This window comes from Nelusetta ayraudi, unplaced genomic scaffold (genome assembly GCF_046127955.1).
Source record: "Nelusetta ayraudi isolate G7.1 ecotype Tasmania unplaced genomic scaffold, CSIRO-AGI_Nayr_v1 ptg000016l, whole genome shotgun sequence".
Taxonomy (NCBI): Eukaryota; Metazoa; Chordata; class Actinopteri; order Tetraodontiformes; family Monacanthidae; genus Nelusetta; species Nelusetta ayraudi.
The window spans coordinates 5,768,257-5,905,552 of NW_027466066.1; the positions used below are offsets into that span (position 1 = coordinate 5,768,257).

General features: G+C 46.3%; 14 protein-coding genes across 18 annotated transcripts in view; 10 read left to right on the plus strand and 4 right to left on the minus strand.

Annotated features, from left to right (window-relative positions):
• Nucleotides 1-490: 490 nt before the first annotated feature.
• On the plus strand, nt 491-4,404 carry aimp2 (aminoacyl tRNA synthetase complex interacting multifunctional protein 2). Of its 2 annotated transcripts, none has more exons than XM_076024157.1 (4): nt 491-719; nt 2,224-2,442; nt 2,830-3,064; nt 3,582-4,404. In XM_076024157.1, the coding sequence occupies exons 1-4, from the start codon at nt 705-707 to the stop codon at nt 3,968-3,970; spliced, it is 858 nt and encodes a 285-aa protein (XP_075880272.1). In that variant the 5' UTR covers nt 491-704; the 3' UTR covers nt 3,971-4,404. The 2 variants fall into 2 exon arrangements, with proteins under 2 accessions (XP_075880272.1, XP_075880270.1); XM_076024155.1 differs by having other exon boundaries at nt 494-836.
• A 941-nt stretch (nt 4,405-5,345) lies between these two features.
• Nucleotides 5,346-8,838, minus strand: zbedx (zinc finger BED-type containing X). The gene is made up of 2 exons (XM_076024158.1): nt 8,504-8,838; nt 5,346-7,771 (listed from the first exon to the last, which is right to left on the minus strand). Exons 1-2 carry the CDS (start codon nt 8,723-8,725, stop codon nt 6,029-6,031), a joined length of 1,965 nt encoding a protein of 654 aa, XP_075880273.1. The 5' UTR covers nt 8,726-8,838; the 3' UTR covers nt 5,346-6,028.
• A 1,429-nt stretch (nt 8,839-10,267) lies between these two features.
• Nucleotides 10,268-22,065, plus strand: LOC142886902 (voltage-dependent calcium channel gamma-4 subunit-like). The gene is made up of 4 exons (XM_076024159.1): nt 10,268-10,850; nt 20,356-20,439; nt 21,121-21,261; nt 21,474-22,065. Exons 1-4 carry the CDS (start codon nt 10,628-10,630, stop codon nt 21,998-22,000), a joined length of 975 nt encoding a protein of 324 aa, XP_075880274.1. The 5' UTR covers nt 10,268-10,627; the 3' UTR covers nt 22,001-22,065.
• A 6,161-nt stretch (nt 22,066-28,226) lies between these two features.
• Nucleotides 28,227-36,998, plus strand: cacng1b (calcium channel, voltage-dependent, gamma subunit 1b). Its single transcript, XM_076023565.1, has 4 exons — nt 28,227-28,496; nt 34,906-34,980; nt 35,520-35,657; nt 36,215-36,998. Exons 1-4 carry the CDS (start codon nt 28,256-28,258, stop codon nt 36,445-36,447), a joined length of 687 nt encoding a protein of 228 aa, XP_075879680.1. The 5' UTR covers nt 28,227-28,255; the 3' UTR covers nt 36,448-36,998.
• A 16,739-nt stretch (nt 36,999-53,737) lies between these two features.
• On the plus strand, nt 53,738-82,723 carry pitpnc1a (phosphatidylinositol transfer protein cytoplasmic 1a). Of its 2 annotated transcripts, XM_076024162.1 has the most exons (9): nt 53,738-53,862; nt 72,314-72,462; nt 73,336-73,424; nt 74,010-74,017; nt 75,057-75,128; nt 76,406-76,501; nt 78,424-78,579; nt 79,577-79,640; nt 80,338-82,723. In XM_076024162.1, exons 1-9 carry the CDS (start codon nt 53,815-53,817, stop codon nt 80,649-80,651), a joined length of 996 nt encoding a protein of 331 aa, XP_075880277.1. In that variant the 5' UTR covers nt 53,738-53,814; the 3' UTR covers nt 80,652-82,723. The 2 variants fall into 2 exon arrangements, with proteins under 2 accessions (XP_075880277.1, XP_075880276.1); XM_076024161.1 differs by lacking the exons at nt 53,738-53,862; nt 72,314-72,462; nt 73,336-73,424 and having other exon boundaries at nt 73,516-74,017; nt 75,057-75,140.
• Nucleotides 82,724-83,341: 618 nt separating this feature from the next.
• On the minus strand, nt 83,342-85,968 carry slc25a19 (solute carrier family 25 member 19). The gene is made up of 7 exons (XM_076024160.1): nt 85,842-85,968; nt 85,331-85,488; nt 85,058-85,213; nt 84,797-84,967; nt 84,463-84,643; nt 84,244-84,374; nt 83,342-83,713 (listed from the first exon to the last, which is right to left on the minus strand). Exons 2-7 carry the CDS (start codon nt 85,460-85,462, stop codon nt 83,516-83,518), a joined length of 969 nt encoding a protein of 322 aa, XP_075880275.1. The 5' UTR covers nt 85,463-85,488; nt 85,842-85,968; the 3' UTR covers nt 83,342-83,515.
• A 109-nt stretch (nt 85,969-86,077) lies between these two features.
• mif4gdb (MIF4G domain containing b) lies at nt 86,078-88,892 on the plus strand. 2 transcript variants are annotated; one of them, XM_076024166.1, is made up of 6 exons: nt 86,078-86,219; nt 86,925-87,026; nt 87,119-87,228; nt 87,308-87,463; nt 87,773-87,865; nt 87,996-88,892. In XM_076024166.1, exons 2-6 carry the CDS (start codon nt 86,948-86,950, stop codon nt 88,221-88,223), a joined length of 666 nt encoding a protein of 221 aa, XP_075880281.1. In that variant the 5' UTR covers nt 86,078-86,219; nt 86,925-86,947; the 3' UTR covers nt 88,224-88,892. The 2 variants fall into 2 exon arrangements, with proteins under 2 accessions (XP_075880281.1, XP_075880282.1); XM_076024167.1 differs by having other exon boundaries at nt 86,083-86,219; nt 86,910-87,026.
• Nucleotides 88,893-89,743: 851 nt separating this feature from the next.
• mrps7 (mitochondrial ribosomal protein S7) lies at nt 89,744-91,405 on the minus strand. Of its 2 annotated transcripts, XM_076024164.1 has the most exons (6): nt 91,313-91,405; nt 90,669-90,860; nt 90,514-90,577; nt 90,422-90,448; nt 90,281-90,346; nt 89,744-90,186 (listed from the first exon to the last, which is right to left on the minus strand). In XM_076024164.1, the coding sequence occupies exons 1-6, from the start codon at nt 91,354-91,356 to the stop codon at nt 89,965-89,967; spliced, it is 615 nt and encodes a 204-aa protein (XP_075880279.1). In that variant the 5' UTR covers nt 91,357-91,405; the 3' UTR covers nt 89,744-89,964. The 2 variants fall into 2 exon arrangements, with proteins under 2 accessions (XP_075880279.1, XP_075880278.1); XM_076024163.1 differs by having other exon boundaries at nt 90,281-90,448.
• A 117-nt stretch (nt 91,406-91,522) lies between these two features.
• On the plus strand, nt 91,523-97,386 carry gga3b (golgi associated, gamma adaptin ear containing, ARF binding protein 3b). The gene is made up of 17 exons (XM_076024169.1): nt 91,523-91,638; nt 92,134-92,218; nt 92,306-92,381; nt 92,469-92,567; nt 92,676-92,799; nt 92,879-92,982; nt 93,148-93,228; nt 93,395-93,532; nt 93,876-93,957; nt 94,037-94,162; nt 94,263-94,511; nt 95,043-95,125; nt 95,202-95,344; nt 95,425-95,711; nt 95,789-95,958; nt 96,409-96,519; nt 96,620-97,386. Exons 1-17 carry the CDS (start codon nt 91,599-91,601, stop codon nt 96,728-96,730), a joined length of 2,109 nt encoding a protein of 702 aa, XP_075880284.1. The 5' UTR covers nt 91,523-91,598; the 3' UTR covers nt 96,731-97,386.
• A 443-nt stretch (nt 97,387-97,829) lies between these two features.
• Nucleotides 97,830-103,421, minus strand: nup85 (nucleoporin 85). Its single transcript, XM_076024170.1, has 19 exons — nt 103,260-103,421; nt 102,866-102,956; nt 102,588-102,744; nt 102,412-102,482; nt 102,284-102,327; nt 101,956-102,025; nt 101,708-101,829; nt 101,465-101,599; nt 101,068-101,190; nt 100,753-100,884; nt 100,555-100,661; nt 100,369-100,452; nt 100,191-100,256; nt 99,913-100,064; nt 99,713-99,830; nt 99,491-99,591; nt 98,934-99,085; nt 98,711-98,812; nt 97,830-98,041 (listed from the first exon to the last, which is right to left on the minus strand). The coding sequence occupies exons 1-19, from the start codon at nt 103,290-103,292 to the stop codon at nt 97,943-97,945; spliced, it is 1,959 nt and encodes a 652-aa protein (XP_075880285.1). The 5' UTR covers nt 103,293-103,421; the 3' UTR covers nt 97,830-97,942.
• A 670-nt stretch (nt 103,422-104,091) lies between these two features.
• LOC142886910 (small ubiquitin-related modifier 2-like) lies at nt 104,092-108,795 on the plus strand. The gene is made up of 4 exons (XM_076024171.1): nt 104,092-104,235; nt 105,244-105,375; nt 106,699-106,770; nt 108,110-108,795. Exons 1-4 carry the CDS (start codon nt 104,215-104,217, stop codon nt 108,170-108,172), a joined length of 288 nt encoding a protein of 95 aa, XP_075880286.1. The 5' UTR covers nt 104,092-104,214; the 3' UTR covers nt 108,173-108,795.
• A 316-nt stretch (nt 108,796-109,111) lies between these two features.
• LOC142886911 (jupiter microtubule associated homolog 1-like) lies at nt 109,112-118,788 on the plus strand. The gene is made up of 5 exons (XM_076024172.1): nt 109,112-109,326; nt 111,835-111,977; nt 115,566-115,711; nt 116,793-116,823; nt 118,138-118,788. The coding sequence occupies exons 1-5, from the start codon at nt 109,271-109,273 to the stop codon at nt 118,257-118,259; spliced, it is 498 nt and encodes a 165-aa protein (XP_075880287.1). The 5' UTR covers nt 109,112-109,270; the 3' UTR covers nt 118,260-118,788.
• A 4,387-nt stretch (nt 118,789-123,175) lies between these two features.
• LOC142886907 (uncharacterized) lies at nt 123,176-126,089 on the plus strand. Its single transcript, XM_076024168.1, has 4 exons — nt 123,176-123,334; nt 123,839-124,177; nt 124,388-124,506; nt 125,157-126,089. The coding sequence occupies exons 1-4, from the start codon at nt 123,268-123,270 to the stop codon at nt 125,241-125,243; spliced, it is 612 nt and encodes a 203-aa protein (XP_075880283.1). The 5' UTR covers nt 123,176-123,267; the 3' UTR covers nt 125,244-126,089.
• A 5,319-nt stretch (nt 126,090-131,408) lies between these two features.
• Nucleotides 131,409-137,296, plus strand: part of LOC142886912 (septin-9-like) — a 62,959-nt gene continuing 57,071 nt past the window's right edge. The window contains exon 1 of the mRNA XM_076024175.1: nt 131,409-131,834. Coding sequence (XP_075880290.1) covers nt 131,813-131,834 — 22 coding nt within the window. The 5' untranslated portion in view covers nt 131,409-131,812. The remainder of the gene's footprint in view (nt 131,835-137,296) is intronic.

The following is a 137,296-nucleotide window of genomic DNA, read 5'->3' on the forward strand; positions in this document are numbered from 1 at the left end:
CCTACTTGAATAACACAATTATGAAATCCCCATTTAGTTTAAACTTAAGCTAATTCTGATTGAGAAACTGTACAAACACAGTACTTTAAAAGTTGCATTTTATTAGGAGCAACATATTTAACTAATTTATAAAATTGTTGAATGCAGCTCTGTTACATTATATAACAATAATAATAATAATAATAATAATAATAATAATAATAATAATAATAATAATAATAAAATATATATTTTTTGCCTTGAGATGGCAATCATCTCACTCATATAATCATTAATCTGTTAAATCAAAGTGAAATAGTCACTCTTGTTAAATTCCCGCCTTTGACCTTCCGTGTGACATGCTCAAAAGAGGCCGGTGAGCATTTGTGTTGTGGCGCCCTCTTGTGGATTTGGTAAATTGGCACGTTACTTTGGAATTTGGATCGTCACAGAACCACATTCCTAGACTAAAGAAACTTTTTAATAATCACCTACATTTGTCTGCCGACGCCAGAAACCACCAACTGTCTGATTTGTCGTCGAATTAAGCGTTTGCTTTGGCCGGATGTGACGTCGTCGCGGCCTTTTCCTGCGTAGCAGCCGCCTCCCCCCGCCGCCGCCGCCGCCGCTGCTGCCAATCCAAACCGCACTGCCCGTGGTCGCACCGGCTTTTTTTTTTTTTGATTTATTTTTCATTAAACACTCTTCGTCGACAGTCCGCCGACATGCCCATGTACCAGGTAAAGCCCGTGTGCGGGGGTCACATAGCGATTGACGTGCCCACCTGCATGTACAAGCTGCCAAATGTCCACGCAGCGCAGCAGGGGAACAGCTGCACGTCCGAACACGCGTTTCAGGTAACTCACTGTTTAGCGACTCTTGTCTTTTGAGGCTCTCCCCACTACTTTAACCGACTTTGGGCTTCGTTTGCTCGCCCCCGAACGGCGTCGTTTCCGGTGGCTCATTTTTGTGCCCCGTATTTGCCTCGTAAGCGAATGGAGCCACGCTAGCATGCTAACTGGGCTTGGATTATATGACAGGGTGAGCCTAGCCTGCCGGTGCCATGGGCGGCTGATGCAATAAAAGCAGAGAGCCATTTAAATGTGATGCACCGGCGATGCCAACCCCCAGTGCAGTGGTTTAAGGTGGCGGTCATTAATGAACCATCACGGTGTCATGAAGCAGCTTAGATAATGGGACGTCGCCAGCGTTACACACTTGCATTACATGTGTCTATGAACATACATTTTTGGTTAACTCCGAAACTTCTTTCATGCCACGACAATCTTCTAGCGAAATAAATGCTTTATAGCTAAAATCATTCTCATAGTGTTCCAATTTATTCCTTGTAACACATTTGTTTAAAGGTCCTAATGTCCCATATTAAAACGACTTGAAAAGGTCTGGTTTGAGGGTGTGTTACAGCACACAGTTTTTGAAAACGGGAGAAAAGAAAAGTAAAAGATGTGGCAGGAGAGAGGAGACACATTATAGACAGAGAACTTTGCCTATGTTGGACCTTTAAGTTACTGTGACAGTTGAGGATCCTGTCACTATGCCTCCAATTGATCATGTGCCCGGGATTCTTGGCCAATGGGATCCCTTTGGCCGACTGGTTAGCGTGCATGAGTATTACCTGGGAGTCTGGGGTTCGAAGCCCGGCCGGGCCCTCTCCACCTTGCCACATTACGGAAGCGCATTGCTGCCACCCTAGAAAAAAAACAAAACAATATTCAGTGTTGTGTTGTAACGTGAAACTATCAGGTTATTACGTGATACTTTTCACGTAAAAGCGTGTAACTATCACTTTATTTTCTGATAATATTCACGTAGAGATGTGAAACTATCACTTTGTGTTGTGACTTTGTAATGTGATACTGAGCCCTGTGTTTTTCTCGTGTGGCAGCACCTCAAGTTGAAAAGGAACCCACAATAAGGCAGCGATTCAAAGGACTTGATCTGTTCCTAGTTACTACTGAAGTGCATTGCTGCCACGAAATAACGCGATAGTTTCACATTTTTACGTGATAAATTTCACGTCACAGCGTGAAACTTTCACAAAGTAACGTGAAAATGATCACGAAATAACGTGAGTGTGTTTACGTGCACGCACACAACAGCCGATATGTGCTGTCGACCTGGATTACGACCTGGATTATCAGTCGTCGCCCTGGCTCAGACTAGCGAGCTTCCTCATTCTTATCCTCAGTGCGATTGAGCGGCGGTGTCTCTTGTCTCCCCAAGAACGGCGAGCTGGAGCTGACCGTCAAATCTCTGGAGGCCCGGCAGGATGAGATCATGAAGAAACTGTACGAGCTGAAGGCTGCGGTGGAGGGCCTGGCCAAGACGGTGACCACCCCTGACGCCGACATGGATCTGACGGTTAGCAGCAGCCTCTCCTCCCAGAGCTGCAGCTCCACAGCATTTAAAGGAATCACAGACCTGGACACAGTTCTGGGAAAGGTGAGAAACTGGGGACGAACTGGGCCTCTGCTTTGGCTTCAATTTCCTGATCGTACTTGCCTCTCGTTCCAAGTTAGTGCATTAGAACGTGCACAACCTGCTGACACTGGAATGTTTCCGGCAACATTAACGATCAAGCAAGCCATACCCTCATACTTAAAGAAGGAATGGAAGTTTAAAATGTAATTCCACCACCCTCTTCAATAATAAGCACCTGCAGGAACCTGCAGGAACTACTCCAATTTTCTACCTTTTATTCGAAAAAATATATCAGCATGTTTTCTTGATGGACTCCTGCTATTGACACAGTTCATTGAGATGGCCTTGACTTTTCCAGAATTGAATTTTCAGCTGCTAATGTCCTTTCCAACCCGCTGATGTTTCCAGGACCTCGGCGCCCTCCGTGACATCGTCATCAACGCCAACCCGTCGCAGCCGCCCCTGTCCCTGCTGGTGCTCCACAGCCTGCTGTGCAAGCGCTACCGGATCCTGTCCACCGTTCACGTCCACTCGTCCGTCGCCAGTGTGAAGCCACAGCTCCTGTCCTGCCTCGGCCCGCGCCACGCAGACAGCTACGCCCGCCAGATGTTCCAGCTGGGCTTCACTCTCATATGGAAAGACGGTACGGCCGCTGGAAAGAGTCCAGCTTGACGACGGACAAACGGGGATAATCGTGTTGGTGCAACATTGTTGCAGCATGCCCCTGCATCTTTCTTCTTAGATAATAATAAAAAAAAAAAAAATCATTTATTGTTGCAATGTCAAAGTAATTTAAGTAAAAATCATTAGAATTTCACCCTTTAAAAAAAAAAAAAAAGTTTCGAGTCGACGCAAACAAACCATAGTTTGCTTGCTTAAGCCTCATGTTTAGTTTTGATTTATTACCATAAAATAATGTGGACACACCTCATTAAATTAAAAGAAAATAATAAAAAATCTTTACTACTTTTTTACAAAATTTTGACTGGTAGTGTAGTTTTGTGTAATAATGTGAAAATTATCACATAAAAACTGGAAACTTTCTCTTAATTACATGATACTAACCCCCCCCTCCCCAACCCTTTTTTTTTTTGTATGGCAGCAATACTAATTGTGTGCTGCATCATCATCATAAAATACCTTTGCTTGGCTCTCCACAGTGCCCAAGCTGCAGATGAAGTTCAGCGTGCGCAACATGTGTCCCATCGAGGGCGAGGCCAACGTAGCGCGCTTCCTCTTCAAGCTGCTGGCGCCCTACCCCAGCGACCCCGCCGCCGCCACGATGGTGGACAGCTGGGTGGACGTGGCCTTCTTCCAGCTGGCCGAGGGCAGCGCCAAGGAGCGCGCTGCCGTCCTGCGGACCCTCAACTCCGCCCTGGGCCGCAGCCCCTGGCTGTGCGGCGCCGAGTTCTCCCTCGCCGACATCGCCTGCTACTGCTGCGTGCTGCTGAGCGGCTCGGCGCCCTCGGCCCCGGCCAACGTCCAGCGCTGGATCAAGTCCTGCGAGAACCTGGGCCACTTCGGCCCCGCCAAGCAGCTCGCGCAGTGACTGGAATCATCCACGGTTGGGGGAGGAGGGAGGCGTTATTAACGAATATTAACACAACGTCACCGCCATGTCTGGAACACATCTTGATGATTTCCTCTTTGTAGCCTATATCACAGACGTGACAAACTGGGTAGATGCATTCTGGCTGTGTTTTTCTCAGCTAAGCTGCTTTTGCATTTTACTTTTAGAAAACATAAAAAGGGGGGAAGCATGGAGGCTGTGAAATCACGGACATGGCGGTGGCGTCAATCAGATTACTGACACAGGATGCTCCAACACTGTACACCTTCCACCCACTCTGTGCCTAACGTTATCCTGTTCCAAGTATGTACGCTAATGTACAGTAGCAGGTATTACCAGAAGTTTTTCAGGCAAAATACTTGTTACTGTGTGTTTTTTTCTGAAATGATTAAACGTTTGGTTTTACCTTTGAACCAGCGCTTGCAGTTTCATTATTAAGCTCCTTTAAATTTGACTATGACTTTTGCTGATGTACACCTTATGTCCAACAGGTGGCAGACTTATCTTTTTAATCTGTTAGAAGTGGAGCACTAAACTAAGGAAGAGCATTAGGGCCACAAGAAGAGAAAAAAAAAAAAAAACATATATTTTTTCATAGTTTCCAAATTGAAAATAAAGTCTTTAAAAATGTTCATATAACATCCTACAACAACTGAAGTCAATAAGCACATTTCTAAGGTTTCAGTCGTTCTATTCTCTATATTTTCCACTTGATGTGGGCAAATGTGCCAGTGAGTCGGAAGTCTGCAAAGAGGGCAGCTTCACAGACTTTCATATATATCTTCCAAGCTGCTGCACCTTAAGTCACAGCAAATAAAAGCAACATATACATTCAGAGTCGTACAAGCGGTGATATGGAGTCACAGTATGAAACTGCAATCCCAGAGGCTTTTGGTCCCTCTGGTGCTTTGCTTTTGCATCTTCTGAGGTGCTGTGCTTTCAACAGCTTGGGCCTGGGCAGATTGTGCGTGCGTGCCTGTGTTTGACAGCCCCCTGTAGGTCTCCAGGCAGCAGGGCTGACAAGACGAAAGCTCCCGACTGACATCTGGGCGCATGGAAAAGTGACACACTTGGGAGTGCGCTTGCACTGGAAATGTGCCGTTCCTTGAGCTCCCTGACAAACAGAGGTTTCTTTGAAAGGCTAATCAGTATGTGTTGATGCAGTCGGGGCTACATGTAAATCAGGTTGCCTTCTATTACCGTCTTCTAATTAGTCCTGTTACATGGTGAAATAAAACACTTAGAAAAACATGCCTCTTTTCTTCTCTTTTATATATATATATATATATATATATATATATATATATATATACATATATATACATATATATATATATATATATATATATATATATATATATATACATATACATATATATATATTTATAGTATAAAACACACAGCAAGGCGGTGCATTCTCATGACTAACTGCAAAGGGGGATAAAAGTTCCTTACTGCAACCACAATAGCACAGATAAGAAGATGGTCCGTCATCGCTCTAGTCCATGACTGTAAATGTCAATCAGATATACAGTGCATATCTAAAATCTGAAGATTGATACTAACAAAACTACTGATGTAGAAAACAACACATCTGGAGAAATCTCTCTGACATTTTGTGATTCTTTACCGGAGGGTGCGGGGAATTTTATGTTCAGATTTAAGCATAATGCATTTTATCGTTCCATTTTATCCCTATTTTCATGCTACACTCTTGCAGAGCCGAGAAATGTGGCATAATTAAAAGAGAACTCATTTGAGTGCAAAGGGTTGATTTCCTGTTTGGGTTTTTTGGTGCATATTTATGTGTATTTATGATGAGTGATTGTGTCATTTTTTTGTGTTTCACTTTGGGGGGTCCAATGAGCTGCAACCCAATTTGCCCTTTGGGATATGAAATTGGACTCAACTAAAAACTGAATAAACTGAACTGAACTGAAGCAAAAAAAAAAAAAAAAAAGAGCCAAACTTTTCTCATTTCTGGGGGAGTTCACTGACGCATGCAGTTGGGGGGGAGGGGGGGGCAGAGGAGTGGAGTCAGTCAGTGACCAAACTGCAGATGTTGCTGTTGTATCTCAGCAGCTGAATGTGTTCGAAGTAGTCGTCGGTGAGAAAGTTCCTCTGCGAGGTGGCCAGGTTGCCCTTCTGGCTGAAGAGCCGCTGCAGTGGCGCCGTGGACGGCAGGGTGGTGTTGTACCTCAGGAAGAGCTGCTTCACCCGCGGGAAGTCCTGCAGGCATTCCAGGCTCTTCCCCGTGCCCTCCACGTACCTGCGGACCTCCTCCATGGCGCTCCGCTGCTGGATCTGCACGGCGGGCTTGGCCGGCCCATAGCTGAAGAAGTCGTCCTCGGACTCGATGGCCGACAGGCGGTGGCAGCGGCCGGGCTCGGCCTCCGCCACGCAGGCGGGGTCGACGCCGCCCGCCTCGGCCGCCAGGAGGCTGCACATGTCCTCGCGCTCCGACGCGTTCATCCACCACAGGCGGAACTGCGGCGTGGTGGCGGTGGCGAAGCGGGCCTCCGAGCTGGCGAACAGCCCCTGGAAGCGCTCGTCGATGGCCGCCACCACGGCGCCGATGACCTCGCCCAGGTAGCTGGCCGCGTCGCGCTGCTCGCTCAGCTTGTTCTTCAGGCTGAGCACGGTCGGGATGACCAGGCCCAGGTAGCACTTCTGCTCCGCCTGGAAGAGCTCCAGGGCGAAGGCCAGCGGGTGCAGCGCCGTCACGTACTCGGCCAGGAAGGCCGCCTCCTCGGGCTGCATGTGCGCCACCTCCAGGCAGGTGGACAGCTTGGCCAGCTCGCGCTCGCCCAGGGAGACCACCTTCTGCACGACGTTGTACTCGGCGGCCCAGCGGGCCACGGCCGGCACCGCCAGCGGCATCTTCCTGATGTCGTCCGCCGCGTCGGCGGCCACCCGCAGGCGGTGGCACTTTGTCCATATGGCCGCCACCTTGGCCATGGCGCTGTAGTGCAGCTGGCACATGGGCCCCTGCAGCACGGCCCGCCGGAAGTCCTCGCCGACCACCAGCTCCAGGGTGTGCGAGGCGCACCGCTGCACGGCGGGCAGGAAGACCAGCATGTCCTGCACGGGCTCGCCCTCCAGGGCGGCGCCGGCGCCACCCAGGGCGACGCCCACGTTCTCGTAGAAGCCCACGTCGTCGTCGGTGGCGGCGTCTGTCGCCTCCAGGGCGAATTCCCTGAAGACGCTCACCAGGGGGCTGCCGTTGTCGGCCACCGTGGTCTGCACCTTGCCCTCGATGCCGTACGACTCGTGGAGGTCGTGGATGCGCCCGGCGATGGCGTCGTGCGCGACCCGGCCCGGCAGCCGCGCGAAGCCCAGCGCGGCCGACTTCCTCTCCAGCGAGCCGGCGTCGATCCAGTGGCACGTCATCCCGAAGAAGCTCCTGCCGTCGGCCGTCCACACGTCGGCCGTGGTGCACACGTACTGGACGGGCCGCAGCTTGGCCACCAGCTCCTCGCGCATGTGGGCGAAGGCGCGGTCCACCTTGGCGAAGAGCGCCGCCCGGTCCATGCAGCCGAAGCCTTCGGTCAGGCCGGCGACCAGCCTCCTGAAGCCCGGCTGCTCGAGCAGCTGGAAGGGCTGGCAGTCCTCCACCATGAAGTTGAAGACCAGCTCGTCCGTCTTGGCCTGGGTCATGCACTTGGAGAGAATCTCCGCCTTGAGCTTCTTCAGCTGGCAGTGGCGACTCTCGCCATTGTACTCCTCCTTCCTCCGTCCCTTCTTGGCGTCGGGCCTGGCGTCGCAGCCCAAATGTGTCCTCTGGAAACACAACCACCAAAATAAAAACAACATAGATAGATAAGTCCCTTGACTACCTGTTGAATCTGTGCCACGCGTGACAGTTTCAAACTTCCGGGTGCCAGAAAAACAAAACAAAATGTAAAACGACTTTTTGTGTCAGTCTTATAATGTGTCCTCACCCGCGACGCAACGTTTCTGTCAGCGAGCGTCTGCGCCGTGATATTTTTTCATTTATACCCCTTCATAGGCAGGGGCCGAGCTAGTGATGGGGAGGCGGGGCATAATTTGACAAGAGGCCTTATACTTCCACGCCGCAGCATCTCCAGTCATGTCTTTGATGATCAATGTACAGTATTTTTTTTTCTTCCTGCCTTTTTTTTAATTTATTTTTTTTAATGTACTTCTGACTTGGTGCTTGGCCTAGATTTTGTTCTAAATTCAATGTGACCCCAACTCTCATCCTAGGACCATAGAAACAAGCTGACATAAGCAGTTTATTAGTAATATTAACATTGGTGAAGATTTCCTGCTTTCTTTTATAGGGAAGGTGACAGGCCGACTGTTTAGGTTACACTGAAAATTTCAAATAATACAAACAACTACGGTAACAATGAGGGGGGGGGACAACAACAGTCATGTAGGCATTTCAGCATATCTACTTATTGCCACCCAAAGGAGAATTTTCTCCGCCATCGTTTGTAGACCCAGCAAGCACCAAGAGAATCGAGAGAGTGGCTCCCCGCGACTTACATCTAAGTGCTTCTTTAGGTTTGACGTGGACGTTTTCGACGTGGACAGCAGATTGACCCTCGGCAGACACAGATTACACTGCACGATGATGTTTTTCCCCTGATCTGCCTTGTACGTGAAATGGTGGCGGTACCGCCAAGTGGTCAGGGCCGATTTAGTCTCGCCGCCGCTGTCAATGAGCCCCGCATCCATTGCGGACGCCGTCGCGTCCGTCTCTGACATGCCGCCGCTTTCTTTTAAGTTTTGTAATCCGTCGTGGTAATCGCGATTACACGTAAAGTAGTAACGATGGCGGGTGGAGGAGGAAGCAGCCTCATGGAAGTGGGAGGCAGGTCTTTGTTCGCAGACGGCGCAGCAGGCAGCCAACGAGAGGGCGCCGTTAGCGAGAAACGAAGAGCGCATGCGCGGTGGGGGCACAGCCATTGGGAGGGCCCGTGGAGTGACAGGAGCCCCCGAGCAATGCGGAAGCGCCAAAAGCCTCGCTCGCACCGTGACGTCAGGGTCTCGTCCTTGTATTTTCGTCTCAATTTGGTGAAAGTACTTTTTTTCTTTCTTTATTAAGCAGCGTTTTTTGCCTTTGGGACTCGACGCCACCGTCAGGCCCTGCGAGGCGCAACAATCACAGTGTTTTCTTCATCTACTTCATCTTTGTGTTTGCGCCATGTATGGGTGTTGACAATGCGTTCTTGAATGTTGTAAAGCCTGCTCAATCTGTTTTTAAACAGCCAATGTGACTTTGTCACATCTGTAGAAATATGCATGTGAGGCAAGGGCAGCGGAATAAGGCAGTTTTTTTTGTTGTTGTTGCTGTTTTTGTCAATTGTTTTTGTTTTGGCGTAGGGGTTATGGACAGTGGCAGCCAAGGGCCAAGTGCAAAATGCTACAACACAAAAATGTTTCAAAACCCAAAACTTAAAAACACATCATTCAAATGCAACAGAAAAATACATATTCACTGTGTCTGCAAATGCAGTATTTCTTTCTATTTGTTTTTTTACATTTCTTTTTTTGTTGGTGTTTATGCGTGGGTTTGCAGTGTTTGGCCACTGACAAAAAAACAAAACAAAACAAAAAACAGTTTGTCTGCATGGCCAAAGAAAATTGTTCTATTTCACCATGCAAAATCACAAATTCACACATCACCAGTGAACACATCTCTTCTTCAGTGCTCTGACAGATGCCTTCGACAGCAGCTCCTAGCTTAAGTTAACATTACATCATTCAACTCTATCTATCTATCTATCTATCTATCTATCTATCTATCTATCTATCTATCTATCCACTCCTGTTCTAAGTGAGTGACAGAGAGTGACTTGCAATACACTTTGAGGTGACACACACTCAAGTGGCCTCTAATTGCTTTCACGTGGTATTTTGTTCTTCATTATAGTGCTTTTGGCATGTAGGATCAAACAGAAGGTCTGTTTGTTGCTTTACATCTTCCAGTAACCTGCCCATGTGGGGGCTGGCTGACTGTGACTTTTGTAATGTATCATCTGGAGAGCATGCATCCAAACAATCCAAGAGGAGACAAGGAGCCAAATCAATATTGGGAAAAAGAGAGAGTTTAGTTGCTCTACCTTGGTTAGAATTCAGATGTTGCTGATGTGTTTTCTTTTCTTTCTTTCTTTTTTTTCAAACTGAACACCATCCCTCCTTCATTGGCTAGATTTGGTGAGGGTGGGGTCTCATCACTGGCTGGCGTATTAGTCTTTTTTTTTTTTTTTGTCACAGCTCTCATTCTGTACAGGAACAAAGAAAACAGAAGAGTTACGGCAGAGCAGAAGGTTTGCGGTGCTCTGGTTTGGATTCTGGTCGGCACACAATGTCTCTGCCGAACCTTCCTGCGCGCCACACAACTGTGCGGAGCGACTTGAGTGAGCACAGCCGCCCCGCTCCGCTCTCCTCAGCACCAAACAGCTGCTCCTATAAGAGCATCAGGTGAAGCGCTCTAGACGTGAGTTCATCTCCCTCTTCCTCCTCCTCCTCCTTCTTCCCCCCTGTCGTTTTCCGGGCGGCACCCCATTGCAAAGCGGACCCGCGGCAGGTATGAGGAGGGGATCTGCGCCCTGACGCGCTCCTGCTGGACCCGGTGAGAGGAGTGCGGACTAGTATGAGAGCGCAATGGCTTGGTGCGACCGTGGGGTTCAAACGCTGCTGGCCACCGTGGGCGCTTTCGCCGCCTTCAGCCTGATGACCATCGCCATTGGCACGGACTACTGGCTCTACTCTCGGGCGTACATCTGCAACAGCACCAATGCCACCGCGGACGAGACCCAAACGCAGCCGAAAACCAAGAAGGGCGACCTCACACACTCCGGACTGTGGAGAATCTGCTGTATAGAAGGTAAAACTGCACTCACACGCGCCAAAGTTGAGGCAGACACTGAACAGTTGTGTTGTTTTATCACTTAATACGTGATTTTATAAGAAGTATGTGATGTGCGCATCTTGGCTACCTCCGTGCGCACGGACACCTGAGCGCACAAAGGAACCCACAGCCTTTGCTCTCACCGTTTGTTCAGACTCGGGGGTCGTTGAGTTCACAGTAAGAAAAACACGCACAGTGACATCGAGCTGGAGGAGCCGAATTTCCACGGCAGACTAAAAGTCTCGTTAATACACATAGTGAACTACGCACAAAGTTGCGCACTAGCAGGAAAACGCACGGACGGACGTCCCGTGAAGCGCAAAACAACGGCACACAATGGTGTGCGTGCCAACTGTTACATGGCATTGTTCACACGCGCATACACACACAGGCGCGCACGGTGCACACGGCTGCGTTCCCGTCTGCAGCGATGCCAAGCTGGCGCGCGTCTGATTCCATTCACTTAAAGGGCGGCCACTGTCAGGAAATTTGCGCGCTATGATTCCACTTTCATTCATGTCTTCATTGTATCCGAAGCTGTTGCTTGGCAACATCCTTGAAATCGCTATGGAAACGTGCCCGTCGATTTAAAAATAGATGACTCCGAGTTCACTCTATGTCCAGAGGAGAAAGGTGGAGGGGATTTTTTTTTTAAACAGTGAAACTAAAAAAAAAACAAAACAATTTTTCAAAGGGTCTTTAATGCGACTCAAATATGTTTCATGCTGTGTTCTACACAATGGAAACGAGGATGTGACCGAGTGACATCTCCCTTCAGAGGCAGCAGACAGACACTCATTCACTGATCCCCCCCCCCCCACCCCCCCCCCACACCTCCACACACACCCTAACCACCACCTCACACTGACCACCTCATGACTTCTCGCCTCTGCCCTTATGACTTCATGTGACTTGATGACTTTGTTAATGTCACAAACATCTGTTAGAGTAAAGACCCAGACATAGTGGTGAAGGCAACATGGTAAAGTTTTCATGTCTTAAACACCCTAGAATTGACAAATTCTCATGATGTGCTGACTTCATTGTGCAGCAGAGACTGATTGGACTGCTTATGAAACTGTTACTTAAAACAGGATAAATTATTATATTGTTACTATTATCATTTTAAAATTGAAAACAGCAGAAAAATGCTTTTCCTAAATTTCCCAAAAAGGTTTGAAAGAAGGTTCTATGTTTTTTTTTTTTGTCAACGTTTACACAGACAACAGTCCTTTTTTTTATTTCCTTACAAAAAACCCACTTTTTTGAGACACATTTTCAAGAGGTCTCACTGAAATGCAGCCGCCTCTCTGTTGAGAGCGAACCGACACTCGTCCCGCTTGAGTGATGGTCGTGTCAGACACAGATTCCAGCCTTTCTGACACTTGTAGCCCACAGCGAGTCGAGCTCGGCTTGGGCACCTGTGTGGAAAATGAAAGAAAAATGATACGGCATAAATCCCTGGGAGTATGATGAAAGTGGATGGGGGGGGGGCAAACTGATTCTGATGAGTAAGGGGCCCCGTCTTTGAAGCGTCAGATTCCCTCTCGCTCTCCTGTGTTTTTTAACGAGCGGAGCAAATGATTTGTCGGTCTGCCCGCCGCGTCGTTCTGTTTCAGTCCTGCTCGTCTGCTTAAAACTACAAGATGCTGGCCGGTGGCTCTGTTGTCATGGAGACTCATGAGTACAGAGGAAGAGACAAGAAAGTCGCCCCCCCCCCCCTCCACCCCCGCCCCTCCCTCCCTCTTCTCTCTAACCCACTCCCATCCCCCCCCCCCCCCCCCCCCCACCAAACACAAACACACTCCTGTGGCCATGATGACAACTCTCTGGATTATTGACAGGCCCGGCCTGCTGTATATCACAGTTTACAGGGAAAACAGCATCAGCGAGCAGATTGCGCCGACAACACTTTGCTGTAACACATTTAGCGGCAGTGCTCCTACCGCCGCTTCCTCCCAGAAAAAGACTGCGAATTGGCTCCAGTGCATTCTTTGAAAGTGTGGACTCTGCCTGTGGTGACATTTCCAGAGCAAACAGGGGAAAAAAACAAAACACCTAATGATGCTACTTTACATCGAGGTCAGGGCCGCTGTCCTTCGCCAGTTCCTTAGCAATTTTTTTTTAACAAGCATTTTGATTTTTTTTTTTCCTTTTCTCTCTTACTTCGGCGTCTGTTTGTTCCCACACATGAATGCTTTGAGGCCAGAGGTGCACCTCATTTGCATCAGAATCGGCAGTGCGTCAGAAGCCGTCGCCTTTGCACAACCCGCCCCCCGGTAAATAAAACCGACCCTGACAATGAGAAATGACCGTGTGACTAATCCAGTCAGTCTGCTGTGTATTTACAGTGAACGTGGTGACAAGGAGGTCGTTTTTCTTCGGGGGTTGGAGATTGCAAAAGAAGAAGCGAGGCGGAGTTTGGTTAAGTTTGGCTTTTTTGAGGGTCACAGGCGACCTTCGGCAAGGCTGTAATTAAGGCTTCACTCAGAAGCCGTGCGTGGGCACTAATTAGCAAGCAGACCCCAATATTCACCTCGCTAGCTCTGCTCTCCTCTGGTCTGTGTGACGTGTTTGCCTCCTTTGTTGTATTAACACTCACTGTTTTATTGTTTTAATGTTGTTCCGTTTTCTTGTCGTCTCTGAACCTCAGATATTCTCTTTGCAGTCGCATAAATCATCAACAACGTGCTCATGTGAATTCCTTTAGTACTCCTTTGGAAAATATATCTTATATTAAATACACAGAGCACTGAAAAAAAGTCATTTTAACTAAGATTTTGACATTTTCTAAAGTTTGGATGAGACTTATACTGCCTCTGTTTTTGCATGCTAAATTAAAAGTTAGCCTCTAGCTAGCGAAAGTGACCACAGACAATTGAGCTGTGAAAAATGAACGAGTCAAGTTCCAAAAGATGCATTCCTGTTTTTAGAACTCAGCTTATCTCCAAAATAAGACTTCACACTGTCTCTTTAGAAAAGCTAGGCTGCTGTGCTGCGTCTGATTCCAGCCACTGTGCTTGGCTAAGCTAACTGGCTAAAGCTGTTTGCCGGGTGTTAGCCTATAAAAAAGTCTGCACAGACTGTAATTATTTGAAGAGAGGACACTTTTAAAGAAAGCTACATTTCTAACTGCATAAAGATGAAAGTTAATTTTAAATGTTTTCATGAACTTACACAAACAAACAAAAAAACAAACCCTTGAGATTTAGGTACTCTCCTTGTGTGAGCCTATGAGACCGTTGATAGGAGTGGAGGAAGGAATCGGCATTCGGAAAACTTATGAAGGAGAAAACAGGAAGAGAGAAGCAGCCAAATCAACAGTCTGGCACATCAGAGAGAGAAGGAATCCTCTGGCAAGCTCATCAACACCAAATGTCCTGGAAGACCAAAGTCAGAGACAAAACTGTACCATCATAGCATTCCGTCCTCGGGGAGCTTTAAAAAGGGATTTAAACGTGGTCTGGCCTTCCTGCGAAACCTTTGAGATTAAACCGAGGCTGCGGAGATGACAGCGCGTGACCGTGTGAGTGCAGCTGGGTCACATGATGGCACGGCTGCTGATGAATGTCGTAGGACGACGAACAGTGAAGTGTTATAACTTGTGCTCAGACTCAGCCCAGCGCTGCTGCAACAGATCGATGCTCTGCCCAAACACGGTTTGAAACAACCCACAACCTTCTACCTTTTTAGCCACAGTTATTTAAAATCTGAGGTTGCCGCAAGGTTAAAAGGCAAAAAGTATCTAAATGGTTCCATAGTTTAGATGAGCACAAGGAATATTCACCTAGGCAGACAAGTGAGGGATGAATAAAAAAATAATTTCTCCGTTATCAGAGCAGCCATCTGGGTTGCATTTGCCATTCAATATTTTTTTGTGTGTCTTCCGGGCTGCAGTGTGACAATTGTCTTAATTTGTGCTCGAACAATGAATTAGTTAAAAAGCTATACAGCGCAAAACAACAGGCTCCACGGTCTGCTAGATCTGAGATTTCCTGCAATGACACACACACACATACACACAGTCTACCCCCGGCGCTGCTGCGTTTGAAGAAACTGCTGCCTGGCGACAATTTAATTAACCAACTGCCAGTCATATCAGCCCCGAATCACTGACGTCTTTGCCAAATTGCTTTTCCCTTCATCCTCACTTGGGCTCGGCGGGGGGAGAGGATGAAGATGAAGAAGAAGAAGAAGAAGAAGAAGAAGGAGGGAACGAAAGAAAGGGCTCCAGGAGAAGGAAAAAAAAAGAGAAATCAGAGGGGCTTTGTTTTGATTACACGGACGCCTTTATAGTCTCACTCCCCTGCTTACGGAGTTATTAAATGTACGTGTCAGTGCGTCTCTGCGCCCGTGTCTGCGTTTGATAGTGAGTCTACCCCCCCGTAACGGCGCCCTCTCTGTTTACAGCTTCATAAAACCTAATCATCCCACCTGCTGGAAGCCTCGCAGGCGCCGCTCCCACACTCGTTCCACGCGCTCGCACTCCGACTCGCTGCCAGCAGCCAGGTTTTTTGTTTTTTGGCTGTTGGATCTGGTGCGTGTCGGCAAATGCATTCGCTGAAATTTCAGCTTTTTTACGTTGACTTTTTTCACGAAATTTCAACTTTATTCACGAAATTTCAGCTTTTTTTTTTACGTTGACTTTTTTCACAAAATGTTGACTTTATTCACAAAATTTCAGCTTTTTTACGTTGACTTTTTTCACAAAATGTTGACTTTATTCACGAAATTTCAGCTTTTTTACGTTGACTTTTTTTTCACAAGATGTTGACTTTATTCACGAAATTTCAACTTTCAACTTAATTTAAACTTAAATAAAAATCTCCTTCCTATAATATTTTTTTCTTTTCTTTTGGCCCTAATCCTCTTTCGTAGAGCTATCACTTGAGATGCTGTAGTGCGGAAGCTTAAGGCCTTTTACCAAATTACAACCCGCCCCCCACCCCTCGCCGTGGGGCCACCGCGTAGCTCCGCCCCTGGCAATATGCAATATCAAAGTCGCTTTTGATCGGCTTAATCGTCGATCAATTTGCGGAGGCGGGGGGAGAGGGGGGGGTGCGGGAGATCGTTATTACCTCGCTCCCGCAGAGTGACGACTCGACGAGACGCCGCCGCCGCCGCCGAGGAGGCGTCCCTCATTGGCTGCGTTCATTCGGAACAATAACGCCGCGTGCCATCCTGTTGTTGCTGCCGGCGCTGCATCTGCACGCTTCGTATACCTACACGTGTCCGTGCAGACCGGCGGACCCCCCCCCCCTCCGCTCTCCCCCTGCGCGCGCGAATTGTTGTTCAGGGGCGGCAGATCCCGGTTGGGGTCGTGTGTTTGCGCGCGCGCGGGCTCGGCAAGAGGCGTCTCTTAATTGGCAGGTATCGAAATAGATGTCACAGGCATCCGCGCAAGATTGTTTATGTAAATGAGCTTATTAAAGGACTAACAGCCGTTGCCATGGAGAGCAGGAGGAGGAGGAGGAGACGCTTTGAGGCTCCGGCGAGGTCCAGGGAATCCATTATTTCCTGCGTATTGTGTTTCAGATGCTGTGTTGCGGATTAATGCTCAATCTGCAACAGCACGTTCTCTCCAGTTAAAGGGCCATTCCTTAAATTTAGAAAGCCCATCTCTGTCTTTTTTAGCTTCTATCCAGCCGATTTCCCTGCCTCTTCTCCCGCTCACCCTCCTCTATTTACATGCTGCGTCCATCATTCCTCTGTCGCCCGCAAGCATGTTGTTTCATTTCCTCGCACCTTCTCCCACCTCCTCAGTTAATCTCAGCCTCCCTCGCCCCTCCCATGAAGTCAGCGTTGGGCCTTTATTTCATTTCATAGAAGATCAATCTGACAGCCCCACACGCACGCACGTACGCACACACCGAACTGATAACTGTCACTCATAAATCACCGGCTCCACCCCCCCCAGGGGTCTCCGCTTGTAATCAGATTCCCAATCAGCTGCAATATTGTCTTGTATTTCTTCCATTGTCTCCCCCCCCGCCCCTCCCCCGACACACACACACACACACACACACACAGGAGACAAGACAGAGGCGTCAGGTTGGCTGAGGTCTAGACCAGAGCAGAGGAAGCAGATTATTGTCCGAGTCAAAATTAATGGTCACATTTGGGTTCACATTGAGGGGGCTTGAGACGGAGAGGGGGGACAGACACACATACGCACCCACAGCCAACACAGACGTACTGCCGGAAACAGATGCACACAATAAAAACGTGCCGTGAGGCCTGGATGCAAAATATTTAGTGAATAATCAGCACTTAGCAGCACAGCGAAGGTGCCTATATTTGTTTTGGCCTCACGCATTTTTAGTTAATCAGGATCACAGGTGTGTGTGTGTGCGCACGTGTGTGTGTGTGTGTGTGTGAGGGGGTAGGGGGTATTTTCTATGCAGACCGTGCTCCCACATCACTGCCTAGAATAGTCCACAGCCATTTTTTCCCCTCCCATTAGTGACTAGACACAGAAAATTTGTGCTCCATTTCCACCAACTGATTTGACTCCAATTAATTTGATGTCCCTTATTAGGCAGCAGACCTAGTTAACGCAAGCGAGCGTGGCCTTAAAAGCAGCGGCGGAGGCGGCGGCTGCACCGACAGACACTGTGGCTGCTGCTGACACGTCGGCAGCCTGTGGAAATGGAGTTGACAGGTGTCTGTCCGCTGTCGCCGTGGAAGTGAGAAAGGTTGATATTTATACGGTGGTGGGACAGTCGCACCCTCCGCTGTCCGTTTGACCTTTCGGGGCTGTCAACATCTTTCCAGGAAGCTCCATTTGGCCAGCAATCATACTCCTCTGCGGCATTTCTGCTCATCTTGATGGAAGCAGCTGAGCTAACAGTCACTTCTTTGTTTTCTGTCACTTTTTTTTTAAACCAGTGTGCAGCAGTCTGCTCATACTGTATGATTACCTCGATTTAACAGCCACAAAAAAACGCTTTAGATTTGGAGCTTTTCAAGACGGATGATCTAGTTTTTTTTAGACTCTGAATCTTAGCCCTGCAACTTTTTCTTTGCGTGGGTCAGTTCCTCCCTTGCACACCTCATGTGATATGCAAAGCACCGTGTTGTCATTTAAACTCACACTTTTTGCCCTGTGTGAAAGAAATAAGAAAGTTCCAAAAAAGTCAACTCATCGAGCGACATAATTTCCCTCAGCCCCTGCCCAAAAAAAATTACAGGCAAAACATTCCTAACAATAAAAATGAACTCGTTTTTTTTGTCCCCAAACTCGCCGCCAACGAGCAATAAGCGCGGCGCCATTATGAATGCGAGCGGCATTATGCGAGGAATTAAACGCTTCTGACTCAAAACTGTAAATTACTCCCCTCCTACATACAACAACAAATGCAAATGTAAATATGCTTCGGCGCGACCAAGTGCAAATGAAGCGTAGCCCGGCCCACCTGCGATTCTGACAGTGCCGCTTCGCGCAGAGTATTCACAGCCCAAACGGAGAGTAAACAGGCGGGTAGCACTCGGCGGCACCCAGCACATCCATTAACCCAACCACCCTCCCCCCCTCTCCCCTGACACCCCTTTCCTCTCCTCGCTCGACAATCACGTTGTTTGGACACCGGCTCAATTACAGCCCCCCCACCACCCACCACCCACCCCTCCCCGCGCATTAAAAGCTTCCGACGCTAGCTCTTTAGCTCTGCTGCTCTCTAAGTAGGCTTGTTGTTCCTTCCCCAGCACTCCATCATTCACATGAGCTGAATTATGACACGCGCCGCAGCCCCCTCCAATCCCCTGTGGGCAATGCAATCTTAATCCCCATCAGTGTACACTACACGCTTCTTCTCACAGCGAAAAAAAAGGAAAAAAGAAAAAGCTAGCCGTCACGCTGGCGTTTTTTCCGTTCTTCAATATGTGAGCTATCGACCGTGAAGCGGACAAAGATTAGCGAGTTATTTACCCTTTTGCCTGTATTAACTTGTAAGTATTGGACTTCATAGTATTAAAAGAAGCTCATGGCAAAGGACAGCGTGCATAGGAAGCAATACAGGCTGAGGAAAATCCTCGATCCATCCGCCTGTGAAAGTTTGGCCATCTTGTTCTGCTGGAGAACAGGTCTACTCCTCAATCATCTGAAAGATGTCTTGTTCAAGGTCCTTCAAGATGTTTCTTGTATTCTGTGTCAGTATCTCTGCTGGATGTCATGGCCCCTTAAGAGACTAAAACCTCTTTACAAGAAATTGTTTCAGTGCTTGTTAAGTTAAATATATCTGCACAGGTTTTATTCTTTTTCACAAGTAAAAAAAAAAAAAAAATCCGTTTGCAACTTTGAATTTGCACAGTAGCTCTGACTGTGAACTCCCCGAAACTGCCAAAAGTCAACCCTTGACTTCTTTTGCTTTCTCAGCTCGATCATGTCTGTGTGAAACACACAGCTCCCTTCTATTGTCATAAAGAGGCGCATATATTTTTCCAATAGCTCTCCCTGGATCATGACAACTACCCTCCAAGAGCATTTTGGAGCTGCTGTCTCTTTCTAACCGTGTGGAAGATTGAACAAAGCATCACTTTTGGCAGGAAGTTAAAGCAAAATTTTTGTGTGTGTCAGGCTGAAAACAGAGGGCACAATATGATGTTTCCTATAGGGGGTTCTTTGATTGTTTGTATTCTTTTTATAAGTAATTTGGCAAGCCTTCTTCACTGAGGCCCAGAAGGAGAAATATCTTGACGTAATTACTTGATTATATGGAGCCAATATTTCATTCAAACACTCCCAACATTTCGTCTTCCGTAAGTTGTGTTAAATATCACTGACAGACGTGAACAGGAGGAAGAAGACGGAAGCTCCCCAACAGTTTTTAGGTGTGCTGAGCGCTGGTCAATGGCCGCATAGCCGCGGCCAATCAAATCCATCAATGGAATTAACGACTTGCGTCGGTTTTAAGAGCCGTCTTCAGAAAAGACAAACCACTTTGTTTATTCTGCGCCGCTGATTGCACTGATGTGTGTGTTCAGCTAAACGATTCCCTCCCCAAGTCCATTTTCTACAAGTGAAAGGTGCATTTTAAACGTCCCCGTGAGGAAACCGTGAGTGGTGCGGTGACAGGAAACTCCCCACTCCATCACTCACTCACTCACTCACTCTCAGTGTGTTTACAGCCTTTTCTGCCTCTCAGCCCAACAACAAGCCGCGACGACGCGCTCCTCTTCCTTATCGCAGACAGCAGCACAAGAGCGTCTTACTCCAGTGGTTCAGTGGAAACAGGTCAGTGCGCAGGGAGCGACTGTGGCTCAGACTCCTGCAGCACCTGCACGCCATTTAGCCAGCTGGAACCACGAGTCCGGCCCCCTCTTCCACGTCTCACTGGCCAAAAAATAAATCCCGTCTTACTGCAGCCTTCAATGGCCGATTGATGCAGATTTCTTTATCCTCCTTATCGGTTGAACGTCCCGTGAACCAACCCATGAACATATCTGTGATGTTTTAAGTAATTCTTTTTCTTCGTTCATACAGGTATTAATCAAGGCAGCTGCTACAGAATCAACCATTTCCCTGATGACAATGACTACGACACAGACAGCTCAGAGTACCTGCTGCGTAAGTGCTTCACACAATCTGCTTCACAAACCCCAACCCTAAATCAAGGTGTTTTTCAGCAAAGAGAAGTTCAAAGATTAAAATGACAAAGTTCCCCCAGCTCTCTTTGCAAAGATTAAGGCTAGCTTGACACAAAGTGAGGATTTTCAATTAGCAGCAGGGCCTCATTTCTGGCAGAATCAATTCAGCATCTGCCGAATATGTAGGGAAGAACAAAGGCGACTGATCAAAGAGGACCACGTCCAAACTCAGTCCATTAGTCAGAAAAAAAGGCTCATTCGACTGTAAAAGTTGAATAAGCCTCATCCAGCCTCGGTAAAATGGCAGCGTGATTCATTCCTGGGGAGGTGATAGTCGGTGAGAGCCCTTGTTAAATCCTGCAGCTCATTAGCATAACTTTGTCACAACAAGGCCCCCAAGGATAAAAGATAATGGAGTTTTCACAAAAATGGACAGTGAGAGGAGGTGGAGAAGTGAGTGGATGGAGGGCTCAGCGGGGTAATTAAAATTCAAACAATTTAGTTCCGGTAAAAGAAAAAAAAAAGTGTCAATCCAAACCAATGCAAAGGTGTGGGAAAACTAAATTTGCATGGGTTTGTGAATCCTTCGAAACTGTGGATTGATAGCCAGTTGATCATCATCCAACCACTCAGTCAAAATGAGACGAGTCTTGTCTTGTAGGTATCGTCCGTGCCTCCAGCGTGTTCCCCATCCTCAGCACCTGCCTGCTGATGCTCGGCGGGCTGTGTGTCGGTGTGGGCCGCGTCTACAACAAGACAAACAACGTCCTCCTCAGCGCCGGAATCCTCTTTGTAGCTGCAGGTGAGCGGGAAGAGGAGGTTGTCGGCCTCCCAATCAGTGCAGGAAGTGAAGTCTGTCATCATCAACGGTGCAATCCCAGAACTATAGAGACCTCATTATTGATGCTGATGACAGCCTTGTAATCCTTGCGGAAAAAAGGTCGATGGGAAAAGTCGTCGCTTGATTGGTCATTGTTAGTCCTGATTCACCGTGTCTGTCTCTGCCCCCGTCAGGTCTGAGCAACATCATCGGCATCATTGTCTACATCTCCAGCAACGCCGGCGACCCAAGTGACAAGCGCGACGACGACAAGAAGTACACCTACTCCTACGGCTGGTCCTTCTACTTCGGCGCCCTGTCGTTCATCGTGGCCGAGACGGTGGCCGTCCTCGCCATCAACATCTACATCGAGAGGAACAAGGAGGTCCGCTGGAGGGCCCGCCGCGAGTTCATCCGCTCGCTCTCCTCCTCCTCGCCCTACTCCCGGATACCCAGCTTCCGCTACCGGAGGCGGACGTCCAACGCCAGCTCGCATTCCACCGAGGCGTCGCGGGAGAACTCGCCTGTGACCATTCTGAAGGGGGCGCCGTCCTCCAGCGGGGCCCTGGATGAGTTGTCCATGTACGCCCTGGCGCGGGACAGCGTGACGGATAACACGTACAGCCCCGAGCACGAGGCGGCCGCCGAGTTCCTGCAGGTCCATAACTGTTTCCCCAACGACCTGAAGGACGGGGTGAACCGCAGGACCACGCCGGTGTGACCGAGGCCAGGAGGGGGGGGGAGGACTGAAGGCCGACACGGCCCACCAGGAGGAAAAAGAGGGACAATCACGGAGACTAAAGAAAAACAAAGTCAGTCATCGCCTGCGTTTTTGAGGCCGTCCGAGCAGCTTGGAGTCACACTGTCCGTGCCGTAGCCCAAGCAAAATTAGTGTTCTTCAAATTGAGCGACGCGTTGCTCGTCGGCGTAATGATCTCTAAATGTGTTGGGAGAGTCTGAGAGCTGAGCGCTGAGACTTGCCCGTCAGCGGTGTGTTCTACCTGTAAAGTATTTAACATGGTGCTAAACAAGATGTACTCTTCAACTTGAACGTGTTCCACTTGTGCGTTGCAATCTCTACGAATTTTGGCCCTCTTGGCAGAGTCTGTACTGTGTCCTCGTACCCAGTCTGGTCTTGCCTTATGCTGTAGTTCTTGTTTTGATTGTTTGGGAAATGAATTTGAGAACTTTAAAGGCCCAGTGTGTAAAAATTAGGACTTTCTAGTGGTAAGAAAGCTTATATGTCCATGTCTCCTTAATGTCCCACCAGATTTCACATCTTTTCTTAACCAGCTGTGATGTGATGGCTATACCCCCCCCACACACACACACACACTTCATCTGTTACGAGGCTATTCGTGCTTATCATAAGTGTGAATGAAATGAAATCGCAGCAGTTGTTTAATTTTTTTTGGAGACTTTTTGCCCACTCCCACTTCTCATTTTTACCCCTTAACCCTCGGCCGCGAGTTAAATGAGGATGTTGCTTGAAATCTACCCCGACGAAATTCAGGAACATGTCAAGCCATGAGTAGCAGACCTGCTGTGTTTGCACCAGCTGCTGTTTAGTTTCGACACTTTATCCAACCCTTTAACCTTCATCAGGAAAAAAATTGGTGACCCGCAATGCCCAAACATCAATTGGCAAAAAGGGGGTCTTTTTGCTAATTGACGTTTGTGTGTACTGGGTGCTAAATGATAGGGGCATGTGTATATGTATATACATATATATATATATATTTCTAAACTCCATTTCCTGCCAACAGATGCCTGTCACACACTGGGCTTTTAAATGCCACCTTTTTCGTGAAAGAGTGGTTGACAGCTGCTGTGCTTGGCGACGCTGTGGCATCAAGCGATGAATGTCTTGCCGCTTTGTCGGCAGCGCACCGACACAAGAGGTCCCTCGCTGGACCCGATCCATGTCTGACATTTGCCGGCGGAGCACACACGCGTCGCACGCGTTTTTCCCACCTTTTATTGACTTCCATAATCGCTTTGTCGTCCTTCCATCACATCCAAAGACGGATGTGACATCGCCCTGGTGCTTGTCACAAGAGGAGAGAGAGAAAGAGGGAGAGTTAGAGAGTGAGAGAGATAAAAAAAAAAAAAAAAAAAGAAAGAAAGAAGGGGGTGCCCGAGAAACTGTTGAGAGGAAAAAAAAAAAAAGGGACCAGGTCGGGACTTCCTTTCACCCAGGATGAAGCTTTGCCATTCTGGAGTGCCAAACAGATAAGGATCAGAGAATATTTGTCTGTGTGTCACACACTCCCCTCCCCAGCCCATCTGCTCGCCTTTTCAAACAGAGGACTCAGACAGAAGCAGAGGGAGCTGTCGGTCCGCGTCCCCGAAGGATTCTGCCTCTCATAACCCAGCATGTGTGTCTGCTGTGTGTGTGTTTCACGTGCATGTCATTGTTCTGCCTGTCCGTCAAAGCTCCTTTCTTTTAGTTCTCTCAGGAAATGCTGTGCTGTTGGGTCAGAAGTCAGGCTTGGAAATGGACCAGTGAGGAAGATCAAAAACCCTGCTGATTTTAAGGGGAAAGAGGGAAAAAAAATGAGATGCTGTAAATGTATTTAGTCAATGCTGTGAGTGTTCGCTTGAGCTCCAAGACCCAGCTGGGCTTTGACTGTCGTTCTTTTTTTTTCTTCCTGTCAGTCTTAGGGCTAACTCGGTCGCTTCCGGTGTGACTGCCGACCACAGAATTATGACCTGACTTTTAGTTAGCGTGTATAATATTCCATTAGAGGTAGAACTACAACGCTCATGTTATAACAAAGCCATCAGTGCGAGTCAATCTGAGTGTAGAACTTTTATATGGACGGAGGGCAGAAACCCAGATGTGTTTGTTTGTAATGTAAAAGCTGTAAAGATGTATGTTGACATACAATAAAAAAATCACAAAAAAGAGGAAAAAAATATGACACTTGATGTGCGAAAAACAAAAAAAAAGATTTAAAACAGTTATTTTAGTACTATGCGACTTCCCAAAAAGAATGTGCGATCCTGCATTAGTCGTCCAGCAAATTCTACTATTTTCTCTTCAGATGAATACACTCCAGTTTTGTTGTTATCAGGTCAATATACTCAATATCGTGTTTTGTAAGGTGAAACAGTGCAGTATAAGGACACGCATCTGCATATACAGACTTATGGCTGACTATCGTTGTGAATTAAGCACACTCTTCATTCTCGAGAAGTTTTCTGTGAACAGTTTGAACACATTTAAGAGGATTAGACGAATTTCATAACAAGGCGCTCGGATGGGCGAAGGACAGACGGATTTGTTTGTTGTATCAAATAAACTCCATGCTGAGAGACAACCGTTTGCTCACATCCTGGATATTGATTGAAGTGTGCCTTTGTTTTTATTTACTATTTATGTCAAAAAAAAAATATGATTACTTTGATTTCAAATCCTTGTTTTGCTCTTTAGTCACAACCAAAAACACACTGAACTAATAAACCAATTCAGGATGATCAGGTGCCGGCTCTCTTGTTTTTTGTCACCGAGCCACAGAGGGCTGCTGTGAAGTCGTGTCGCTGTTAGCATGCTAATGAGTTCACAATACAGCGCAGGTGAGCGGGACTTAATTGATTTGAACTGGACGCGCCAGATGGATGGGTCCTCGGGTCCATTTGGGAAAAGGGACAGACCTTCCGTCTGTCACATTCTGATTGGGTCAGCCAGTGGGGAATGGTCGGACACGCCCTTTTGGTCCAGCAAGTAACACCTGTAAAAGCTGGCATGAGCCGACAGTCACAATAGAAAGCAGCGGGAGTCTCAGGCCTGAAGCTGAGACTGGGCAGAGTGGTTGGAAACCATAGAAAGGCAGTACAGCAGTGTACCTGCTGCTTGTAACGGTGTACCTAATAATATGGCCAGTGAGTTTGACCAACTGGAGCCAGCGTGACTTCAATTGCACTGAGTCTTGACACACACGTGCATTTCAATCCAACCTGATAGCACAATGTCTGACGCGGCCTAAAAGGAAATAAGTGCAAAGCACCCAGTCAAGATCTAACAAGCTGCCGTCAGCTTTTCGTTTCAGCGTCGTCGAGAGGCCTTTGATTGTGCTTCATTCAGACTCCAGTGACCGGCCTTCACCGAGCCCAGTGTGTCTCTTCAGCTCTGCTACATGAGGCTGAATCACTGTCATCTCTGAGCGAGCAGCGGGCCAGTGAGTCAGTCTCGGAGAGTCGGAAAAGTAATTATATCAGCATCGGCGTCGGCAATGCGCTGATGGCTGCACTCTCGGATCAAAAACAGGGTCGTCGCTTTTGGGGGGAGAGTCGGCCATTGATTAACCTCGCAGAGCCGACTGAGCGAAGGAAAATGAACTGTGCGCTGTGCTCTAAAAACAGAAACAGAGATTTAGGGAAGGTTGAAAGAGGAATCGGTGCAGTCTTTTAGGGGAAAACAGCCCATTATGACACAACCACCTCCTGCTCCTTGCAGGACGATGAGGTGTCAGAGTGAGTTGCCCTGTTGTTTCAGAGACTACTGACATCTCCCTCTTTTAATAATAAAAATGGTGACCTTAGGTCCTCTAATTTGGCGTGAGTAACGTCTGCTCGGATGGCAGTCGTGTCCCTCTGAAAGCTTTGCTGTGGATAAAATTAGTCACCGCCAGGTAATGTTGCTTTTCATCCTGTCCAAACAGGGACGTGGGCAGACACAGCTGACCTGCTTTTATGCAGGTCAGCTCTGGATGTGTAAATACAGATTCTGCAGCAGTAATTTGGCATATCACTGCTACTGGTTCAAATATTAAACTAGCTAAGCTCTCAGGAAAATAGATAGATAGATAGAAGTGTACTGCCATTGTGGACCTATAGAGGGGTAGGAACAACAGTTACGCTAGCCCGCACTTACCATCCATCACCTGGGCACTGCAAGTGGTGAAGGAGGAAACAAGTGAAATTTGTGTTTGAGTTTGAGAGGAAACTTTTTTGGTTCCTCCTTGTCAATGTTTCAATTTATTTGTGTAAATTCGAGTGATTTTTTTTTCGGTTTCCCAATAGTTATGACACAGTAAAACTCTAGATCTACTGTAGAGATTTTTCTGTCTGTATGGCCCTGTGTGAACCGGTGACTGAACCGGCGTGTGACCCCAAGAAGGCTGGGATAGCTACAAAAATGGATGAATGGATTTACGAACTCCTGGGGGGAAAAAATCCTTAGCAATGAGATCGTCCCAGCCAAGTATACCAGGTATACATCCAAACTGTGTACCTGGGCTCAATCACAGTCTGACACTGTCCAGGCTGAAGTTGGGTAACAGATGAGTCAGAGACCGACTCCCGCCTCCTTCCAGTGTTTCCCGGCTGACGTGAGGCGACGCGTCCCCCACCAGGATTCGCTTGTCCAGGCGGCTGTGACGCGTCCTCCTCCTCCCCCGCACTCACCAGGGGACGGCTAGCGGGCCTGGGGGTCACCCGGTAAGACAGGCAGCGGTGAAAAAAGAGCAGACCATTATTACAGGCTTAGCAGAACGACCCCTCCTCCACCTCCCCATCACAGCCTCCACAAGGGACCCGTCCTCCAGGGGAGGAGAGAGAGAGGTGTTTGTCTGCGGATGCCTCCAGGTGGAACCTGATAATGAACATAACTATCTCATCGCGTCTTCATCCCCCCTGGGGAGGAGGGTTTGGGGGGGGGTTCTTTGTCCGGCTGTAAGCTGGTGACAAAAGGGTTTATCTTCAACGATCAGCATCCTTTCACCCACACAACACGGCAACTCCACTCTGTGTAACCAGTGTGCAGGTTCTTAAATAAATAAATAAATAAATAAATAAATAAATAAATAAAACGCCAGTGCACGGAACAGCGGTTCGCTTTCTCCTCTGACTTTATTTAGCGTGTTAAAAAGCCTGAAAAATGGGACAGAGGCCCGTCCAAAGTGGGGCACAGCAGTTTATAAAAAGCGCGCTCATTTACTGACGTATTTCTCAGGGAAAAGGTCGATTGTGCCTTTGAGATGTGTCGGCTGCTTTTCGCGTCTTCTCGGACCTTTTTTTTTTCCGGAAGTCGAAAGTCTTTCCATGCCGTGAGGGCGGGACGGGGTCATTGAATGAGAATGTGACCCACGTGTTGGATTCCACTGTTGGAATGCTGAGGACTTTTCCATGGGGCTCCTCAGGTAACATTGTCGCCAGCGCGTTTGAGCCTAAAAGACAACAGAATCGGTGGCGACCGCAGAGAGAACCAACATCAGGGTCGCCCCAAATCTGGAGCTGCGTCAGGCGGGACCCTCGTCTACTCGATCGCTGATTGGCTAGAGAATTAGAACAGCTCGTTCAGATACACCTAATAAAGGGCCACCACCCCCTCCCGCCTCCGCCCCCGGGGTCTCCTGGCGCACTGCGCCTGAGACAGCGGCAATGAAGGTAGTGGAAGGAATAGAAACATCTGGAAAGAAGAATATTGCTACGCAGGAACATCTGCTTTTGCTGTGAAGCGGAGAATCAATATGAGTCGCTTGCTAAAAGTTTGCAAGCAGGCTGCAGTTTGAAGTGCCCGACCAGGACCTACCAGAGTCAGCTGACCCTGGCGGTAGCTCTAAATAAAAGGGTGTGCAACCGTGACCCCGACGAGCCTTAGCCGGCGAAACCAAGAGCGACTTGAAGGTGCGTTCCGCTCGGTCTTCGCGAGCTCGTCTCACCAGCAGCGACCCAGGGAGGGAGAGCTAGAGAGGAGAGAGGTAGAAACTAGGGCGCTGTTATCTGGCCCCCTTTTTTTTTTATCCTCCTTTCTTTTTTTTTTCTCTCAAACCAACCACCAGGCGCAAAGGCAGGGAAGGAGAAAAGACCAGAGCTCCGAGCCGGGGATCCGAGAGGACATCGCAGAGTTTGCGGCGAAGCCGTGCGGGAGCCGCACAAACCCGCCGACCTCGACTGACCTGCGAAAGGTCTCTCTTTCTCAAACACACGCGCCTGCGCACGCACACACACACATACACTCACAAGCGTCGAGATGTTCGAGGAGCAGGCGACCAAGGTGAAGATCACGTCGGTGGTGATCGTGGTGGGCATGTCGGCCATGCTGGCGGCGGTGGTGACCGACCACTGGGCCGTGCTCAGCCCCCGCGTGGAGAAGCTCAACGCCACCTGCGAGGCAGCGCACTTTGGCCTCTGGAGGCTCTGCAAGAAGAGCATCTTCATCGTGGAGGAGGACCCCCAGGGCAAAGGCTGCGGCCCCATCAGCTTACCGGGAGGTACGCTTGTCTGTTTTGTCGCTTGACACAATTTTAATTTCTTTTTTCGCTTTCGGGTGACTCTGAAGGTCGCAACTTCCTACCTTCAGAGTCAGTGTTGAAAAAATCTTAATGCAGAGAAGCCAGTTTTCCAAGGTAACAGAGAGCTGGAATTCAGAGCAGAAGCGTTGTTATATAGATATACATCTTTTTGAATGCAAGACCAATTTCAGAAAGACCTTTCCTACCATCTGCGCGTGGGTCTGTCCTTTCTTCTGTGTGTTTTCCTTCACAAGCGAAGAGGCACACACTAGCACATATGTTGGCATGTGAATACCAATATAAACACATGGGCGTGCACACACACGCACACACACACACACGCACACACACACACACACACACACACACACACACACACACACACACACACACACACACACACACACACACGGACATGTGTTTGGACTGAATGTGCAACAGTTGTGCGGCCAGCTTCTCCCTGAACCATCATTATTCCCCAAATGAAGGAAGTCGGCGAACAGACCGACAATTAAGCACAGCTGAAGTCAAGTGGGCATTGTTGTGCGACCCATTTTGGATAATGTAGTACAAAAAAAGACAGGAACTGAGAGACGTGTACCCTGCCTTTGCCCTATGACATCTGGGATAGGTTCTAGCAGACCCACGCAACCCTGAGTGCAGGAAGAAGCGGGTATTGAAAATGAATTGATGGAGGAACTGTGAGACCTACCAGCTTAAGCTGTTGATTTAAGCCACTTTTGGACAACAGTGTCGGTTTGTCCAGTCACATTGTTTGTCACTGTAGTTTCCTTTGAAGAAATGTCAAACTATCATCTTGCGTAGCTCTCGTGAAGTCGATGTCTCATCCAGCGAGCTGATGTCTCATCACAACCCTGGCTGGCCACCAGTGGATACTTTCCTTCATCTGAAGACAGCCACTCTGCACTGCACATGTGCAGTGGAGTTGTGCGTCTTTGAACGCTAGCTACGGCTACATCATTCGAACAAAGCAGCACCGCAGACTAAATGAAGTGATATTTGTGAGTTTCTTATAAGGTTTGTTCTACTTTGATTGGATTTGTGATGTTGGTTTATGGTGCCATTTTTTTCAAATTAAGGCTGGATTCTTTTTTGTAGGTTAAATGTCAAAGATCCCTTATTAAGCAAAATTCGCTTTTCCAATGTTCCTTTGAAATAGTAAGTTCCAGCAAATGACAGATACCTCCTCAGTTCATGCGCTAGACTGGTGACAACAACTGGGACCTTGTTTTTCTCCCTCTTCCAAAACACGTGGAAGGTTCAGTTAAGCACCACTTTTAGCAGAAGGCTAGTACTGAGGCTTCTGCTCTTTTTTTGGTAGCAACGGTGCACAGTGGCTCCACTGGAGTCCAAGATGAAAAGCAAAGATCTGCCAACGGTTATAACATGGACTCCGACTGAGACGTTGCTGTTTCTATGGTAGCAACACTGCTACTCGTTAAAGACTTTGGACCTCGTTTCGTCTCATGGTGATGGTCTTTCCCAAGCGGTGCAACATAACCCCGCTGATAAGTTCTCGGTGCCTTGTGTAGTGCAGGAACTCTGGCCTCTGGCCTGTGCTTTACATATGGATGAATCATAATTTTTTTATGTTGCCAAATTCTACTCGACAACCGAAGAGGAGCAACTAAAAGGGATAACCTTCGATCAATATCCATTGTGGGAGATCTCTCCTTCGCTCTTCAAGCATCGCAAGTCGGAAAAAGAGGTCAACAGCGTTCCATTCTGCATGGAAAAGTCTGCTGCTCCGGACCTATACAGTAACTTAAGAGCTCTGTTAGTCCTCAGTCAGCCCCTCCGGGGGCAAACAACACCGTGGTAGCCTCCGGCTGTGTCTGCGTACGTGCCTCGCAGGCTAACGGAGACATTTCTCTCCGACTCTGTCATTGACTTTAGCCTGGAGCTCTGGCGCCTCAGGATAAGAACAAGCCTTAACGAAGTGTGGCTCCTCACTCCCGCTCAGGAGTTAGAGCACACCTGGGACTCTGTGAGCGGATCGGTGGGGAGAGGGAGAGGGGATAAAGGAGTAGGGTTGGTTTGGTGGTGGGGGTCTGATTGGGGATGCCTCAGGTTAGTGGGAAGGGATGTGTTCATTTTGGGTTCGGTTTTTGAACAACAAAGTCATGAGTAAGGGGCAAAGATTTATGTTAAGACTGACGGGGGGCCACGACCGCTGCTAACCCAGGATTCCTCAGATTGCACCTGTGTTCTGGTCGGAGTAGCCGCTTCGCGACGTTGCCTACAGGATACACGGCGGGTATATTTTCGAGCGCCGCCAACACTCCCAATTTGCGCCGATCAATATATAGATTCGATAGACGCATGGAGGAAAGCACACGCATAACCTCACAAAGCATCCAATAAATTTCAATACTCAAAACCGGTGGCCTCCTCAGTAGGTCCAACTTCCTGCGATGGCCAGGAATGACCAGGAAGCACTTTACAGACCAAAGCTCCTGCTGCCACAGCGGCATTTCAACACTTGGCATACAGGTGCAAGTGAGTCACTCTCTCAAAATACACAAAGGATCTCGTGATCCGGCGCGTGGCTACGCCGCCCGGCCATTTTGCTCCCACGCTATTCTCAAAAAGTTGAGTTACACAAGTCCGTTTTGTGGCTTCAATCAGAGAGCGATAGGTGGGTGTAGCGGTGCGTCCCCGGCATTTTCTCTTTCTCTTTCCTGCCTTGCCTTTTTGTGCTGCGCTTGAGAAATTTTTTAAAGCAAAAATTAGGCACAGTTCCGTCATAGGATAGCGATATGTGGCTAGGGGAAGTAGTAGGAATTCTTGTAGCCACATTTCCTCATGATGGAAACTTCTAGAAAGACAGAAAAAGCTCGGCAGCCTCATGAGTTCCCTCCAGCTCCTTCAGATTTAATTGTGCAAACCGGTTTGCCACTCTCACCATTGTTGTTGTGACCCAGAGCATACTGTAATTTGCATCCTTCCGGGGATCCTCAAAAAAAAAAGGTCCTAGTTCTCCGTTTTATTTCTCTCAAAATATCAAACGGAACATTTCTGAATCTCTCTATGGGAATGGAGAAACGCGGCTCCCCGTTGGGTTTTACCATTGGCAGCCAAGTACACTGACCCTTACGACGTCAGGTTACAGTCGACTTTGTGAGGCGAGCGAAATAAACAAAGCCAGAGTTGACGGTACACGAACAGATTACATCCTTGATGAACGGCGAAACCCAGGCAGGCGGCGGTGATTGTGCCTTAATCACGCACATTTGCATTTAGCCAAAACAGAGGGGGAGTTGGCTGTCAAGAGGTGAGCACGCGTGCACACGCTCACTTGCACACACTCACATGCACACCTTTCCCATGCGGGAACAATTACACTGCTCTTTGCGAAGGTGCTTCACAACGGCGGCGAAAGCGGCGAAACCCAAATGAGTTTTTTTTTTTTTTTTTAATTAGCTTACCACAAAATGACGCATGACAGCTTGAGTGCAGTTTAAAAAAACAAAAGAGGAAGAAAAAAAAAAAATCATGCCAACTCCTTCATGGATGGCGTTGTGGTGCTCGGCTGGGAAATAAAGAGCGCAAATGGTGCCCCGGTGTGCTCTTACACATACATGTGCAAGGAAAGCAGTGAGAGGAATTTATAATCGGAGAGACTGGAGAGCGTTTGAGTGTTCAGGCTCCGCGGCCTTCAGCCCTTCAAACGGAAAGAAGTAGTAGTAGATAAAAAAAAATCCTCACCCTCTGAACACGCTCCCGTATGTTACTTTTGCTCCCATTTATGAGCCTGAAAAAATGAAAAATTCTACTCCAAGCAACATTTTTTTCCCTTTTGAGACTTTGAATCATTTTCTCGCACCGTCTGCCGGACACACTTTCAAACTGCAGAGCCGATGTTGCCCATGAAACATTTGTAATATTCAAGATGAGTATGAATGAGTCAGGTCTTAAATGTCAGAAAAATGAAATACACACGCACGCGAGTGTACACCACCCCAACACACACACACACACACACACACACACACACACACACTCCTGTACTGTTATGTCCCACTTATTAGAGCTCCTGGTGGAATAGCCAAGCAGCCCCACCAGCAGCGGCAGCCTTCCTGTTCACATTGACCCAGAATTAGTCGGTCATTCTGCATAGCTCGAAAAAGAACGGCCACCTCCCTGGCACACTTTCAGCAAAAACAACATCTGAAGCGCCGTCGCAGCAGAAGAGGCACCGAGTGTTGGAAAGTTTCTAGACAATCGGCGGCGGCTAGCGATGGTTAAATTTAAGGACGAGGCCGAGCGTAGATGAGATCCGTGGAAGGACGGGAGAGGAGAAGACAGCCAGGTAGAGGGGAGTCGAGGCGGGTCAGCGTATCAAGCGGGGGCGCCGCCAACCGAGGTGGCACTTTAATGGGACGAGGTGAAACTAGAATGACAGTCGACGCCTCGGCCTAATCGCTCGACGTCGCAGAACTAAAGCTCCTAATTGGCCAGGCTGCAAGGTCAATTACATGCACCCAGATGGTCACTTTCCTCAGTCTGCCTTCAAACTGCTACACATTCGGCATGTTGGGGGGAAAAAACAACCTATGGTTTCCAACTCGCTTCATATTTACAAGAAGGTTTGATCCAAATCGAACTGTTCTGCTAGCGTAACTTAATGCAGTACAGACTTCAGGTGTAGTACCATAGTTCATTCTTCTTCTTCTTCTTCTTCTTCTTCTTCTTCCCCACTGTGGACTGAGGAGAAAAAAATAGCACAAACAGACACCGCACCGTTTGTGCCTTAATAATGGTGCGCCACATTAGCTTACTGGCAGGAGGCTGAAAACACAGGGCTAACAGTTGACCTTGCTTGAAAAAAGGTGTGGAAACGTATTGCCTTGAAAAATGCACGTAATGGTAAATTAGAGCAGCTTTTTTTTTATTCTGAGTTAAGTATACTAAATATTTTTTCAGGATTTAATTTTACGATTATTTTTTCAGTGAATAAATCTTGTTTACTCTGAATAATATTTGTGTAGCTCATTTTTAAAAAAAAATTGAACACAACTTTTTTTTTTAATATAATCATTCAACACATCTATAGCACAACTTGTATTTCCTCACTTTATGCTGCGTACTTCTCTTCATAATTGAGTGTGCAGGGCTGCTCCGCCTGAGCCTGAGATCTGAAAAAAAACAAAAAAAACAAGCGTGTCGACCTTTAAAAGGCGCAGCATAAACATTCGACGCAATCAGCTCGGAAATAATTGCGCTGGACGCGGAGCGGGTCAGAAACCTCCCTCCTCCCCGCTCTCTTTCACCGACCCCCTTATTACCCGCCCTAACTCAGCCATTTGAACCTGTGGTTGTGTGTGGTACAGACATAATGGTCCTCATCAGGAGTGGCGTGAATCTTACAGCCAAGCGCTTATTAGCCCACATTAACTTTGCCCCAGAGGTGCAGGCGTCTAATGAGAGGGTCGTAATGAAAATCATATATTTACAGGGCCAAGCTGCCGTGACTCCGCCTCCCGGGCTCCCGCTGTTAGCCTGTCCATCCTATTTCACGTGCGCACACACGCGCACACACTCCTCTTGCTGTGCTTTACATGGGTAAATAGACAGAACTAGGCAAGACCTGCAGCAGCCTGTTGCTAGGTAACCTCTTTAGTGATTTCTTTTTCCACCTCGACAAACAGTCCCTCTCGTTCCTAATACACGCACGCACGCACGCATACAGTACATGCAGCGAGCGCACAAACCTCGGCAGAGAGTGCACGTGTCTTGCTTTATGGTTTCAATCTCGTTTTGGCCCTTGTCACGTTCTCCGCCAGCTCAGAGCCACAGACAGACAGAAGAAGGTGCAGACGGTGGCGTGGGCAACGGCTGCACCCAGGGATGGTTTTCTTTCCTCTCTGCATACGGCTTGCAAACAGGAGGACCAGCGACAGACATATGTCGTTAACGTGTTGATGTTGAGGTGACAGCCAGTGTTGTCAGCAGAGACCGGGGAGAAACACCCCCCTGTGCTGTGTTTTTTTTTCTTTCTTTCTCTCTTTTAAAATCCACTTTGATTAAAAGTTCTGCTCCTGCAGCGTCCACGCTAATCTCACTAGCAGCAGCCACTGTTAGCAGCTAGTTAGCAAGTAGCAGCTCTCTCTTTCTGCTCTTCTTTCAGAGTTTCCTGAGCACTTCTCCCACTTTGCCTCGTCCGCCATAAAGTGAGCCGATTGATGGTGGAACTCCTTCAAATTTTTAGCACAGACCGAAAACACGTTGCACGTTTTTTTGAGGCGATGCTAGCGCTAAATGGGGACGAATCGCTAATAAGTGTTCTCTCGTTGCAGCCAGTGCACTTGTGCTCCTGCCTGTCACTCCCTCACCTTCTCTTGTCTCTCTTGTCCTTGCCCGGCAGCGAAGAACTGCTCCTACTTTAAACACTTCACCTCGGGGGAGGAAGCCGAAGTTTTTGAAGTCAAGACCCAGAAAGGTGGGAGCCCTCGCGGGCAACTCAACTCATTCAACTCAAACTGTTCATGGGGAAGAGGAAGAGCCATGCATCTATAATTACTATACATATATGCAGAGATTACTCTTTCATTTCTTATTTATAATGTTACTAATTCATTTCTTATTTCATCTTTGATTTCCTCTGATTTCAACGTCTTTTGATTCACTCTCTTAAAATCTCTTCTATGGAGAAAGACAGCTGCTTTAAAAGTTAATTCATTCCAAGGGCAGTGCCTCTGCCTTTCTCTCCCTCCAGCAAACAGAAACAGAACCACACACTCACTGATTTGAGTTCCTGTTGCACCTCCATGGTCTGGAGCCTCTGATTCAAACAGATCAGGTTAATTCAAAGACCAATCACCTGTGTCAGAGCGTATCACTCGTCTCCTCCTGTTCCCACTCCTGTAATCACTGGCTGCCTCCCCACCTTTGCCATTCTCCTCCTCCCTTTACGCCGTCTCCTCCACTGATTGTTCTCCTCCTCCTCCTCCTCCTCCTCCCTCTCCCTCTCTACTCTAGAGTACAACATCTCAGCGGCAGCGATCGCCATCTTCAGCCTTTTCTTCATGATCCTGGGCACCCTCTGCGTCATCTTCTCCTTTGGGAAGGGTCGGGACTACCTGCTGCGGCCCGCCGGGATGTTTTTCGCCTTCGCAGGTCAGAGGTCGCGGATAATCACTCAGTGCATTCACACGCTAACATTCAGCCATTTCTGCCCGTATTCTGAAGAGACAAAATTCCGATTCAGCCGTTTTCTGCTTCAACGCTCTGTTGTTGGTTCCTATGTGAATATTTGCATCAGTGTAAAATAAAGCCACCACCCAGTCCTCTGTGGACGCAGGGACCAAATGGGAGTGGAGAAATTCCAACCAGGACATGACAGTCAGGTCAATGTCGTGTTCAGAATGACAGTGGAAAATCTCAATGCATCTCCTCTGTCCTCAGTCACACCTTCAGATGCAGTGTCTGATTGTTCCCATTGGTTACTTTTTCCCTCCTTTCTGAAACCTAATAGTTCTCCTCCTGCAACAATCTGAAGCACAGAAAAAATGTGTCAAAAAACCTCCGAGGGGTGTGAGCTCACGTTACACAGTCAAAGGAAACCGACAATCATGCAGCGCGAACGCGAAACCGCGACCGGGGTGCCGTCGGTGTGACAGCAGCGGCTTTTTTCAACCACCGTCTGTCTTCGCTTTTGTCTTTTCGGCCCGCAGGCCTTTGCATCATCATCTCGGTGGAGGTGATGCGCCAGTCCGTCAAGCGGATGATCGACAGCGACGAGACCATCTGGATCGAGTACTACTACTCCTGGTCGTTCACCTGCGCGTGCGCCTCCTTCACCCTGCTCATCCTGAGCGGGGTGGCGCTGCTCCTCATCTCCATGCCTCACATGCCCCGGAACCCCTGGGAGACCTGCATGGACGCTGAGCCCGACACCTTGGATTAGCCGCCGTTCCAAACACCTGGCGCCGTCTCAGAAGTTTTGTTTTGTTTCGGCTTTTTTTTTTAGGTTGTTTTCTTTGCAACTTTTGTCCCTTTAACTGCCTAAATGACCTGTTTACCATTGCAGCGAGCTCATTTTTAATAGAATGTGCATTTTAGCCTGGTTTTATGTGCCTATGAATGTGAAACTGCCACCACTGCAGCACTAGCAGTAACTAGCAGCTAGTTGAAGTAGCTTCCTCCTCTTCTTCTGTGTATTTCCAGAGCAGCCAGGTGACTGGTTACGGACTCAAACCACATTTTAACTACCTAGCGACCAACAAGATATTTCTAAATTAAAAAAAAATGGACATTCAAGTGGCTAAAGTTTCTGAAAATATGAAAATCTTCTTCTTGGGACTTAAATAGCAAACTACTTATTGAACACACGATAAGACATTTGGATGCCTTTATCTTTTGCCTACCAAACCTGTGTGTTTATTCATTCATGACTTCTTTGAGCTTCGGTTCTACTTTTGCGACGCCCGTCTTTTCAGCAGGAGTTTTTAGGTTGAAGTTTGTCCGATGCCTTCTCCGTGCATTTGTTTTTGTGCGAGCTACTGTTAAGGGTAAAAGCTGCAAACAAAACTTGAGCTGGGGGGATTTTAACGGCAGGTATTTGAGTTTGTAACAGTTCAACATAATGATGGCAAACTGCAACTGTTCTCCTCACTCACTTCTACAATACTAACTCAAAGTTTGCTTTGGGAAAAACAAATATAAAGGCAAGAAATGTGTACGTTATTGACGCTGATTGTTTAAAATGTATTTATTGCCTAAAACAAATCTATTTCTTATATTTGTCATATTCTGTATTCTGCATTATTTTATTTTAATTTGGCTGTTTTTGAGAGCGGATAGAAAAAAAATAGAGGGTTGAGGGAGGGAAGGCGGGGAGGATGGGGGCGAGGGGGTTTGAAGGAGGGACAGATTGCGAAACATGACAGAATGCCTGGAAAACAAGTGTAACGGCAACCAGACACAAAGCTGGTGAGCAATTGTGCATCGACGCCGTGCTTGAAGTGGAGCCGTAGATCGTTACAATAGGCTCCTGCCACCGCAGTCTTTTCTCTCTCCAAGGACTCCACACGATCAGTGCGCGCCATTGATCGTGCGCGACGAAGACGAGTCGGCTGACGGTCCCTCGTTGACATCAGTCATGTATCAGGTCAATGGTCAACACCTCGAGGCACGGCGGAAGACGGATCCGCCGCGCCCATCACAGTACTTGCGGGTATTCCTACTGCCACTTCTTCGTCCTTTAACCCAACGTATAAAACTATTTCCAGGCATTCGTTACTGATTTTATCCATTTAGATTAAAGTGCTCACATTTATAAATAACATTTTAAACGCAGAAAACACACAATTTTGTTTTATTTGCAGCAATGTGTTTTGTTATTAGCCTGTTATTATATTATTAGCATTTAGCCTGATTTGCCAAAAAGGGACGAGAAGGATGAAATAATAATTAAAAAAATAAAAATAAAATTCCAACAGTCGACTGTGATTTGACGGAGGAATTTCTTTAAGTTGGTCTTTAATTATTTTCCTAAACTAATGAAAAGGGAAAAACCTGGCTCACAGCTTTTTTACAGTCATAATTTCCATTTGGCTCTTTTCCCCCCGCTGCAGATCTTACACAGGGGTGGTATATTGTTAGCAATGTGCCTAATGTGTTATTTTCCGGTGAGTCACACTGGCCCCCGAAGTCATTCAGCCGGTGCAGGTGCAGCGAAATTAAAGTTCCGTAAATGAGGCGGCATCATGGGGAAGCACAATAAGCAATAATTACATTTAGCTGCGAGGTCCTGCAGAAGGGCAACATTATCATTTTGATACGGCGGTGGCAGAGGTGCCGCGCCGCGCCTCAGGTTTACAGGGATGGAACAACGCCTGTGATGTTTTTTTTGTTTGTTTGTTTGTTTGTTTTTCCCTCACCACCCACCCGTCCACCCCGTTTGATTAATAATTTTATGTAATCTACAATTACAGTTTAAACGAATACAAGCAAAACACTGACCTGTAATTTTATAAAGTGGCTGACTGTTTCTCTTTCGTGTGACTAAAAAATTAAAAAGAAAACCTGGAGGAGTTTCACACATACAGGTTTTTTTTGTTTGTTTGTTTTTTTTTCGAGAAGACTGACCAGTTGGATTTTCTCGGCGAATGCTACATTTAATTTGTATCTTGTGTCGGGTTTTCATAGAGCTGATTGGGATCCATGTAAATTATTATGTCTTTTCAATAATCCAAATAATAAACCACTGAAATTCATCTGTCAATGGTGGCTTCTTCTTGTCTCGTTCGATGAAGACTCCTCAGCACAAGCTGACTGTCAGACCTCTGACTTGCGACACACACTCACACACACACACACGAGGCGCAGCCGTCTGAAGACATTCGATCAATTTCCTCCAGATTTTTCTGCACCTCGGATAAGATCAGAGAGGCGCCAGAAGTAACAGGAAGCGCTCAGGCAGAAAATGTTGCCGAGCTGAGGGACAAAGCACCTCTGAATTTCTCCAGAGAGGCCGGGCGCTGCAGGTCAGTCCTCCCAGGAGAGGCTCTAATAGATGCATGAATTAAGTCCTAAATCTTTGATGAGACCTCAGAGAGACGGGAAGAAGACGGGCCAGCACTGTGGGCGCTCCAGTCACTGAAATAACGCCCTAAGATGTCTTCTCTGCTCACTAAAATTACTGAAGTTAAAGTCTGGGTCCGACTTCTGTGCAGCATTGATTAGCTTGTGGATGTGTGAATGTGGAAACGGTTAATTAGCCATGGATTCATTGGTTAATGTCAGAGGATTTCCGTCAATAATACGTACGCAACCACCAGTGACCACCGTCAAACTCAGTGAAGTCTGACATCGGAATTTCAATGATGTTTACTTCAATAAAGTCACCACAAACGTTTCAAGGCCTTTGTAAAAGCAAACTGCAGAGATCCAAAAGTCTATCAAGCACTTGAGCGCAATTTCATTTTAAGGCTTCAGAAAATATGAGTTTGAAATTGATATAAAATAGGAAATAGTTAGAAAGTCATCCTGTCTGAGGGTTTAGGTGGGTTCTAGTCGCCCACAAATAATTTAACACTTTACTGAATACTATCAGGAATTATGTAAAAAATGCATCTGGACAACGAAAAAAAAAAGAAGCAATTAATGAAATTAATGAATAGATTTTGATTATTTTTACGTCACAATATGTGCTCGTGACATTAACAACAAAAAAACAAAATTTAGAATAGCTACGTTTTATTGTATATAATTACGTCTCCACAAGAATGTGAGTGATCAACTGCCTGCTGGGTGCGAGTCCCGGAGCAAATCGCTCTAAATTCAGGAGTGGTTTGACTGATTACTCATCCCTATTGACTCATTGGCTGGCTCATGCCTGCCACTGCTAACATAAGTGCAAAGAAGAGACCAGAGAACATGTCACTCCGGGATGCATCAAGCCAACGGCTGCGTTAGCGCTGTGGGAAGAGCAACAGCTCGCTGGTTTCTCTTCTTCAGCTCGGCTCCCCCTTCACCTCCATTCCCATGAAGCTGAGCTAAGAACGGATGAATCGATCAGTGGCTCACTCGCAGAATGAACGAGTCACTCAGTCAGTGTGTTTACAAGCAGAGTTTAATCGGACTAAGCTCATAATTCGTGTTTCTCGTCTAATCGGACTTCCCTCCTTGTCCCAGTTTACATGCAGCTGAGAAAATCCAATTATTGACGGGAACATATCCACCTCCCCAACACTAGGGGGCGATGAGAGTCTTTTCAGCATGTTTAACTTCAGGTTAATCTCTTTCGTCGCACAAAAACAATTTAACTGGCTTGGCCACCGTCGGCGGATTGGTCAGAAATGAACAAACGCGACCATAGGAGTGGGTGAAGCTAGTGTACGTACTTGTTGAATGGGTTTCCGCACACTCAGGTCGGCTGACTCGGTGACTCAAACATCTGGTGAGTCGCAAATATAAACTGGAGTCAGTAAAAATAATGGAGTTCCTTACTTAGATCTTATATGGTTTCTTTTCTTACAGACATGTAAAGTTGGTAGAATAACCAACTATACATGTCTGTAAGAAAAGACACCATAAGAAGATCTCTACTGCCTGCGTAGATAGATAGATGATAGATGGATAGATGGATAGATGGGATAGATAGATAGATACCAAATTTGGAAACTACACTGAATGAACTAAACTAAAAAAAACTGCACTGAAACTGAATGGCTAATGGAACGTAATGGAAGAAAGACTAAATTAATGAGCTGCAGAGAGATGTGCTGTGATCCTCAGAGCCTCCGCGGGTTCGGCTCACCTCCGCGCCACCCTGGCGGCGAGGAGCCACTGACGTCTGCAGTCGGCGGCTCCTTTGAGTCAGTGCTGCGAGTGTAAAGCTGCCAGTCCCGTCCCTGACCTCTGACTGAGTCGCTGTCAGAGCCGTTACTACTGGGCACACGCCGCTACTGTAAAAGTCCTCTCCCATCCGGCCTCCGTCCCCAGACGAGTGTGGGAGCTGTCAGATTAAAAAAAAAAAAAAAAAAAAAAGAAGGAGAAGGAGGGAAAAAAAAAAAAGAAGCGGCACTTGGAACCAGAGGGTCGGATGTCTGCTCCGACGTCTGGCGGAGAGGAAAAAGTGGAGAGAGAGGGAAAAAAAAAAAACCCTGAGATGAGATTGACACGGGCGGCGCGGTGCGAGCCTGAACCGGAGAGGAGCACGAAACACCTCCGCAGATGGACACGAGCCGGAGGAGCGATCGAACGACGGAGGCACGATTCTCGGCAGCAGAGCAGCGGCAGCAGAGCAGCAGCAGCAGCAGAGCAGCAGCAGCAGAGCAGCGAGTGGGACAGCCAGGACTTGGGCCAAACACTCTCAGGCACGCCGCCCGGAAGCGAAAGAAAAAACAAAAAATCAAAAATCGAAGCCTTGAATCCTCCAGAATGCAGCTTTCTTTGCTGGTCAAACTGAATCAGGGAAGTTCTTTTTTTTTTTTTACATCTCACTCCCCCGGAGCTCCTCGTGCACGCTGGACGCGGCGGTTCGAGATGGCAAAAAGAGCGTGCAAAAGCTCGTTGCATGTTTCTTTTTGCACCTGTGAAGCTGCCCGTCTGTTACTGCTGATGAGTGGGACCGAAGCTGCGTCAGCGCCATCAGTTGCGTTTGGGGGGGGGGGATTGGACAAAACAAAACACAGAGACTTGGAGCCGTGTTCCTGCATGGCTGCATGGCGCTCTGAGCTGGACATGGTTTGGTGCCTGTTGCCAGGCAGCACACACACACACACACACACACACACACACACACACACAAGGCTATTTGCTGTGCTCGCTGGTTCGGCCTGCATGTGTTCGAGCTGCCGCAGGCTTCCAGTGGACTTGAGCCCAGAGACGTCGGCCTCTTCTCCCTCTTCCTCTTCACCTCCATCCATCACGTTTGCATTTTGATCATGAGGGGAACTTCTCCACTTTCTTAGGCCATGACAAAAAGTAGCCATGACATTCAAATGTTATTTTTTTTGTACAGGTTTTTGGAAAAATCAGATTTCATGTGATTCGTGACTGTTCAGACGACAAAAGAGCCGTCTGCGTTGTGGCCTGACTCAGCTTGAGACGTCTCCTCCAACTGCACCTCCTTCCCATGTTTCTTCACCTCCTCTTCCTCCCCTTATATAGCCTCCCTCCACCTTTAACACCATCACCCCCTTCCTGCTCTTTCCCGCAGGAAGGGGGAAAGACAGTGGGCCATAAGGCCGGCCACCGCCCCCCCCCCCCCCCCCACCACCACCACCACTCCCCTTTGTCAGCCCTTCCACGCTTCCCTTTCTCCTCCGCCTCTCCATCTCCCTCCATCTCTCCGCTCCGGCACTCTCTCTCTCTCTCTCTCAAGCAGCCACTCTGCTGCCTAATGACTCGGATCGGCGGTGACTGTGGAGAGGAGATAGACCTGTAATAAGGTGACGCGACCCAGGGGTGGGGGTGGGGGGGTTTGGTGGAAGCGCCGCCGACCGTTTCATCTGTTTGTGAGCGAGTGCTGGCTGCACTTTGCCCCCCCCTTCCCCACCCCCAGCCCCTCTCCCTCCTCCCCCACCAGGGAGAGATGCGGGAACCCGGGTGAAGCCTGGTGTTGAGGACTGAACCAGAGTGCGAATGGAGGAATGAAAAGCGCTCTGCTGTGTTTTAATAACTTAAAATGCCAGGTGGAATATTCAGCGTCTGCAGGGGGGGGGGAACGTTTCACGTGTCTGTAAGGGAACAAAAAAAAAATCTCATTTCTGGACGCAGAAGGTTGGAAGGTGATTGAACATGGTTCAGGCCGGGCAGATAAGATCCCAGCCAGTGGAGGTGGTCGGTGACAGCACAGCCCTGGACAACATATAACCAGGATTGACCTCGTTAAAGGTTAAACTTCACTAATATTTTCCCACAGTGATGTCAGTCAACTTCCCATGACAATCAGCACGGTCCTGGAAGACATCCCTTTGTGATGTCATGACAATGGACTGATACCTGCCCACCCTGTTGTTTCAACATGGGAACTTTACATCAGCGTTTCAGTGAAATTGCAGCACATCAGGAGGGAGGTGTGTGTGTGTTTGTGTGTGTGTGTGTGTGTGTGTTGTGGACATATTAGTCACAGCCAGGATGAATCACACACATGGGAACGGGCCCAGCAGGTAATTTGTGCTTGCCAACAACATCTTTGAGGTGCAAACACGTTGGACATGTAATTTGTTTTTTTTGTTTTTTTTTAGCCAAATACCTCGTTTCGTTTGCCGCCGCCCACCATCATCGTCCATCACTGCACATCCGGCCGGTTCTGACGCGTTTGCCGAGTGGCGTCACTGGAGCCGTTGGTATTTTGCGTCATCCCGTCCAAATAAATCGTGTTCGCAAAACAAAACAAAACAAAACAAAACAAAATGGGGAACAAACTTCGGGGCTGTTATTGTGATGAGACGTGATTGCAGGGAGACAATCTGCAAACGGCTCATTGCAAATGAACTGCATCACACAAGACTGGAGCAGAGCTGGGCAGGCAGGCAGGGAGGGCAGGCAAGAGGTGGAGGAGAGTGTAAAACATACACACAAACACGCATACACACATACATACACACAAGCTTTGGTTTCGCTACCATGGGCAACAGGAATAGTCAAAACTCCCACTGACTCTTTTTTGTGAATCACTAATCCAAGTCTGTTTTAACAATCAATAGCAAGAAGACAATCCAGAGAAAAGGTCAGGAAATAATTGCCCGCAAACGCACACACACACACACACACACGCACACACACGCATGCACACGAGCTTAGCAAACAATTGCTCAGGCTGATGAGCACGGGGGCGTTATTCAGTCAGTCGGGCCCCTCGTGGGATAATAGATTTTAAGGACGGCAATAATGTTTTCTCCTATTATGTAAGAGCAGAGCGGAGACAGGAAGTGGAGGAACGAGTAGTACTCACGACCGGGGGAAGTAGCAATCAATCCGGATGACAAACCATGTGGGGAAATGCAGTTTTAATGAGCTTTTGACAGCAGTGCCACGCTAGTTATTAGTTGGACAGTCTTTCATTTGTTTGACCTGTTGCCACTTGACAACGTCAGAATCTCGCGGTGCGATATTTGGTTCTTGTGTAAAACACAAACAAAACAAACAAAGCTTTGGACCTTTGTGCCCAATTGAAGCATCGCAGACGTGTTTTAGTTACAGTTTAGCAAAACGGCCTGAAAGTCCTGCGAGCACCCGCAGCTTTACGGAAGTTGTCACTTCCACCAGCTTTGTCTCTACGGCATATGTGAGCCCAGCACAATAGAAAGTGAGGGAAATACAAGGACTTATCGTAACTCAGTACAAAAATATAAAATAGATAAATAAATATCATGGACTGGTAACAAAATGCATAGTGACAGCAGTGAGACCAGGGAAGAAAAGGAAATGACACCTGGAGAGTTAGAATCAGTATTTAAAAACGAGTTACTAGTAGTTTAGAGTTTGTTTCAGACCATGACACATGGCATTGAACTTGGAACATGAATCCATACAAAAATAAACAGTACACGACTGCACTGCTGCTGTAGCGGCACCCCATTCATGACACATGGTGAAATTAAAAACACACACACACACACACACACACACACAGAAGAGGGATGAGCGAAGCCCAGCGGCACCTGTTTGCTAACTGCCTCTCCTGAGTGCCGAGCATTTTTCTCAGCGGCTCGATAGAAGCTGGTGGCGCTCCGTCGTGCAGGACCGGGTGAGTCACTCGTTACAGACGTGGGAGGAAAAAGCGCACAAGAGAGGTCAAAGTTTCCCGAGTCTCAAAGTCAAATCCCCTCTTGCTACTTTCTACTGCGCTAACACTGCGGGAGAGAGAACGAGACAGAGGGGTAGGAGGGGTCCCAGGTGACAAATATGGGAAAAAAAGAGAAAAACGCAACGACGCCCCTTTCAACTGGGCCTCGGCGATGGGGGGGGGGGAGATTCGGCCTCCCGTTCATGCGAGGCCCCTTTCGTCACTAGTTGCGATTCCATTGCAGCTTTTCGCAAAGTAAAAGCGATAGTTCTAAAATTCTAATTCTAGGGGTAATGGAAACGCAGCTACTGTTGCGGAGTGGATGGGAATCACCACACAAGATGTAACACTCTCACAGTCTTTTCTTTCGCTTGTTAGCCGGAGGCATTGAACGAAGGCGACGCGTTGACGCGTTGACTATCTGATCCCGTTCGCCGCGGCGCTCCGCTCGGCTGTCCGCCCACCTCTGATCGGTCCTCGTCTGGCGTCCCGTCTTGTGTTTATACTTTGTCATCATCATCTGCATCCAGTCCGTGCGTCACGGCGGCGAGTCTCTCCCGCCCCCGCTTCCTCCTCTTCTCGTCGCTTCAACGCCACTCCCTGACGAGGGTTGTGTTTTGTTTTTTCGTGCCTTCGTTTCTCAAGCCGTCATTCTGTTTCACGTCGGCACAAAGGCCCCCGGTTTAGTGCTTATTTTTGTGCCCAGCTGCTTTTTAAAAAAAAAAGACACTTTTGTTATTTAAACCACCGGCTGGATGAGGAGGAGAAGTTATTTTAAAGTGGCAACAATAACGATAAAAATAAAGCCTTTCCAACTCGTGGTGATATTTGCAGAATGGAAAACAGACAAACTGCGACCAAGGTTATCGTCACGCGCCAACGGACGTCAACAAACATTTTGTTTTCAGTTGTGATTTTTGTAACAGTTTAAAAAATATGTTCAAAAAAGGTGTAGTGACACGATACTGGCCCTCAAAGGCTGAAAAAGAAACTCTGACAAAAAGTCATCTTTGAACAGAAAGTGATCCTTCCACCAGCCTTTGTCCTTTGCAACTTGGACAAAGGCAAAGCATTACAGGTGCTTGAAATCATCCTTGAAAAAAATCCAATCCAATCCTGCGGTTCGGTTTGGAGAGTCCTAACAAAAAAAAAAAAAAGAGATACTCGACGATGTAGAATGTTTAAAAGCGGGCTGCTGGAGGACGCTTCCCTCGGCTTGGAGAGCCATCGGCCCGGTGAGGAGCAGATGGGGGACGACGAGGGGGGAGACAGCGAGGGAGAGCGCCGAGCCTTGGAAACCAAACGTGCTTAATTGACCTCCGGCGCGACCTCGGCGGCGGTTCGCCGAGGAATTTGCGCTGAAGAGCCGACCTGCCGGGATTTTAGTCATTATGTCGGTGGGAAGAGAGCGTGTGGAGAGAATAGAGGCGATGTTTGAGATTTTTCGGCTTCAGCGTCGCTTTCCGTAGATGTGAGACACGTTTCCGCACAGCTGAGTCGAACAACAACTTTCTGAACAACGCACGCTTTCGGACGCCGAGGCTTAAAATGTCAAACAGTGACGGCTTCTCTTTTTAAATCACCAGTATGTCATCAATATCAGCGACATCGTTGAGTCCACGGGGTTGAATGAATGAACAGAGGAAGCAATCATTAAATGTAACACACACTCTCTCTTTCTCTCTCTCACACACACTCTCTAAGATCAAAGCTCGTGAGCAAAACATTTGAAACTACAAACAGGGATTTGTACATTTTAAATTGCGCTACATTTTTGAAGGCATAATACTTCAGGGATATATTAGAAAAAAAAAAAGTCCAAGTCTAGTCCAAAATTCAAACCAATAATTGCAGAAACTGTTTCTGAACAGCCCGTGTGATTTAATGTCCCCCCTCTTTTGCTTCTCCTCTCAACAAACTGTAAAAAGAAACAAAAAACAAACCTAGTGCTGTTTGTTGGATAGATGAGCGCTCAGGTTAATGGCCTGACAGTCAGACAGCAGCATCGTGCAGAACAAGCAGCTGCTAAACCACTAGATTCCAAAATCCGCTGCCTTTTTGCCCACTTTCTGTCCCCCCCCCCCTGATACAAACTGCATAGTTTCTGCTGTTTCTCCGCTTCTTTACTGGTGGCCGTGCGTTCGATACAGTCACTTGGAGGAAGGCGGCCGCACTGACTCATCGGGACGGCCCCATTATTTTGAGCTGCGCGGCTTTGACAAATGACGAGCGTATCCACGACGACGTGGACACGTGTCACAGAGGGTCACGTCAGTCAGCGCAGCGGCAGCGTCGGGCTCCTTCAGAGCTTCGTCTCCACGCTCGGGAAAAATCTCCCGCTGGCGCCCGGATATCCAGCTATCGTCTCCGCTCGATTTTAATCCTTCAAACCAGATCGTTGCCTTGCCCGGATCCCATGAGCGCACATCTGCTGCCACTCCGCTGGGTGAAATTCCACAGAGATACGAGATCTCACAGATGCCGGCGTGATCAAACGTGACTCGAGTAGAAAAACAAACCCAGAGGGCGACGTTGGTGCCGTTGGACTGAATTCTGCCCTGCTTGAGGTGAAGTTTCTGTCACTCACTGTTTCTCTCCCATTGGCCGCTGGAGGAGTCGGGTCGGGTGCAGCCCAGCACATTTAAAAAGTTTACAACTCTTATTGAATAAACCCTCATTTAAAACATTAACGCTTTGGCAGAGACCAAAAGACAGAAAACGGTGCTTGGGCTGTTTGTGATGTATTTCCATAGCGACAATAAGGACACACATTGTGTGTGTGTGTGCGCACGCGTGCGTGCGTGTGTGTGTGTGTGTGTGTCTTCACACTGCACTTGACTGACAAGCCAGGCTCCACAGAGTTCCACTTCTCTGTCCCCTGCTTCCTGTATCACTGCAGGACTGGCCGGTTCAGGCTCGTCGCTGCTGCCTGTGCAAACAAACCCGCAGGAGGGAGGAAGCTCGCGCCTGCCTGCAAGCCAGACTGCAAATGTGCTCTGAAAAAGATTTCAATCATGACCAGATCATTTAAGGATTTGTTTTGGTTTTTTTTGGATGGCTGAGTCACTTCGCAGACGCGCCAAAGTTCAATTTGGAGTCGAGCGTCTCGCCTGCCTCATCAACTCAGGCACGCAGAGCGGAACTCAGCGTTCCCTCACCGGCTGCATTATTAGGGGAGAAACTTTCAACCGCTTGCGAACGCAAAGACCTAATCAGCCAATGAAATGGCAGCAACTCAGCGCATAGAGGCCTGTAGTTGTGGCGAAGGCGACTAAATGACTTTGACTTATTTTTGTATTGTGGTTTGTGGGAAAAATGCTTTTTGGGCCCATTGGATTTTTTTCAGCTGCAGTACCTCGAGTGACCACTAGGAAAATAGCGCCCCGGCATATTGCCAGTCCGGTATCCAGTTCTTATAATACATCCATGGTTTGTTCATGTTTTCCAGCAACAAATCATCAGTTTTGGCAGGAAACTAAAAAAAAAGAGAGAGGCTGTAAACAGAGGGCTAACAAAGCGGTTTACTGGAGATGTGAGGGTTTGCTGTTTTGATAGTTCTGCTCCACTGCACAAACTGATTCCGGGGTCGCAAAACCGTGAACAGCACAGGAAATCTTTAAGCTGACAACTTTTTAACAGCTATCACCCCCCCCCCCCACCCCCCCACTCCCTCCCTCACCTAGCCCCCCCAAACCCCCACCCACCTTCCCTCGCACTGATTGGCTGATGTATAGCAACCAGTGTCTCCATAGTGACACCGAGGCGGCAGCGTGAGCAGGGGATGATCACAAAATGCTCCATGGCCGCTGTGACGAGGCAATAAATGAATAAATAAAAATAGAAAAGAAAAGCCCATTACCTCTGAAATTCAAATGTGCACACATATGTGCATAAACACACACACACACACACACACACACACACACACACACACACACACACACACACACACAGCTCCACAGCCATCGCTCGCCGGTCATTTAATCTTCAAGGTGAAACGTCAAGCTGAGGGCGCCACCCCCCAAAATGAAATAAAACGGCGCCTCCTCCTGGCAATAAGTTTCATTATACATAATGCAGGAGACAATCTTCCCGCCCCAGATGAAATGTGCACGACACCTGGATGCCTGTCTGACCCCGGAGGATTTTGTGAGGGGGAGGGGATGGGAAAGTGGAAATTGCCGGGGACAAAAGACACATTATGAGGCCTCCTTCATGCTAATGCCGCCGGTCCCCGGAGCGGGAGCCACTTCCCTGCAGGACATGTTTTTGGGTTTTAAGCGGCATTAGGGAAAAGCAGGCAGTGGATTGGGTCTGGGTGTATCCATGGAAACTGCGTCGACACCGAAGTGTCAATCTCGGCTCCCGAAAAGGCTGCACGTGCATGATTGATAAGGGCGAGGAGCAGATGTTGGCGGGCCACGACGGGCCAAATGTGTTTTCATCTCATTTAAAAAAGAGACGAATAAATATTAGAATTCTGAGAGTTGCTTTTTTTTTTCCCCATTATCATTTTTATTTTTCATCTGTGACCGTTGAGTCCGCCTGGGAAAACTTTTCAACTGCAGGTGAGATGAAGATCCATCTCGCCGCGCTCACTGCAGGGAGGCTTGTGTCTCCTCTCCGCGGGAGTTTGAGTTTGCGTGCGACCGTCGCCCAGATTAATGGCAGCACGTGACGTCAGAGAGCGAAGACGCGGCTGCTTTGACAGTCTCAGAGTGGCCACCGTGGCTTTTTATTTATTTATTTGTTTTAATCTGCAGACAGTTTATCACCGCGACGCAAGGGGGAAAGTGTTTCGGCTTGGAACTTCCATCAGCGTCGCCAATCTAGAAACTTCTGTCATCGTCGCTGGCGTGCGTGTCGGAATAAAGTCACCCAATATCGAATTTCAGTGTTATCTAGGATTAGGACCGAGTGCTGGGTGAGACTTCTCACAGAAGTTGTCCTCCAAACAGCAGATTTGACAACGCCGGCCAGCACAGAGACGCTATTTGCACCCAATGTCACTTTCATCCGAACTGCCGCAGCAGGGAGTTTACACATCTGGAGCGGGATCTCTCTTGTGGGATGTGCGCGCCCAGGCGAGCAAGTCTATGCTAATGGGTGTCGGTCACACGGCGTATGTGTGACTCTCGCTCTGAGGAGTGGAACATGATCACGTTCCCTCTGCATAAAATGCTGCGCTTCCTGCCTGATTCCGGCATGGACGACCACGTATTGATGAACGGGTTCACCGCTATGGGCAGTTTTTGCCCCCCCCCAAATTTTTGAAACACTTTAAAGATATTTGGTGTTGCACTAATCCCTTCCTTTCATCCCCAAAGCCATTTTTTTTTTTTTTTTCAGTCGGCTGCTGCTTAGCTTTCACAGTAATACCTGAGTGTGAATAAATATTCTGCAGGGAGCCATGCAGCCAGGGATTATTTTACCATGGCTGGGAGCGGAAAAACAACCGGAACCCCCCAGAACAGGCAGACTGTGTGGATGTCAATGACCGATGAATAGAAAAAATACTTGGGAAACGGTAAAGAAAGTGTGTTTAACGGCTCTGTCCCACCTGTGCGTTCCTACAGGGAGGAATACACTTTTTCTGCAACTGCAAAGTTTTGAGCTATTAAATATTTTGCCCTCTTGTCCCAACAATGGAAGTATGGTGATTGTTATAAACGCATTTCATATAAGCTGTTTATTGATTGTTGATTTATTGTCATGTCATTATTATTATTGTTAGTAGTCAGTAGTATCAGCAGTTTTATCATTAGTGTTCATAGTTATTTCTGGAACTATCGTATTAAAATGGCTATATCAATGCTGGTCATTAAGAGGAATAAAAGAGGACGAAGCAGAGGAGAATATTTTTCACAACTGAAAACTGCATTCCGACAAATGAAAAGCCTTGTGCGATTATTGATTTGATTTGAATGGACAAAGAAAAAATGTCAGTTCGGAAAAATCTTTTTCAAAAAAAAAAAAAAAAAGCAAAACAAGCCATGCAACAAATTCACACGAGGTGCGAGACCCGCTGACTTGCAAAGGAAACAAGAATCCTTGATGACGAGTGGTTAAAAAGCAACGGGGTGGATTAAATCAGCCAACCAGTGAAACAGCTGGCATCCTCAGCCCTGCTGGTCATGCTGCCGTCCACCTGAACAAGCGGCAGGGTGGTTGGGACACCCGGACCGCCGTCCCATTTATTCCCACACCGACGGCTCCAATAAAGCCCTTATTATTTTTCACACCGCCTCACCCGCTTGAACGGTAGCGCGAGCTCAGAGCCAACACTTACAACCCCCCATCGCCCCCCGCACCCCCATCAGAAGACGAGGTGGAGTGATTGGGCTGAGAGGTGAGGATGGCGACAATAAAGGCCAACTAATGATGCTGAGCGGCAAGAAGGCGAGGAAGCCGCGTCTCTTAGCAACAGTTTCTCTACCGTCAACACTCTCTCTCTCACGCTGGCTGCGGCCACCGGTGTGTCTCCGTGTGAGTGTGCTTAGGGTTGGGGGCCGGGGGGGGTGTTTGAGGTGGGGGTTGCAGCAACCAGAGAGGTAGACCACAGTGTGGCTGTGGTGTCACACCATGACGACGGCTACACCGGCCCGCTGACATGCCAGAACTCCCCTCAGGGGCTCCCACCACACGCTGCTTTTGGCTTAGTCATCGTTCATATGTCAGACTTAACATGAAATTATCCAGACAATATTTTTTTGGACAGTTTAAAAAAAAAATGTTTGTTTTTCTTGTATGATCATCAGTCACATGTTTGGACACCCTCCAACTAAAACGGTTTGGCCTTTTTCCTCAGTTATGCAGAAATATACACATAAAATGCTCAAAACATGTGGCAGGTGTGAATAATTGTGCTTCTTGTAGAAATAAATATACAGTTTAATTGTTTCAAATTGTTTTGTTTGTTTGTTTTCTTCTTCTTTTTTTCTTTTTTTAAATAAAATACGAGAATAGTCTTTTCTGGTGAAGGCTCATGGTGTCTTCACTTGTAAATATAGTTCCGCTGTTGTGCTCTGCCCTTTGCCATTATCGGCAAAAGAGACGCGGTTCAATACATTCTGGTTTATGGCTCCCCCTAGAGGAATGAGTTGCCACTACCAATGAATCCTGACAAATGGGACGCTAATGGAAAGGCAAATGAAGAAGCTTTTCCGTTAATGGAAGACATACAGGTGCACCTCGTGAAATCTGTTGTGATTACGTTTCGTCGTGTTTCGTGGAAGAGATTTTCCGGTGAGTCGCGAGAGCGGCTCGTGGACTCTGGCGAGACTGGGAACACCTGTTGCACAACAACGCAGTATTTATCGCCGTCATGGCCGCTTTTGTAAGTGTTTGTTGAACGTGGCGTACGCGTCTAACAGGGGTTATTGTTTGCATTAAGCGGAGCTCCTGTAGACGCAGTGGCTCGTCTTCTTAATCACCACTAATCAATGTTTATAAATTGAATCAATCAAGTGACGTGTGCATGGCCGTTAAATCAGTTTGCGTAATAATTATTATTATTAATATTATTATTGTTGTTGTTATTATCATTATTATCATTATATTATTATTATTATTATTGTTTTTATAAGTGTAAAACATTAATGACAGCTGGTTCCAGCTGGTTGTATATCTAGATGGATTCTGACATCTAATTATTGTGAAGCAAAACTTGAAATCGACACGGATCTCTGGTGACATCAGCTGGACAAAAAGAGCATTACAGCTAACGCAAAAATACCCCTGTCGACGTTGCGGCGCGTTAAACCTTTGGAAAGAGAGGGACTAGATTGGTGATAAGTGCGAAGATAGATTTTCATGATGGAAAGAGCAGTTTGAAATTTATGTATGTCAAAGTCAAACTCACCATCTTTAGATTGACTGTCGAATTTAATTGAGTAAAAGTGTTTAGCTTAAGCGGTCATTAGTGAACCGCGTTTTTCACTCGTTTGTTTGTTTGTTAGTTTTGGACGAGAGAAAGGACCCCCATTCATTTGTTATCTTATTCACGCAATGCAAAGTTTCACCGAACCAGGAAGTTCGTTCTCGCCGGCTAAATTTCAGGACAATGGCCAGTTCCGGTTCAGAACCAAGGTCAGTTCTGAAACTTGACGTTTTATCATGCGGTTTCATATAAAGTATATCATTCGAATAACAACACTTATAAGCGTGTTTCTAACATTCGTGAACTTTGCGAGTATCGGTCTGGAGCAAATGATTCGCGTATAGAGTATAGGAAAGAAAGAAAAAAAGGGACTTCCGGTCATCGCTTCTTCTGCGGGAATATGAAGAACGAGTCTAACTTTTCACAATCAAACCGTCTGTGCACTTCAGCGTTTTCCGACATCGTGTGACTCGCCTCGCCGATTGGAATGCTTTTACTCTGACGCTGGGGGTGGGGGGCACCTGCTTCCTGTGTCTGCTGCGCACGGCTCCGCGCACGCTTGCGCATCCCTGCCCGGTCTGAGCTGTGGGGAGAAACTGTGAGCGGCATCTGTAGGCGCGCTCCTGCATTAGTGGAAGTGGCGGACGGAGTGAAAGAGCAACACAACAGAAGAAGCTCAGAGGCGGGAGAGACGGAAGAAGAAGAAGAAGAAGAAGAAGAAGAAGAAGAAGAAGAAGAAGAAGAAGAGCGACGGCTGATTTGCTTTTCTTTTCTCTTTGTGTTCCCTTCCTCTCCTCGCTCGAGAGGGAACGACTTGTTCCTGGAGTTTGGTGCCGTGTCCTCTTCTCTCCTCTCCACCACCTCCTGCGCTGCGGACGTCCTCCAGGGACCAGCACGGTGCGCTTGGAGAAAGTGACAGCTGCTGATAACACGGCGGCGGGGGGGAGGTCGGTGTCATTGTCGCCCTCGGGGGAGGGAAAGAACGTTTTGTACTGAGAGACCCCCCCGAAGCGCAGACGCCCCGAGAGGTTATTGCCGATGCAGAAGTGAGGAGAGGGATTTTTTTATTTTTTTTATTTTTTTATATTATTCTTTTTGGCTGAATTTGCCAGATCGCTTCTTCCGCTGCCTCCCCCCTCCAGCGTCGAAGTGCCATGTTAATAAAGGAGTACCGTATCTGCATGCCCCTCACAGTGGAGGAGGTAAGTTCGCACTCGTGCACCGAACAACCTCGCCTTCAACAAAAACAAAGGCTGCGAGCGTCGCGGCGTGGTCTGCAAGTTTCTTGCTCCATTTCCGAATAGAAAAGTTGCGCCGGTGGCGCGCAACTCGTTTTTTTTTTTTTTTTTTTGCGCCCATTAAAAAGAACCGCCGCGCTCCCGCAACTCAGGTGCGACCGCGCGGTGGGGCTGCTGCTGCTGCTGCTGCTGCTGTTTTCTGCTGCACCTTCGCTGCGTGTTCCAAGCAAGTTGTGCAGGAGAGATTGTGTGCTGCAGAGATGGAGACAAATAATAATAATAATAATAATAATAATAATAATAATAATAATAATAATAATAATAATAATAATAAAAGATGCTATACTGTGAGCGTGCATACGCATGCGTCCCAACAAGTCAACAATCATGTTTCTTATCACTTAACCTCCACCGCTTCTCCTTCCACGCAAAGACTTTCCTTCAACGCCTGCACTATGTGCTGCTTATGCAACTGCTGCATGACATACGGCGTCAGCGTGGCAGCCGTCTGAAATGCTAAAAAGCAGGTTCAATGCATGTTTGCGATCAAGTTTAACCAGAAGACTCAGCTCTCTCACCTCACGCACCTGGAGGTTGGGTTTGTGGGTTAGGATGAAGGAGCCTGAAGTCCCCCCCCCCCGCCCCACAGTGACACATATCGACTGGGAGCAGTGCAGCTGGGTTTTGTGCTGCACAAAGGGCACAATTAGTCCTACTCAGTGCCCATTTCACGCTCATTTCTCCTCCTTGGGCCCGGTTTGAATGATCAAAGTGTCACATTCAGCCGCACGGCCTGAAGTTTCTTTGCCGTTCTGCCGACTTAACCGCATGTGACTGCAAGCGTCCGCGAGAAGTAGGCAGAGAGTGCGAGCGCGGGGAGGGCTCATTCCGCCGTTGCTTCGGACCTCATCAACAGATGTTCCGGCCGGAGTGTTTTTATTGAGTTTACCCGCACCGCAGAGGTTTTCCACACACCATTTACCCCGGGTTACGATGTGACACGAGCCGAGGCCTCGCTTCACCTCTTAAATTAGTGCGTTGCCATGATGGCGCCGTTAAATTTTATCTCCATTATCCGGCCCGTTAGTTTCGCCGCGGCCACCGGGGGGAAATTGCGCGGCAGTTCGGATCGATGGGGACTTGAGCGCTGAAATCTCGCAAAACCTCAACAACGGAAAGAGTTTCCAGTCGGTTTGGGGATTGTGTTACCAGACAGCGTCTTTTAAATTGCGAGCTCAGCAGGAGGCGACTGTGCCCTTCCAAACCACAGAGTTAAAAAACAGAGGAACGACGGGAAGCAGAGCTGCTGTGAAGAGGATTAGAGTGGATGCTGTGGCGGGGCACCTCTTTTTCCAAAGGTGAACGACATTTTTACGTTAAACAGCCTTTGAGGAGGCTTTATCGGATAACATTCTATCGTTTTGCTCCCTGCTAGCTTTGGCAAGACTTGAGTTCTGACCCTATACACAATACAATAATATGACTTCATCTGCAGATATCATGGTTTTCTGCTGCTCGGGGGTCACACCAAAACAAACCAGTGCAGGCACATCCTTAGCGACTCCTGACGTAGCAAGCGCTGAACCTCTCAGCAAACAGGGACATGATGTGAATTTTGTGAATGATGTCTCATGATAAAGCAGGTCGATGATACTGTAAGAAAGAGGACGCACCTCTTGCTATTTCTTTTGTCGTTTTTTTTCCCTGTGAATCGCAACAACGCAACATTGGCTACCAAGGCTTTGTTATTATTAAAAGAGGTTCACATAGTGTTGTAGGCTTGGTCTCGGGACTCGTCCCAGACTCAGAGGCATTTTTACTCGGTCTTGTCTCGGTCTCAGACTGGGTGGTCTCTGGATTTTTTAAACTGAAACTCAATTTTCTGCCTCTACTCCGTTTGTTTGGTTGTTTTATTATTGCATGTGTATTTTTTAGGGATTTTTTAACCACATCGATTTTTTTTAAGAGGATTGGAGAGAAAAAAAATGTAGCTGGCTTGCTGAGTGAGAATAATTCTCTTGGGCAAGGACTCAAAAAGAGTCATCCATATTTTTAATCAGAGGCCGAAGTCGTCATTGATCGCGTTCTTGCTCGATAATCAGGTCTGCCGCACTTGTCTGTGAGGTACATGTTTTTTATTACCAGGACGCTGCCTTATCACTTCTCGTCCTGAGGGCTGATCGACTCCTCGCTCGGCTGGTGATGGAAGACATTGCTTTCTCCTCCGGCCAGCGAAAGGCTGCTGTTTGAGCAACTGCCGCCATTGATTTGTCACCTGTTTTTACAAATGAGCATCTGCGATCTATGAAAAACATTTTTTTTTTTTTTTGTAATGCACGGTCACACGCACTGATATCACATTGGCTCAACGCACAGTAGAGCTGTGGAGCTCAAAGAATGTATAATGTCGCGCAGGCCTCTCGCTCACTTTAACGCCACCTCTTAAATAATTATCACATTCGGACAAAATTGAAAATTTGATTTCATACCTCCAGTCTTCTGCATAATTTTCACCTCCCTTTTACACAACTGACAGTCACGAATCCATCACCTCGAACGCCGCTGCAACACTCTGCTGCTTCACTCGGCTGCTTTTTTATTTTACGGCGATGGCGACCATTTTACCGCACCTGGGCAGACAGAAAGAGAGGATGTCAGACCGACAGGGCGAACGGGTCCTTCAGATGAGCTGAAGTTGAAGCACAGCGTGAAAAAACAAAAGCAGACGCGCTGTCATAACGCATGTGAGGGTCACGTAAGGCGTTTTTGTTTTTACGGCTGCTTATATCTGCCTCACGTTGTCTGTTACATCAACAACTGAACACTCAATGTTCACAAATGGGGTTGACGTCAGGGGTCAGAGGTCAGACAGGTTAGTAAGGAAAACGTCAACTCTAATAAACTACTCGTTCCGACCAAGGTGTGCAGAACATCATCTGCAAAAACACACAACCAAGTAGTATTAATATTTATGACCAATTCATTAGGCACACAGTATTGGCAGGGTGTATTCAAAATGGTTTGTGAGTGTGTCTATCGAACAGAAACATAAATGCTAATTCTATGCGGGACTAGAGGTTGAACTTGTGTCTTTAGGATTTCTGCACAAAGTGTCCTGGCTGTGGTCTCTGTGGGCCTGACAGAACGCGTGGTTCTATTACAGTGACATCAGCCAGTCAGAAAGGTCAATCCCCGGAGGTTTCCATGTGTTTATGTCGAGTGCGCGCATCGCCGTGTGCCGACGTGCCCCACAGGACGTCTAGTTCCACATCCGAGATCCTGTTTCTCCACAGAGGAGACGAATGACGAGCCCGGTGCCTCTGGTAGCCTGAGCCACAGAGGGACCGGGCTCGCTCCATCCGCCCCGGGTCTCCAAGCAAAACCTGGCAACCCTCGTGCCGAGTCAGTCAGTCCATACATTCTTTCCAGTTGGCTTGAAATATCTCTAGTACGCTCTGGACGCTCGCTGCCTCATCCATTACCTGGCAATATATCCTGTCATTAATCAGCTGCTCACTGTTTACCTCCTCTGCTCCGCCCAAGCAGCCGTCGCATCGCTCGGCCCGCCTGATTGATCAGCGTCTTGATAACGACCTGCGGAGCGTGCGTGTACAATCTGAGGCTACTACAACGTAGCATTGCTCCAGTTCAAACGAAAGAACCATGGCGATACATTGTATTCCAGATTGCAATGTACATATGTTGAATGCTGAATGACCATAAAATGGAAATCTGCATTGTGTCTCAGGTAAATTGTCAGTTTTCAATAAGTAAAAAAAAAAGTCAGCGTTAATCTCTCCAGCATCTTCAGTGTCTGGAGATACAACAGTGTTGCTTTAGTGCTGCTAAATAAATAAATGAATAAACAGTTTAAGGCTCATCTCTCCAGAGACTATGCTCATCATCACTTGTCAGCAGGCCTTTAGCGGAACCATCCCGGAAAATTCTGCTCCGGTTTTTCGGAGACACGGAGTGGCAGGTGTTCCGTCACGAGTTTTACCTCGTTCAAGTAGTGCAGTCTGGGCACTGATGACATCACCTTGGCCTGTTGTCCACTTCAGTGAGTGGTCAGGGCAGAAGTGGGACTCATTTTCTGCTCTTGAGTTTCAGAGTGAGTGGCTCACTTCGGTTCGCGACCCATTTGGTTAATGCAATTTGTGTGAGAGGCTGCAGTGGCGCGCAGCTCTCTGCAGCCCAATCGGAGCAAATACAAGTTGCTTCATATGATGCGAGACCGGACCATGCACCCTTCTATACTACTGTATATGATTTCATACCATTTCATGCCATGCTGTGTGATACAGTATGATTCCATATTATACCACACCACCCTACCAAACTACACCAAGATATTCCATATTATAACATGCCATGCCATATAACACAATACCATGCCTTATGATGCCACGTAATCCCATACCATACCATAAGATTCCATACTATACCGTACCATAGCACACAATGCTATACAGTTTTATTGTCTTCTTGCACTGCTAGTTCTTTATATGCACTCATATGCGTCATTTCCTGTTTACACAGATGAATCATCAATGGAAACAGCACAAATAGAGCCTGTCAATACATGAGTAATGAATAGGGTTTAATACTCCTACAAGTACAAAAGATGTGCCATGCTATATTGCACAGACTTCCTGTTCAAAAGGCTTTTATATCAATTGATGGTGATAATGTTACTGAGCCACATTTGACTCTCAGACAAGGAGCTGGATTTTTTTTGGGTGTTGTTCAGTTGTTTCACTGCAATTTTTACCTTAGATTTATATCTGCGTAGAAAAAGTCACCTCTCTCTAATGAGATGTCAGAGCTCCTGCAAAAAAACAGACTCGGATGTGAGCCAGCGACTCTTCTCCCTGCAGCCCGTGTCTTATCAGGGCTTGACATCTGCAGTGCCCTGTTATTCCTGCCTCTGGCTCTGTGTTTGTCACACATTGCAGCGCTGAGCTTCCAAAAAGGGGGCCTCGGGGGTTCGAAGAAGCGCTGGCACATTTATAATGGCCCTGTGCACACCGCCAACATGCCACACACACACGCTGGATATACACGTTCTCAGAAACAAAACTCGGCTCTAGTTCCAGGGAATAGACAAGTGACTTATAAATGATGGATTTGGCAGTGTTGTGGTGCAGCGGCAGAGTGCTGCAAAAAAAAAAAAAAGAAGAGTGACTGACACTTATACTCCATTCTACGAAAATAAATCAGGGACTCTAAATAAAAGGAGAGTGCTTCATATCTGACAGACAGGACATCAACAGAAGCTGGATATCTCTCCTGCTCCCACTCATGTGTTTGCCAAAGCGGCTGTTATTTTGATTACATGTCAGTCACACAGGCTGCCACTTTGGAACAGAAGAAAAATAAAAGAGACTGAACATCTCACGTCGGTGCTCAAAGTCCTGCGGGCTTTACACATACATCATTTCTCTGGTCCATATTGTTTTCATGTTTCCAAACTACAAACAGCTGGAAAAAGACTCAGAATTTGGTGCATAGTGTGGCTTGGTTGCAATCTATTTAACAACATCAGAACAATCGTGGAGAACGTCACTTACAGACGTTAAAAGACCATAACTGAAAGATCTACAATAGCAAGATTTGCCATGGAACGCGCTTCGGGTAACAGTCGTCCTGTCAGCCGTTTTAAAGGCGTTTTTTTTTGTATTGCGGGCTATGGGGAAAATGCTTTTTGGGCCCAGTACCTTGAGCGGTCACTGGGAAAAATTGGTGCGCCACCATATTGCCAGTCCGGTATCCGGTTCTTGTAATTCATCCATGGTGTTAAATCAGTGCGAGGAAGGAAAAAGATGAAGGTCAGAGGTCAAATGTTGAATACATTTTCGGGAGAATGTGGCTCGTGTGTTTAGTACGATGTGTTTTTGTGTGTTTTGTGGATATTTGCCGAATATGACGCTGTCTGGTGATTCACTCACAGGCTTCACTGCCTGTTGACATCACGGTCAAGGCAGGAAACTCTTCATCTTCTTTTCTATTCGCTCCGCCTCCTCTCCTCTTCCTGTCCCGCTACAAGTAAACCTTACTTATTGTCCGCATCCTACGTCAGCTGGGGGCGGCGGAGGGAAGCGAACAATAGCTCCTGAGAATAGACGCCGTGCTGACACATCGTGGACGTGCTGGTGGACAAGATGCATGAGAAGGGAAGCAGCTGGACGTGTCACGTTATAATGTGATCAGCGCGCGTGTACCGTGACTCATTGTCCGGTCCGACCGACGCTCGCAGCCACGTTCTGGGCGAGACCAATCTCTCGATTGCTGATCAGAAAGGAAAAAAAAAAAAGAATGACAGCGACAATTGCTCGATAGCTCATCGGAAGAAATAATCACACACGACGGCTGCATCGCCGAGATCGCCGGCCCACTTTGAGGACTGCCGGTCTAAAGAACCGTCACTCAATTTGATTGTCCCAAGACAGGTCGGCGTCGAGTGGGCGGGGGAAAGCTGGAGGTGGGGAGGCGGGGCCAAGGATGGTTGTGCCAGAGTAAGTCAGTGTAAACACTGACAGCTGTAGCCTGGTGCTACCTGATGCCACTATGGCAGTCTATATATGGGCTTCACTTTCCCAGTTATTAGCTTAATCCCACATTTGATCACATTGGAGATATATAGTAGCATTTAAATGCTCACAAAGAAACGTGTATTTACAATGGAACAAATAGTCGTTTTTTTTTTAGAAAAACAATACAACCTTAAGCAGCAAATTACGGACAGGAGAGCGACAGATATTAAACTATCTCCAAACGCTTTCCCTGATATGAGGCTGTCTGGGAAATTAAAGCCACAGGGGAAGTGAAGATATGCAGACGCACAACGGTGCGACTTCATGTTGGTTTAGGGGTTATGTGCCTTATTGGCTGAGGCCTAGCTGTGAAGATAATCAGCCGCTGTCAGGGTCCAGTGTTTGCTTTCAGTTGTCCGGGTAGCAAAACCAGGTTTTTCACAACACGAAAACTGGTATTATTTTTACATACACATGCAAAAAAAATGTATACTTTGAAAAATCAGCCACAAATGTCACTGGGTTTTCTTTTGGTCTCATTTAGTTTAATTTCTAGTCGTGAAGAAATGAGCTCCTTTCCCAGATGCCCACGTGAAGTCAATCTAATGGATTTCGGAAAATTTCCTTCTAGCGGGTAAGTTTACCAATTGATGTCCAAAATGTAATTTGGCAAGATGACCAATAAGACGCTGGCTCCCAGTCGACAAACACTCACTGCACCAGTCTGCACAAAATTTACTAGCCGTCCAAAACAAGGCTGCGACAGAACAGCATCCACTCTGTGCTGCCCTCCACCCCTCGTTCATATGTTAACTAATACTGCACTCTAACCCCGGTGGTCATGGGGAAAATGTGCGCTTAGTTTTTTGTTTTTTTTTGTTTTCTTTTGGTTTAGCAAATCAAAGCGAGTCTTTTGACACATTTGGCTAATGAGCAGCATAATTATCATCTGATCCTTTGACAGCGCTTGCTTTCAGAGGGTAATTAAGAGGCACTGGGCCGTCCTCCTGTCAGCTCCTGAGCCACTCTTCAAAAGATGTGCCCTGGTAACACGCTGCAGACATGGAGGAGGGAGGGAACCAGGAGTGAACCTGAAGATGTTGAAATGCTCTGTGCATTCAAAAGGCCATCAAGGTGTCAGTGTCACCAGCAAAATCAACCTTTGAAATCTTAAATAGTGCTATTTTATTTATTTATTTATTTATTTATTTCATGTTTTTGGTTAATGTTAATTGAAATGTAATATAATTGTGTTCATCTCATAACTATCTTATTTTATACTTAGGAGCATTTTGGTAGACATCTGAAAATGCAGTCCAGTTGTAATCTGATCCAATCTAATCTGATTGTATCCAATCCAAAACTGTCCCAACCACACCCATTTAATCTGATCCAGTGCAATCCAAACAACTCTATTCTTATCCAGTCCAAACAAACTCAATCTAATCTCGTGCAATTCAGATTTAGATTCAAATGCAATTCAATCAAATCTGATCCAAATCCATTCCAAATCCAGATCCAATCTAATCTAACCTAATTAATCCTAATCTAATCCAAATGATCCTACTGTAGTCCCATCTAATCTCATCCAATCTAATGTAATCCAACCTGATCTAATCTAATGATGAATTCACCTCTAAATCTATTTTTTAGCCAATTACTGCCGTTTTCCTCACCAGCAAGCAGAAGAAAGCTTTGCAGAAGAAGTGGGCTGTTCTGCGCGGCTGCCTCTCGGAACAGCGGCATGGCAGAAAGCGAGATGAGAGCGCTGCAAAGAGCCAGCCCTGTCTTTTTATCCACACAGAGAACGCAAGTCTTCAGAAAGTAGGCAGAGAGTGCTCGTGAATACCAAACAAGCACAGGAGGAAGAAGATCTTCCCCGGAGAACGCACTTGACTTAATTCATGTCGACACGCATGTGCATCAGGAGATGGAAAAGTTTTTAAAGCATCAGCTCAAAATGACTTTAAAAAAAAAAAGAAAAAAACTTTCATCTGGCAGGCCTCAGGTGAGTTTGATATTATTAAAAGATTAAAAATGTAGGTAGAAGTAAAATTAAGTTTGAAGAGCTGCCAGAGCAGACGACTCACCTGCCATCATTCCCTTCTACTTGTGATAAAAAAATAAAAAAAAAAAATGTTATTTTTCAGCAATGACTGCCAAAGTACCCTTGAGACAAGCACATATTCACGCAGTAACCTCATTTGCGGCGTCTCACGTGAGCGACTTGCTCGGAACTTGGCATGAAACTTTATATTAAAGCGCCGCATAATGTCCACACTATTCACACATTCCATTTCTGCATTCCGGCTATTGTTGGCGTGGAGGTCACGGTCGCTGCTCCCGCTAGTAAAATATCAGTGGCTGACAGCCCACGAGGATCATGTGAGCCGGTTGGTCGGGTGTAGCGTATTCGAGAGGAGGCAGTGACACACGCCGCAGCTGTTGCGACTCTGCTACACGCTAGATCTGACACACTGCAGGTAAACGCTTTTAGGTTGAGTGTTTTTTTGTTTTTGGCAGTAATGTAACAAAGGAAGGAAGTGGGTTCTGGATCTGGATCTTTTTAAGGGAAACAAGACAAACAAGAGCCGGAACGTGTGTCAAGAGGAGGGCGCTAACCTTAGAATGCAGCTTTAGCATTTTAGCAGCAGGCTTAGCACTTCAAACGCCAATCAAATGTGTCAGTTTGGAGCCACTGTCCGTATTGTTTAAGCAAGCATCTTGTTCTTGAGAAAACAGGAAGCAAAAAAACAAACAAAAAAATACAAGACATTTGCAAGCGGGCCAAGCTAGCTGCAGCTTAGAAGATTAGCATGGATGCTGAAGTTGCAAGAATTTTAGCACAACCACATGGGTTTGTTTTTTTTTTGCATTATAAGAAGAAAAAAATGCCAGTGAGCGACAACGACAGTCAAACAGTTAACAAATAAATAAATAAATAATAAATAGTTTAACAGTTAGTATGCGGTGAAAGAACAAACAAACATCAAAATAAGACTGGGGCTGCACTTCTGAAGAGTCGCTGTGTGGTTTGAAGCCGTGTGAGGCTCAGGATCAAGAGGCATCTGATGTGCAACATAATAAAGAGTTGCTAGTGGCGACGTGGGAGTCGTAGCCGGCGTTTCCCCACACACACCCGCCGCTCTCCGTCGCCAGGCGTCAAATGCGAGGACACACTTTCATCCCCTTGCACTCGTCACATGAGAGTCCAAGGCTAGGAGGAAGAGTTGGGAGTCCAGGTCGGCCGCAAATCCTGGAACTTATCGAGGAGAGACGAAGAGTGACCAGATGGTGGTCAAACTTCCTCCTCCTCCTCCTCCTCCTCCTCCTATTCCTCCTCCTTCTCTGCTGTTCACTGTAAATGATTCTTCAGCTGACGAAGCTGTCAGCGGCGCAGCAGGACAGAAGCACCATGGTGAGAAGGGATTATGTAACTGGACAAGGAGAATCTTTTTTCCCATGTTTCTGCGAGAAGGAGAAATGTGCAGAAGTATCACTCTCACATCTAGGGCATGAGACCGAAACCAGCGGGGATTCGGCTTTTCCGCTGGACTGATAATACACAACAAATAGTCCAGATTTTGTATTTATATATATATTTTCTTAAACAAAACAAAAAGCACAGCTTTTTTGGAAAAAAATAAATAAAATCATGACAGTAACCTGTGGGTCGCCTGCAAACATGCCTGCTCGGAGACAGTCGTTTAAGGTCCTGTGTTATGCAACACTCACTACGCCAATGTTTCCCCAACAATAATTTGCTTCTGCAGTCTAGTGAGCCTCTGGCGACAAGAAGAGTCACGCCGTTACTTCTCCTTGCTCGCTCGGCTTTCCAGAAATTGGTCGTTTGAACACAAAGTCGTGCAGAGCAGGAGGAAAAACCTGCGGAATTAGAACAAGGAGGAATCCCTAATTTGCCTCTAATTAAAAGCGATCCATCCGCCTACGCCCCTCTTGTTTGGCCCCGTCAGACCTTTTAATACACCAAGCACCCCCAATTAGTACCTGATTAAATTCTGAGTGCTTTTGATGGTGGGTCCACTTGAAATCATTTGAATTTTAATATCCTGTGTGCCTGTTTTTTTGTCTTTCGCTGACCACGACGCAGGTCTCACCCAGGAAATCGTGTCCAAAGAACAAAGACGAAAGACAAAAACGAGCCGTGCGTCCGTTTGCGGGCTGCTAGGAAAACCGCCTGCCACTAGCTTACCCCTTTATTTCCATTTTTACAATGTGCCTTTTTTTTTTTTTTTTTCTTTGACTCATGTTCTACCTGAGTCATTGAAAAACGTGGGCCGGTTTGATTTTAATTTGCCGTCGGAGATAATAATACTACAAACGTAGCTTTGCCGTCACAGGGGCGTCTCTCCACCGTTTCCAGTCGCAGAGCCGCCCGTCGCTCCAGGCTCCACTCGAGGCGGAGACAACACAAGACGGTGGAGCGGACTCATATTGCATGCAAGACCAAACCAGGAGAACATTTTCCCCCTCTTTCATTCTCTCTTCCTTGATCTGCTCGCTGTGCTCACAATTCCTCATCTCTGCCTCCTATCTCAGCAGGCCTGTAAGAAGTACACACACACACACATACACACTCTCTCCCTCTCTCTCTCTCTCTCTCCCCCTCTCTCCGTCTATGCATAATAAATGAGACGGGTTTTCCCCAAGCTACCAGAAACTCCTGTTGTACCAAAACACTCCCGAGTAGCTCTGAAGGGACGAAAGGCTTACGTAAGCAGGTAGAGGTGCTTCGTCTTCATCCGCCGACAAAGCAGAGAATTAAAGAAAACAAAAGGGCTATCGAACACTGACAGTGCAGCGTAGTCTGGGCACACAGCGTGTGCGTGTGTGTGCGTGAGCCCACACGTGGAGCGAGTCCGCTGGTTAATTCAGGAAGTTCGGCTGCTTTTCATTTACTTTCAGAAACCAACTTCTCACCTTCACCGTCCCCCTCCCCCCCCCCGTGCCACGTCAGGGAAAATTACACAATTGCTGGACAGCGAGGAAAATCTTGCAAATAAATAAATAAAATGTGGAAGTAATTTGGGTCAGTCCCGACAGACAGACGACAGAAGATATTTCAGTCAGGCGGCACAAATTGACTTGAATTTTTTTCCAATCACATCAGTCAGTTTCTGATGTATGTATATATATATATTTTAGCAAAGCTGTCAAATGATTGCAGCCGCTTTTTCACAAGTGCGTGTAAATCACACATCAGCCGACTGCAATAACACTGAAAAAAAAAAAAAAAAAAAAAAGTGTACACCTACAGTAAATACAGAGGATGGTTTAAAATGGATGGGACTTACACAGCAGTGACACCGCCGTCATTAATCCTATAAAACCATTTGCATCATATTTGATCTGTGAGTTTCTGAGACCTATTTCCTATCAGTAGAGTGGAGTATAGCAGCAGTGGTCGTGGAGATTTCTGTAAAATAAGCATTGTCTGTTTTGAGAGAAGCCATATTCATAGGCACTTTTATCAGTTAAATTGTTGTAAATTGTGTTATGTGCATTAAACCTGATGCTGAAGGTAAACAGGGTGCTTTTGTCCTACATGGTCGTGTCACATTTTGTAGTGTATATAAATATATACACACACTTTTTGATGACTTCATTGATCTACTTAATGGTGGAAATGCCATTGATATGCTATTGTTTGTGTGTAACATTGGAACTGCTGTGAGCAAAATCCAAACATATCGAATAAGAATAACGTAATAAAAATATCAATTGTTATTCACTCATACGTAATTTTTTTTTGGTTTCCGTCACTCAATTTGAAGGAAATGTGACAGGACGGTGGCAGCTGCAAGGCCTCAGGCCAGCGTACCGCCCCAATGTGGGGCGGAGGCAGGCGGCAGGTGAACACAGGAGCCCGTCCGTCCAGTGCCCTTGGAGGCAGAGCGGGGAGAGGAGTGAGGAGTGAGAAGGGACAGCATGAAGGCAGCCCTTCATCAGAGCTTCTTATGTAATGTGTCAGCATCTGTCAGCTTTTTCTGAACGTCTTAATTCTGCAGTCCGTCCGCTCCGCAGCCCCCTACCCGCCCCCCCGCACCCCGCTGCTAAGTGCACACGCACGAACACGGCGCCTCCCGGTGTTCCGCCAGGCGGGGGAGCGGCAGCGGTGCGCAGTGGAGTGATCTGTACAGAGTGATCCGGGCTGTTACGTAATCGTTGGCTCAGTGACCATGGACACTGCGGAGATGTGCGGTGGGGAGGAGAGGGAAGGAGAGGGAAGGAGAGGGACTGGGGAGGTGGGGGAAGGGGAGACCCGGAGCCCAGCAAAGGTTGGACACCTGAATCATTCATGATGCTTCCCACCCACCAACCAACCAGGTCCGAGCCAAAATGATGTTCAGGTTTGACTGGACATGTCCGAATTTTCAGTGGGAACGGCCAAAGTGAAACTGAATTAGGGGTTGTCTGTTCTCCTGCCTCCTCATCGCCTGCAGGCACGTATCCATAGCTACAGCAACTATTAGTGGCATTCTAGACTTTTGAAATGTGTCTGTTTTAATTTTTAGTCTTCAGTGCAGTTTTAAGTTTTTGTTCTTTCAATTTGCAAAAAAAAAAAAAAAAAAAAAAAAAAGCGAGTCCGCTTGCTTGAGGGGGGTTTTTGGGTTCATTTGCTTTTTTGTTTTCTTCAACATTTAATGGAAAGTTGACTGGTTGTTGGACCCAATAAAATTTTAATTGAAAATTCTAAATATTGGAGTTTGGCAGGATAGATGAGCAAGAGTAAAAAATTTTTTTTTTTTTAAATCAGCGCAATGGGGCTGTGCTGCGAGGCGGCCATGGTCAGAAAAAAAGAAAAGGAAGTTGTAGCCGTTTGATCAATAGGGCGTCTTATCTTCATTTGTGTATCAATTCCTGTCAATGTCAGTCATTCACCGTAAAGTCTGTCACTTTTTATTCGTCCCCGGGAAGAATCTTGTCACTGCTGATGAAATTTTCAGACCGTCACATTTTCCTTTTTCTCATCCTTTGACATTTCTTGCCTGTCGACATTATGATGTAATTTACATCTAGTAAAAAACAAAGAAACAAAAAAGAACAGCCTGACTATGGTTTTACATATTCCACTGATATTACTCCTACCACTCTCCTGCCCCCCCCCACCCACCTTATTTTTCTCTACTTCCTCCTGACATTTCCTGTGAGTGGCATGTTATGTGATGTGACGCCTCCTCTTTTTATTCGCTTTTCCTGCCACAATGGTGAACTAAATTTTACATTCTAAATTATGTGTTTCCACATCGCCGTACATCGAGGGTCTGCCACTCGGGAGCATATAGTCATTTCTAATGATGTCAGAACTGCCGTCCGCCAGGGCCCCCCGGTTGTTTTAATGGAGTTTTTTTTTTTTTTTTTTTTACCTGCTAATGTTCAGCCACTGCATTTTTTAGGCAGTTGAATTTTTTGAGCACACATAGTGCTCTCCGGCTGCATTTTCTAACGTGCTCTCCTTGTTTTCTTTTTACGCAGCAGATATTTGATCAAGTTAGCGGCCGGCCTTGGGATATGCAAGGGTGCGTGAGTGTTTTTTTATGTTTTATTGTGATGAGGAACCATTGAAAATGAGTGGCTCCACCTCTAGAGGAAAAGTAGACACATATTCAGAAGAATAACTATGACAACATTTTAAATCCTATTATTGCCAAACCGGACAATAATAATGAATCCATTTTATTCGTATTGCTTTTGTCAGACTGCTGAGTCAGGCTGTGGACGATAACCCAAAACACATTCGCTCCCAACGTGGACATTTAAAAACCTACAGAAGTGATTCGTCTCAGCGGTGGGGGCGGGGGGGACACCGAGGAGCACTCGCAGCTCTAATTACTCTGTCCGCGCGTGAATTTTAATTACGCCTTACCATTGTGCTCGCCGTCGCCCGTGTGTGCGCGCACGCGCTGGAGCAGGATTCTTATCTCACTGACACACTCCTCAGCTGTGGCACAAAGACCGCAGTTACCATGAACCACCTGCTGTTGTGTTATTGCAGAGGGACAGAAAGAGACGCAGAGTGTGATCACACTGAAGCCCACCCCTCCCCCACCCGCCTCCCGGCAAGTCTTTTTATCCTCTCAGCCTGTTTTTACGTTTCATGTAGGCCTCCCACTAAGACATCTGCATATAGACAACCTGTAGGCTTTTGGAGTTTACTGTGGCTTCTTTGGGATTCATACAAATTTACGAACTCATTCATTTTCATTATTTTTCAGGGATCATTATTTTTCAAAAAAAAAAAAACAACTTGCAGAATCGCCAGAAAACATTGTATTTAGCCCACCGTTTACAGCCTCCTGCAAAACCCGTCTGCATAAAACTGATGCCCTTTTGGACCATGTTTGGAAGTCTCAGGGCGCAAAACCAGCGCCTGGCAAAAGTTTTTGACTTCCGCATTAATGGGCCCATAGAGCATGCGCAGTAGTGTCACTTCCCATCATGCCTCTGTAACTCACATGATCTATTTGGCCAACCAGAACTGGAGATTCTGGAGAACGTCACTTACAGACACATCAGGACGAGCTGAGACACAGCAGCACTTAAGACGCTGTAACGTCACGCTGGGAATAAACTCTTTTCTGGTGATTTTCTGGCTTTTATCATTTGAAAGACCAGAACTGAAAAATCCACAATAGAAAGAATTGTGCTATGAATTGTGTTTCAGGTCACAGTCCTCCTGTCAACTGTTTTAAAGGCATTTATTTATGTATTGCGGCCTATGGGAAAAATGCCTTTTGGGCCCATGGAATTTTCTTGCTGCAGTACCTCAAGTGGCCACTGGAAATATATAAAAAAAAAAAAATCGGGCCACCTTTTTGGCAGTCTTGTATCTAGTTCTAATAATGCATCCATGGTGTTGTCATTAAGTTATTCATGAGTGCCCCTTGTGACATCATCAAAAGCATATTTCCAGCTTTCCCCATCTATGAAAAAGACTGAAATCTCGCCCAAAAAGTTTGGATCGTTTTGAGCGGAACAGAGTGTTTGAAGCATCTTCCAGTGAAATAAATTCATGGCCATTCCAAACCTGAGCATAAGGGGGCGCCACTGTTCACCAGTGCAAGTGTTCGCAAGACGTCCTCGTGCAAAGGAAACCCTCATTCATCAGGTGGCGACGGCAACAATGGGGAGTGGGAGGCGAGATCATCAACACAGCTGCGGTTTCCAAATCCCGAGCGAGTCAAGGGGAAACGGTGGGGAAACGACGGCGCTCGCCGCTAATGCGCGAATGTTGGCGGGCGTCGGCGTGATCAGAGCGGCACTCAGGGGTCCGCCAGAGTGCACACTCTGCCTCGATGCACTGCAGGCAGCGGGGGAAGACTAATGTGCACTGCTCAGCCGGCCCTCATCTCGAATTTTGTACCAACTACTGATGTGTCGGTCGGCAAACGAGCCAGTTCAAAGAGCTGACTCTCTGATGGGACCAGTGGGGGGGGGGGCATCTGGCAACCCTGTATGGGTGCAATGACTAAATGTCAAATGCATGCAGTGCTGTTTTATTAGGGACTTTATGTTTAAATAAATGGAAAAAAAACTTCCTTTCTTTTTTTTTTGGAGTTCCTATACTTCTGCAAGTGAGTCACTGGGCTTTCAGAGAGTTACAGGGTAAAGCAATGAATGCAATGAAAAAAGGAGTTGGATGATTCAAGTGATGAATGTGTGCAAGCACAAAATCCGAAGTCAACACAGCGCGAGACTTGGCTGGATTCTAAAAAAAAACAAAACGGTGTAATGATTTCTGCCATGATGACGGTCAAAACAATGGTGGGCCGAGCCGAGCGGGTCACTGACAAGAACCAGAATTCCCATCACAAGCGCCAAGAGGAATTTGCAGAAGGGTAATTATTAAATCCTATCCTCGAGGGAATACCACACGCACACACACACACACACACTTAGAGGATCATTTTTCATTCCATAAACTCATTACAGTCGCCAACCCTCTTTCGCTTTCAAACAGATTATCGATTTTTCGTTGATTAAGCAGCATCAGACTCGTGGCTCCACTGTCCTGTCGGATACCACCATTGGTGCCATCGCAGGTGTGTAGCAAGAGCACGAAGTCTGATGTCACTTTTCGCACCAAAGCCCCGCAGAGCTCGCTTAAGCCTGGCTGAGAGCAAATGAAGAAAAAAATGATTATGAATTATTTGTTTGTTCACTCGTTCGACTAATCACCATCGCTGACACATCGTCCCCTCGGATCGACGGTATTAGCGATCGCTAACGCCGACCGTCACGATGCCTTCACAGCCGTGCCCGGAGTTGCGGCAGCTCACATTCTGGCGGGCCGAGACTCCCTGCGGCGCAGCTGCCGCGAGTTCGTCAACGTCGACAGCAACCAGCGACGACTGGGGTTGATACCCAGCTTAGCTTTTCCGGGCCCCTGCGGTCCAAGTCCACGCTGAGGCTGCCAATCATATCGCAGAGATTCATAGCAGTACAAAGTCACAGAACTTCTCCCGTCGGTTTTTACCTCTTTCAGTCAGGACTGTGCCGCACAACCACTGCAACATTGATCTCCAGATGACGCTCATCATAATGAATAAATCAACACTTTTTCACCGCCAAGGTTTCCTGGGTGCCGGTTATTAACACATCGTTGACATTTCGGCACCGGGGCTGAACTTGAACTTCAAAAATGTTTTAATCGCGAGTCCTGTCGGCACAGAAGAGTTGTGGATTTGATTTGATTTCTTTTTTGGCTTCCATCAAATCCTCAGAAATTGTGCTAAAAAAAATTTGGTTTGGTTCCGGTGCATGAGGCGGATTTTGTGCAGCAAAACTCCACTCCTCTATTATCACGATTGCCATTATCATTACTATTACTATTATTATTATTATTATTATTGGGCCTGGCTGGGTGACTGTGTCATTGCGGCAGGAAAGCGATGCCAGATTCCAACAGCTGTTCCGTCAGCAGTGCACCGCCGCTGACACCCCGGCTGGGAATACTCCGTCAGCCAGTTTCCTTCGCTGCCACGGGCAGCAGATGGAAACAATTTGACATTGTGCTCCGAGAACTTTTCACCCAAGCTCGTTTACTGGTGCATGCCGGTTACCCTCCTCCTCCCACTAAACTGGTCCACTTATTTTCCTTGGGAGTCACAAGATGGGCTCTCCGGATTGTCCGGTTTTTCCATTGGCTTAACACAGCTATCCTTGGCAGGCGAGTGTGTGTGTGTGTGTGTGTGTGTGTGTGTGTGTGTGTGTGTGTGTGTGCGTGTGTGTGTGTGTGTGTGCGTGTGTGTGTGCGTGTGAGGCGGAGGGCTTCTACGTGAACCCCTTGGCATTCCAACTGGGTGGCAAGGCCAGCTTGATTTCCCAGGGCCTGGAAATAGTCCTTACGGGCAGTCGGAAATCTGCGTCCCAAAGCATTCCGAGGTTGTTGTTTTTTTTCCAAAACGTAGTAAAAATAGTTTCCGTGTGACGCGGCGAGGACCGAAAGTGACACTGTCACGCGGCCAAGTGGGTCGGCCGCCGCCGACGCAACGGTGCTAGCGCTGATTGATGCCGCAAGGGGTCATGGGATACCGTCTGCTATCCCTGCTAGCGACCCTGCCGATGAGGCCATGAGGCCTCGGTGCAGACAGATCCTAATCCTGCAGCCTCCGTCTTCCCACTGACGCATCCGTCTGTCTTCGAGTGTCATGCAGTGACAGCGATAATCCTGCTAATTTTATTTTTCCTCCCGTCTGTTTGTCTCGATCGATCCACAAATCCAAGAGGCTCTGTCTTGCCCAGTAATCCACTCCAAAATTGCGCCGTTGAGTCAATCATCTTTGGCGCCACAGTCACACAGTCAATACAAGGCGTAACAGCCCTGGCTTTGTTTGTTTGGTTGTTCGTCCTTCCTCCAGTACCGGATCGGCCAACTTTACATGATCAGCAAACACAGTCATGAGCAGAGCGAGCGCGGCGAAGGCGTGGAGGTGGTCCAGAACGAGCCGTACGAGGACCCCGTGCACGGAGCGGGACAGTTCACCGAGAAACGCATCTACCTCAACAAGTGAGTCAATCCGCCTTTCCTCCCCGAGGAGACACATCCAGTTGAAGCACACAGACTATTTAGAATAATTAGCTTTTAAACAAGCGCTGATGAATTGGTGAATTAGAAAATGAGAAACAGGGCGAATGAAATAAAAGTGGATTTAAATGTTCTGGTTTAGTAATTAAGAAGAAATGAGAAGAAAAGCATGTGTGTGCGCCCGGTCCAACTCTTTGGTGCATAATTTGCTCAAATCATCCATTTCATCGCTGCTGGTAGTTCACACGCAGTGATGCCAGGTTTAATTTCTGCGATTTGTCCGTCTGGTGTGATAAAAAAAAAAAAGAAAAAAAATTGGAAGGATATCAAGTACAGTCGCAAAGCAACTAAATGACACATTCTTTGACACACAGTCTTTCAACAAAGTCTGTGTGTGTGTGTTTGTGTGTGTGTGAAAGAAGAGAAAATAAATAAGAATTGCAACAGAGACTTGTAACTTGTAGTAACTCCCAAACATCCTCCTCCCACCTACCAACCACCTGCTACAACTTTATAGCTGCGGTCTTTGAGCCCTCAGTACCTTTTAAATCGACCTGTGAATTCCGGCATTTTCCTCCCAGAAGACGAGTTTCCCCCCTGTAGCTCACCAAAGTCTGGCCCTTATTTCTCTTGAGAGCTTGGGGCTCATTTGCACTTATTGTTCACGACTAAAAACTCACTGCCTCAGTCTGCATCTGCACCGTCATCGACGAGCGTCATCGATGTGATCTCCTTCCCCTCAGGTGCCATCTTGGCTGCCCTGCACATCCTCCACTTTGGCCCCTCGCTCAATACAGCAGCCGTCTTGTCTCACCTTTGCGTGCCATTCACACATTCATCCCCTGTGTGTTTCAGCAAACTGCCCAGCTGGGCCAGAGCAGTGGTGCCCAAGATCTTCTATGTCACGGAGAAGGCCTGGAACTATTACCCGTACACTATCACGGGTAGGGTTGAGTCACACGACACAGCACATTTCAGGTCACTAAAAAATGAAAAATTCGAAAAATAATTCTAAATGTTTACTTTTACTTCAACTTTTTTCTAAGTGAATTTCATTGCTGCAAAGGTACAACCAGAATTTTAACAGCAGCGACAAAGCAAAGGTCCAACTCGTTAAAGCAGCAGCAGCTTCCAGATCTTCATCCACCTGCTTTTATTCTAACAGGCGACAGAGTTAAAAACGGACAGAGACAGATGGAAGGTCATGATGAGACAGAAACATGAGGTTTAGTAATGACGGCGATGTAAAGATCAATAAAAACCAACACAGTGAGCTTCCGTGTAGCCGCTACATCCTGTTGAGCATCCCGATGCCTCTCTATCATTTAAGGGGCGGATGATGAGCTCTGTGTTTGAAGCGCTGCTATTCAGCGTCCCCGTGCATTACGGTCCGCCTCATGTTTCGAACTAAACGATGTTCTCGTCTCCGTTTCGTTTGTGCATTTTTGCCTCTTTGTTGTCCCCGCGGCCTGCCTGCGCATCTCCGCTAACCTCTGCGCTCGTCTCGCTGATGGACGCCGCCGGAGCAGAGTACACGGTGAGTAATATGCATGGACGCGCGCACACGCGAACAGAACAAAAAATGTTGTGGTGTACGTGTAGGATGAAGAATCGCGCTCAGTCGACTCCAATGGTTTCCAGTGTAAAGTGCTTTTAAATTCAATTGCACACAAACGCAGATAAAGGCAGCAGATTAAAATATCAGATTAATTTGTCTGAGCTTCAAGCTGATGCCCGTTTGTGTTTTTGTTGTTGTTTTTATGGTCCGAAGGCGCCACCAAGCTCTTCACTATCTGCTAATCAAGCCAAATTTCCCTCCCGGTGCATTAAGAAACCCCACGGCTCCCAACGGGGATAGCCAGTTTATCGACTGTCACTGTGACAAAGCTCTAATGACCTGCTCGGGGGGACTTGAAAGGTCCATTAGCCTCCGTCTAGGATGGCAAGAAAGCATCAATTAAAGGCGAGTCAAATCAGTGGAGGGTACATCTCTTTTTTCCCTCTCTCTCTCTCTCTCTCTCTCCCTCTCTCTCTCTGAGCAGACGCTTGAGAATTGAAGAGAGCAGTGACAGAAGTCGCTTTTCACAGTAGCGCTGAAGCCACGGAGCTGCTGTAAAAAGTGAGATACAGTATATACAGCTGAGGACGGCTGACTAGGAAGTTTCCAGTAGAAACCGCAGTAAAAATCTACTCAAATAAAAGTCGCATTAGCGTTCCTCCCGCTGTTGTTTGAAACACCGTCAGTCAGTCCTCCTCTGGGCGACACCTGTGTGTCTCTCCATTGAGCTGTTCCGCTTAGAGCGCCCCCTGCAGATTTGGAGCACTTTTTGACTTTTTTTATGCAGCTTTTTTTCTTCCCATTTGTATGCGTTTTCTTGGTTTGGATCCGTTGCGTTTTGCAACGCTTCTCTGGGGAGCAAGCGTGCATGCAAGCGAGAGATCGCGGCTGCTCGTCCAGGCCGGACGGGAGGTCGGATGATTAATCTGGCTTGCAGTTATCTGCTGACCGGCATCTTCTCCTCCGCACAGTAATCAATAGGCTTTCTCACTGGACGTGTCTCCTCTCGCCTCTCCAGTGCTCCTTCCTGCCCAAGTTCTCCATCCACATAGAGACCAAATACGAGGACAACAAAGGCAGCAACGACAACGTGAGTGGAACGGTAAAATGGCGCAGTTTATTTTTCCATCACTTAGATGAGAGAACTCCTCACAACCCTTAAAATCCTGCAGCCACAAAACCGAGACAGATGCAAATATTAGAGTGTAAATATTTTTATTTTATTTTATTTTATTATTTCTTTCAATCAATATAATCTCTTTTCTACTGTATCATTGCTGTAATTATCCAAATTTCACCCATGTGGGATTAATAAAAGCTTCTCCTCATTTTTCTTCTTCTGAAAAGTCACCGATGCATCATGGAAACTGAACACCAATCAGTTCCTCTGCATAACAGTCGGGTTTTCCATCATGCTCAGAGGCACTTAACCCGCTCTCCCCCTTTAGCGTCTTTGTGCTCTGAAGGTTACACAATTGTGCCTCGACCCCCACAGCTGGGGCTGAAAAGCCCAGGCTGCAGTGCCGCCCGATGGCGGCTCAGCGTATTACAAAAACACAAGCGTGCAAAAGGGTCGTGATTGTCCACTTCGTTGCCATCCACCCCCCATACAGTCCAGCTTTCTTTTCATCTGTTCACTCACCTCTCAGCCTGACCTCTGGCTGCCCTTTAAGTCGCCGACCACCTCTGCGCGGAAGAAAAAAAACAAACAACGGCAAAACTTTGAAGGTTGTCTGACGTGCGATCGATGGCCTCCTGTGAGTCAGCGGCTCTGAAAGGGGTTTTTCTTCTCAATGGAGCGTCACTGAACCCGCCGTGAGTCAGAGCCGCTGACCGCACGCCGCGTGAGTCACGAGCGACGTTTGTGGCTCGTTTCTCCGCTTGCCGTCAAAGTGGAGTCAGTTCTGAAGGGGGAGAACCTCCCAGTAGCAGGAAATACAGCTGACCTCCGAGAACACCTTCATCCCATGTTTGCCAACCCGTCCAGCATGTCGTTCATTGTCCAACTGCCCTCCTCCAGATCCTCCTCCTGACCCTCCACCACTTCTTCCTCCTCCTTCGCCTGTTCCTCTTCCTCCACCACTTCCTCCTCTTCCCTTTCCTCCCCCTCCTCCTCCTTTTCCTCCTCCACATCCTCTTCTTCCTACTCCCACCCATGTAGCATGTCGTTCATTGTCCAACTGCCCTCCTCCTGATCCTCCACCACTTCTTCCTCTTCCTTTTCCTCCACCACATTTTCCTCCTCCTCCTGCTCCTCCACCACCTCTTCCACCTCCTTCTCTTCCTTCTCCTCCTCTTCCACCACATTTCCTCCTCCTCCCCCTCGTCCTTTTCGGACACTGAACCATTGCCCGCTGTCTTGTCCAGATCTTCGGCAGCGAGCCCAGGGACGAGGAGACGGAGGTGTGGCTGGTGGACATCGCCTACGACGAGGTCGCCGAGCGCCACTACAAGGAATCGGAGGTGAGGGCAACCGAGGTCGCACATGCATCACTAATGGGATGAATGCATGCATGCATGCATGCATGCTCGTCACCGGGCTAATTAGTCGACTCGGGGGAGAAAAGAAAGGAGAGAATGGGGGGAGGAGCAAATGAACGGACGGAACGTGCAAGCTGATCAACAGAATAGCGAGTTCTCTCTCAGCAATTGCTATTGTTTCCCCCCGGACCACCAGCAGGCCCATCTGCCTCCTTCCCAGTGATGGAAGTGCACGTTAGTGTGTGCGCGTGTGTGTCTGGGGGAGGTGATGGGCTTTTGCTGCAGTGATTTGACATTTGTATGCGTGCGTGTGCGCCTGTCCGTCAGGAGTGTGAGGGTGATAAAAAGCCCGGCTATTAATAAGCAAGAAGGGTCATGATGCCACTGCTGAGCCCTTTTATTATGGAGCCCCCCCCCCCCACACACACACACACACACACACACACACACACACACACACACACACACACACACACACACACACACACACACTGCTGTGCTTTACGGTCTCCTACATTTATCCACTCAGGGCTAAAAATAGCCCCGAGATGCCGTCCAGCGCTCAAAGTGGCTGCCACGTGGCCTGATGTAAATATATTGAATTTTAAAGACAGATGGTTCCGCAGCCAACACCAGGGACCAGTGTTACACATGAATGGAACTCCGTTGGCAACACAGGAGCTGCATGTTTCTGTTTTGAAAACACTGGATTTATGTGCGGCGCACGAACTTGAAGTGAAGTACAAAGAAAAATACAACGGCCGTAGTGTTTTTTCCCGCAGGTTAACAAGATCAATTAGTGTTTTTATCTGATCAAATCAACCGTCGCATATTCAGGTGTAGGTTTGTCTTGTTGCACTCAAATGAGTATATTCCAGACTGTCATTATCGTTCATGTGTATAATTATGGCGTCACAGACAGCAACCAGTTCGCTCAGCTTGGAGCAAATAATACGATTATAAAGTGGAAGGAGATTATCTGGGCCGAATGATCAGCCTTCCATTCTATATTGTCATTTTGTAGGCGATTTGTGTTGAAAGGGGGATAAAAGTCACAGTTTATGCTCTTAAATGTAGATTTACAGTGAGGTTGCCAGTGACGATGCTGCAGGTTTAGGCATGTTATTAGGAGGGATTTTCTGTGTTGACCTGTAACTACCTGTTGTGCTATGACAGGTGCAAAAACAACCAATAGTTGCTGTTGCAATAAACTTTCAGTAGCCAGGAATGAAAAGGGTCCATCCTTTACGTCATTTGCTTGCTCCACTTTGCAGAAAATGCACGCCGAAACACAGCTTTGGAAGCGGCCTCTTTGTGATGTCACAAAGGGCATTCATGAGATTCGAATGCATAAAAGGTCCAATTCAACTCAACTCAACTTTATTTATAAAGCACTTTAAATACAACCGCAGCTGACACAAAGTGCTGTACATAAAAACATAAATCCAAGCAAGAAGCTAAAAAAAAAAATCTGTCTTTTTTTGCTGGAGGCTGTAAACAGAGGGTTAAATATGCAGTTTTCAGGCGGAAATGGAGAATTTGGTGTGCATTGCCAACCGTGTGAGGCTGCTTGGCTGCAGATCAGGCTTAAAACGTACATATCTGCAAAAGAAATTGCAGAATATGGGGCCTTTAAAAAGCTCTTGTTTCACTGCCGCACACGCACACACCCACACATGACCTCGGGACAACATGGCAGCATAATTACACCACAGGGAGCGGCGATAAATTCCCAGCGAGGTTGCGATTAGGGGACTCCCGCTGCGCAGCCTGGCGCGACTCTGCACCGGGCTTGTAATGAATGCAACTTATCCTGCCCCCACAGGCTGGTGTGCGCACTAGCGTGTGCGAGTGCGCAGGTCAGGTTTCTTTTCTTATTTTGCCGGTATCTCATGCATTTGCAGGACCCGCGGTACTTCAAGTCGAAGAAGACGAGCCGAGGCCTCCTGCAGGAGGGCTGGATCGACAGCCAGGACCCCATCATGTGCTCCTACAAGCTGGTCACCGTCAAGTTTGAGGTGTGGGGCCTGCAGTCCCGCGTGGAGCAGTTCGTCCACAAGGTGCGGCTCGTGTCACTCACTCGCTAGCACACATTTAGAAAACCTCATAAGCTGCGTTTCCAGTAGCCCTTGAGTTGCGCAAAACCTAAATATCGCAATAAAAAACTGTTCGTGGAAACAACTGAACTTGGAAAAACCTCTGAAATAAGGCTAAAAGGTTTTCACGCTCTCATGAGGTGGTTTTTCCAGACGTATCGATAGAGAGGAATATCGCAAAAGTGTCATGGAAACACTTTATCGCATTTACACGTCACCGGACGTGGCGTACGGGGGTCCCGTGACCAGTTCACTTCTAGTGAAAATGCCGTGTTATGTTTGGACGGAGGAGGAGACGGAATATTTTTTACAAGTAATCAAAGAGAAAAATATAACAACCATTATTGACAGCAAACAAACGTTAAACAAACAAAATTCTCGTCAATGTCGCAGGTCGAGATTTTTGCGCTTCGCACCATTCAATGGAAACGCCTGCAAATCGCAATTGTGCTTTGTCGAAGTTTTTGAAAAATCGCTTTTATTTTGCGAAAAACTGTCATGGAAACGCAGGTATAGAAAAAAAAAAGTCAGTCGAGCAAACTTTCCCAAATTCGATGCCCGACCCTGGCCAGCTGCAAAGTCATTTCCTGCACGTCACCTTGGAAGCACATTTGGAACATCAAGCCATCTATTTTCTCTCCGTGCTGCAGCAGTTGTCCGTGAGGTGAACTTTCCCTCCACTCTCCTTGCCAGAAGCACACACACACACACACACACACACACTCAGAGGAAGCGTGAGGGCCATCGTTCACACATTACCGCAGGGGTGACTTACGTTAATCACATTTCTGCAGAACCGAAAGCTTGGACAATATCTGGAAGTGTTAAAGAACTCTTTTCCGGCCTTCAGACTCAACTCGCTCTGACTCACATCCTCCGTCCTTCCACACCTCTCGTCATCCTCTGTGTCTTTATTATGTTTCCTTCCTCTCTGTCTGCCCGCTTCCTTTCCACGTCTCAGGTGATCCGGGATGTGCTGCTGCTGGGCCACAGGCAGGCCTTCGCCTGGGTGGACGAGTGGATCGGTGAGTGTTGTGAGCAGTCAGGCAGACGCTGTGTGATGTAGATAGTCATCACTGCCATGAGGTAACCCAGCTGGCTGAGCCCTGATCTAATATTTATATACTGGCAAAATCCAGTGAGAAGGTCACTGGATTTGATGCTTATGATGATAAATTCCATCCAGAATGTTGGTTCACAAAACCCCCCCATTTTAATCCCAGGCAGTGAATTGCTGGGAAAAAAAAAACACAATGGATCTCCAGAAAACAGCTTATTCAGCCCTCTGTTTGCATCTCATTTTGTTGCACCTTCCACATATTTGGAAGACAAAAAAGTGCAGAACCAACAACTTTCTGGGGCTGCTGTCACTAACCTGGGAGAAGTTCTAGTGCCCTCCATGACATCACATTGGGCTTTTTTTTTGCAGCACTTAGGTTTTGGCACACACTTTCCCCGCAAAGCGGTGCTTGCGAACAGTAATAAGTCAATGGACTGCACTTATATAGTTTCTTTCCAGCACCTTCACGGTACCATAAAGCGCTTTACGATGGCCTCTCATTCATCCATGCACACACACACGTTGAATTTAAAAAAAGATACTGGTCATTTGTTCCTGTTTTGTTGTTATTTTTCTTTGATATATAAAGTCCTGGTCTTGTCTTGGTCTCGGTTGGTGCCGTCGTGACCACAACACGATGTGTAACACCTCCATCTCGGCAGACATGACCATGGAGGAGGTGAGAGAGTACGAGCGGAAGACGCAGGAGGCCACCAACCTGAAGATCGGCACCTTCCCGCCCGCCATCTCCATCTCGGAGACCCCGCTGCCGGCCAGCGCGCGCGGCTGCGGCCCCAGCAGCGCCCCGTCCACCCCGCTCTCCACGGAGGCCCCCGACTTCCTGTCCGTGCCCAAGGAGCGTCCCAGGAAGAAGTCGGCACCGGAGACCCTGACCCTGCCCGATCCGGGTCGCAGGGATTCGCTCTTCAAGCTGCCCAGCTTCTTCTCCTGGAACTCCAGCCCGCAGCCGGAATGAGCCGGAAGGTTGCCTGCCCAGCACTTCCCACTAAGGCCCTTCACCTGAATCCCCCCGCCCCCCCCTCTGCATCCCCGACGCCTCCACTTCGCCAGCTGAGGTGAAGGGGACCTTGGCCACCAGCGCCCCTCCCCCCGCCGCCGGGGCGACGGCTCTCTGGCAGCTTGATGTCCACTGCAAAACTAGGTGTGCACGTGCACTGCGGCCCGTCTCAGGGCCCCCTCATGCACCCCCCATCACAGGACAGAGTCCGGTTAGTCATCACTGAGCGTAGCGTACATTCCTTCTTCTATTCCCACATCGACCTGAGCTCAGGGTGTGCGGAGATCCACCCACCGTCGCTGCCGGCCACTACCTATCAGTTGTGTATTATGGCTTCCACACTCAAGTTATATGTTGGACGTGTATTCTTATTCCGTACGATTGTTTTATTTTAAACGTTGGTACTTCAAAATGAATATATATGAATCTGTATCCAGTGACCAGGCTGCTATCAAGTTGTTCCAGTGTTGTTTTGAAGACCTTTTTTTTTTTTTTTTTCGTTCTTTCGCCGTTTATTACAGTGGATTCCTTCATCCTTCATCCAGTTTTTGTAAATAACTTCTGTAGATGCACCGTTTTGACTTTGGAATATTTTGTGGGTTAACTGCTTCTTTCCTGTGTGTGCGCGCACGCGCGCGTTTAAAGTTTTTGAACTCGACGTTGTGTTTCTGACACGTTCTTACAAAAGTGCTCAAGTGCCATGCATGTCGTTCGCTGCTTTATGCATCGGAGCTGTCACTCGTTTCGACGGCACCGTCGATGGGGTTTTTTTTTTTTTTGTACGGAGCAAATGAAATTAAACTCTGCCGCGTCCTACCTGTGAGATGACCTCAGCCTCTTTCACGGACAAAACTCTGGGGAAAGGGGTCTCGATGAGCTCGTTCACATGTGCAGCCAATGTGGAGACGTTGATCCTCTTGCAACGTGTCCGCAAGTTCCAGGTTAGTCTAGAAGAGCAGAAGCAGCAACATCACAGGGTTGGACCACTGGACAAAATACCACATATTTAACCAGTTTCTTTGGAGTATTAACTGCTAATTAGTGTCATGTAACTGTGACTATATTGCCTGAGTTGTCTTTCTCACATCCCCCCCCCCCCCCCCTGTTGCTCCAGTTGGAGGCAGAAACTCCCAAATGCGCAGATGAATCATAGCAACTGTCAGTGCTAATTTTATCGCGGCATAAATGTCATTTGGCCAATTCGGCTCACGACACACACAGACGTGTTTGCTGTGTTGTTTTTGCGGAGCCGTTAAATCCGTGGCATGCTCACACTTAAATTCCTCCTGCATTAAAATCAATAAATTCAACTGCAACAGAATATTTAATTGGACTAAAGAGATGAATATTATCATCTCTTCCAATTATGCTTCAGTGCAATCCAGAAACACTTTGATGTGAGCAGCTGCAAGAGGGCACGTAGACGGAGCAGGAACATGTTCTCCAGACGTCGTGCAGGACTTTGACACTTATTAAAGATGATAAGTCCAGATGATAAGTGGCTACCCAGCCATGATAGCAGGGGGTGGGAATGTAAAGTTTGGAACTGTTTGTGTCCACATTCACAGCTCAGCCACTGCACCACTACTGCGAAATGCACGCAATTGTTTGAGCGGGGGGGGGGGGGGGAACAAGACTTCTGTAATACTGCATTGTGAATTTCTGATTGTTTTATTCATTCATCCTTACCGGTGTTTTGCTGCGGTTATAATAAATGTTGGTAATAAATGTCCTCCTCCCCAGGGTGGCAAGCAGAGCTGCGGCTGAAGGCGACCTCATTTAGGAGGAGAGATTAAGTGATTGAGTTCAGGTGTGCAGGTAGTAGAAGAGTCCAAGTCAGAGCAGAGGGGTGTCCATTTGACTAGGGGGCGCTGGAGAAACACTTGGTACTATCTGTCTTAGTTTTTCTTCTTTCTTTAGTTTTTTCTTGTTTTGTGAATTAAATTTACTTTATGTGGATGGCCTGTGATTCCCTGACGTCTTGTGTGTATTATCTTAACAATTTAAATTAAACAAGAAAAATAAGGTAATATCAGCTTCTTCTTTTCTTAAAAAAAAATATGTGTGTATGTGTGTCCACCACACTGAAGGAGGTTATTAACATCACTTCTGCCCCCTGTGAGCTACAGGTTTTCTTTCTAAAAAAGAAAACATTTTACTAAAGAAATTCAATAATTTAACACATTTTCATGATCCGAGGTTAAAATATGCAGGGTTGTTTTTATTTTTCACTCATGTCTATTTCAAAAACAGCACAGATTCTTTTAAAACTTGACATCATTCTGACAGTTGTCACGCACCATTAAGACCTTCATAGATATAAAAAAAATATATATTTAAAATTTTTTTTGACCTCATAGTGACAGTGCTGGACAATATGTAGGTACAAAGAGTGCATCTCAACAAAACGTCTCAGAAAAACACATGAAAAATAAATATCAATTTCCAGTCTTTGCACCACACAATTAAAATCACACCTTGTCATAGGTTTTATTATATAAGTTAAGAAAATAACATATTGCAAAAGCCCACAGCTTAGGTGTGATTTTTTTTTTTTCTTTGAATGTGTAGCAACGTCTCTCTTTTCTTTTCTTTTTTTTCAAAACAAGCATTTACAGACAAACCATCTAAAATATTATTTGTCTTAAAAAAAAAAAAAATACATGTAAACGACACAAGGAGCGGTGACACTCACCGCCAATAAAATGAGGTTATATATTTCTGCGTCCTTTATGTAAACATGATAAAAGCCACCCCAACATATTGACCCAGTTGATAATTGACAATGTGTTACAAGACAGACAGAGAAAAAGGCAGAAGTCTCAGTGTTGAGTTTTCCCTCCGTTATTGTTCCTGAGTTCCCGTGTGGCATTGAGGAAAAACTCATACCAGAAGAAGGTGAAGCCTGTTGACAGTGCAGCCTTGACAAGACTCGGCGATAAACCTTTGAAATAGCCTCGCACACCTTCCTCTTTGGCTATTTGGATGGCGCAGTCCACCAGGCCCTTGTAGTGCCGCACCTGATGGTCCAGAAACAGTGGACAGCGATGAGAAAAAAACATTTAGTCGGGATGTAAGTAAGTAAGTAGGGATGTTAACGTAAATGTAAAAATTGAATCTATTAAATTAAATTAGTCGCAATTGATTGAACATTTCTTACAAAATGTTCAATCATCGGGTAGTTAATATCATTATAACAGTGTAGTGGCAGGAAAGAGCAATTCACCAGTAGATACTGTGAATTGTTCTAGGTATATTATGATCGATAATATACCTAGAACAAGTTACTTTTAAACAACTTAAAACAAGTTGAAATGTGACCCATTAGAAGTCAACTTAAAGTCAGAGGATAAATGTTTAGGGTGTTTTTACTGTTCTCTAATGTAAACATTGTGAAATTTAGGTTCTCAGGAAAAATCGCCGCTGATCAATTAATCGTTAATCGACTGATAAGATCAATCAAGTCAACTATTAATTAATCAATCATTTGCATCCCTATTTAGAACAAACCTATAGGTCCAAAACACACAGACGTTGAGTCAGATCCTACCTGTCCAAAGCGGGCTCGGGCTGCCCCAAAGCCCTCAACCTGCAGCCTCTTCTTGAAGAGGTCGAAGGGATACGTGATTGTTTTGCTGATCATTCCAGCTCCACTCCCACACAGGAAGCTCCTCAGGTTTCCTGGAGGGGGTGGGGGGGACAGAAAACACAGCTCAACACCTCTTGGAGAACATTAAGCGAGACGGGGCTGAGTTGAGGCTTCGCCGACCTCCTGAGTTTCCGCTCTTCGGCGGCGGAGCCAGCAGCTTTTTGAAGACGTTGTAGGAGAAGAACTGCAGGCCGGCGTAAGGGAAAACCGCCACCAGCGTCGGGGACAGGCCCCGGTAGAACGTCAGCACGCCTTCCGAGCGCAACATCGTGGCCACTGCGTGTCGCAGGTTAGAGTACACCTGGGAAGCCAGAAAAAACAAAAGCTGTGTCTCGTCGGCATCAAAAAATAAATCAGATTGCTCTCAGGAAAAATCGACGCTTCATCTTTAATCGATCAATAAGGTCAATCAACTAAAGATTAACCATAATTTGCATCCCTAACACCAGTGTACCTTGGGCTCTCCCTGAGAAGCAAAGCGTGTCCGCAGGGTGTCCAGAGGCTGGCAGACCACCGTGGCGGAGCACGCCGCCAATCCCCCGCACACAAAGTGAGCTCCAGGCGTCTGGCTGTCGTACGTCGTCGTGTTGTGCACAGCCTCAGTCAGGAGCTCGAAGCTGACGAACTGCAAGTGGGGAAACGGTAACTGCGTGCTTCTTTCAAGACAATTACCTCGTTTACATGGGCACGGCTCAGATCGCCGTTCAATACATACCTGGACGGCCCCGTAGCAAATGGAGAGGAGCTGTGCCGGGACGTGGCCCTTCCAAAAAGCAGAGAGACCCTCCTCCGAATGAATGCAGCGAAACGCCTGGAATAATCCCCGGTACTTCCCCTCCGGCTTCCTTGAAGACACGGGTTCAATCTGGAGCTGTGGCAGAAACAACGCGTGCAGTGTTTATCAGCACAGCAACACATACTGCACGACAATAAATAATGCAAGAAATTGATTGAATGTTTAAGTCTTATAACGCAGAGAGGGCATCACCTGGAATCGGATTTTCAGTACATCTAAAGGGCTGATGATCGCTCGGGTGACCATCCCGGCAGCTGAGCCGGCCAGGGCGGCTTCCTCTGCAGAGGGAGCCGCACCCTGAGCTCCGGGGTCATAGCCCACCATCTCCTCAGCCTAGAATCCCTGGAACACTGAAGACAAGACATTCCGCAATGTCACATCAGTATCAGGAAGAAATGAGATCCCCCAATATGAAGAGTTAAATACCATCACCTTATAGATGCCATGTAATTAAATAGGTTGAGCTAATGTGCCCTCGTTTAAGAATATTGCTTCCTCCATCCATATGATTTTATTTTTTTTCACTCCGCACAAAAATTTCGATTACTACCGAAACCAAAATTCCACATTTACTGTACTCGGTTACTTAGAGGGCACACAGTGACACCTTGACTGGCTGGCATAAGCTAACAACAAAGAAACAGCTATCAAATTGTAGTCCCATGCACCGGGTAGCCTTGAAACAGGACATGCTGTCACTCACCTTAGCGTACTTCCTTCATTAAAACAAATATATTACAGTGATAAAATCCTAGCACATGTAGTAAGCACACCTGACAATTACAACCGACAACCGCACGCTAGAATCGCTAACATTACTTCCGGGTTATCATTTAAGGTCACGCTAGTCCGAATTCCAAAGTGGGATTATTGAGCCAAGATAGATATCCTTACCATGCGCTAGCGTGCCGGAAGTTTCCGTGTGACAGCGTTTTACAATACGGATGAAATAAACACTGGTAGATAACTATCTTGTCCTGAGGAAACCTTGTCTTGTATCGTCTGCTGCTAACGCTCCATCAAGTGAACTAATCGATATACAAACATAGTAGATGTAAACTGTTTGAAGACCTAAGTTTTGGTAAGATTTTGCCCTTCATTTATTTCAGTTGTAAACATTTCTAATTTTTTGTGGGAGGCTCAAGGTCGATACGATATGCGACGTTAACGTATTCATCTTTACGCTAACTCGGCTTAACGCTAACGTCTAACAACATCAGACGGTTGAGTGGTTAAGTAGTCACAAAAATGAGCCAGGTGATGTGGTTAAACTGGTCAGCGGCGGCCAAAAAAATGCGCTAGTTGAAAAATTAATCCGTTAATTTTCACTGAGGTGATATTCTGCCACATCGATTATCCTCACCAAAAACTTTACCAAAGTTTCACCAGAGCCTCATTAAATTAAATCTGTAACGATAACATAAACCTAAAAAATAAAATAAATAAATAAAAACGTCTCATCTGCAGCTGTTAAAAGATATCTTCATTAGTTGAGTTTTAGTGTGTCTTTGGTCTGTATTGCAAACGTGTCGTTTTGGGTTTTCAGGTGACCCCGTGGTTGCCTGTTGTAATCCTCTCTATCCCCCCCAGTGAATGAGTTTGGTGTGCAGCCGATTTGATGACAGTACAGGATTCACGGTTATTGTTGCCCCGCAAATCGTCCCGTTCTAACCATGATGCGTTCAGCTGTCAGACTCGAAGCGGGATCTCGGTCTTTATACGACTCCTGCCGAAATCAAGTTAGCCGTGTTTGTGTCATACACATTTACAGTGTGATACCTCTCAGGTTTGACTTGGCCATCGACCAGAATGGGGAGCTCTTCCGACGACTACAGGATCCAGTCGTTTGACATGGACACGCAGATGTTGCTGAAAACTGCTTTGAAAGGTCGGCACGTTACTCCAAGCCAACGAAACCTCAATTCTGTGGTGGTGCTGCTGTGTCCTCTGACGTCATCTCAAAACGTCTTTTTGTTTTAGATCCAAGTTCAGTGAATCTAGAGAAGGTATCAAACATCATCGTTGATCAATCCTTAAAGGACCAGGTGTTCAGCAAAGAGGCTGGGCGCATCTGCTACACCATTGTGCAGGTCAGTTTCAGCAGCCAGATTTGTACTTCTTGTGCACGTGAGCACGTCATTTACGCACCACGACTTCTTTGTGGCGCAGGCTGAGGCCAAGCAGAGCAACGGGAACGTGTTCAGGAGGAGCCTGTTGAATCGCCTCCAGCAGGAGTTCAGGAACCGCGAGGAGATGAGGGGCCGCTCGCTGCACGAGTGGGTCTGCTACGTCACGTTCATCTGCAACATCTTCGACTACCTCAAAGTAAGTCACCGCCGTAGGTGTCTCATGACTTTCTTTCTGCATTCATTTTTTTTAGTACAACTGTGCATTTTACCAATAAAAAAAAAGCGCCTGCAATCTCTGTGTATCTTTTGTGGAGTGACAATAAAAGCATCTTGTCTTGTTATGGCTGTTGTTTTGCAGCAATGTGTGATAGTCTGTGTTCCTTTCAGCTGAACAGTTCTACCGTAATAGTTAGTAGTTAAAAAGTAAAGATCTAAATTTGAGCTTTTTTTATGCCTTGATGAAGTCATGTCCGCTGCTCTAAGTGCATCTTGTTGACCTTTTGAGGTGAACAACATGCCGATGGTGGTCCTGATTCACCCTGTGTTTGACTGCCTGATGAGACTGGGCAAACCAGATGCTCTAGTAAATGAGGAGGAGGTGAGAAAAAAAATGTTTGTTTTGTTTTTTTACACTCTTGACTCATTCTCCTTTCATTGTTGAACATGCTAAAGTGACGTATGAAAGCATTGCTGCTCTGATCCTGACCGATGTTGCCTCCTTCCTGCAGGTGGACTGTCTGGTGCTGCAGCTGCATCGCATCGGGGAGCAGCTGGAGAAGGCCAGCAGCCAGCGGATGGACGAGCTGTTCTTCCTACTGCGGGACGGCTTCCTGCTGCAGGAGGGCCTCTCCTCCATGGCCCGCCTGCTGCTGCTGGAGATCCTGGAATTCCGAGCAGGAGGCTGGCTGCTGAGTGGCACGGCGCACAAGTACTACTACAGTGAAATTGCAGACTAGGATCGTTGCCAGGACACAGGTGCTCGACGGCCGTTTCGCCGACATTCGAGCACCTCTTGTACCTTCGACATTGATTACGAAGCCAGCGACGTCCTCCAGGAAATCAAGCGCACATTTTTTTTTTCCCTGAAGAGTGCAGCTCATAAACTGTAAAACATAGACTGATTCTGACAGATAACTCCTTGTTTTGAAGACATAACTGAGATGTGGTGCTATGGATGTGGAATGTGCAATAGTTCTTAATGAGTTTTAAACCACATTCAGGAAAACTTTGAAGGTGTTACAGCTAACGATGCTGAAGATGATATTGTTTTTTTCCTTTTGACAATCCTGCAGACATTCCTGTTTTGACAGACTCACTTTTTTATTTTTCATCAAATCCAAAAGGAGCAGACATTCCAGTCAAACGCAAGCCTGGTTGGATTTTCCTATTTAATGCTGTGCGTGACCAATGTTTTAATTTCATTGAAAAAAACAAACAAAAAATCAGACGTTTAAGTGTTTGGTTGAACATTTTGACTTTGAATTGAATTTTTTTACAACGGCTGTTTCTTAGATCCCTGTTTGTTCTTGTGTGAGGGAGATTGGTTTTCTTGTTTCAGGGATTTTTTTTTTTTTATATTGTTACAGCAACAACAACATATAAATAAAAATCTTGTTTACAGTCTGTATTAAAGCTACGTTCCTACTGAAAATTGGCCTTTTCAGGAATTAACAAGTGTTGTGAAAACTGTTTGTTTTAAGTAAAGATGCAAGTAAAAAGCTCAAAGTTAAAGTAAAATCAATATCTTTAGACTAAGCCTGTCAATCGACAGCTGAGAAACTGCTGGTTAATGTAAGCTGAAGAAAACAATTTAGTATTAATAACTCAAATGTATTTAATACGATTATAGTCAAGGAACAATTAATTTCCATTCACGCTGACATTGTTTGTCACTCTCTTTCCTCCTGAATTCACTGGTCACCAGCATGAAGCACCGACATGTAGCTGAGCTCAGTAGTTAGTTTGAACGTCTGAAGCTCTACAATTTAACCAAAACTGTTTCAACCAAGACAGGAAATTTGCCAATTTAATTTCAATCGAAACATGTAGTTTTTTTTTTTTTTTTTTTTACAGCCTTCATAGGAAAATTTGAGTCATTTCAAATATCTCTAAATTCTGTTGACACCAATTTGGATTATAAATTCAAGGTCCAATATTGTGCAATATGCACTTTAGAATGAAGAATGCAACTGTAACTCTTCATAAGTAAAAGAAAATGCATTCTTCTTTCATTTGTTCAACTTTTCAGAAAGTGTGTTGTACACAGAGTTCTGGAAATGAGCCCTTTGTGATGTCAAAACGGACACTGACACGTCTTCACCTCTTAAGGCTGCTCCACATGAGTCATGGATGAAAATAAAGCTAAAAAAATGGGTAATGATTTCTTTTTACCTTCAAAGTAATCAATTTTAATGCTTGGTTGTTCATTTGATGCCAATTTCATTGTAATAAATACCAGACTTTTAAAATAAGTATGCTGTTTTGTGTATTTATTTTGTTAGAATGACTAGTGGGGGATATGAACATATTTTAATGAACAGAACAAAACTTTATAAAATAAAATAAACCCATGAATGTTTTCAACAAGACATAACACAGAGCCTTTAGTGAGCCTATGAGGCCAATACAGCATCCATACAGTCAGTAAATGTGAGGAAACATTGAAACGACCACATTTCAGTCCCACTGGCTGTCCGACTACCACCAGCGGTAGTGAGCGTAGGCCCGGTTGGCTTCGGCCATCTTGTGCAGCTCAAACTTCTTCTTGATAACGTTGCCCTCCTGGGCGGACGCTGCCAGCAGCTCCTGCGAGAGTTTCTCGTACATGTGTGTCCGTCTGTGTCTGTTCTCCCTGCACTCTGTGATCATCCATTTCATGGCGAGGAAGCGACGTCGGTTCTCTGAAAGAGGGATGGGCACCTGAGTGGAACAGTGAAAGATCAGATGTTCAGATTTATGCTTTGATGGAACAGGATCAGCAATAGATGATGGGTGATTCCACCTCTTTTCCCACCTGGTAGGACTTTCCTCCTTTCTGTATGCTGGCTAGACCAACAATGGGTTTACAGTTCTCCAGACCCTGGTGAAAGATCACATAAGGGTTGCACTCTATGGTTTCCTTTTCCGCCTGTGGAGCTTTGTGGTATTTCTCCACCTGCTTCCTCTTGATGCTCTCCAGGGTCTGGAAGGAGAGTGAGACTGGTCATTCTTCTGACACGAAACCAACAGCAAATCTTTTATTATTACCTGTGTCAAGATCTCTTTGGCCAAAACCTTATTTCCATGTTTCATCATCATGTTGACAAATTTACTGAAAAAAACACAACATGGACAAGAGTCACATGACCTGACCTCCAGTGGCAAAGATAGATCAAACACTATCGCTAGATCCTTGGTTCTACCTGAGGACTGGATCACTGAAAACAGAGCTGGTGATTCCACTAGGCGCCGCTTTGATGGGTCTTAGTCCTTTTAGCTCCCGCAGTTCCTTCTCCTCAGGACTCAACTCTGTGATGGGGGTGTTGTACACCTCCTTCCTGACCTCTGGCTCCAGATAGTAAGGGTTGTACCTGCTCCATCTCACCAGGAACACCCTGGAACAAAGTGTTTGAGAGGACAATTTAGAGGGTAGCTGAAATGGTTATAATCGAATGTGGAAATATATGGTTCGAACATATATTTGTAGTTTTTGTAATATTCCGAACATTTCCAGTTAAATGTTTTAGAAGGATCGGGGTCTTGGTCGAGCAAATAAACCACAAACACAAAAATAAATCATTACTAGAAAAATAGAAGATACAAATATCTATTTTGATATGATAACACTTGTAATCATTATTAATAGTATAATACAACATTGATATGACTATTATGTTACGGCCGCTACTTGCACTCGTGTTGGTCATGTCTGTCATCGGCTGATAACGTGCCCAAATATTAGAATAAAAGCAAGCATTGTCCTGAAATATATGAAAAACTGCTCATAACACCGGAACACCAAACAGATCACCTGAGCAGTAATGAATTTGGAAGAAATTGTAAATACCTGGGTGTCCAAGGTTTTAATAATCCCGAGATGGAGGCAGCCATCTTGAAATCACACACACGTCAGAAGGACCCCAAAATAGCACCTCCTGGAGATGCCATAAAAAAGAAAAACTGAAAAAATAAAATGCATGCCAGCTTTTCATTCAGCAATTCATAATGTACGAATGTTGACTTGAATTTTTGTGTAGCATATTTTTATGTATTTAATTTTCTGAATTAAATCACTAAAATAATTTTAGCCTCCGGCACTCACGCCGGTGACATCACGTTATGTTTTTAGTGCTATGGCGTACCAGGAAGAGGAGTCGCTAGAATCCTGGCTCAGTGAGTGTTTAATCCAGTTTAATGCGTTCAATAATGTGTTTTACAATCTAGATATGTTACACGGGATAGTCTGTTTGGGACTCGGCCGGTGCAGGAGCTGTCAGCTTGCTGCTAGGATCTTTTATCCCGAATAAGCCAGTTAGAGGCTCCAGGTTGACTCTCGGCTGCCTGAATCATGTTTGGCAGGATGAATGGAGGGCTGTGATTAACACTCCCTGGGTCCGATTTACGTTGTCAGTGCGGTAAAGAGTAGTCGAATCTTCTCAGATCGTGCTAAAAGTTTAATACCTGCAGACAACAGACTCGTCTAACTGACTAATGAGCACCGATGCTAACCCAGAGAACGCCACGGTTATTGCAGATATATTGTTGGGAGACAAATGCTCCCGTGTTATGTTGGTCACAAGACGCGCTGGGCCATATGATACGAACAAAATACGTGTTGCAGCACATGATCCATCCCGAACACACAGGTCGCATTTGTTCCCTCATCAGATAAAGCCACCCATCCGACAAACAGACAGGAGGACTGGGAATACATCATAGGCTTCTGTGATCAGATCAACAAGGAACTAGAAGGGTATGTCTGTTTATACATACACGATCAAATGTTCTGCCATGCGTGTCAGAAGTGAACTCTGTGTTGGCGTTTTGCTTTGTCCGGCAGTCCTCAAATAGCTGTAACCCTGCTCGTACATAAAATCCACTCTCCGCAAGAATGGGAAGCTCTACAGGCCCTGACAGTAAGACCTGCAGCTGCAAAACGCCCAGTGCAACAATTCCCTCCCTTTAAGACGAACAAGCCGTAATCTCAACAACTTTATACCCAGGTGCTGGAGGCGTGCATGAAGAACTGCGGGAGGAGGTTTCACAATGAAGTTGCAAAGTACAGATTTTTAAATGAGCTCATCAAAGTCGTGTCTCCCAAGGTGAGCAGTGTCCCTCTACCATATTCACAGTCCGAACAAGTGATTCATTCGCTCGGTTTTGAGCCGGACTGCCCACCGTATTGCTCACACCAACATTTTGCTTCTCAGTATATGGGCGACAGCGCGCCCGAGAAGGTAAAGCTGAAGATTGTGGAGATGCTGTACAGCTGGACAGCGGCTTTTCCGGGCGAGACCAAGATCAGCGAAGCCTACCAGACGCTCAAGAGGCAGGGTGCGTGGAAATTCCTGGTGCTGTCTCTGTGAAATAATACAAGGATTCCAAATAAATGTAACCCTCCTTGACTTTGAAGGCCTGGTGATGCATGATCCGGAGATCCCGCTGGACCGAACTCTGATTCCTTCCCCTCCAACCAGACCCAAACATCCCGTATTTGACAATGAGGACATGGGAAAGGTGACAGATACAACACGTGTAAAATCTCTCGTGTGTGTGTGTGTGTGTGTGTGTGTGTGTGTGTGTGTGTGTGTGTGTGTGTGTGTGTGTGTGTGTGTGTGTGTGTGTGGTTGCTGTGGGTTGAGGATGACCGCTGTGTTCGTCTACCACTGTGTTGTATTTCAGCTACTTGCAGAGCTTCTCCGCAGTAAAAACCCAGAGGACCTGCAGGAGGCCAACAGACTGATCAAGAACATGGTGAAAGAAGTAAGAACTGCACAAGTCCACCATCATAAAAACACAGTAGTAACGACGTCACTATTTGTGTCAAGTTTTCGCACACCTTAAATATGAAGTTATCTTTTTGTGTCTAACCTTGCCCATTTTCATTTAAAAAAAAAATAATACATGAAATAAAATAAACCCTCATCAGGATGAAGCTCGAGTCCACAAGGTGACCAAGCGAATACACATGCTGGAGGAGGTGAACATCAACGTGAAGCTGCTGACGGAGATGCTCTCGCAGTACAATAAGGACAGCTCCACTGACTCCGACAGGGAGATCATCAAGGTGTGTGTCAGCAGGCTCATGCAAAACACACTGATATAATATTAACATACTAAAAATAAATAAGATAAATAATAAAATAATAATCATGATCATTTAAAAAAAAAAAAGAAGAAGAAGCTCAGCAGCTAAGTAATGCATTGTGGTCTTCTGACTTCTGATAGTTCTTGTGTAAAAGGAACCGGAACCTCCTCAGCACAACAAGCGCTTCTTGTTTCATTGTTGTTGTTGTTGTTGTTGGCAGCATATGTTTGCATTGCAGCCTCTCACTTGGACTGACTCCATGAATTGCAGCGCCGGCTGGTGTCAGACTGTAACACCGTCTCTTTTGTACTTCCGCCACCAGGAGCTCTACGAGCGGTGCGACAAGCTGAGGCGCTCGGCCTTCAAGATGGCCACCGAGGCCGAGGACAACGACGCCAACTTAGGTCTGCTGCTCGCTGGCGACCCCCTCCCTGGCTGGCTTCCTGGCTGGCCGTCGCTAACCTTTGACCCCTTGCTTCGCAGGTGACATCCTGCAGGCGAACGACGACCTGTCGAGGGTCATCAACTCCTATGAGAAGATTGTGGAGGGGCGGCCCATTAACGGCGACAGTGAGGAGCCTCGGTCTGCAGCGCCGGACAACGAAAGCGGTCTGTGGCATTATTAATATCATATTATTAAGTTATTTCTATTATGGAGTAGTAGTTTTTCCCATTTAATCTAATCCTTTTACCCTTTTCCGCCCACCAGAGACTACAGACACACTGATTGACCTGGCTGGACTTGACACTCCCAGCCCTCCTCAGCCTTTAGTCCCTCCCTCCCAGCCGTTAAACCCAGACTCCGCCTTCCCCTCGCCGTTTCCCATCCCCGTCCTGCCTCCCCCTCCCAAACGTCCGGCCGGCTCCCACGACAGTCAGAGCAGCAGCCCCAGTCACGCCACCCTCAGCAAGGCCTCCGCCTCGCTGTCGCTCCTGGATGACGAGCTGCTGTCTTTAGGTGGAACAGCACACTTTGCTTTACCTTATTCTTTATTTCAGACTCAGGGTCCATAGTGAGACAAACATACACAGACACAACAGTAAACGTATAACACATGAAATTAAAGGGAATAAAACTAAAGGCATAAAAATAAAGATTTACATATTTGGTATCAAAAATAGAAATTCTTCGAAGGTAAAAAGAAGAGACAGCTGTGCCAGTGTCTCCAGAACAGGGATTGATATCTGATGGAATTACAGTTGACGAGCACAGACCTAACACAACAAAACAGTCTGTTCAATCATTCTACGCTCTGGCTTTGTGACAAATGGATTCAGGAATCACATTTCACGATAAAGTAGTGAGATTTCATGGATGTAGTTGGAGAATGTCAGTAATTCAAGTCCAACAGGCAAATACTAAGAAGAGGTAAACAGTTCTTTAATTCCATTTCTATGGCCAGTTGATGAAATTAGTGTCCATTACTGCCTTGAGTTTGAGTTCCAAAATAAAAATGGTAAAATCTAAATTCCATTTTCTTCTTTATAGGACTGAATGACCCGCCGGCATCCCTGAGTGGCCAGTCCAAAACCAAACTTGGTGACCTGTCCAATCAGTGGGCTTCCTTGCAGGTGTGCACTGTTTCCTCCGTGCGATTGCGATGCGTAACAGCAGAACTCCCTCATTTCACGTCTCCTTCCTCCGCAGGCCCCGACTGCTGGTGGTGACATATTTGGTGACGCAGCTCCGCTGGGCTCCACGGCGCCACCTGCTGAATCAGCTGCTGTTGCCACGCCCAGTCTTCAGTTCCTGCAAGACCTGGCCCTGACGGGATTCTCCAATCAGAAGAGGTGCAAAGGCGACCAACCTATCTAAAGACAAAATGTCATTCGTCTAGCGATGCGTGTGTGTCATTTCCCTGTTGATCCAGTCAGGTGATGGCCAGAGGAGGCAGCTTTGGGATGCCTGCAGCTACTGCAGCACCACTCCTCATGACCAGGCAGGGCTCCCCCGCCTCCCCCTCCCTGCTGCAGCACGCGGCGCCAGGCTCTCCCGCTCTGGCCCACATCAGGGCCCAGGGTCAGATTTCCGCTCCCGGCAGCCCGCTCTTCCACTCCATGTCCCCCTCCCACCCGTCTCCCCTCCACGGCAGCCCCGCCAGGGCCTCGGACATCTCTCTCAGCAACGTGCACGTCGCTCTGGAAGCCATCAGGCCGAGTAAGAGACGGAAGGAACGACGAGTTGAAAGCGGCGCAATTTTCTTAACCGTGGCCTGTCTCTGATTGGCTCCTCAGGTAAAGTGCTGCCAGTCACGGCCTACGATAAGGACGGCGTTCGCATGCTCCTCAACTTCGCCTCGGACTGCCCCCCTGGCAGGCCCGATGTGTTGGTGATGGTGGTGTCCATGCTGAACACAGCGCCCTTGCCTGTTCACAACGTGCAACTGCAAGCTGCTGTTCCAAAGGTAAAGGGGCAGCAGAAATTCACCATCTGCAAAGACCCTCTTTTCTTGTTTCTTTTATCCGATTGCTAAATCACAGTAGCTGTGTTTCCATTACAACTAGAATTGTGCAAAACCTAAATATAGCAATAAAAAAAACTGGTAATGGAAACAGCTAAATTTCAAAAACCTCTCAGATATGGCTAAAAGGTTTTCACACTCTCATGAGGTGGTTTTTCAGACGTATTGATGCAGAGGTATATCGCAAAAATGGAGTGGAAACACTTTTTTTGCATTTACGAGTCACCGGACGTGACACACGGGGTCACGAGACCAGGAACAATCTGAAACAAACAAACACAAACGTAATTCTTTCAAATGTCACGGGACGAGATTTTACGTGATTTTCGAAATATCGTTTTTATTTTGCGAAAAACTGGTCATGGAAATGCAGCTTCTGTTGCCTTGTTCCAGTCGATGAAAGTGAAGCTGCAGCCTCCATCAGCAACAGAGCTGGCCCCGTTCAACCCCATCCTACCTCCAGCCTCCATCACCCAAATCATGCTGCTGGCCAATCCGACAAAGGTAGCAGACGCGTCGAGAACACATAAGCATAAAGAGGACTTTTGCGTGTGTTGTTGCGGGGCAGCTAGTGATGCTTCCTGTCTTTGTCGGCTCTTTGCAGGAGAAGGTGCGCCTGCGTTACAAGCTGGCCTTCACGCTCGGAGATCGCCCGTGCAACGAGGCGGGTGAGGTCGACCAGTTTCCTCATCAAGAGGCGTGGGGGCATCTATAGCAGAGCCTGGAGTGGGAGAGGGGCGGTGGATCGCTTCATGCTCATTGAAGGAGTGTCTTCGTTCCGGAGAGAAACTCGGCTTCCTTGGCATTCCTCATGGTTGCTCCTTATCGTTTTGTTGTGGCTGACGTGACAAAGACTCTGGTTTGTGCAGCGCTCGTATATATTTCAGCCAGCTAACAGTTTAATGTTACACACTGGAGAACGAGACAACAAATTTAACTCCTGAACAGTGTTTTTAGATGGTTTAACTCCCCCCTGAACACAGCCATAATGAATGTACTAGAAATAATCACTTCTTTGGGATTAAGACTGATCGACAAACTTTACAGTTTAACAAAATACGGGGAAAAATAGAATTAATCCTTAAAATTAACATCTTTTTAGCAGTGTTGCTTATTTATTTAAGCCAAGTCCTCCTTGGCTCACTGACAAGATACTTGAATATAGGAATTTTCTGAGCTAGTTTGGCACTGGAAAGGTTACTTTTGTTTGGTAATCAGTTGTTGTTACAGAAGGCAGTTTACCATCCATGTATTTATTGAACTTAATACAGGCGTCTGTGATTTTATTTTAGTCCTGTTACACAGTACTAGAGGAATGACAGTGGTGACTTTTCTGTAGTCAAGAAGACAAATTAAGCAATTATGGTGGTCAGTTAATTCAGCAGTGTCATTCTAGATTAAATATGCCCACATAGAAATCCAGTTTATCTGAATATTGTCTTATCCCTCCCAAAGTGTTAAATACTGTCATGTCTCTTGTTTACTTTGAAGTATCAGAGTGTTTTTCAGAACTTTGTTAATGTAACAGGAATTTCAATTTTCTAGCTCCTCGAGGGTGGGGACTGTGACCTGGTGAACAAATTCTGAAGGACTGAGAAACTCTTTGACCCGTTCCTTTGTCAGACCCCAAACCAGTGTCACGTGGGGCTGCACAGAAGTACGTTTTTAGTGTACATAGTGAGTCGTGTATGTACTGCTTGTCATATGACCGATGAACACGTGATGTTACGATCCTGGGAGAGTGTCAGGGCTGTAAATACTGTATGTATGATGCTCAATGTTTGTGCTGCATGAAACAAATAAATGTCTTTCCATGGATGTCTGGTATTTATAACACCATGACTTTTTTTTGTAATTTATTATTAAAGAGTAGAGTTTGGTTGACAAAATTTTATGTACAATACAAAATGCAAAACAGCCTCGACGTTTATGCTTCCACGGTGCCCTCTTTGACTATCGCCATAGCCAGATTCCTGGCCAGAGCCAGTCTGAGCAGCTCCACTTTGGTCACTTCCACCTCTTCATCCTGAAAAGATGAACATTATCATAGAATACGGTAGATCTGCAACATTACGGTTGTAAGAAGAATGACAAATATAGCACGGCAGTCTTGAGTCTACTACAAACCAATCAAAGCACCAAGAGTTTAGCCATTTTGAAAAGGTACCATTTTAAAGTGAACACAAACACCATTATCATAAATCACAGTGATGTGGATAAGCAAAATATTTGACAGAATGAGATTTTAAAGTAATTTACATTATTAAAAAAATACTGATTCCAACTAGGGATGTTAACGATCGGTTATCGATTAATTGTTGATTAAGAATTTAATTGATTAAATTAAATTAGTTGCAATTGAACATTTTTTACACTGGGTATTTTTTTGTTAAATGGTGTTAAAAAAAAGTTGAAATATGACTCATTAGAATTCAACTTAAAGTCAGAGAATAAGTGTTTAGGGTGTTTTTACTGTTCTCTCATGTAAAAATGTGTCAAATTGGACCCTCAACATTATTTAAGGGTTAAAAAATGTGTTCCTTGCAAAAAAAATTGCAGCTTCTCAATTAATCGCCAATCAATCGATAAAGTCAATCAACTAATGATTAATGAATTAATCGATAATTTGCACCCCTAGTTCCAACCTTGAGGGCTGTATTGCATCTCAAAAGCAGAACGAGCAAGAGTTGCGTACCTGCATGGCTTTGTCTGCACCAGGGGCTGTGGTGTTGAGAGAGGAGGTGAGCTCCTCTAAACAAAACATCAGCTCATGGGTTTGGTCTGCAGAGAAGATCACCTGAAAACATTCAGCAAAGGTTCAATTTGATATTTAAAATAATATTGAGAATAATCTTAAGCATTATTGTCTTCCTATATTTAATCAACATTTTACTTGACACTCTACGGTCACGGCCGACCTCTTTCTGCTCCAGCAGCGGCAGGGCATCGGTCAGCAGTGTCATCCAGAAGCTGCGGGGGGCGATCTTGGCCGTCATGAGCGAGAGGAGCAGTTTTGCCGCTTCGGTGAAGCGCTTCTCTCCGTACAGTTTGTGGAACTCCCGGTACTTTCCTGAGGTTGAGCGAGCAACATGGGCCACATGTTAATACTGACACACGTGGTCACAGAGGATTCACAGACTGTCGACAATAGAATCAAAGCTTGATGTCAAACGTATTCAAAGAAAAAGAATAATGTCCCTGAGAAATGGAGATAAGTGTGCAGTAGCCACATGTGTAAAAGGTTGATCTCTTCAGACATTCTTCAAGTAAAACACAGTCACATGTCACTGCTATAGAAAGTGGCCTTGCTGCTATTTTATCTGCCGACAGCACTCGAGACTAGAAGGGAAGACCTCCGAGCAGCGACTGTCCCTGCATTCATTCCCACATTTAATGTGTGACTTCAGTTCTTGGAGCAGCTGAGTCGCAAACTGATTAGTGACACCATGCTGCAATGTGTTTGTGTGTGTTGTACCAAGGAAAGTGAGCCTGTCACTGAGCAGCATTGCCGGGCCCAAGTTGTCAATGAGGTCCAAATCAGAGAAGGTCCCTCTGACGCAGTAATCCTGTAAAAACCTGAACAGACAAATAAATACAAATAGCCTGTAAACAGAGGGCTGAATATGAAACCTTGAGGATGCCATGGTGTGGCATTCTGTTAAACAGCCTGAAGAGTCGGTGCATGAAGGGAACTCACTTCTCTGAAATGAGCGTCGCGAAGGCCGCATCTTTGGCCCTGATGCTCCAGGACAGAGCCGAGCCCAGTCTGTTGTTCCGCAGGGCCTGCATAGCCATGATCTTGCAGATACTTCTGACTGGAAGAGGACGAGGATTTTTAGAAAGCGAACCCGCACTCAGACGGAAAAGAAGAAACGCAGGAGTCCGTTGGTGCGTCACCTTGCTCTGACATCTGCCTGTTCTCGCAGATCCTGAGAACCTTGAGGGCTTTGCGCTCCGTTTCTAATGGAACGCGCTCAATCTGCAGCTCCAGGTAGACGCGGCCAAACTCTGGACAGTGGTCAAAGTAGTCCACGGCCAGCTGCCACAGACTTCAAAACAAGATTATGAATTAGCTATAGATTCAATTATTAACACAAAATGTTGTCGTATAAAGCACTCAATACAACAAAAAGCCATGTTTGCCACTTAGCGGAAACGGTAAAATCAAGTTGTACCTGTGGTGTGTGAAAAGACCAGAGGCGTATTCCAACAACAGGAACTCTCTCAAGTTTGAGCCAAAGCTGAAACACAAATGGAAAGATGCAGTCGGTGCCGATCAATAATGTGCGCAGGCTTATGTGAAAAAGCTCCTCCAGACACAATTGGGTAAGAAGGAGTCAGACGGGGCCTTACTGTAGATTGTGCGACTGGAGGAGTTTGCAGTGGTCCAGCAGGTCAGTCAAATGGGCCACAAACCACCAGTTGTTCAGTGCAATACTAAAGAGACGGTTAAATTAAAAAAAAGTGTAAATGGCTTGCATGTCACTTGTGTGTATTGCATTGCATGAACTTAAAGATGAAGCTCCTCTTGCGTCTCACCTGCAGTCCTTGATGACCTGGTGGATGTCAAACTCAAAGGCAGCCAGTAAGATGCTGTCCAGAGGCTCGGGGAGGCTCCTCGAGTCCAAGAACACGGTCAGGCACGACTGAAAGACAAACCACTAGGAAGCTGAAGAGCTGTCGGGAGCAGTGAGCGGAAGAAGTGAACGGAGCCGCAGCAGTGTGAGTGAGGCGCACCTGCGCGTAGAAATGCAGTTCAGTGGGTTTGACTGATGGGTGGCCGTAGAGCAGGCGAGTTACCAGGTAGTGGTACCAGGTGCCGAGCAGTTCCTTGAGTTCCAGCAAGATGTCCTCATCCCCGGCTAGAATCTGAAATAAAGCTTTCAATTTTAGATTTGCATTGCAACAAATGCACGATCTCCTAGAAGTATGAAAGAAATAATAAGCCTACATTTCAACATTACTGATAGGCCTATCTGCCAGGTGTGTGTGATGCTACAGACCATTTGAGGTGTCGTGTACATGGAAGAGGATGACGGAGACTGAGCCGACCTTGCAGATGATCTCTAGGTGCCGGTTGCTGGCGAACGAGTTGTCCTGCAAGCAGCGCTCCACCTCCTCGTGCCAGTGCCTCCACTTCACGTCAAACTCTGTCAGCGTCTGCGTGCCACCAGGCTGAAAGCAGCCACCACACAAGAGTTTCAAAAAAAAAAACAAACACGGACGAGCTTAACTGTGCATAACAGAATGCTTGTATGAAACCTGTGAATGGAGAGACAAAGTGCAAACTCGTATTCACCTTGCGTTAACTCTGTGTTTTTATAAACATTTATCAGGTCGACATCTGTTACCAAGCCGTCGCTATGAGAATCCCTTTGCTTTTCAGATCAATATTTTCAGTTCGGCTGAATCAATTGTATATACGAAGCACACAAGCAGCTCCTCTTACGTTGTAGAAGGGCATCTTGCTGAGCAGATTGTCCATCAGCTTGTACATGCTCCTGGCAGCAGGATGCAAGTTGGCCTGTTTCACCAACATCGGTCTGACTTTGTCCAAGCTGCCCTGCAGCACGAAGCCAATCACCTGCACGGGCCACAAACAGGGTTCTTGATAAGTGGGGATTCAGAGTCAGATCACAAATGATTTGACTGAAACATTTAGAATCAGCGTAAAAAATAAATCTGCACTCACCACATCCCAATAGTCATGGTGCTCAGCTGGGCTCTCACTTTGCAGCACGTCTCTGGCTTTCTCATCCACATCAGCCTTGTGTAATTTCACCCAGTCCAGCAGGTGGAGAAGCAGGGAACCCGCTGAGGAAACAAAGGCACTTTCAATATTTATTTTTTTTTTGTATGTAGGATTCACATGAGTTTATAAAATCTATATTACGGGAAAAAAAGTTAGTTAATCTCCCATGTAGTGTGTCCGGCTCTTACCAGGTGCACTGTCGATAAACAGCACTTCACACAGGTTCCAGATGAGTTCTATGGCTAGCAGAATGGACACCTGTGATTCCAGAGCAGAGTTACTTTATACAATTACTTTATTTTTGCTCGAGGATTATCACAAGTGTAAAGTTCATGTACGGCACATTATTTTCTTTAAGAGTCTTTATTTTAAATGTGATGATGTCATCACTGCATCAGTAAACTAATGTTCAAAAATCCAACGCCGTCTAATTAGTTGATCTGGAGCAAACACAATATCCAAATACAGATGGCATTGTTATTCTATGGCACGCACACAAAACGTAACCACACAAACCTGATTTCCGTATTGTTTTGCCAATTCCGAATCTTTTGTAAAAACTGCAAAAAAAGGTAAAGTAGCAAAAGATGAATTACCACAATTTAAAAATCACATTATCAAAAAAAATCATTTAAAATTCTCACCTGCAACCTGGCGAAGTTCCTCCATACATGCTCGAATCACAGATCTGTAATTTTTACTAATGCTGACAAATCTTTTGTTTAAAAAGAAGAAGAAAAGAAAATCAAGTTTTAGATCACAATAATATTTCCAGCAATATGTACTTATTTACCAAAACGTGTACATTAGCTGCTCTTACTGTGCTTTCTTATTCTTGCTGGTGAGGTCCTCTCCAATTGTTTGCAAGCCAACAAAGATGTGATGAGACTCATTAAAGAGTTTGCGCAAAATAGGGGAGTATATGTCCTCATCCTTTCTGACCTCATGGATGAAGGGAGTTGACGATCCTGTACCACCTTAAACAAAAAACAGAGTGGAGAGGTCAAGAATTAAGTAGCATTTGGATTAAAGAGTAATTACTAGTGTGTTCATTGTTGGGGGACAGATGTGGGTAGTCCTGTTGTTATGTAAACATACCTGTTGATTTGTAACATGTCTCATACACAAGGATATCACCCGGTCCCCATGCAACTCCCATATGCCTGCCTGCACCAACGGCGGGAATGTTCTGTATTTCAAGAAGAGAGAAAAACGCACTATAGTTAAAAGAGGTGACAGGAGTTAAAGTCGTTGAGTTCAATGGGTTAAATTAAAGCACACTTTGGGATACTGTACACAGAAGACAAATGCAACCATTCTCAGAATACATTGCACGACAGAGTGCGATGATTGCCCCTGGATTAGATGTATTGTTACTGCATAATTTGGGCAAATTAGTCAAAACTTTAGCTTCAAGTGATACGCTTAGCAAGGATGCTACAAGCGAAGTCAGGAGGGGAGAGGAGAGAAACTAAGTCATGAGTTTACTTACGGTGACCGCCGGCTCAACGTCTACCTCCTCCATCAGAAAACTATCCAAACAGTGAAATACAGTATAAACGGTCCACTATCCAGCAGTAAACGTCTCAAGTCATAAACTGCAGGTACCGCATTGCTTACCCGCCTACTTTGAAAGCCCTTTTGTCGCAAGTGATGACGTAGTTGACAGATGTCCTTTATTTTGCCTGTTTGTTTTTTCCCCCCCCCCCCAAACCAATTTAATGTATTGCAATTTCATAACCAGAGGTTTGTCGGAAAAGAGATTGATGTTTAGTGTTATAAGTCAACCCTAAAATATCATAAATAATTATCAAAAATTTTTAATAAGGTAGCTTCAGAAGCTGTTGAATTGTTGTTTTTTTGTTATTATTGTTATTGAATGATATAGGGTTAGTGGGGTCCCTAAGCAACTGTCGATTAATTTAAAGCATTACAATTTCTGTTTTGGAATTAAAATGAAGTGATTTACTAGCTTTAGTTTTCCTGCCTTGGCAAACAGGAAAACAAGATGGCTGCTGGAATCAGTGGAGCAAAAAGGGGGATGAGAGCGCACGTTTTAAATTTCCAGGGGCCCGATACCACGTTCATGCTGACGAAGCACCAACATTCTGTTAGTTGGTCACATGATTGTGTGGCGCGGGTTTCATATGAGATACAAACATAAAACAGGTTACACTAAAAGGAAAAAAAAAATAAAGCGAAATATCGCCTTGCGCGTTCACGTGTCGTGGCGTGTGCCTTTAACGGGCACGGAGACCCTCCCGCCCGTGTCTAGACTGCGCGTCCAGCCCCACGTGACCTCCCGCAGCCACTCACAAGGCGGCACTGTGGACGCGCGTGGCGCCGTGAGCGCGCACGTACGGTTCGAATTATTAAACCGCGAACGAGCACGTGCGCGAGCCCGTGTTCTTTGTGTAGCAGTGTCGAGAAGCGCCAAAAGATTGACCATGGCTGACGAAAAACCAAAGGTGAGTGCCGCGATGCAACCATTCCGCTGCCATATTTTACTACGCTCGCAGTTGGAGCTTCTTTTGGTATAAATAGACATTTCCCCGCGCGTACTGTTTGAAAGTTAAGGCACATATATTTTTTTAACCGCCAGCTACATAACGTTACTTTGCCATACCGGAAGGCTTGTGAACGCGCATCCACAGGCGCGCACATCGCTCCGTCTGCTTGCCTGACCACACACGCGAAGCAGCCAGCTGGTGTCATCCTTGGACCGCGTCTCTTTGCGACGAGACAGCGTGTGGTGTGCGCTGAAAAGTCTCCCGCGCATCAATTGGCGCAAGTGGAGAAAAGTTTTTGCACTTGCGCGGTTGGTGTAAATAGCTGGTAACAGACTGTAAACAAAAGGGGGACGTTGAACCGTTTCAGTGACTGTTAGGAAGGACGTTTGACCGTTTTATTGACTTGTAGCAGGGGGGCTTTATGTTGAATTTTGTTTTGCGGTGGATAGAAGCGGGCGAACTGGCACACGTGTTCCTGTGGTTATCCATATATTAGTACTAGTGGTTGTAGTAGCATTACTTGTAAAAATCACCAAATACAGTTCAAGCCGATGAAGTTAATTTGGAATAAAATTTGCCTTTAATCTGAACGCGATAGAACTCTGAGTGACATGGATTTTAAATTTAACCACCACATACTAAATACATTGTCTCTTTTATGAAAGCTACAAAAACTAAATTCTTGACGTTCAAGTATTTTGAAACGTGTCTCAGGTGCAAGTTTCGTTTATCTTAAGTTTTAAGGTGCACAGTGTTAACCTGTCATTTGTGGCAATTTCCTTTGTAGCCAACTGCCACCTTGTTTTTTTTTGTTGTTGTTTTTTTTGACACAGTGACAGTAATCGCTTGTGCAAGTCAGAGCAGGGTGGGTCCTAAAGTTGAGACGAAACTGACTGTGTACATTCATATGATTTAGATTGATTGATATTTGCTTTACGTTGTCATCTGTCTGACTTCCTCCCACAGGAAGGCGTGAAGACGGAGGGCAACGAACACATAAACTTGAAGGTCGCAGGTCAGGATGGGTCGGTGGTGCAGTTCAAGATCAAAAGGCACACGCCGCTCAGCAAACTCATGAAAGCCTACTGCGACAGACAGGTGGGTTTCACACACCATGTAATCACAACGACAATGGCGCCCTCGTCGTCGATGCACAGGATGACCTCACAGGTCAACGTTCTTTTCAGTGATTGAAGAGCACAGAAGCTTTGGTGGGGTTGTGCGTCTTAGGTGTCATTATCGTTGAAACGGCTGCCGAAAAATGAATAAGTATAATATTTGAACTGAAAATAAGGTGTTAAAAATTCCAAATCAGCAAATAAACAGTTTTTGAGGCCCATAATAAGCTATATTCCCCTTGTATATTTTTTTTTACACCCAATCTCCCTCTGTCTCCTCTTTCTTTCCCTCCCACAAAAACCCATGCCAGCCCAGTGAGTCAGCACACACACACACACACAATGGTAGTGCTGTTGAGCTGGCATACCCGAGTCTTACATTTTCACCATTACACACATGGGCTTTTCCTGCCACAACATGCTAAAACGTTTGTCGTTAAAAGGCCTCCCTAAGTGAGAACTTAGGTGACGGTTGAAATATTTACCCATTTAACACTAAGAGTCTGTTTCCTTCTTTGCAGAGGGTGAGGCACGGGAGTGTTGTAATACTGCGCAATGCTGCATTTACATCTCATGGAAATGAGTGATGGAGTTGTTTGATGCCAAAGCTCAAGCTTTGAGGGGCTAAATATCCATAGTTAGCCCTCTGTGAATAGCATCCAGCAAAACCTTCATGCTAATTCTGATGGTCTGTTGTACATTCCGCGTTTGGAAGGGTATTAAGAAAAAAAAACAACTGGGAACGTTGTCACTTACCTGGGCAAGGTGTCATGTTGTGCCTAACATGTCACGTTGTGGGAGTGTGACAGCTCTTGGTCTTCTGCCTAAACTAAGGGCTACAAAGCCATTGCTAAAGTCTTCTACATCTCTCTCATCCCTCCTGAAAATCAAACCTGCGGCGGTCTAAGACAAAACATTCTTAATCACAGAACAAAATCTCAAGAGTTGCCAACAGCAGTGCAGAGCGCAATCGTCTCTGAAGTTGTCCTTTGACAATGCTGACAGACGTTTTTCCTAACGTTAGGATGAGAGTTGAGCGGCACTTGAAACTGAATCCTTGTAGTTATTTTGTTCTCTGTGTCCATTTATTGAATCAAATGTCTGCCGTGCAGCTTTCTGTTTCTCGTTATTCACGCTCACCACAGAGGAGGGTGCAACCGTTTCACACTGCCTCTTAAACTATAGCAGACGTCCACCAAATACATGTTTTGTTACGAGTTATCGGAATAGGATATACGCTTAGTGCTTACAAATCTGGGTGGTGCTGGCTCAGGTTACAACGTAGGTGTGTTTGTCTCCGCAGGGACTTGAAATGAGGCAAATCAGATTCAGATTCGACGGGCAGCCAATAAATGAAACGGACACACCAGCACAGGTGAGTGGAAAGTCCTGAGACAAAAAGTGCAAGCTAAGGAAACAGACAAAAGGGTGCACAGGCTTTATGACAGGCTGGAACATGCTTCACAGCCACCCCCACCATCGCGTTTGCTAATGCACATTAATGAACACGTCTCCACAGTTAGTGTTTGATTCAAAACTCCCGACTTTAGAGTCATATATATCTTCTGTCAAACTGGCCCGGAAACCTGAACTGCATCCAAGAAAATCCTGGGACCACCCAAGTCATGTCCACTGTAAAATAAAACTATCATTGTCACATTTAGTATTTCATTATTTCAACTTAACAAAGGTCTTTGCTTGCCTACACCTTTGCAGACAGTCATCATTTGTCACTAGTATGCAGGGTAGGCTATACACATCTTGCTAATAAAGAAAAATCTAAACTAAACAGTATACTTGTTATCGCATCACTAAATTCTGTTTACATGCAAAAAAAACAACAACATACAACCTAGCTACAATATTCATTCCATGTAAACAAAGTGCTGTAAAATGACAGTGATTTGTTTGAGGCACTGCGGTATTGAGTCCAAGATGGCAGTGATCCATACTGCATTAATAACATAGTACAGTAATCAGATTTTTCTGTCCACAAGGTGGTGCAAAGTGCTCACTGTCTGGTGACTATATTGCTTAGATGCTGTATGCAATAATGACTACATATATGTTATCTATTGTAATACAGTAATACTAATATACAGTATATTCTGCTGCTAGGTACACAGTGACCTGTGTCTATGGTGATTTCAGTCCCCACTTATTTGCTAGTGTTGTCACAATACCAAAATAATGACTTTGATGCAATACCCACTTACGATGTTTTAATACTGATACTGTTTTTTTGAAAATATTTTTTTCCACTCTAAAATTATAATTTTACACTGTTAAACATACAGGTGACTCATTAGCACTTTTTCTATTCCTCGTAACTCCTCATTGCATCAAGTTGTTTGTCACATTTTGTCCTGAAAGAAGTCAAATGATGAACCAACGCCTTCTTTTAACAGCCTGGGGTTTTAGAGCTTGTCGAGTTATTTTCCAAAATAAAAGCCTGGCTTTGTCAGATTTGTTTGTTGCCAAGCAAATAATACTCTAAAGTTCAGGCAAAGCCAAGTTTCAGCAAGTTTCTCTGTAATGCTAGTTAAGCCCTGTCATGATGTCATCGAAACTCATTTTAATAATAAAGCCAGAACTGCAAGATTGCGACGCCACTGCGCAAAGGAGTAGACAAAATATGTCGACTAAATGCTGAACTGTGAGTTTGTGTTGTCCCTCAGCCGTGGCATTAATCTAAATATCTTCTTCTTTATCAGCTGGAAATGGAAGACGAGGATACAATTGACGTGTTTCAGCAACAGACCGGAGGCCTGATTTAATCTTCAGCGTGTGTGTCACCCTTTTCGAGCCAATGTTTCCCCACCTGCGATCCACAGCAGCTGCTTCCTGAAAACTCACCCTGTCGTTTCAACAAAATGTCATTGCGAGGAGCTCTCGTTTCTGTTACACATTACTGCTGTATAGAGTTTTAGTTCTTGCTCTTGATACCTTCATTTTGTAAATATAACCACATCCAGATTGGCCAGAATTTTGTTCTTGTTGGTTAATGTTCTTTTAAGATTAACGTTTGGGACTTTTTCAGTTTGAGGACCCTCTGTAAGGCTGCAGACAGAAGTGGTGATCGAGGGAGAACTAGGAACGCCACCGTAACTGATCAAATGTTTCCGCACGAGGCCGGGCCAGTGTTTCGACGCTGTACTGTTTGGGGAATGTGTTCAGGCCGGATTGTGACTTGTGTTCTATTACCATCAGAAAAGAAAAATGTTGATTTTATACATTTTTTATATAGACGTGTATGTGTAGAGAAACTTCTTGATGACTCATTTGACAAGGCCAACATCCAAAGCGTGGACAGGCGTGAGAAGATGTTTCTGTTAAAATAAATGATGGTATTGTCTATGAAAATGCGTGTTTAAAAATAAAGCTATTGTCATTTTTTTTTTTCAAACTACCATTAATGTTTGTCATCTCTGTTTTTAAACGAACGAGATAGATAGATAGATAGATAGATAGATAGATAGATAGATATTTTAGTCGCATCACATTATTAACACCAGTAAAGGCCCTTGGGAGTGTACGGTCTGTTCACTTGACACCAAGCCCGAGACCAGCCACCAACAAGCCGTGCGAGCACTGGTGCCTCCTGACCAATGGCGTTGCAGCCATTGCGGACTTCTGTCCAATCAGAGCGATCAGAACGCCGATGGGCTGGGCCTTGGTGGGCTGGCACCGCAGAACCGTCGGATCCGGTCAAATCCATGTACTTGAGTGTCGGTCGGGTGGAGTCAACATCCTGTCGCATCTCTGTCGGGGGAAGGCGAGGCAGCAGCAGCCGCAGCAGCAGCAGACTTTTCCCAAATTAGTCCGCCTATCTCGACAGCCCGCCGCTGCCCAAACACCGAAAGAGGCGGTGAAAAATGACGACGACAACCACCTTCCAAGGAGTGAGCCCCAGCTCTAAGAGCAGTTCCAGGTAAAAGAACGCGAAAACCTTGAGCGGCAGAACAAAAGAAGTGGGATGCGAGCCCCTCGCCGAGCTCAGCGACTCATGTTGGCTCTATTTTCTCCTCCTCCGGCGCTGCCCAGCTGCCTTTTATTAGGTCGGCGAAGCTCGGACGGGGATTTTTTTTTTTTTTTTCTAATTTATTTATCTGGCTTTAGCTCAACTGTCACATCGTCTGGCCAATTGAGTTAATCTTATGGATGACTGACCTTTTAGCCGCGCCCAATTGTGCTAATTATCAACGTTTTTAACCGAGAAAACGGACAGAAAGAAAATAGTCATCCCCTTCACTCGCGTGCTGTCGTTTGTAGGCAGTCGAATAACTTTAGTTTGACGTTGTTCAATTCAAGGCCCGTCGTGTTCTCTCTCTCTCTCTCTCTGTCTCTGTTTTTAACGACAGCCATTATTTGCGGGACGTGACAGTGTAGGTATTCGTTTAAGTGCCTGTTTGTAAGAATTTTCTTCCGTGTCGAGGAGGGTCTTTGGCAGGAAGTATCCTAGACGAGAGTCGGTCGGGTCTGCGTGCCTCGTTATGACTCATCGAGTTCGACGCGGCTGACGAAAAAGGCCAACTTTTGAGTTGTTTAAGTCGGATTTTTTTTTTTGTTTGTTTGTTTGTTTGTTTAATACTACACTGTCGTGCGATGAATCACGTTCACCCGCCCATTCGTCCGTCCAGCTCGCAGTCACGGATGTTTCTCCCCCCCCCCCCCCCCCCCTCCTTTTTGATGATTCGCTCGGTGTGGATGGATCCCGGCGACCCTGCCCTTTTCGCAGGGGAAACAATGCCGAAGAAAGTGACCGCTCGCACAGCAAATTAGGCTTCATTTCGCCCATAGCTTTTTCTAACCTCAGGCACATTGGGTTTGCCGCTAGCCCTTTTTTGTCCGCCCTCCTCCGACCAGCCAGTCATTAGTCGTTTTGAAGTGGCACACGCCGTGTCTGTGGATGCTGCGGTAGTAGGGACTTGGGTGGGGGCTTTGCTAAGCTAAGCCTGTTAATCTTTCCTTAGCTGCTTCCCCCCCCCCCTTCTTCTTCTTCTGTTGCTTTTTGCTCCCTTAAGCGTCCTTTTTGTGACCCTGCTGCGTTAGAAATGGGGGCGTTAGCAGACAAGCAGCGAGCAGAATGATTTACAGGAAATCTTAGTAGGCCATCAAAAGCACCGCTGCCCCCCCCCCCCCCCCCCCTTATCAAGACAGGCCATCTTCCTCCTCTTCTTCTGCTCCAGATCTGCTCCACCTGCCTGGACATTCATGGCAGCCCTTTATTGATGTTATTTGCAGCTTTTCATTCGAGGGTGGGGTCTGTTGCCAGGCCGCTAAAGAGCTTCAGCAGCAGCAGCAGCAGCCCCCCTCCTCCCTCCCTTCCTCCTCTTCCATCACTATCCGTGTGGAAAGCGTGAGCTCATCCTGAGGTTCTGCTTGTGACATTACTGGCACGGCCACGCGTGACCGGCACGAACATCCACGTCGACGACGAGGCCCACGCGCTGTTGATTTCATTTCACCCTCCCCTTATCAAATCTAGTAACCCTAAAGAGGTGGGGTTTTCCTCCTCCTATTTTTTTTTTTTGCACCCCCATCTGCCCGCCTGGTGCTCGGACAGCTGCTGCTGCGTGTGTCAGCTGGTGGCTTCAGGGACTCTGAGGAAGGAGAGGGGCCATGGCCGGAGAGAAAGAGGGAGGGGTCCACTTTGGTGCCTCTGCAAACGTCAGGGCGTCTTCTCTCTCTCTCTCTCGCTCTCTCTCTCTTTTTTTTTTTGGTTCAACCTGATTGTCCTTCAGGGCTGCAAGCGGGGTTGGAAAAAAGGGGTTTCTCTCCCCCATTATCAGGCTCCTTTTTTGTTCGGCGAGCGGTGAAAGGAATGTCGGTGTAAACTGAGCTGTGTTTGTCACGCCTCGGCCTTTTATATCGCTTCGGAGCTGCCAGTTTATTAGCTGACCTACATTCGCTGCGGGCCTCGCAGACTTTTCACCTCCTCTGCTGACCCATATAGGAAGTCGAATTGAATTCGCTTGTCTAATAAGCGGCCCGGCCGCGCCAACCGGGAACTCGTTCAACTCCACTTGTGTCAACACAAAGGAATCCATGCTGAAGACAGTCAGCGACTAGCCATCTAGCTGTGCCATTGCACGGCGACTGGAGTCAGCTGCCGGGCAGAGACTGCCGCTGCCTGACAGGCTGACAGCCGCGGCTTAAAGTGCAGGCACCTCGCTGCTGCTTGCCTGTGTCTTTTTTGTGATTGCGGCATGTGCAGAAAAACGGCAGGGGCGGGGTATTTAGAAGGTTACAGCTGCAGACATCTCCCCGTTTATATTTGGCCATTGATTTTTTTTTTTTTTTTTTTTTTTTTTTTTTTTCTTCTCTCATTTGATCCTCGTCAGGCGTCGGATCAGCCGCGTGTTCCAGTTTGGTCCTTTGGCGCGGGCTGCGATGACTTCAGCTAATATTATTATCTCTTTCGTTCATCGATCTGCAGGGTATTACGACCGCCAGGTGGGGAGTCCAACTTCAGCCTCGGCACAGACGAGGAGACGACCCCCCAGCGCAAGGGCAAGATGGCCTCGAACATCTTTGCAGAACCAGATGACCCTCATGCTCATCGAAGGAACAACCCACCCAGTAAAAGCAAACACTCTACTTGGTTTTTGATTGATTTTTTTTTTTTTTCCATTTCACAATATTGGAGCCAGAAGAATGAAATTTGATTTATAAAGTAATATTGACGGTAATGTGAGTTTTGGAACGTGGAGGGTGCAGGGCCGCTCATGCGAGGGTAAACTTGCAATACGAGAACAGGCAAAAGTTTTAAAGTAAGCAAGAAGAAACCATGATATTAATTCTTCAAGCCGGGGCTCGGCAAACAGGCGGCCTTTTAATATTTTTTCCGTTTGAGCCGTTTAATCGAATCCCACATGTCTGGTTTGAATGTAATTTGAAGCTGTATTTTCTTGCACAGGCCGGAGGACTGGCCCTCGGTGCAGGAAAAAAGATCAGCTGAAAGTGTGTCAGCCGGTGAAATGTGTGTCCTTGGTGGAATAGAGGGGTGAGGCATACAAAATCTTTCATGGAAAACCAGTCGAGGTGTGATATTTCTTCCTGGGAGAAGTCACATGTAAATCTTTACTGGAGTTATTCAATCTCCAGGAGGCCTGATGTCCACAGACTATAGATGGAATTTTTTTTTTGGCTCCAAGATTTTAAGTAGGATTCCATTTATAACTTGCCGCCGTTGAGTTCCTCTTCAGCCAAGGATCACATGTTTTCCCGCTGGCCACTTTGCAGATAACTGTTAACGTGCTGTGCCAGATTTCCATGGTGTGTGTGTGTGGACAAGAATTTACCGTGAAATGAGCTCTGACCCCTGACCTCCATAACCAACTGCTGCCGCCGCCGCCGCCGCCTATAAACCCCCTTGCCACTCACTTTGTTTCAAACCAGCTCAGTTTCAGAAGGGTCAGCCCTCTTTTATAGGTAGCCGGGACTGAGGAAATGTGCTCCCCTCACATTCTCAATGCAAGGGAATTGTTGTTGTTTTTTTCTTTTTCTGTCAGCAATCCCGTGTTTGATTAACTGCTATTCCTGACCATGAAGCGCCATCTCATAAATGGCCTTTTTGTAAGTAAAGACCATCAGCAGAAATGCAGAAAAGCATGCACTTTGTGAAAGTTGGCCTGCAGTAGTTACCCGTGCTTCACACTTGGAATAACTCGTAACCTTGTGATAGAACTGCGTCCCCCTGCGTCGCTGTGCTCACCAAGAGAGCCTGTTCTTCTCTGCACTGGGCCTCTTTTGAAGCCCGAAGAGGTAAAAGAAAAAAAAACAAAAAAAAAATGCAGAAAAGGGGGTTTGCAGTTCAAAGTGGCGTCTTCAAACAAATTCCTGAATGCCACCGTCATCTCCCGTGAGTTGAGATACGCCACGTCCTTCAGAAAAAGGACGGAGGGAGGCTGACGTGCGCGTCGCTTTTTCAACCCAACGCTTTGAACCAGAAGGCGTCGACCATGGACAGCAGGTCACCCGCGCGCAAGATTGACGAGCGAGTTCAAAAAAAAAAAAAAGTGAGATACGAATGAACTGCACAACCCCTGTGCAAGACGTGGCCGTTCTTAACGGAACCTGTGCTGGTGTTTGCAGACATGAAGTGAAAAGTTGAGGGACATTGTCCACTCGCTAGTCTGGCGCACTGCAATTGATTTAGTTGTTGTTTTGAACAGGGTTCAAAAGGGTCCCTTAAAGTTGAATCAATGCGTATGTTTTTTTGAATCTTTGCGAGTCATTGGAAGGAAAAACAACAGCGTCGTAAACGGCTACGCGAGAGCTAAACTTGGGAAAACGTGTATCCGGGGATTTTAAGACGGTCTTCCTGTTTGCTCCGGTCCTCTAAGCTTGTGGCCACATCTGGAGTGCTCTGCGCTCAGAGAGAGGAAGCTGGTATCAGCAGCAGCATAATTGTGGTTCCCCTGGCAAGCCGTAATAACAGTTAAAGGCCGGGCATGTGTTGCCACTGACCCCGAGGTCGCGTTGTTGTAGTCAAGAAATAACAAACCGAATACATGCAGTGACATGTTTTTGTTTTGCTCCTGTGGACAAACCGTAAGACTTTTTACCCCTCGTGGTTCTGCATTGATGAGCCGCGCGTGTATGAAAGAGGATTAGGGCCACAAGAAGAGAGGAAATATTACAGGAAGGAGATTTTTATTTAAGTTTTCACTTTTAAGTTTTAAGTTGAAATTTCGTGAATAAAGTCAACATTTCGTGGGAAAAAAGTTGACATTAAAAAGACGAAATTTCGTAAATAAAGTAGAAATTTCATGATTAAAGTCTTCGGAAATAAAGTGCAAATTGGCGAGTTGACTGGATGGATGGTGGATTAACCCAGTTACCCACAGTTAAAAGCAAACTGCCAAAAGCAGGTGTATCCCACAAGGTTCACCCACAGTAATCAGGAAACTGGCGGAAACAGAAGTGCTCCACTAGACTGGCGCCCGGGGCCTTTCGACTTTGTTCTCGACTTACTTCGCGTTGACATTAATTGCAGCATTTCGACTTTAATCTCGAAATTTCAACTTTATTCTCAAATTGGAATCTTGTGGATCTCTTGTGGCCCTAATCCTCTTCCGTACGCAATCGCTAAAGGAATAAGAACTCCATTGATATCTGCAGCTCATATCCAGCGTTTTAATAGCATCCTGTCAGGCCGAAGGTTCCTGTCTCCCGGCCCCTTAATCTGTGACATCACCCTACCAGTGCATTATTCTATGGGGCCCGTGAGAATAATAACGTTGAGTGATGTGGCCTTGCGTTGAAGTGATGATAACATAATGCACCCCTGTCTGGCGCATCCATCTCGTTTAATCCTCTTCCATGTGCCATTTGTTGTGCACTGCCCCGGGAGTCGATCAGGCCATAAAGGAGCCTCTTGTTGATGACGGAGGATTTTTAACGGTGCTGATTCACTTCTCTTCATTAAAAAAAAACAAAAACCCAAATAAACAATGGCGGCCCTCTGCTTGTCCGCCGTCGCTGATCGCCTCATGACAAAGAGGGCCTGTCCCCTCCCTGGTCCTCGGGCTGCAGCCGAGCTCTTACCTTATGCGGGCGGCTTTGGTTAGCGTAGCCAGCTCCCCGACTGCGGGCTAAACGCTGGGTTTTAATACTCGTCCTGCTATAGGAGAGCGCGAGCCGCAGCCTTATGTGTGTTTTGGCATCCGGCTCGTCTGCCTGGAAGGCTTCCACTGCAGATCTAGGTCTGTAGCAAACGCCCCAATCGGATTTGCTGTTGTTTCCTGCTGATTCTCGCTGTTTTTTTTTTCTGTTTTTTTTGCCCCCCCAATGTTATTTCAATCAATTTGCCTCATGAAGACGATGTTTTTTTTTTTTCCTTCACATTTAAAAAGACTAATCTTGTCTGGAGCACAGTGGGGTTCATGGGTTAGAAACATTAGAGTCAGAGGGAGGCGGGGGGTAAGAGAGGGGGGGTTGCTTTTTGACTAATTGGATTAGTGTCCATATGGTATGACTCTGCTGCTTTCAAACCTTTGTCCTGTTGTCTCTTTCGTCCCACCCCCTCCACCCCAACTCGCTCCGGCGTTATCTACCGTACAGGAAGAGGAAAAACAAACAGAGAACGAGCTCGGCAGCTCGCGCGCTACACACCCCGCCTCGCCTGACTGTGTGTTCTGCTCCGTGTCTCTCTTTACTTTGCAGCCGGTGCGGCCGCGGGAACCCTGTGCGGAGAGCCCTCCGCCCCTCTCAGGCGGTGCCAGCAGCCTCTGCTTTTCCCCAAGAACCCTCAACCGGAACTGACCACCATCCACAACTCTGGGGGGGCCATGGTGTGGAAGAGACAAGAGGTACCGCTCATTAAAGCCGACAGCGGCTGTTTCCAAAACAAGAGCACCCGGCACCTTCCACGACGCTGTGCAGGAGTTCGGCTCGCAGTCGCAGATTAACTCCACATCAAAACAGCCCGGGAGAAAATTCATCCTCCAGTTTGAAACTCGCCCAGGATGTGGTGTGATAGATGCCCTCCGCTGACGTTTTGTAATCCCCGCCGAGGGTTTTATTTTGGGAAAACTGCTGGTCTTCATCACTGAAACATGGGAGGACTTTTGCTTAAATGGCCAATGCAGTCGATGTAAAAAAAAAAACAACCCCATGATGCATGATCTTATCACAAGTTATGGCGGCACCTGTGACATAAAACAGCCAAAGAAAAGGTTAAAACGCTGTTGTCATTTCCGCAAAATGCAGCAGTGTGTGATTTTTGCACCCGAAAGCAAGTATAGCCCTTAAGCATTTCAACAAAGGTATGTGCTTTGGAACACTACCTGTATATTAATGCTAGCTATGTAGTTCTCAAATGAATAGTAGCGAGAGGTTGTGTTGCATAAATTAGCCAGCTAGCTTGCTAGCACAGTTGACTATGCTAAGCCAGCGTACACTGGTTGCGTTTTCACGACATTAAAGCAGTTTGCGGTATACAGACCAAACACATGGTAGCTTCTGACATCCATACATCTCTTCTGAGAAGTATCGATACAGAAGTCTATCACAAAAGTGTCACGGAAACACTTTTTTCGCATTTATGAATCAGCGGATGTGACAGATGGGGTCATGTGACCAGTTCACTTCAACTACCGTTCTTGACCGCATTCAACATCGAAATGCAGATTTGTGCAAGGAATTACAAAGGGAAGTGAGGGAGAAGTGGGGTCGCAAATCGCAATTGTACTCTTTTATTTTGCGAAAAACTGTAATGGAAACATGTAAGGATAAGCAACTTATCATGCAGGTTCTCCAATTGACCACTGTTGCCACACTTTTTTTTGTTTTGTTTCAAACAAGTGGCGCAACTTTAGTCATCTTTTAAATGTCTGTTCAGTCGCGGTCCGTGGCGACGTCTGACGTCTTTGTCTCTTCTTTTCACCGCAGGATCCGAACGGCCAAGAACAAGCAAACGATGGTGAGTGTCCCCAAACTCTTAAAATGTTTATAAAAAAAAATAAAAGCCCTTTTGAAGTTGCCGACACACTCGGTGTCTAAACAGCCAGACGTGACTCGGATTACTCAGTGAATAGCAGCACGGTTCCCCTTGAACAGATGAGGTCATGCCTCAAAAAACCCCCAAAGAAAACAGACCCCGGTGATTTGTCCCGTACCGTATCCTGAGAACTGTACACAAGCCCCTCCCCCACCCCCCAACTTTTAACAACGCCGTCTCTTTGATGTGGTCTGTCTCTGTCGCTGCGGCGTAATGGCTGGGAGTGGAGCAGCTGTTCTCTGACGGCAGGCTTCACTTAGTATGAAAAGCTTTTTTTATTAACCTCCAGGTGCGTGTAAGTTAGAAAGTGTCCGGCTTCTGCCTTAATGGAGGGTTCCGCCGCACATCCCCGCAGACCTTTAAAGAAAAGAAAAAAAAAGAAAATAACAGAACTCGTTTATTATCTGCCGCCGCCGAATACGAGGCAAAGTGCCGCGCACATTTCAAACTTTTACGCCCTTGCAGGGAAGAGCTATATGTTACGTGTCGCTTCCAGTGATTGGAGGGTAATTCACTCATAAGCACTGAGGGGGTAATAAAGTAAAACCTCTGTTTGCATTTCTCCCGCCACCATTGGCAATAACTTCGCTTCAATAAAACACTCCACAAATCTGCTGCTCCGACTTCAAAAATAATGCACGCCGTGTCCGGGACTGAGTGTATGCCTAAAAAAGGTGCGGCGCGAGTTTAAGCGTGGATTAGCCAAACCTCTGCGCGCAGACCCAACTGTCACTGTAGCAGTCCTGAGCCAACAATGTGTCCGTTTGCAGCAAAAAAAAGACTTCACATTCTGCAACTCGCCTCTGCCAGTGAATTATGACATCCGGGAACTTGAACTAAATCAGTAACAACTGAGGAAGAAGGTTGCTGAAGAGAATATCTAATGTCCTCTAGTTTTAAACGAGCCATAATGTCTTCCAGTCGTTGTGCATGGGTTTGGGGTAAAGCATCCTTCCACCTCAGCAAAACTGCTCGTCGTGCAAGGAGGGAGGAAAAGGCTAAGACGCGACACTTTTCTCCATCAATGGGTTTGGTTCAAATTTAACCTGTAGGACTTTCGATAGTGGATGAAAAACTTGAATTCCAATATCCTATTTACCCTCGTTTTACTACCGGGCTGGCCGAACTCGCTGAAACACCTCGGCCTCCCAGAATGCAATGCATTGAGCGGCCAGGGGTCGATGCGAGACCGCAGAGAGCTAACGCCGCCGTATCCCATAATGCACCCTTGCACAGAGTTTCCCGAAGATGTTGAGCACGAGGACCAGGAGAAGCCACAGCCCTCCGATCCATCGGGGGGCGCCGCAGGCAACCGAAGAAACCCCCCTGGTGGCAGGTCCACCCTCATCCTGGGTTGAGGCCACTTTCTCCCTTCTTTTTCTTTTCTTTTCTTTCTTTCTTTCCTTCTTTTTTTAAATATCATTCAAACGCTTTTTTATTTTTTGAAGATAAAACGAAAAACCACCGCCGCCACCGCCACTCTCTTCCTCCTCATCAACCTGTCATCCCATCCCCCATCTTCACCTCCTTCACAAACTCTCTGGCCGTCATGTCCTACGGGCCCTCACCCCGACCCCACCGCCCTCCAACCTGTCGTCTGGATCATTTTTTTTCTATTAAAATAAGAAAACTGTCGATAAAAGCACTTTATGTATCTCACTCCCCCCGCCTCCCCCCCACCCCACGTCCACCCTGCGACCCGTCTGCCCGTCTGCTCCATTTCAGCCCGTCCTGTAGTGCATCGCGCCTGCTGGGAAAGGCATGACGTTTTAGCTTGGCCCTCTTTCTTCCCCACTGTAAATGGTAAATGAAAAAAAAAAAAATGTAAAAAAAAAAAAAAAAGGATTTGATGCGTGGATTTCTAAGTACAATAAAGATTGATATGAATTTTCTGGTGTCGATTGTTTTTCTTTCTTGGTCTCTCTCCCCCCCCCCCCCCCTTAAAATTTGATTATTTGAAGCTGTAACGTTGCAATTCAGATGAATGAAAATCCTCATCAGCGGTTGTGTGCCCATGGGATGAATAGATGACAGTGACATGGATATAATATTGGGGTTTGAAGTCATACAGTGGAAAGGAGGTGGGGGAAAAAAAATGAACAGTCCAATTCTGGTTTGTGTCTTTGCAATGCGTCCCAAATCCTGATACTTGACTCTCGGCATTATTTATGAGCAGTGAGGTGGAGCCTGCAGCTCTCTGAGAGCAGAGGCAGACTGTGTGACTGGACCTCTTCCCGGCTGAGGCAATCACAGCCTCCTCCCAACTCTCCTTGAAACAAAGTCAGCGCTGCCGATGACATCATCCGTTGAATATTTGGCCGGCCTCCTGGATTTTCTGATTTAAGATAGGACTTGCATTTTGTCAAGGCTCCTTGTCTGGAGATATTTTTTTTCTCTCTCTCTCTCTCTCTCGCTCTCTCTCACTTCACTTCAGCACCCAGCAAGAACCAGTTGGTGCGCTCAGTTCAGTATGTTCAAAGTGGGGAGTTAACCGACGCAAACACATTCATGGGGCTCTTCGGTGAGCACTCTTCAAGCATGACTTTATTTCGAAGAAAAAAACGCCTTTCAAGAGCACCATGACGAGCTCATGGAGGTGAATGTAGTGCGCTTTCTGTATCGGCCTGCAGATTGGACCCTCCATCACACTCATTTCAAATGAATGGGAGTGAATAATATGGGCCGTTTCTCCAACAGTTTTGACATAATCTGAAGGTATTTTCGTTCCTTATAGATTTAAAGTCATTTGAAAGGTTTTTTTTTTTTTTTTCAAGTGGAAGAAGTTCTAATGCTCTTATAGTGTCTTAATATAATTCAAATTTCATACAATAAGTTCAGCTCTGGGGCGTTTGGAGAAAATCAGTGAAACAGCTGTGTTCACTTTCACAAGGAGAGCCCTCGCTCAGCCACCTGGACAGTGTTGGGGAAACATTGCCGGGGCTGAAACGTTGCCTCCAGTGACCCCCCCAACCCCCTCGCCAAACCCCCCCGCCACCCTCACCCCTGTGCCCGCCACCCCGTTGATCACTCGGATTTCAGGGAGTCTTTGATTTGAACGTCTGTGTATTATTGACCTAAAGACTCTTTGCAATCCGCTTACTGCGAAGCCGAATAAGGGGGGCCCGCAGGGGGGGGGGGGCGGATCATCTCTCAGTCTTTAGAAATGACGGGCAAACGGAGCGGCTGAGTCCAATATGTTTTGCTGCGGTAGTTTTCATACTGTGCCTGAGCCAGCAGCTTCCCACTGGCCTGCGTAACAGCAGAGGAGCCTCTTTTGCATTTTTTTTATTTATTTTTTTTTTTTTTAAAGGAAACAACCGGAATCAAAGCTCCTTTCAGAATATTTTCCGAGACTCTGCCCCGCGGTGAGGTGTGTTCAGGTTCTTGTCTGCAGCGAAAGGCATGCAAAGGTCACTCAGGATCAGGAAAAGAACTTCCTGCCCTGGAGACATGCCAGGATTTTGGAGAGCAGTCAATGAAGGCTTGTTTCCAGTCAGCTTTGTCAAATCCCCCACTCACCCTCCACACCCTCCCCCTCTTCTTTTTAGCACACGCTCACTCTTGCCACTGTAGTTTTTCACCTCCATCTTTCCAACCGTTTGCTTTTATTTTCCGGTTTGCCGGTCGGCCGTTTGTCCGCCCTGGTTACCAGCTAATCAGTAGTAAAACCAGACTCCCTACCTTCCCGATCCGCCCTGATCATCCTACTAATCTCTCCAGAGAGATGAGAGATTACCATTTTCCTCCCCCGCAGCCATATGCCGAGTCATATATCCGATGCCTGTGATGAATGCGCGAGCGTCCAGCAGCTCATTTGCAACCTGAGCGTATTGACGGCGGCCCCATTAAACAATGTGCAGGCCAGATGAGGCCCCCGGGTGTCTTCTGGAGAGATCTCCCAGGGGGGAGGAGCATGAGCGTGGAAAGGAATTAGGAAATGGGGTGAGTCATCAGTGAGCGACACGGCGCGCAATCAGTCCCTCAATACCCGCATTCATACCCCACTGACTGAGCAACTCTGCCACGGCAGGAGGAGGAAGAGGAGGAGCAGGCTGGGTTTTGGATTCCTCTCACTAACGCAAATCTACGAGGTCATTCTTTCATCAAATGATGAGTCACACCATGATTCCCATCTGGTCAAGTGTTCCTGTCCTCTGCTGTCTTCCTGCCCTCTCCTTGCCTGGTCATGCTGCAGCCTCCTGATTATATTGCACCCTCAGAAACACACACACTGCACGCACACCAGAGGTCCCTAAACAGGAAGCACTGGTTGGCAAATGCAGTGGGGTTGCTTCCGTAGCAACAAAGGAAGTGCAACAAAGAGGCGCTTTGGCTCATAATGCATCTTCCTAACAGGACGTGACTGGGAAATCGGTGGGAGGGGGGGGGAGGGGGGACGGACGGATGGGGACCCTTTTTATTTTCTCCCATGGGAGCGAGTCGGAGAGAGGAGAGGGGTGGGTTTGATTTTTTTTCCCCCCTTTTTATTTATCTCCAAAGAGTGGGACAGACTTTATTGGCGGTATTGACGTTGAGTTTGTGGTTCGCCAGTGAGCCAGCTGTGCACAAAACACACTTTGCTGTGAGATCATGATTCAAGCGATTTATTGCTCAGCCTCAGTTTGTGTTTTGTAATCCCTATATTTTTTCAATCCCTGCTTCTGGTTCTAATGCAAATATACGAACCAATGAAAACTATCATAGCGACTTGCACGGAATTTTCAGGTCCCTTATTATGTAAAATTAATTTACAAAGTTTGTAACGGTGCTGTGTCTCTATTCTTTCAATGAAAAAGTCATTTTGTCAGAAAATTTGTTCCAAGACACTCACATAGGGAAATAATCCCTTTACGATGTCATAAAGTGCACCGATACCTCACTAATACCATTCCCAGGTTTGTGACAACAATCCCAACCGGATGTTGGTTCCATTATCTGAAGCCGCCCTGTGACGGGTTTAGTTTTTGTCCCCTTCCAAACATATGGCTTCTGCTTTTAGCATGAAGCTAACACCTCGTTTTTGCAGGAGGCTGCAAACAGGGGGGCTAAATACGCAGTTTTCTCGATATCCATGGAGTCCAGGGATGCGAAATGGGAAGACGGCAATGTCGGTCCTTTAAATATTGTGAAGCGAACCGATCCTTGAAAGGTTTTCTAAGAGCTGTCTTGAATGCCGCGACTGGACACTGAAGAGGTCTGTACGTGGCAAAGAGTTTTGGAAGAAACAAAAGTCACAAGCCTAATATAAATTGCCAAAAGTGGCTCATTCTAAGTGGATGATCTCATTTCTGACCGCAGGCCATTAAAGAATCCTCACAACATCACTGCCCTCTGTAACCAGGGCTTACTCCCAGGGCGGGTGTCTCTCTCTGCTGCCACCTGCGGAACAATGCGGGAGTACTTCCGTCTTTCCTTTGGGCTGTGAATCATTTAGTCTCCCCGCAGAACTATTCACCTAACGTAGCTGTTTACCAGGCTTTTCATGCTCATCACCCCTTTGCGTTTCAGGTCGTAAGCAACACAGTTGTGTAACACGAGAGAATCTTGTCAAAAGTGTGGTTTTTGTGCTGTTTCTGGAGTGTTTTCTCTCTTTATTAGGCCTCCCATGCAAAACTTTTTAGACAAACTTATCCCCACTGGGGTGCCGGATCACAGGAAGAGATTGAGTGAGAGACGGCTACCACCCCAGTGCACTGCCGAACATCACAGGAAATACTTTCTTACTTTATACAATTTTTTTATTTATTTATTTTTTTTAAACTTATATTCATTATAAAGAATGGAGCATCTGCTTACAAGCAATTTCCTCTGGGATTAATAAAGCATTTTGTCTGTCCACCTTTACACCACTAGGGGGCAGTACAAACACTGGAAAAAAAAACAAAAACAAAAAACACCCCCCACAAACTGGTGCAGAAAGACGGTTAACTCCGGAGGTTTCACCCCTGGTCAAATTTATCAGACACAGGCACATCACTCTTCGCTGTGTGGTGGCTTAAAACGAGACAAACTTTCACTTCCACGTCAAAACTATTTTATTTATTTTTTCAAGCTGACGATTGCGTATGAAAAGTAATAGTGTGTGTGTGTGTGTGTGTGTGTGTGTGTGTGTGTGTGTGTGTGTATGTGTGTGTGTGTGTGTTTTACCACCCCACACGCAATATATTTACTTATATTCATACTTTTTTGCCTCCCAGGCTCATAATGCCACATACATTATGGAGTATTCTATAATGATTCATAAGGTCAAGTTAGTGAGTTTACTTCCTCTCATCCTGGTAACTCCTCCCCCAACGCACCATCTGATTTGACGTTCTCGGCGCATTGAAGAACAGAAACCTGAGATGGAACCTTTTCAGAGTCAACATGACTGCTGCCTGGCAAAGTCTTGCACCTTTCCTTTGTCTCGTCTGCACAGCCCTCTGCAACCAAGGTAGGACATCCGTCAAGAGTGTGTGTGACACTGACAACCACAACTTTTGAAAAGGAGAAAAGAAAAAAAATATATTTTCAAAAATCTACTGAAAACTGAAACTTTTGTTTTTATTCTTTTGTAAATAATCAGTGGAAACAGCTAAGCAGTCTCTTGAATTCACCTTTTGATACCAAAATTTGAGACGCCTCACTGGGCGTTACTGAGAAGTCAGAAATCAATCAAGCTTGACATTCTGCCACTAAAACTCATGTTTCTGTTTGGAAATGCAGGTCAATAACTAGGATTTGTCAATAATTAAAATTATTACTTTTTAATAAATAGTAATGTGCTTTACGATTGTTTTTGCATTTTTGGAAGTTCATGGATGAAGCTGTCAATCAACATGCATTTTTGTAATTCTTTAAATTTTTTCTTGGATCTTCAAAACTGTTGAAGGCCAAATATTTCAATAAAGTTTTTAAGTGCCATAAATTAATGTGTGCTGTTTTTGGTCATTGTTAGAAGGGAGCAGCGAGGTGCTTTGGAGAACTCCTGGGAAAGATATGACAATTCAGTGTAGAACGGAGACCAAGGACGTCGATTCACTGACGGTGAAGAGTGGTATCAGTGAGAACGACCTCTTCTTTATCCACAAGAAGAACCAGAAGAGCCCCACGACCAGAGACGAACTTCAAGGGAGATTTCAGCACAACGGGAAGTTCCCCAACATGGACATCCTCATCAGAGACCTCTTCTTGAATGATACTGGACCTTACTGGTGCCTCTACCAGAAGCGCAACCACATTAAGCAACAAATGGAAAATTTGAAGGGCAAAGGCTCTGTGCTCCTGGTGGTCTCAGGTAAGGTAAAAGTATTTGCGTAATAATAATTCATTTTTCTCCCATAGGGCATGAAGTGATAAAAATAAAAGCATGAAGGATTGCTACCTGAAATCAGTCCTACCCCGCAGCACATGCTTTTGGATCTGCTGTCATTGCTAGTGTGTCTAAAATGTGAATAGCAAACAAAGCGGCCCAGAGACTAAAAGCATTGATTCTTGCTGATTACAGATGTGCATAAGGAGTGTCGCCTGTCTTATGAGTATGACAAGTTCCTGATGGCTATTAGCGTCGCTGCTGCTGTGCTTTTCTGCATCTTAGCTGGCATCATTTTGTGGCTCATCCTCAAGGTAACTGTGTGTTTGTGCGTGTGAGTGAAGTCATTGAGTTATTTTTTACTGATTATTAATTTATTTATTTATTTATGTATATTGTGTACAAATACACTACTTACAAAAATTGATATTTAGCTTCAGAATTAGATTCTAAATTCTAAATCAAATCTACTTTAATTTGACCTTCTCTAAAGTTCTGAATGTACATATCCAACATTGTACTGGCCACTGCATAACATGATCGTGTGACCCCTAATGGAAAGGTCGCATGGTCACATGACAAGTTTATGAGGCTTTGACATTCTTTTGTTGTGGTCTACCCTTCGCAGTTGCCAGTTTTTGTTTCAATACATTGAAGTGGGGGAAATCACATCTTCATGCTTCAACTGTCTTTCATTTCATGTCACTGTAGCGTCATTAATTCCATTATCAAGTCAAATGAGTGTCACTTTTTCTGAGAAGTTGATGTTGTTTTTTTGTAGAAGCATTTACATATATTTATATATATATATATATAAAAAAAAAACTCAAGATAAAAAACCCATATGGATACATTCAACACATATTGACATGCAAACTTATTTCACATTTCACATGTTCTTAATTTGCAAAACAAATGATCACTGGTAGGACGTAAAGCTGACTTGCTGACGTGTTGTTGCCAGACAAAGATGTTACGCTGCTCAGCGAAACCAAGGCCTGTTCCCACAAACGAGGTTTATGAAGACATGCGAGCGACTCTCAGGCGCTGAAGACGTCGGCCCACAAGCGCAAGGCTGACAAGAAACTCTGCTTTCCTACAGTGCCGGCTTTCGAGCTTGGTGTGTGACTTTTTTTTTTTTTTCAAGACAAAGACCCAAATATAGGGAAAAGCTGATTATACTCTGAAATACTCTGAAATACTCTCACTCATTTGTAAAATTGAGCATTTCTAACTTTCCATTCATGTACATGTTTACCAGAATGTATATATATTAGGGATGGGAAGATTAACCGATACGTATTGATACACGGATAGAGCAGCCGTGAATTGATGCAATTTCGGGATTAAATCTAGATTCATCAGTTTTTACATCTGTCACAGGCAGATACAGCGCTGCACAAGGCAGTTAAAATAAAAAAATAGACCAGACGCCGAAACGATCGCTGCGCGAGCCGGCCACAGAGGTGCGTGCCGCTTCAGGTCTAGCGTGAACGACACCATCGTTCCGCGGCTATTCGTGGAACGATTCTACAGCCAAAAGTGCCCAGCAACAAAGAACACTGGCCACCGCCGGACTCCTGAATTCTGGCGCAGCGGAAGGGGCGCTGTGCTGGAAGTTACAGCACAGCGCAGTTTGCTTCACCCCCATCATGTGGATCAACTGATATTTCTAAAGACAAACCTTAGAGTGGAACATGTCGGTTGAATAATACAGTATGGCCTGAAAGTGACACGCCAATGAGTAGTTGCATTGTGCACTCATTTTCATTGAGTTCTTGGAACCATGACATTATTATTTTTTTGAGTATTTGAATCTTTCTCTGTCTTCAGTTTCTCAACACAGAGAAGCTATTTCACTGTCGTGACTGTTTTATTATGACAGTTAGGCTGGTGTCTGTTTACAGCAACAGCAAGAAGAGTTTACATTTATTCAATTTGTAAGCAATAAGGAGATTAATGTATATTTCATAATGTATATAGCACTTGCCTTGGTTTTGACATTTACATTTAAATTTAAATATACAGAATGTTTGTATTTTGGTGAATAAATAATCAAACTCATTGAATTGCATAGCATCATTCCTTTGCATCGGAGTCTCAAATCAAATCACATCATGTTGGATCAAACTGTGCTGAATCGCACCGCATCGTATTAGGGAGGGGGGGGGGGGATCGTATCGTAAATATACAAATCGTATCGTTAATGTATCGAATCGTTGGTAGTGTATCGAGATACGTATCGTATCGGCCACAGACCAGAGATGCACTCTGTAATACATAGGTATTTATTTAAACCCACAAAAAACAGCCTTTTCAGCTTTCTGTTTACAGGCAAAAAAAAAAACACTGGTTCTCAGCTTCCTACAACAACTGAAGTTTTGTCAGAACCTTAACGTGTTTGGATGGAGATGAAAACGGCTGGCTAGGTGTTTCACCACAAACCTGGAAGAGATTTCAACGAAAGAGGATTCGGGCCACAAGAAGAGAAAAACATATTACAGGATGGAGATTTTTATTGAAGTTTTCATTTCGACTTATAAGTTGAAATTTCGTGAAAAAAGTCGACGCAAAAAAGACGAAATTTCGTGCCGAAAGTAGAAATTTCGTGAATGAAGTCGACGCAAATAAAGTGGAAATTTTGTGAATAAAGTGGATGGCGGATGAACCCAAGTACGCACAGTTCAAAGTGAGCTGCCGAAAACAGAAGTGTCCTCACAAGGCTCACCCACAGTCTTCAGGAAACTAGCGAAAACGGAAGTATTCCACAAGACTTGCGCGCAGATCCTTTCGATTTCGAGCCTTATTCTCAACATTTTTGACTGACCTCGCATTCACATTAATTGCAAAATGTCGATTTTATTCACACAATTTCACGCACAATCCTAATATATATTTTCATATATATTAGGATTGATCTCATTCCAAACATCATTCACACTGGCAGATCATTCAAGCACTGGAGCTACATTTGAATTAAGGAGCTAACTGGATATTTTTAGACGCACATCCACGACAAAAAAAAAAAAGACACAAAATCCCATCCACAGATCAAAACCATTTGTACCAGAATGGAAAGTTTGAGCGGGCAGCTGCCGGTAAACAAGCCTGCTGCCATCGCAACCTCCACATTTTCACAACACGTGTCATCAACACTGCAAACGCAGTCAGCAAAGCTGAGGTCCAAACGTGGGACCTGCTAAACATGTGCTAATGTAATATGTGCTAATGTGGAAACACTTATGCAGGTCCACAGATCCCACAGCTCTGAGCGACAAAATAAAAACACCGTCTCTGCAGAGTACAGTGCGTGAGAATTTTCCCTGTGTGGTTTCAGCCTGCGTCTACTGACAGCAGCAGCACTGACACAGACCACCCCACCTCACCCCCACCACCTCCCTCCACCCCCGCTGCTGACAAGAAAAGCAGCGTGTACCGCGAGACGCCCTTTTACTCTATGCCTTTTAACCGTGTTTTGAAACCTCCCGCGTCTGTGCTGCTTTGCGGCCTCGGCAGGAAATGTGAAAATGTAAGCCGTGTCAAAGGCTGCTGCCTGCGGGTAGCCGTGCGGCTGATGCAGTGAGGAGATTAGGGTCGTTCATTTCATGGTGGCCATGGCTTAGTTTTGTTACACGTTTTTTTTTTTTCACACCGGTGATGGTGTTGAACTACATACATGTAGCCAAAGTGACTCTTGGTCTCGCAGGTGGAGGCGTAGCTGCGAATCTGTACCGACAACCCCCCCCGAACATTCGCTCTCTCGTTTTTGTCATATGAGGCAGTGCAGCAATTAAAGTGTCTCGCCCGAGCACAGAGACCGGGATGGAGCGGGCTTCCAACTGCCAAACCTTCGGTTATTGGACTTCCATTGACTTCCACTCATTATGCGTTCTACTGCAGGGGCTCAACACTCACCCTTTTTTAAAATGCGATGCACAAAACCACAACTCGTCTTAAACTTCACGCTAAGAATTAACGCTAAGAGGCTGGAGGCAACTGGACCGCTCATGGTTTCTTGTAGACGTTTCGAAGTTGTGAGAAAAAGAAAACACAGCCCACTTAAAAGAAATGGCTTGATTGCGTCCTCACTTGTGAAAAAAATCTCTTGATCCTCAACGCATCATATTCACAAGGGACCCAGAGGTGTTAACACTTTTTTTCTAACTTCAGCACTCGAAGCAGTCAGGCGCTTTTCATAAAGTGGCACGCTACAAAAAAGATAAACAACAAATAGGAAGCACGGGGTGTTCTGCAAAGTTATATCTTTCTAGGCGTGTCGCTGCATGCACAAGGCACAAGGTTAATACCCAGAGTGGGGTGACAGCGCAGTCTGCCTAATTGCTGTTTATTTAAGGTTGTGTCAATGCATCAACGGGTGTTTTCCGGTTAAACCTGTGCTTATTATCGGCTGACGTCATCCGAGCCACAAAAACACTGGAGGGCTGCATGATTGAGGCTGTCCAACGCATGTACCCTAAAGTCAGGACTATGGCGAGGAACAAGTGAACTGCAGGGTGCAAACATTACATTTTTAGGTGGAAATGCATTTTTAAGACAATCAAATGCAAAATCCTGCGTGCCTTAGAATGCAAAGCATTAGACCTTAGCCTTGATGATTTTCCAAGAAGATGTTCTGCACTGTTGCCAGTGTGTAAAAAAAATAAAAAAAATACATGCCAAACCACAGTTATTCTCTGTAGCAATGACTATGTGCATCGAAACTTTCCAAGCTGTGTCATCCGATCAGCCACAACAACACTCTCAACAACTTTGAGATGTAAACAGGATAAAAGATGCTCGTGTTTTGGCAACTGAAAGGCAACACTGATTGGCCGAAGAGTCCTGCACCTTTGCAACCTGGTCAGGTGACCCCAGCTGGTCCTGAGTCAGCAGCTACCGCTGTTGTCCTTGAAATTCTGAAAGAAACTAAATGTTTTGAACTGCTACACCTGCAATTAAAAGTGTTCTGTGTGCTCTCACCTCTGTTTCTACAGATACACAACGCTTCCTATTCTGTTATTACGTGCAATTCCTCTTAAAAACCTATCTCTGCCATCTGGTGAAAACGGATGCGGTTTCAGTGTGATAATGTCTTCATCAAACCAAATGATTTTTTTCACCTTTATTGCAGCTTTTGCCCATCTGGACTGTTGAGCTACAAGAAAACAAAAGGAAACAAAAAAAGTGCCGCAATTTCCCCTTTTGTGGTGTTTTAGTTGTGTCTGCATGTGCATGTCAAAGGCAAAACAACAGGATGCAGCCACATGTGCTCTATCTGGGTCAGCAAACTTGCCCTCCTTCGTCTTCTCCAGAAGGTGTTGCTGCTGCTGCCGCTGCTGCTGCTTTTTTTTAAATTGCAAACAGTCACTTGTTTGATGTCGGTGGACTCTGACGTGTCTGTTTTTTTGATGTCTTGAAACCTTGCACCAGCTTGAAGTCGGTCAGCCGCTCACGCTGGCAGCACTTGTTTTGCTAAGAGCTCTTCCAGTCGCTACTTAAGGCCCACACAGTGATGTCAGCCTTGTGAACGCTGGGTGTAACAGAACCCATGTACCACTTGCGCAAATGCACTTGTCACTGATTTTCAGGTGTTTATTATCACCCTTGGCCTCCAGAAGAACAACCATAGGTATTTATTTAAACCCACAAAAAACAGCCTTTTCAGCTTTCTGTTTACAGCTTCTACAGCTTCCTACAACAACTGAAGTTTTGTCAGAACCTTAACGTGTTTGGATGGAGATGAAAACGGCTGGCTAGGTGTTTCACCACAAACCTGGAAGAGATTTCAACGAAAGAGGATTCGGGCCACAAGAAGAGAAAAACATATTACAGGATGGAGATTTTTAGTGAAGTTTTCATTTCGACTTATAAGTTGAAATTTTCGTGAAAAAAGTTGACGCAAAAAAGACGAAATTTCGTGCCGAAAGTAGAAATTTCGTGAATGAAGTCGACGCAAATAAAGTGGAAATTTTGTGAATAAAGTGGATGGCGGATGAACCCAAGTACGCACAGTTCAAAGTGAGCTGCCGAAAACAGAAGTATCCTCACAAGGCTCACCCACAGTCTTCAGGAAACTAGCGAAAACGGAAGTATTCCACAAGACTTGCGCGCAGAGCCTTTCGATTTCGAGCCTTATTCTCAACATTTTTGACTGACCTCGCATTCACATTAATTGCAAAATGTCGATTTTATTCACACAATTTCATCTTTTTTACATCAACTTTAGTTTTTTTCTCTTCTCGTGGCCCTAATCCTCTTCCATAGATTTCAGTGTCCTTTCAAGAAAGACATTTTTTTTATTTTTATTTTTTTTACTGCTTTTTTAAAGCTCACAATGTAAAAAAAAAAAAAAAAGAGAGAGAAAAAAGTGTGGGGTGTGGGGTGGACTGAACAAAAGCAGCAATGGATGGCACTTCTCTCATTTCACGGGAGCTCATTGAGGGGCTGCAGACAACCACGTGTTTTTCTCCTGCTTGAAAACGTTGCCAAAACTAGATCCCAAGAGGCCTGCGGTGTCTGTGGCGACCACGGGGGGTCGCTGCAGCTCGGACGTGCACCTCTTCATTCTGACACAGGATAGGGAACCGCAGGGATTTGGGGGAGATTGTAAAAAGGCGGCTTCGCATGTGAGCAGACGTGGGCTCGCTCGCTCAGTCAACACGTGGCCCCGCCCAGACGCCGAGTTTACACAACAAACACCTTTCTCCCAAATCCGCCGAGTCACGGGAGCGCGCAGGTAACCTCACGCATACAAGTCTGTACAAGTATTATTTTCCGAAAACATACAAACAAACAAACACACAAAAAGACAAGAAGGTTGATTGCGTCCGGTAACGTCTTTGCTTTGAAATCGCGTTGACCTGGATGACGTTTAAAAAAAAAAAAAAAAAAAAAAGAAAAGAAAAGAAACGCGCGCCCCCGCTTGAAAGATTGTGCAACGCGCGCCACACTGGGCTTTTCGGGCGTTTTTTTTTTCTTCTTTTTCAGCGCACCGCATAGTTGCTCTGTTGAGTAATTTGTTTGCCGCGGTGCTCCTCAAACCACAAGCAGACGACAGCATTAAAACGCGTCTTTAATCCACACACCTCGGCGTGTGTGTGCGTGTGTGTGCGTGTGTGTGTGTGTGTGTGTGTGAGAAAGCCCCCGCAGCGCGCGTACAGTAAACCACTCCCGCTCCGTGCCTGGGCGTGCGTCTGGAGCGCAGGTGTGATAGGATCCATTCCCAGCAGCGCGCGCACACTGGCTGACTGACTGCGTGTCCGACGTGGAGCGGCTATCTCTCGCTCACTCTCTCTCTCTCCCCCCACTGACTTCTCTCGCCCTGGAAAACTGAGCTCGAGGAACAAGTCCGGGAAAGTTGAGGCAAGAGGTCCACTTTTTGTTTCTCGTCCCTCCTCCCCCTCCTTTTTTTTTTTTTTTTTTTTGTCCAGGTGCATCTGGAGAGGTGGAGAAGAGGCAGAGGGAGAGAGGGAGAGACAGAGAGAGGGAGAAGGCAGATAGATAGAGAGGAGGGACAGAGTGGGGGAGAGCCACGGATGCCAACTTCTGCTTGAGCAACAAGCCGATAGCCTTAACAGTAACACTCGCCGTACACCACGAGGTCCGAGGGAAGACGCAACCATGAGGAAATCTTCTTACACAGGTAAGTGTGGTTGTGGTTGTTTTTTTTTTTAATCAATTGAAAATAATTTGTGGAGAAAATAGCGGCCAAGCGCTGCTGTGCTGTGAGACACACACGGGGAGAAAGTGGCAACTGACAGCAAGCCAGGTGAATTTTTAACAGCACCGATTAAATGCACACACAGCATCACCACCCAGTGCACAGATATGTGGACGTTCGAGTCTCCCAGCGGGGCCCTGTTATTCAATAACTAATACAGAGAGAGAGAGAGAGAGTGTGAAAAAAACCCTCAAACCCACTTGTGGGTGTGGTTGCCAGATAGTTTCTCGGCTCCACACGCTGGTGCTGCTGAAGCCTCACGTGAGGCGACACGGACCTGAATGTGAGCTGGATGCAGGTCACAGCGCTTGCGGCCGCGGAGGCAATAAAACCGCTTGACAGTTTTACGGTGTGCGCAGCTCCTCCGCTGCTCCTCCTCGTCGATGCCACGCTGGACGGCCTGATTTATGCACCGCTGGCAAGTTGCAGTTGAACCGTCTGCATCAGGTTGCCAAATAAGAGTTTCAGCGCACGCCATTAATTGGATTCCCTGCTGATCTGGTCGCTGGGATGCTGACGTTTCACTTCTGAAACCTTGCGCATCCATCTTGCCAGCAGCCGGTCCCAAAGGTTTTTCAGTTGGGTAAAGTATCCTATACGACCAATTGGCTTTGGCTGCCCTAGTAGAAGGCAAGGCAAAGCAAAGCGACCGTGGAAAAGCCTGATGCTAAAGAGACGTACGCTGATGCTGATGCAGTGGTGATTTAACAAAAAAAAAAAAAAAAAATGTGATTCATCTGTTTAGCCTGGACGTCCTTTAAGATTTAAGGGCACAGCAGTTTTGTCTCACACAAAAAGAAAAGAGGAAATTCTAGCAGTGATACACTGTTTAAATCAAGCTTTGTATTGTCTCTGTGACACAAGCTGGATGTGTTCTTGGACATAATTCCATGACGTGGATGCAAATTAGCAGTTGACCAAGCTCCACGTGAGACTTTGGAACAATAGAAGCCAAATGAAAAACAGCACCGAGGGCTGAGCTGGGCTGAAAAGATGTTGCCTTCCCCCTGACTGGCTGGTCTGGTTAAAGAGGCAACAGAACTCGTCACCAACAAGGAGTCTTGTATTGGATGAGTTACCTGTAAAAGCAACAACAAACAAACAACTGATTGGATTGCAATAATGTTGTTTTCGAAATGAACCTTCTCCTCCCGAAGTCGATGTATGGGCTCTTTCCCAGATGGATGTGTGAAACAAATCTGTGTCGTATATGCACGGTTCCATCAGGCTGGATGTATTATGTATGGATGTATTATAAGAACTGGATGCCGGACTGGTGATATGGCGGTGTGCCGATTTCTCTCAGTGGCCACTTGAGGTACTGCAGGAAAAAAAATCCCATGTGCCCAAAAAGCATTTTTCCCATGGACCGCAAAACAATAAAAAAAGGCCTTTAAAACGGCTGACAGAACGACTGTGACCTGAAACGCGATTGATAGCAAATCTTTCTATTGTGGATTTTTCAGTTATGGTCTATTAGTCTTTTTAAATGATAAACGGCAGAAAAGAGTTCATTCCCAGCGTGATGTCACAACGTCGTACGTGCTGCTGTGTCTCAGCTCGTTCCGATTGGCTGCGTCCTGATGTGTCTGTAAGTCACGTCCTCAAGAATCGATCTGATTGGCCAAATAAATCATGTGAGTTACAGAGGCATGATGGGGAGTGACACTACTGCGCATGCTCTATGGACCCAATAAAGTGGAAGTCAAAAACTTTTTTGGCGTATGCGCTGGGCGGGCAACTTCATTGGAATGAATGGGCCGCCATCTTCGATTCTGGTGGCCTGGTGAATACAGTGCAGCGGTGCATTGTGGGTATTCTTGTAGTGAAGAATGCCGCTAATGCCTCCATGTCAGCCATCAGCGCTGATTTAATCACTCACTACTGCCTGCGACTCCCTCCTCTCTTCTTCTATCTTCCTCTCACTCTGCCTCTCCCTCCCACCTTCTTCTGAGCCTCCTTGACCTCCTCCTCCTCCTCCTCGTCCCATTCTCTCCTCTCCCGCTTTAAGCTCCCAGTCAAGTCTAATGCACACAGCCGTATCCCACGGAATGCCAGCTTTCCCCCGGCTCCTCTTTTTTTCCCCGACTCTTTGTGTGATGGAGCGTCCGAGGTTTTTTTCCATCGGAGACCTGCGCATGTTGGATCATGCCGGATCTCCTCCTCCAGTGTGTGTGTGTGTGTGTGTGTGTGTGTGTGTGTGTGTTCCGCCGTGCGACGTGTGTGGAGTTGTCACATTCTTTGTACGCGCTTCACCCGGGGAATAGTCTAATAACAAAGTGTGTGCGTAGTCTTGATGTGTGCTCACTAATGTGTAGGGATGTTTAGACAAGCATCAGCCAGGAGGAGGGAAGGGAGAGGTGGCGGCTTTAAGACAGGAAGGTCGGCCCGTGTTTTGTAAGCAAACACACACACTCACACACACACACACACACACACTGACTCACACACACTTGAGTAGAATTTGAATTTTTTAGGCTAAATGCAGAGGACCGTGTACCCCAGCCAAGAAAAATACAATACAAAATCAACTGGATTTCACATAATCATATGACAAAGAACTCGTAGACGACCTTTATTCATTGAATTGTGAAAGCGACTCGACAGACATTCCATCCGTCACCTTCAAAATGGACACTGGACCAGCATTAGATGCTGCACAGCACTGTTTCCCTCCACTCTGACTAAAGTAGAATAAAGTAGAACAGAACGGATCCCAAATTGGGAAACTACGCTGTCGCAGCACTAAAAACAATGCAAAAAAATGAATTGTACAGTAATTACAAGAAACATTCACGTAAATCTATATACAATAAACAAACAAGAGCAGATGGTCAAAAGTCGAGTAGAAGCAAAAACAAAAGTTTACTGTCCCTCTTTTAAAGCTGAAATGCTCTGACTGAAGAGCCACGCTGGTCTCTTTGGCTGCAGGTGGGCTTGCGTTTGCCTCCTGTATTTCTTCTTTGTCTTCTTCAGTATGGGTTTAAAGGGCACTACACAGTTTTGGTCACAACAAAAAAAGGAACCTTATGACCTTTCAGAATTCCAAAACCGACTGCCAAGGCGTTGGATTGCAGGCGATCTGCAACGTGGATGTGCCAGAATTCCGACTTCTGCGTCTTCCGCCTCCCCCGGCCGAACCGGCGGCGGAGGTGCGTGCGTATTCGCGTCACTTTTTTCTAGTGTGAAGGTGCTTTGTGTACGCGTGCGTGCGCTGAGCCTGCGTTCACTCACCCGGCCTGGCCCTCGCTCGCTCGCGGAACCGATCGCTGTCTCGCACTCCGCCGCTCCCTGCCAGTTGTCTGGATCAATGAGTAACCTGTATGAGTAACAGCCCACTTGAGCACACACGCAGACCGGCACGCACGCGCTCAAAAACACACACGTACGCCAACACGGTCATTATTTTCAAAGTCCACTCGTCCACTGGTATGCGCTTTCATGTTCCACTCCGAAAACACACTCGCATGTGCGTAACTCTACGTGTACCCGGATGACAAATGCTTCGTTTTGGGCTTTTAGCTTGTTTATACAGGAGAGTCACCGAGGGCTTTGATACGGAGCCTAAAGCTATTGTCACATGGCAACTTAAAAGCCAAGCTATAAACCGCATAGAGACATATTTGCCCTGTCATCTAAGCGGAGCATGCCGAGGATCGTCCTAACCTTCAATTTGGCTTCCTAGAAGCCTGTGAATAATGGACTAATAAGGTATTAGAACACTTGGACGTGCACGTACAGTCTTCCTGTCGGTGAGCTGAGATAGGGTCGTGGAAAATCCTTTGAATGTTTGATTTGATGACTCATCATCAATATGACCAAACTGTAGTTGTTTCTCAAAAAGGAAATGTCTTACACTTAGTTTCCTAGTTTTCATTGACAATTGTTGTTTTCTTCTTTGCTTTTAATAGCTAAGAGAAAAGGGGGGAAAAGAAAGAAAAGCACAACTTTCAGACTGTACCATATATTAAGTATCAACACTGGTGTATGAGAGAGATAGCTGTAAAGTGCTTTGGGTACCATCAAGTTGCAGAAAAGCGCTATTGCTCGCTTATAAGATGTAAAGTTTAGCACTTCAGCTAAATCATATTTGGTCCACACAGCCAGCTCACTGTCAGGGCGGTGAATTAGCAGCAAACTAAAGGATGATGTCGTCTTATGAACAACCTCTCTATTTAGATTAGTAGATAGTTAAAGTCCAAGGTTTGTAAAACTCATCCTCTGGAATGCAGAGTTTGCCTGATTGCAGGAGAACAACCGCCTTGGTGTCGGTCCTCCCCTCGCAGCCGCGTGGAGCCAACTGCGGAGCGTCCACTCTGCTCCGCCTGTATTATCAGCGGGCAAGAATGCAGCTCTGTGATGCTGCTGCTGCTGCTGCTGCTGCTGCTGGGGGTGTCAACAGATACAGCAGACTACCATACTGCAGTGCCCCGGGCCTAGAGGGAGCCCATAAAAAGATAATGGCAGCCTCGCAGTGGTTGTGATGAGCAGCGAAACATGTGCACTGACATCCACTTGTGGGTATTAAAACCATAAAACGCTCATGTAAAATTCTCTCACTTGCCTGCAATTTACGTAAAATCGTACTTTTCCCCCCTCTCTCTCTGGCCACAAGTACGACTTTGGAGATTCTAGTCTTGAGAGGATGGTAGAGCCATCGGAAGATTTATCTCTCCAAGCTATACAGGACTTTGATTGACAGAGCAAGTAGCAACTCCTCTGTTTTGGCAACCTCGTCGAGCGTCGGCTCGAAGGTTTCAGCGACTGATCTCAGTTCACGGAGTACGTGGAATCATTCGCAAGAAGCTACAGGCTAGCTGCATGTAAGCTTTTCCCCCCCGTCGGCGACACCCTTTAGCGCCTTGATCTCTCTTGACTCCATTACATTCTAATTGCCTCGATAACATCTGCTTTGGCTGAACTCAGACCTTAAAGTTCAGTCATCTCCGGCTTTTTTTTCTACTTTTGTTCTTTCACTGCTTTTTGGGAGGTTCAAGATTAGCCGCCAATATTTAGCGTGCTACAGAAAGACCTAGCGTTAGCTTCCTACTGAGACAGATGCTCTGTCGCACCTTCTACATCTTCAGAAGGGAACTTAGGGGCCCGTTTACACAAAGACTGGTTTCCGTGAAAATGCTAAATAGATTTTAGTCAGTTTGGCCTTGAGTTTACATGAAGCCGGCGTTTTCACTGAAACCTCACAGACCGAAACTGCACATTTTCGAAAAACGCTCTTCAGGGTGGATAAGTTTGAAAACGCCGCCTTGCCTGGCTTTGTGTGAACGCTGAAACTGATCTTTTTTTTTTTAAATGCTGATGTCACAGCTCTCCCGGTTGTGAGGTGCACACGGTGCTCGTGGATCGATCGTGGATTGTGTGCAAAG

Excerpts from the sequence above, each read along its gene's own strand:
- aimp2 (XM_076024155.1), top strand. The coding sequence starts at position 705 with ATGCCCATGTACCAGGTAAAGCCCGTGTGCGGGGGTCACATAGCGATT. Across the intron at positions 837-2,223 it reads CGTCCGAACACGCGTTTCAG|AACGGCGAGCTGGAGCTGAC; the intron begins GTAACTCACTGT and ends TGTCTCCCCAAG. Across the intron at positions 2,443-2,829 it reads TGGACACAGTTCTGGGAAAG|GACCTCGGCGCCCTCCGTGA; the intron begins GTGAGAAACTGG and ends TGATGTTTCCAG.
- zbedx (XM_076024158.1), bottom strand. The coding sequence starts at position 8,725 with ATGTCAGAGACGGACGCGACGGCGTCCGCAATGGATGCGGGGCTCATT. Across the intron at positions 7,772-8,503 it reads ACCTAAAGAAGCACTTAGAT|AGGACACATTTGGGCTGCGA; the intron begins GTAAGTCGCGGG and ends TTGTGTTTCCAG.
- LOC142886902 (XM_076024159.1), top strand. The coding sequence starts at position 10,628 with ATGGCTTGGTGCGACCGTGGGGTTCAAACGCTGCTGGCCACCGTGGGC. Across the intron at positions 10,851-20,355 it reads GAGAATCTGCTGTATAGAAG|GTATTAATCAAGGCAGCTGC; the intron begins GTAAAACTGCAC and ends TCGTTCATACAG. Across the intron at positions 20,440-21,120 it reads CAGCTCAGAGTACCTGCTGC|GTATCGTCCGTGCCTCCAGC; the intron begins GTAAGTGCTTCA and ends CTTGTCTTGTAG.
- cacng1b (XM_076023565.1), top strand. The coding sequence starts at position 28,256 with ATGTTCGAGGAGCAGGCGACCAAGGTGAAGATCACGTCGGTGGTGATC. Across the intron at positions 28,497-34,905 it reads CCCCATCAGCTTACCGGGAG|CGAAGAACTGCTCCTACTTT; the intron begins GTACGCTTGTCT and ends CTTGCCCGGCAG. Across the intron at positions 34,981-35,519 it reads TGAAGTCAAGACCCAGAAAG|AGTACAACATCTCAGCGGCA; the intron begins GTGGGAGCCCTC and ends TCTCTACTCTAG.
- pitpnc1a (XM_076024162.1), top strand. The coding sequence starts at position 53,815 with ATGTTAATAAAGGAGTACCGTATCTGCATGCCCCTCACAGTGGAGGAG. Across the intron at positions 53,863-72,313 it reads TGCCCCTCACAGTGGAGGAG|TACCGGATCGGCCAACTTTA; the intron begins GTAAGTTCGCAC and ends TCCTTCCTCCAG. Across the intron at positions 75,129-76,405 it reads ACAAAGGCAGCAACGACAAC|ATCTTCGGCAGCGAGCCCAG; the intron begins GTGAGTGGAACG and ends TGTCTTGTCCAG.
- slc25a19 (XM_076024160.1), bottom strand. The coding sequence starts at position 85,462 with ATGGTGGGCTATGACCCCGGAGCTCAGGGTGCGGCTCCCTCTGCAGAG. Across the intron at positions 85,214-85,330 it reads TACTGAAAATCCGATTCCAG|CTCCAGATTGAACCCGTGTC; the intron begins GTGATGCCCTCT and ends TTTCTGCCACAG. Across the intron at positions 84,644-84,796 it reads CTTCTCAGGGAGAGCCCAAG|GTGTACTCTAACCTGCGACA; the intron begins GTACACTGGTGT and ends CTGGCTTCCCAG.
- mif4gdb (XM_076024166.1), top strand. The coding sequence starts at position 86,948 with ATGGGGAGCTCTTCCGACGACTACAGGATCCAGTCGTTTGACATGGAC. Across the intron at positions 87,229-87,307 it reads TCTGCTACACCATTGTGCAG|GCTGAGGCCAAGCAGAGCAA; the intron begins GTCAGTTTCAGC and ends TTTGTGGCGCAG. Across the intron at positions 87,866-87,995 it reads CTCTAGTAAATGAGGAGGAG|GTGGACTGTCTGGTGCTGCA; the intron begins GTGAGAAAAAAA and ends TCCTTCCTGCAG.
- mrps7 (XM_076024163.1), bottom strand. The coding sequence starts at position 91,356 with ATGGCTGCCTCCATCTCGGGATTATTAAAACCTTGGACACCCAG. Across the intron at positions 90,861-91,312 it reads TTAAAACCTTGGACACCCAG|GGTGTTCCTGGTGAGATGGA; the intron begins GTATTTACAATT and ends ACTTTGTTCCAG. Across the intron at positions 90,578-90,668 it reads TTCAGTGATCCAGTCCTCAG|TAAATTTGTCAACATGATGA; the intron begins GTAGAACCAAGG and ends TGTTTTTTTCAG.
- gga3b (XM_076024169.1), top strand. The coding sequence starts at position 91,599 with ATGGCGTACCAGGAAGAGGAGTCGCTAGAATCCTGGCTCA. Across the intron at positions 92,219-92,305 it reads ATCAACAAGGAACTAGAAGG|TCCTCAAATAGCTGTAACCC; the intron begins GTATGTCTGTTT and ends TTTGTCCGGCAG. Across the intron at positions 92,800-92,878 it reads CCAGACGCTCAAGAGGCAGG|GCCTGGTGATGCATGATCCG; the intron begins GTGCGTGGAAAT and ends TTGACTTTGAAG.
- nup85 (XM_076024170.1), bottom strand. The coding sequence starts at position 103,292 with ATGGAGGAGGTAGACGTTGAGCCGGCGGTCACC. Across the intron at positions 100,885-101,067 it reads ACCTAGAGATCATCTGCAAG|ATTCTAGCCGGGGATGAGGA; the intron begins GTCGGCTCAGTC and ends GCTTTATTTCAG. Across the intron at positions 99,086-99,490 it reads TGACAGGCTCACTTTCCTTG|GAAAGTACCGGGAGTTCCAC; the intron begins GTACAACACACA and ends GCTCAACCTCAG.
- LOC142886910 (XM_076024171.1), top strand. The coding sequence starts at position 104,215 with ATGGCTGACGAAAAACCAAAG. Across the intron at positions 104,236-105,243 it reads TGGCTGACGAAAAACCAAAG|GAAGGCGTGAAGACGGAGGG; the intron begins GTGAGTGCCGCG and ends TTCCTCCCACAG. Across the intron at positions 105,376-106,698 it reads AAGCCTACTGCGACAGACAG|GGACTTGAAATGAGGCAAAT; the intron begins GTGGGTTTCACA and ends TTGTCTCCGCAG.
- LOC142886911 (XM_076024172.1), top strand. The coding sequence starts at position 109,271 with ATGACGACGACAACCACCTTCCAAGGAGTGAGCCCCAGCTCTAAGAGC. Across the intron at positions 111,978-115,565 it reads TCGAAGGAACAACCCACCCA|CCGGTGCGGCCGCGGGAACC; the intron begins GTAAAAGCAAAC and ends TTTACTTTGCAG. Across the intron at positions 115,712-116,792 it reads TGGTGTGGAAGAGACAAGAG|GATCCGAACGGCCAAGAACA; the intron begins GTACCGCTCATT and ends TTTTCACCGCAG.
- LOC142886907 (XM_076024168.1), top strand. The coding sequence starts at position 123,268 with ATGACTGCTGCCTGGCAAAGTCTTGCACCTTTCCTTTGTCTCGTCTGC. Across the intron at positions 124,178-124,387 it reads TGTGCTCCTGGTGGTCTCAG|ATGTGCATAAGGAGTGTCGC; the intron begins GTAAGGTAAAAG and ends TGCTGATTACAG. Across the intron at positions 124,507-125,156 it reads TTTTGTGGCTCATCCTCAAG|ACAAAGATGTTACGCTGCTC; the intron begins GTAACTGTGTGT and ends TGTTGTTGCCAG.